The following is a 107,500-nucleotide window of genomic DNA, read 5'->3' as shown; positions in this document are numbered from 1 at the left end:
GTTTCAGCCGGAATACGAACCCGTCCTCTCGAATTATACATCGCATTTTGACGTCAAAATCAACAACGGTTATAATATGATGTGCTATGGTGTATTATTAAAAAAATATGTGAAATATAACATTTTAAATATTTTGAGTATCCCCTAGAATTTCATTTATAGAAAATCAAATTCTTCAGACCGTTTCAAAGAAAACGAATCATAGACATATTTTAAACCAACGATTTATAATCAAATAAAGTTATAACTTGAGAATATTATCTATTCAGGACAAAGGTTCACTTGGTAGTTTACAAGCTCATTATTACTGGAACCGTTATATGCTTTCAGACCATCGCTAATAACTAGATAACTATCCAGTTGGTATGAAAGGGAGGTTTGATATCTCGTTCTAATCACTTTACCCTAAGGACTGGGTCTTTCTATGCGTGGGTCACTCATTTAGATTAGGTTAGATGCAGGTGTTTTTGTACACCATATTCTATCCTTTGTGGTATTTTATCTGGAGTATAAGGCTGGATTGAACTTGTAAATCGGATTAAAGGAGAAAGGAGTTGATAGTGTTGGGAGTCTAGCCCTGGAAACACAAACCGAAATTGTCTCTATTTTCCGCTTGTTACAACTTGTAATAAAGTTGTTACATCTTGGCTTAACGTGTTTATGACGTATTAGAACGTTGTTACAACTTGCTATATTGGTTGTTATAACTGGTTAGGAGGTGTTAAAACTTGTTCGAACGTTGTACCAACGTCGTAGTTTCGGTGTGTGTTTGGCGGCTGTTTTTAATTAACTTTTTCTTCTCGATGAATTTACAGAAAACGGTAAAGTTAGGGGTTTAAAAATGCCGCGTGGGGGGAAAAAATATATAGCATTAGGATACTGTCTAGGAACGTTGCCTGTACATTGTTATTGTACTCTGAGAATAATATTAACTTTGTGTGATGGAGAGAATTTTAAAGGTAATTGAAATTAGTGGAAAGGATAGGGAAAGGGGAAGGAAAATGGGGAGGAAATGGAGTGGAGAAAAGAAGCGAATATAAGGTATTAAAAGTCAATAGAAGGATAGAGAGAAGCAGGAGGGACGGAAGGGGTAGGGGAGAGAGAGACTCCACCCGCTCCTCAGAGCGGCTCAAACTTGCGTCTTGGAGAGGTAACGAGGCAGAGGCAACTACTCGTTAGCGGCGTCTTCACAACTCCTTACGAAGAAAGTGCCGATAATAGAATAAATGAGGTAAATGATAGGCCATCGTTAACAGAGCCGGGATTAACGATACCGGCGGGTAGGAGGAAGCCCGGAGTCGCCCCCCGGGGGTAGAATCCCCCTGGTGGCAGCCCTGAGAGAAGCCCTCCCCCCAAGTGGCAGCCCTGAGAGTCGCCCCGGGTGGCAGCCCTGAGAGCCGCCCCCGGGTGGCAGGTCCCCCCTTACCACAGGGGGGAAGCAGCAACCACAATGGACCGAGTCTCCGTGGCTGAGATTTCACGCTACGCTGGTAATGATTAGATTCTCCTCTGAGGTTCATTTTCTGAATAATTGCCTGATTTTGTGTGGCCCGCGAGACGGCCGGGAGCCTCGTCTCGGAGAGCCGAGTCATTAGAGGAAACACCAGCGCCATCTATTGGGATAATTATGCGGGCATCACGTGCTCCTGTGGCGCCCGCCCTCGTCTGCCATGTGGGTGTCTGCGCCCGCCCTCGTCTGCCATGTGGGTGTCTGCGCCCGCCCTCGTCTGCCATGTGGGTGTCTGCGCCCGCCCTCGTCTGCCATAAAGCTATCCTCATCCAACTCATTCCTCTTCCCCCCTACTAAACCTTCCCCCCCCTCTCTCATCATAACACACTTCACACTCATCCAGAACTCGTTCACCCACTCCCGTTTATCCGGTCTCAACCCCCTACCATTTATTCGATCTCACCCTCCCATTTATCCGGTCTCACCCCCCCCCTACCGTTTATCTAGTCTCACTCCCTCCCGTTTATCCGGTCTCACGCCCTCCCGGTTATCCGGTCTCATCCACCTCCCGTTTATCCGGTCTCACGCCCTCCCGGTTATCCGGTCTCATCCCCTCCCGTTTATCCGGTCTCATCCCCTCCCGTTTATCCGGTCTCATCCCCTCCCGTTTATCCGGTCTCACGCCCTCCCGGTTATCCGGTCTCATCCCCTCCCGTTTATCCGGTCTCATCCCCTCCCGTTTATCCGGTCTCACGCCCTCCCGGTTATCCGGTCTCATCCCCTCCCGTTTATCCGGTCTCATCCCCTCCCGGTTATCCGGTCTCATCCACCTCCCGTTTATCTGGTCTCATCCCCTCCATTTTATCCGGTCTCAGCCCCTCCCGGTTATCCGGTCTCATCCCCTCCCGGTTATCCGGTCTCATCCCCTCCCGTTTATCCGGTCTCATCCCCTCCCGGTTATCCGGTCTCATCCCCTTCCGTTTATCCGGTCACCCCACTACCGGTTTATCCGGTCTCACCCTCCTACCGTTTATCCGGTCTCACCCCCTTCCGTTTATCCGGTCTCGCCCCCTCCATCATGCCCACAAATAATGCTGACATGCAAATGGCTGGACAGGGAGACCCTCATTAAAAAAAATATATTTACATTTGAATAAATACGCGACCGCCCTTGATTACGGGACCAGATCCAGTGTTTAGTCTCCAAATATTAAGAGAGCTTAGTGACGCGCGCGTCCCAGGCGCGCGTGCGCACAAACATCGCTTCACACTTTCATTCTATGTTTCCCTTATTGTTTTTTTTTTCACGAATTACCATGTAAATATACGTAGATGGTGTTTATATATATATATTTTCGAGTTGAAATCAACATCATGAGAATGTGGATATATGCGCGTGTATATATGTGAAAACGTACATGCGTATTTTCGCGGTTTCTGTTCGAGGCTCATATATATATATATATATATATATATATATATATATATATATATATATATATATATATATATATATATATATATATATATATATATATATATATATATATATATATATATATATATATATGTCGTACCTAGTAGCCAGAACGCACTTCTCAGCCTACTATTCAAGGCCCGATTTGGCTAATAAGCCAAGTTTTCATGAATTAATATATTTTCTCTATTTTATATCTTATGAAATGATAAAGCTACCCATTTCATTATGTATGAGGTCAATTTGTTTTTATTGGAGTTAAAATTAACGTAGATATATGACCGAACCTAACCAACCTTACCTAACCTAACCTAACCTATCTTTATAGGTTAGGTTAGGTTAGATAGCCGAAAACGTTAGGTTAGGTTAGGTTAGGTAGGTTAGGTAGTCAAAAAGCAATTAATTCATGAAAACTTGGCTTATTAGGCAAATCGGGCCTTGCATAGTAGGCTGAGAAGTGCGTTCTGGCTACTAGGTACGACATATATATATATATATATATATATATATATATATATATATATATATATATATATATATATATATATATATATATATATATATATATATATATATATATATATATCTCTGAGCGCTGTCGGATGTTGGGTAAATCATCTCACGACCTCCAACTTTTTTTTTTTTTTTTTTTTTTTTTAAGATATATACAAGAGTTGTTACATTCTTGTACAGCCACTAGTACGCGTAGCGTTTCGGGCAGGTCCCTGGAATACGATCCCCGCCGCGAAGAATCGTTGTTACAACCAAGTACACATTTTACTGTTGCGTTAAACAGAGGCTACAGTTAAGGAATTGCGCCCAGTAAATCCTCCCCGGCCAGGATACGAACCCATGACAGCGCTCGCGGAACGCCAGGCGAGTGTCTTACCACTACACCACGGAGACTGTTCGTAGTCAGTTTGAACTAGTGGCTAAGGTACCAGATACGCCAAGGTGCATATATAGTGCTCCTGGCTGTCTGGGTTCGAATCCTTCTGGGGGTGTGGAGTTTTCGGTTGCATATTGGCTTGGGGCCCATTGCCCAGGAGCGATAAAATGATTACATTGTGTTACTGTAAAACTAACAAGCGACTGTCAATACAGTCCCAAGTGTGCTGTATTGACACGCTGTACCGCCCCTTGGGAAGGGGTCGTTTCATAGAGCCTGCCCCATGTGCCGGTAGTTGGCGTGTGTGGTTTAAACGTAATTGATACATAGGTTATTTTGTATTTTTTTTTGCATGGGGGGGGGGGGGCGCTTTTGTCATAATCTAATAATACCTTTAGCGAGAAATTCGTATATTTTTAGGGTATGAGGGAGGGAGGGGGGGGTAGGGGGGGAGATATTGCGAAATATAACGAACGGTTAATTAGCTCAATCAGGTGATATTTTTTGGCGGGAAATTATCGCGCGTAAATTTTTGGGTCGCGATATGATCATCATTTTGGATAACTCGACCAAAATGATACTTTTGTCGAGGGGAAATTATAACTTTTATTCTCTTTGTACCGAATATAATTTCTCGTTTAACGGCTTCGATAAGCTGATTGCAGATTTTTATTTTCCGAGATTTACTGATATATTTTGGTCTCGCTGTTAGTACATAGGTCACTGGTGTTAGTACATAGGTCACTGGTGTTAGTACATAGGTCACTGGTGTTAGTACATAGGTCACTGGTGTTAGTACATAGGTCACTGGTGTTAGTACATAGGTCACTGGTGTTAGTACATAGGTCACTGGTGTTAGTACATAGGTCACTGGTGTTAGTACATAAACCACTGGTGTTAAAATATAGGCCACTGGTGTTAGTACATAGGCCATTGATTGCAAGTACATAGGCTACTGGTGGCGGATAATTATCACAGTATCCCCCAAGAAACAATTCTTATGATTCTGGCTGCAATACAATATTAACAGTAGGCCTATTGGATGCTGCTGGCAATTGCTTTGTCACCGTTATTTAGTGTGGGGATATAATTAATAGGCTTATAACAGTCTATCCTCCAAAAATGATGGTACTTATAGCAACTATTTGGTCAAACATGCAAAAATGATCTGCTGGAGTGAAAGAAGTTAGTTTTGTACTATTTGATTGCCCCAAATGTATGCTAAAACAAATTTAATAATATAAAAAAAACACTCTAACCTACCCAAGGCCTAAATAAGCAGTCCTAGGATTAATATATGCTATCTTGACCCTAATTTAGTAGATATGAATACTTTAATAGACCTCCAACACACAATAGGTTTACTTTTGGCTCTGTTCTCTACCCTCTACAAATTGATAGTACATAACGTTAATATTGTTGGCGGCAACATATCATTTTGGCGCGTCCGACCTAACAGTTAATACTTATAACCTCATTTTAGAAGGATGGGTTGTGGTATAAATATGGGAGCTGCCTCGTATTCCCTGTGGTGGTTCTTGTAGGGGAGGCAAAGAGCTTGTTAGGCAGCAACAGTACAGTATATTCAAGTATTACTAAGATGCAATGCTTGAGGAAATATACAACGAGGCGTACTTTGCTTCATGCGATTGATTGCAAGAATCAATCTCCCTGTGACCCAGTCTCTGACCAGGCGTCCTAGTTGGTGATCTGGCCAACCAGGCTGTTAGACGCCGCTGCTCCCAGTCCAACACATTAATTACAACTCAATTGATCAGGAATCCTTTGGTGGTGTTTCTTCTCAAGTTCCCTTTTGAACACATATTATATAAATAATGTAATATAAACGCTAGAACATAATCCGGTCTGGGATGTCGAGTTTTGTTTAGTAGTGTAAATACGGACATTCCCGGCAAAAACGTCCTCACTAGGTCTCCATTTTATCCCAATTTTGTATAATTGCAGAACCAGAACCTCGTGATCTCTCAACAGCCACACATCCTGGAACTTGTTGTCTGCCTTCATGTATTATGAACTCCGGGTTTGGTCTGGGAATGACAGAGTACAGATGTCCGAGTGTTCTCTTTTGTGGAGCCCGAGTTTTCCCCCTTTTGTGGAGCGACTCGTATTTACACAGGCGAAAGGGGTTATGTTTAGGCTATTATATATTTTGCTTAACTCTTTCAAAAAAATGCTTTTGGCCGAGTGATTTTGGAATTAAAAGATAAAAAAGTAACTTTGATATTATGTAAATGAAAAGTTTAGTATCACCTGAAATGACTTTAGTTATCATCTTAATCTGTGAATTTATGACTTAAAGTTTGAGTGATGCGCTCACGTTTATTCTTGAAATTGTGAAAATCCGGTGAAACGCAAGTGATTTCAAGAAATTTAATGTCATAGTTTTAATGGGTTTTCATTAAATTGGCTCCAAAAGCCCGTTTTCTCTATTTCCCACTGCGTACAAAAACTGCAACTTTTGCCTAACAACGAAGCAACCCGTTCTTGCACTTGCTTATAGTAAATATCTTGCTTATGAATAAGTGCATATGTGACATACTAATTTATTGTGAATATTTGAGTTTACCTTGAAAAGCTGAATAGAAAACCACAACCTAACCTTCTTAGTATGTTAAGATATTACAATTAGTACTGAACCTATACCTATATTGATATTACAGTTTTATAAAAATAATAAAACAAGACTAAAATATTAAAAAAAAATTGTAAAGTAACTCAGGATATTGTCAAATTTTGTATAAAATTTCTATCGATTAATAAAACTGAGAGGAAAAGTTAGTGCCTTGAAAACAATATGTCTTGGAATGTCACATATAAACTTATTTATAAGCGAATAGTGACTATAAGCAATAAGTCATATATGTGCTGTGTCGTACCTAGTAGCCAGAACGCACTTCTCAGCCTACTATGCAACGCCCGATTTGCATAATAAGCCAAGTTTTCATGAATTAATATATTTTCTCTAATTTTTTTCTTATGAAATGATAAAGCTAACCATTTCATTATGTATGAGGTCAATTTTTTTTTATTGGAGTTAACATTAATGTAGATATATGACCGAACCTAACCAACCCTACCTAACCTAACCTATCTTTATAGGTTAGGTTAGGTAGCCGAAAAAGTTAGGTTAGGTAGGTTAGGTAGTCGAAAAATAATTAATTCATGAAAACTTGGATTATTAGGCAAATCGGGTCTTGCATAGTAGGCAGATAAGTGCGTTCTGGCTACTAGGTACGACACTGTCTAGTGCGAAAGCAGGTTGCACGTTGGAGCCTAAGCATCCCGCCTAACCTATCGAGGCCGGTGCATGGGAAACGTAAGTATTACGGTGGAGTAATCTGTATACAATACGTCGCATTTTAAGCGAATTGGCCGCTTCTGGAAGAAAATGTGACGAAATAAGACGAGAAAAAAAATAAAAGAACTTAAGTCGCCAACAATTGTTTATTATCATTAAAATAAACCAAGTAAAAAAAAGAATAAAACGGAAATATAAAATTGGATAAATGTAGGAATGGAAAGCGCGCGTTGCTGTCAAATACTTCACAAATTAACATTCAAGCGTTGTAGCAGCATTATTGATCCCTCGCCATGTTGCCATATGCGTGTCAACTCTTTGTTGCTCAGATTTATAGCGGTGCAGTTGCCAGAGAGTAAATAACTTCTCCCAAAACTGAGCTGCCTAGTGGATAAATCGACCTTTTTTATACTTCATCTCTACCTTTTGTTTCAAAACTGCTTTTGTTTTCATTCCTCGGTGTTCTCTCTTTCGATGTGTGGTCCTCTTTCAGCGGGGGTCCAGTCTTGGTGTTCTATACAGTGTTCAACACCTTATGTTGCCTGAACACTCTCCAGCCTCTCCTACACACACACACACACACACACACACACACACACACACACACACACACACGCACGCTCCAGTCTCTCCAACACACACACGCTCCTGCCTCTCCTACACACACACACACACACAGTGTGTGGGCCTCGTAGCCTGGTGGATAGCGCGCAGGACTCGTAATTCTGTGGCGCGGGTTTGATTCCCGCACGAGGCAGAAACAAATGGGCAAAGTTTCTTTCACCCTAAGTGCCCCTGTTACCTAGCAGTAAATAGGTACCTGGGAGTTAGTCAGCTGTCACGGGCTGCTTCCTGGGGTGTGTGTGGGGTGTGGAAAAAAAAAAAAAAAAAAAAAAAAAGGTAGTTAAACAGTTGATTGACAGTTGAGAGGCGGGCCGAAAGAGCAAAGCTCAACCCCCGCAAAACACAACTAGTAAACACACACGCTCCAGTCTCTCCTACACACACACACACGCACGCTCCAGCCTCTCCTACACACACACACACGCACGCTCCAGTCTCTCCTACACACACACACACACGCACGCTCCAGCCTCTCCTACACACACACACGCTCCAGCCTCTCCTACACACACACACGCTCCAGCCTCTCCTACACACACACACGCTCCAGCCTCTCCTACACACACACACACGCACGCTCCAGCCTCTCCTACACACACACATGTTCCAGCCTCTCCTACACACACGCTCCAGTCTCTCCAACACACACACACACACACGCGCTCCAGTCTCTCCTACACACACACACACACGCTCCAGCCTCTCCTACACACACACGCGCTCCAGTCTCTCCAACACACACACACACGCGCTCCAGTCTCTCCAAAACACCATTTTGTTCCTCCAACCTCCTCATGTTTCCACATTTTTTGTTTATTAAACTTTCCTTCCATCATTCCCTCAATCATTTTCTTCTCAGTATCCTTTGCTGCTCTCTCCCTCCTTCCTTCCCTCCACAACAACAACACAACCCTGATAATTACTAAACCTGGAAGAGGAGAATCACCTCCACTTCTCCTGATGGTCTCTGCCTTCCTCCATCGGGACCCCCCCCCTATCCCCAGCTAAAGCAACCTCCGATTTAGGCCCTCGAGGGGGGGGGGGCGCAAACGTTTCCTTCAGACAAACGTTTATTTTATAAATACATTAGTTTTATTTAATAACAGCACTTACCTATACAAAAATATAAACGTTTAGTTTATATAAACGCATTTCAAACCTTTCTCAATACACCACATCAAGGGAGACTATGGTTTTTTATAACTAAAGTTTCCCAATAATAGTTCAACATAAAAATATAAGAATTAATAAAACTTATAGAAAGTCTATTGGCCCAGCGAGGCAGCTACAATTTATATGTTGACGGGTCGGAAGAGCAACGACTTTGCCGTTTGCAGGGCCAGAGTTCGATTCCCGATGGTCCCAAGTGATCTGGCATAGTTACTTCACTGTCCTCGTATCCCTTCCAAGTGCAATCTGGTCATAATGGCTTAAAGAAGTTATCTGAAGAAAGCACTCGATCATCCAAAATCATTATAAAACCCAGTAATTAGTCTACGTGCTAAACCTGGAAGACTTCAAAGAGCATTAAAGACTCCGATATCATTCTGGATGCCATAGTGAAAACCAGCAAGATTCAACACAGTGATGTCAAACCTATCTGATTCACCGACGAATTTAATAGACCCATGATTCAAAGAAATATTGTAACAATTTCCGAGCATTCAGGTTTTCAGATGAAATTAACGGTACTGCCCTTTACCGTTTTAACGGAATTATCGCACCGTTGCGAGAATGCAGTTTTAACAGCAAAATGCAGGTCTTTGTTCCATAAAGTGCGCATCACCACTGTGGCTGTCACAACCTAGCCAGAGATTGAAAATTAAACAAGTTTATCGATATAGATGACCGAGAATCTGGCAACTATTGTAGAGTTGCAGAGTGGAGGTCAGTAATTTGATCGTGGGGAAACCTTTATAGAAGTCTCAAATACACAATTATGTCGTCGGGGGACAGGCTGCCAGTGTTTATATACATGTTAGGCTTAAATCTAGGTCCCCCTCTCTCCCCAGGATGCAACACCACAATAAGGAGACTCGATCCTGTGTATCTGTTTACTACTAGATAAACATACCCATTAGGTGATCCCCCCCCCCCCCCAATCATTTCTGTCCCTGCCGGAATTCCCAATTGAGAGTCCAGAATGAACAAGGACTACTATATATACACAAAGGCTTCCTGGCCCCGACAAACTAATAAAAAAAAAGCTTCAACAGTCCAGGATCGGTCGGGGACCGAAACATTTCCTCCGGAAAGCTTATTGCACAAGACTAAAACCGCGTCCAGTAGCCTAGGATCCCCTCAACCCTCCCCACCTCTCCTGACAACCCATAAAAACCTCACTATCTTAACCCCACCCACGTCCCCATCATTACTCCAGCCCTATCTCTTACCCCAATCTCTGCCACACTCAACCACACGCCGTCGCCCCTTTCAGACCTTCCCTCACCACCTCGCCCCTCCAGCCCGCCTAAGTTGCAATTCCTCTCCGCCATCCGTCTCCCACCGTCCCAATTATACTATCGGCCCGCTATCCTGGTGTTATATACGGCCGGGTTAAGACCAGCGACCAGCATGCTAATGTCCCGGATATCCACGTCTGCTGAGCCCCTCATGAGGGGAGGAGATGGGGCAAGGAGAAGTGAACGTTTAGAAGTGCTGAAGGGAGAGGCAGGGACGGGAGGGTGTAGTTTAAGGGAAGAGTGTAGCTTCAGGGGAAGGTTGGGCGTTGGGAGATTGAGCAGCAAGTAACATCAGACAACCAGGATTCAGAAACCACACAGGGGGCTAGCTCTGAACCGATCATATAGCCAATTAAAAAGCAATGTAATTCTGCACATCACAACCACCACATTATGAATACTCTAGTAGTTATAAATTGTTAAAACACCATGCAACTGCTCAGATAAACTGGCCAACCTTTTTAAAGCTAGATTTCTGAAGATATTGGCGCAACCTCCCACGTTCCTTTTAATTAATACTTTAATTAAAGCTGGTAAAACCTTCTAGCTTACAAGAAGGCAAGGTCAGGGAGATACTAGCAGCAAGGTATTAGAAACCAGGGAACAGGAGAAGACAAACAATAGCAAGCAAGATTATCGCCATGCGCTGGGATGCCAATATGCTTATGGTAGCATTTTACCTATTCCTGCAAGGTTAGGACATAAAAGCCATTAACTATTAGGATGTCTGAAATTAACATTCTGTAACGACAGTGCTTACACTACTGTTTACAGTAGTGAATAGTAGAAAAAAGTTTTCGCATTGAAGAGTTAAATTTTCCAAATGCCTTTAGAATTAGATTCCTATCAGATTAGCTTAAAAACTTTTTGGTCTTCACGTTTTTATTATGAACCGGTTAACATTGTTAATATACATCGATAATTATAAATAACGGTAACAAACTTAAAATCTATAAAATGTCACATGAACAAGTTAAATACAATGCAATACTACTAACTGCCTTAACACTTAAAATATAAATAACTTAAAACTAGACACTAACTAGACTGCCTTTCAGTATTTATGTAGGTATAATAACGTTCTGCAAGATACACCAAGTACAAAGTTGTAAACATTGAAAATCTGTTGCCTCTAGCTATCCCGGGCGTTATTACGTATTTTCCTACTACGACATTCTCTCATACTAAAGCAGTCGTCTGCATACTACAGCCGACCATTAAATGTAATGGTAAGCAATGTTAACGAAACAATATAGGACAGTTGCGTATCCAAGCTAGGCTTGCCAGTAATGTGTCAATTTTTAGCCTAGCGAAGCCTCGGCAACTATATTTCCATATTTTGGATCGGGTCAATACTCTTTGCTCCTGAAGATCTCTTCTAGGATTGTAGCGGGTTCTTCCTCAGGTGCGTCTTCCAGGGCACATGTCTGGCCGGCCACGGATATCCTGTGGACCACTGTTCCGTTGTCGTAGGTCGACCACGCCTCCAGTGTAGTCTTCCAGGCTGCGTGTAGCGATCCCTCCTCCCAGAACCTGCAAGCATATTGCCGAGAAAGTTTACATCCGTATAGGCTTACTGGGAATTAATAACTAGGAAAATTAATGCCTGAAGATGGTGCAAAGGTGAATTTTAAATGTTAGGTTTGCCCTCTTTTCTCCCACCCCTCAATCCAAAAGTGTCAAAAATCTTACTTTAACCACCTATCTACACCCGGGGAAAACACGTTACCACCCTCCCCAGGCCCCACATTGTGGTTTTGGTCTACTACATTAAGCCGTCAAGATAACGCTTTGATTGTAAAGGCATCTCTTTTGCCTCTAGCAGCTTAACTAGAAAAATACCGAACTCTTATGCATTATTCCAAATTTGGTCGACTGGCACGAATTGCCAGCTTCTAGTTTGCTACCTAGAATGCAAAAGACATCAAAACAATTTACCTTCAGCCCCCTGGCCGTACCCCGCCCCTTCCCTGGTCAATGCTTACATGTGTATGCCCCTCTGGCTGAACCTCGTTACAAAGCCCTGCTGGTTGATGACGTAGAGGAGAAGCCGAGAGGGAATCGCCAAGAACCTGGCCTCCAGGGGCTGCACCACCGACAACACTTGCACTAAGTGGAAATTGGGCCGAGGTTGGTAATGATAGCGGTCACTGCTGCTGAAAAAGTGGTGTAGCACCGTGCCAGAGTGACCCAGAGCCGTCAACCCGTCCTCACTGAACCAATCCATCCTGTCAAAGATTCAAGATTAAACAACTAAAAAATTATGAAACTGATTACACCTTAAAACACTTATTAAATATTTTAAGTTAGATTAAGGGAGGTTACCTTGAAAATGTGTTTACTCCTACCTAGAAAAAACTATTCACGTCTATTTTAGGTAGCTTACACTAGGTCAATAATGAGCCACGGGATAATACAGACCTGTAGATGTTGACCGCGCCTTCCTGATCGCCTCTGAAGGTCTCCAAGACCACCGCCAAGAATAGGTCTGAGCGGTGGGAAGCAAACTCCACCCACACCGCACTGTGAAGGTCAAACTCCTGCAACGGTTCTCAAACTGTAGTGTTACACCAAAAATTTTAGAACTGCATCTACCTAAATAGCTTAATCAGCAAAATTAGCAAGTTTACAGCGAGTGAAAACATTACAAATTTACTGGAAAATTTTCACCGACTGGTAAGCGGTCAAAAAACAAACCAATTCATAGTTTGATTTTTAGCCCAAGGGCAACATATGGGAGCAATAATCCCCTTAATATAATACTTATCAAATGATAAACTTTCCTATCAGATAAAAAACTACATTCTACAAGTTTTGTAAGCTTTTCACATCATGTACTATGATTATATTTAGTAATAGGGTACACGGTACTAAAATTTAAGTTTTCTTTGAGCCACGTACCTCAGGCCCGACATGGTAGCCTCGCCAGCCTCTGCGACAACTGCACTATGTGCTTCAACTATATTCTCACCTGCAGAATACTGAAGGAGGAGTTATTGTGGTCGCTCCTCCAGATATAAGCAGCCCCTCTGTGGTCAGGGAAGGTCCCAGGGTCTGCTACCGTCAGGAAGGTCCAGGATCTGCCCAGGGGGTCTTCGTGCTCTGCCACAGACACCTGTATGTGCAAAGTAACATTTGCGATTTAAGAAGAGATACAAGATTAAGATGTTTAGTACTTTCATCATACTTTTGTGCCACAAACTTGCTTTAGTTGCAATGGTATTTAAATACGAAAATGGGAATAAGTTTTCAACAGGGCACATCTGCCAAAGTCTTAACCATTACATAGAGCAACTCCTCACTGGAAGATTAAAAAAAGGGATTTTGAAAGCCCGAGAAAAAAATTTCACCTTGCGGGGGTTGATGGAGTGAAGGCGCTGTCGTTCCCTGAAGTGTCCAGCAGTATACTCGCAGAGTATGACCGTGTCCGCGCCACGGGCTTCCACCACAACCAGGCACGGCACTCCTCCCCACCACAGTACCTGCCACGCATTACAAGAATTCAGTGAAATTAACACAAACTACGTATTAGTTTGGCCACGTGTTCCAGGGGGAAAAAAAAACACATTTTTACTAGGGGGAACACTTATAAAATGCAGCCTAGTTCTCACTTGGAGATCAGCAGCTCCTGGGGTAGGGATGAAGGAGACTAGGTAGGGTCGCTCAGTCACGCTCAGCCTGTACACCTTCACCCACTCGTCTCCGGCCATCTGCACCAAGAAACTTCATCTTAGCGTTATTAAATTTATCCGAATCTTTTTTTTACCCATCAACGCTACTTTACAATATTATATAGGCACACTAACTTTGCAATCTCCATTCACGTGTTTGATACCAATAATCCCTGCCATGCTACTTTGGCCTAGTCCCACTTTACCATTCATGTTATGATTTACTTTGCATGATACTAGTTTGAATCTAAACCATGTTAATCTATTCATCGCACCTTCACCTTTTCATGCACGAGGTGAGGTCCAAACTTAAGTTATACAGGCAGTGAAACTTTCAGACCTTTTTGCTTTACCGTCTAAGAGCTGCCGTATTGCACGACACAGCTTTTAAGCTAGTTTTGGTACATCCTAAGTACTAGGATGTATTTTTGTAGTGTTCAGAATACTAGGATGTATTTTTGTAGTGTTCAGAATACTAGGATGTATTTTTGTAGTGTTCAGAATACTAGGATGTATTTTTGTAGTGTTCAGAATACTAGGATGTATTTTTGTAGTGTTCAGAATACTAGGATGTATTTTTGTAGTGTTCAGAATACTAGGATGTATTTTTGTAGATACATCTGAGAAAAGGACAGCATAGTAATTTGCATGTTAATAGTTACCATGTTGCCACTAATATGATGGGATAACCGCTTTTGAAAGATCTTTAAAGGGCGACACGTGACATAAATCACTAAATAATGACAGCGTGGAATAAGGGGAGGGGGGGGGGGGGGAAGGTAATTTGGTCATTGGATGGTCTTTCAACGCAGTTTGCCTACATCTTGTGCTAGAAACTATTAGATACGACGTGTCCCAGTCCGGCATGAATTACATCTCTACAGATGGCTTTTTACCAAGCCATTATAGGGTACAATATTTTACTACCACGAGGCCCAAGAACAATTTATGAAGTTTTAGGCTTTTCATGAAGGTCTAAAACTAATCTATTACTAGTTGGGTTACAGACAAGTTAACTATTATTTTATAAACTTAAACTGGGACCGTGGTCTTTGCTATATTAAATATTTAGTTTCTCCCCCCCCCCTTTAAACAAATAGCAGTCTTTTTCTATAATTTAAGCAGGAGTTTTCACTTAAAACCTTGTCATTTTACCGTAAAAGATTCACGTATCGTACCAAAAACACAAGGGTTTATACTTTGAGGCGTCACCCGCTTTTCTATATAGTTCTGGACTATGCTCAGGGCTCTCAATTTCAGGTTGGTCAGCAAGCTTTTAAGGTGGCCTTAACCTACCATAGGATGACCGTCAATCTTAGTTGAAAGAAAGTTGCGCTGTAATTATGCTGCTACGCGTAGCACGGTCACAAAAAGGCCTATTCAAGTTCTATAATGCTGCATCTTGCCAAGTTCCTACGAAAAGACAATAGCGAGGCTACCTGATGGGAGGTGCTGGTGTTGGCATGACTGGCGTCTTCAAAGTTACAAGCATGACCCGTGACAACGAAGATGCTCGCATCTGGTCTTCTGTAGCCCACTACGCTTCTCGTACAGTTACCAGGGATCACATCTGGCCAAGAGTCACACCGTTAAGATACATCAAGAGTATTCTACAATTATAGTATTGTATAACTATCTTGGAATTTTAATTGCTAAAGTATAGTTATGCAATCTACTCTAGATTTAAATATTAGCCGATGCAATCATTTTACTTTAGCCTAAAATAGGAAAAATGTTTCGTGCAAGTTCCGTTGCAGAATAGGCTTTAGATACAGCTAAAGATTAGCTAAAGCCGCTTTTTTCGTCATCCTTTATAAGTAGTCACTATTAATTTTTAAACTACCAAATTTAAAAAATCTAATTCAAGACCAACAACATACCGAAGTCCAAGTACTGCTTGGAAGCGGTGTTGTACCCGAGGAGTCTGACGCCGCCGGACCTAGTTACGAGCGCCAGGTAGCCGGAAGCCAAGGCGCCAGCAGCCTTGCCCCAAACCAGTCTCAGGGGCACCAACCTCTGCGGCGCCGCCTCGAACTGTTGTACTAAACGCCAACCCCAGAATTCTCGTACACGGCCTGTTTAAACAGCATCGAGTCATTAAAAGTTACAATAACTCTAGTAAAGGCTCTGTGCCAGTGCGTACAACATTGGCATTTACCACAGATAGGCTTCAAACTTATCAGGTTCGCAAATTTTTGACTTTTCAGTATAAAAGTATTATTTACTTTATACAAATTCCATCCTAATCATCAAACTCTAGATTTCTTTAGCCATAAGCTGCTATTAAACTATAAAATGGCTAGTGAACTAGGCATTTACAAGCCTAATTTTCAAATCTAAACTTGCGTTTGGATTCGTTCCAGAAAAAACCACTTCAGTATAACTTTAGATACAGTTTAATATTTGTAGGACGTTGTTACCTTTGATTGCCCAACTGACTGCGTTGGAGAGCTCTTGCACGTGGAAGTTGCTCTGCTTGTACTCCATGTTGCTCAGGGCACCGTCAACAACATCGGCCAAGGCGATGGCTCCAGGCCCGTAGCTCACGTCCTGGAACACTACAGCAACATGGAACGTCACTGGCTGCCTTACCCTGTTGGCTCCATTTACCTGGAACTGGAAGTGAAAGAAGTGAAGTATCAAGAAGACAGACCACGAAACAATGGGTATAAATTTGAAAAGTTTAGATTTAGCAAAGACACTGATAAATACTGGTTCGGTAACAGCTTTGTTGATCTGTGGAACCAATTACCGTGTAGCGTGGTGGAGGTGGGGTCCCTTGATTGTTTCAAGCGTGGGATGGGCATGCATATGAGTGGGATTGGGTGGTTAAAGATAGGAGCCGCCTCATGGGCCAATAGGCCTTCTGCAGTTAACTTTGTTATGTTCTTAAGGAAGTTACCTTGTACGGGAGTGTGACTTTCAAGCCAAACAGAGCGATCTACAAGTTAAAAATTTGTATAGATTGAAATCATAAAGTTTAATGAGAATTAGACAATAGTTACCTAAACGATTGGATTAACTTACATCCGAAGAGATTTAATATTTGCTAGAAATTTGGTCTTTTAGACAATCTACAGGGATAAAATACGGGATCATGAACAATTCTATACAAGTGATTTAAATCCATTTCATTCAGAATTATGTCAAAATCCTAGATGGCATTTTCAAGTTTTATCCGGCAACCAGCCTTCGGCAGGAAGGTAGGTAGCCAGTCCTTTCCCTTCCTCCAAGTCTCCAGGGGCACCCCACTTAGGAAGTACCATAGCCTAACCACAAAGCCGCTTTCAAACCCTCCTGACCATCAAATCACCACTCCCCAGAAACCCCCCCTACTGCACACCTCCCTTCACTACTTACCGCTCGCTCCAACAACGCCGTCAGGTCGAGACCGTTGAACAAGCCGTCTGTAGCAGACAAGGAACTAGATAGGAAGATCATACCTGCCGAAGGAAGCCATTTTTTTTTTACTAACTATTCAATTAAAGTGTCATTTAAATATGGACAGTTTCTTGTCAACACTAGATCTTTACAGAGGACAGTTTTCTACCAAGACCGTACCTTCTTTAAGGAAGACTGACAGATTACCCGTCATGACTTGTGTGCCAGAGAGGGTCAGTAACTGAAGCAAGGAAACTTCGACACCATTCACTACACCATGTACCTTCACACTGGGGGAAAACAAATCAACGCTAATCTAACTTGCCGTCTGATTTAATATTTCCAAAAAGCCATTCCAAGAATTTGGCTAATTTTACATGTCTACTTTCACATCTTTGCTCAAAACTGTTGCAACGATTTTTCAGTTCTAAATTTTTTCATTAGCATGTATTTAGAAATTTTTTAGATCATTTTCTAAAAGTTTTAATATTGACTTACTCTCTGGAGGTGGCTGTGAGGGAGGCGGTGAAGGTAGTAAGGCCAGGAACGTGGCCACATGCATCTCTGTACACAACTGAACTGAAGGACTCAGAGACGTCCACTCCTTGCACTTTTCTGTACACAGAAAAGATATTAAAAACTCAAATGGCTATTTAGGCTTCAATTCGATAACAGGAAAAATTCAGTACCATCACTTGTGGTCTAAGTGGTATACAGACACTACTATTTACTACGAGTCTACAGACTACGAGTTAGTCAACATTAAGTGTTGATAATTCATCAAGTTCCACACTGCCAGCAAATACCTTCGAGGTACGACGTTGTGATTCCCCGCGACTACGAGGTCTCTAGTAAAGATCTTCCTGGCGAAGACAACACATGGCTTCCCCAGTTGACACAGCCGCCTCATGCTCAACCCATTCACCAGGCCAGAGGTCACCACGTTGCCTGTGGCACAGAAATTATCGTCAGTGTGGCACTTGCTGGACCGTCGGCACCACCTTAACCAGTGTCTCGCGCCACCAATAACCCTTTTTTTATTTCTAAAAGTTAAGAGGGAAATTAAAGTTTAATGAAGTTTGCCCAGTTTCCACCTTGATATATTTAAGACTAAACACTTGCAGGACACTAGCGGCCAAATCCGGCCAGGGCAAATTAGTTTCATTATGCCCCTCATTAAGTTAGTAGTCGTATTCCGTCCTATCTTCACACGGATCGTTTGTATGTAAGGGACCAGACTCCAAAGGCCATGTGGTTCACTATGGAAAGACCAGAGTAAGGCAACTATACTGTCTGGTCATTGGCTCCATTCCACAGGCATACAAGGTAGTATTCCCCCAAGAAGTAAAATTAACCTTATAGTAAGGACACGCAGCGTATCTCTGCCCTCACCTGCTATATGCACGCTCCTCAACTTCCAATAACCTGTGATGATCTGATCACCGGCAATAGTGAAGACTCCGAGCAAATCGCTCGCTGGCCTGCTATTTAGGGAGTGGGTCTGGAAATTGGTAATTTAGAATCACTTGCTATGATCCACTTACGAGAATGCAGAAGAAATCAAGACTTTCCTCTTAAGTATTTAAAAGAATCTGATAAAGTGGATTTTTAATATTCATTTGTATCAATGGTGTCTTAAGTACACTAACCAAGTCAGTTTTCAATTCCCTTTTAGGGAAGTCCCTTCCCATCTTTTCAGCCTTACCTTGATAGTGTCCACGAACAAAGAGTTTATGGTGAGATCGACAAGATTGAAGGCCCCAGACACGACCTGCGATCTGTTGCAGCTTCGACGCAGAACTCTACTGGCCAAATCCCCCAGGTCCATCCCATTTAACTGAGGAAGCCGTTTCAGGTAAAGTTCAAGCATGTTTATTGAGACAAGAAATACATCGTAAAGGGATAGAGTAGCTTAGGCCATTTCTACCCCCCCAAACAGTTCCCTCTTACCCCACACATTAAAGTCCAGCTCCGATACTTTAAAAATTAACCGAAGACAAATGTTTACAATATTTCATTCTACTTTTCCGCTGCTCACCGTGAGCCGGAGCTGGGTGGCTTTGTTACAGTTACTCACCGTGAGCAAATTTACGTTTCTAGCTTCCAGTACACGCACCAACAGGCCCACAGGTAGGCTAACATCCAGGTCCTTCATCCAGAAGTCGCCAACAGCCTCTCCTGAGATCATGTGCAGTCCCAGCTGTGCCAGGTCGGCACTTGCACTCTTGGCGAACCTCAATGTACCTGCAAGAGTACCATTTGGGTGAGAAGTACCTTTAGAGTTTGTTATTTTACCTGCAAAAAAACCACTGGGCGTCATTGGGTGCTCTGTAACTACATTTGGGGCACTGCCTTTTTCGCCCGAGTCAAACTAATCTGGCTTGTCATTTTAACCATCTAGTCAACTGAACTGGAATATTACCTTATGCTAACAAGGTAGAAATGCCCTTTCGTTCATTATCATGAAAACTAGCAGAGCAAGGCAGAAGTCTAATTTTAAATATAAATACGGGTTAGCCCCTTATGATTAATTACGTCAACCAAATTTTATACGTTTTACCATAAATATTCAAGTTATGTATGGTGAGGTGGCCACAGAGGGAGTCTAAATCGACACCGTTGATTCCCTTCAGCGCTACGAAGTTTCCGGTGATGTTGACGGGGCCTAGGAATGTCATCGAGGAGTTGAAGACAACGTTGGAAGTGGTGTAAAGGATGGAGTCTTGCGAGAGGTCCCAACCTTGTATACATCCAGAGAGACTCGTCCACAGCAGCGACCTCACCTCCCCTGCATAAAGGAAAATTGACAAGTTGTGAAGTTCAGACTTTCATTACATTAGTTAAGGCATAGGCTTTAAATATTACTATTTAAGAATATACCACAATTATTATGAACTTAGACTAGCAGGTCTTGGTAATTTATTTACATATTAATGTTCCTCACCAAAGGTGACAGGGACAGTCATAACTGTCGACTCTGTCACTAGTAGACAAGCAGTGTGGAGGCGCGAGACGTCCACTCCCTGGACCAAGACTCCTAGAGACGTTTCCACGATACCACAGGTCATGCTGTCCACCACCACCATCGCACCAGGTATCACCTGATCTGAAGACTTCAGCAACCAGTCTCCCGTATACCGCGCTGATGGCACAGTGTCGAAAGTGTCTGGGAAGTGGGGAAATTATGGAAATATTTCCATAAGAAAAGTACAGCAAATAAGGTAGGGAAGGGGAAGGAACAATATTGAAAGGGTAAACTTAGAAAAAGCAAACTTACCAAGGAAGACGAGGGTGGTGATCGACGTGGCGCCCTCTATAACTAGTCCACCGGTAATTGTAGTGGTCTGGTCCAGGTATACCACACGCCTCGGTAAACTGTAGGGTGGGCGGAGTCAGTACTACGACAACTTATGATCAATATGACCACCAAACTACACAGCAGAATATGAAACTATTACGTCCAGTCCGTCCTGGACCATCAAGTAGATTGTGATGGGCAATGGCATTAAGCGAGGCAAGGGGGAGAGGCGAGGAGGATGACATTCCTCGAGGTAGGCAAGAGCCAAGACAAAAGATAAAGATGGGATAGATGTAATAAAGGTGTAAAGGGAGGGAATAATGGATACAAGACTGGAAACTTAAAAAGAACGGGTAGACTTGTTAGGTCACGTTAGATAGAAATGTTAGAGCATTTATGTACAGTGAAATCGTAGAGTCGAAAGCAACAAAGTTCACACTGTCCAGGATAACCACCGAATTGGGTTTAACAAGAAGAGTTGTTAAGCTTTCGGGGAGGAAAGGGCAAGTGGGAAGCGACGAGGAAGGTGGCAATTCTTAGAAAAACTCTAGAACAATAGTTTAAGTAATAATTAACAACGAGTGTAGACTTTTTAAACCAAGTACTTCAAGTCAAATTTTGAATACTACTAGCGTTATATTTTGCCCTACGTTATACCCCCACGAAGGAGAGATTTCAGCGAGTACGCAAAAGATATTCGGAAATAAATCTATTTGAGTAGTGTATCATACAACTCTTCCACACTACCGCAATCTAACCATAGGAAATGGACCCCACCTTCTGTGGTTCCATTTCCACCATCAACTTCACTGCATTTCATAAGTCTAGCAATTTTCAATCACTCAACATTGCAGAGTCATCTCTGGCATGCAAGAGTTTCCATATAAACTAGAGAAAACTTATACTTTGACCGTGTCGTGCCTAGACATGTCGAAGATTTTGTTTGAAGAGGTGAAGCCTCTGGTGGCGAGTTCTCCGGGCACGAGCAGCGTCTTCAGCCGTACTGCACTTGTCATCACCTGCACACCACCTGATGAAACAAATCTGCTCAACACCTGCCTCTGATGAAGATTAAGCCACCCAAGAGGTGGCACGGGCATGAATAGCCCCTAAGACTTGCCTCTAACATTTTTTGTTTCATCTTTTTTTTTTAATTTATTCCATCTAGCCCGGTGCTCCTACCTGGGTTCCTCCTGAGGGAGGAGAGGAAGAGAGCGGTGACGTTGATTCTGTTGATAAAGTCCACCTGGAGACGTGCCATCTTCACTCCGCCCGCGACTACCACCTCCAGAAAGCTCTTTCTTCCTGAAGGTGATCGGAAAAGAAGTGCCAACAAGTTTCATACGTCTAGTAATTTTGTGGAGAGATCTTTTCATTGAAAACGTGGGGAGAGGGGGAACTGCACAAGTTTGAAATGCATTAGCAGCCTAAAATGCGAATCTTAAGTTCATTTAAACTCTTCAATTACCTACCAGAAATCATTGCAGTGTCGTTCAACAGGACCAGATCAGCAAGCCGAACACCTGTCAATATGCACTCCGAGCACTCTAGTCTGAGGGGAGAGAGCACACACAGTTTAGTGAATCACTACCCAACCTGACCTTGCCAGCGTTTACGTCACTAACCTGATGTACTAAGAATGCCCGAACCTAACCTAACCGTGGATCCACCGGTAGAAAACTAGAAATCTTCAATTTTGCTAGGCGTCATGATTAGTACATAAATTTCTCCCCGAATGGGGTTTACACTTCAAAAAAATGTGATTTAGTATTAACGAAAACGGGTCTGCCATCCTCGTTAATATCCCAAGACTTACCTGGAGGCGGCTACGTTGGTGAAAGTAATGGGGTTGAGGAACGTCTTGACAACGGAGGAGTTTGTAGTTAAAGCTACATTCCTGGCGAATGTTGTCAGGTCAATGTTGTTGACCATCGATTCTAGTCTCATCTTGCCATTGACCAACACGTCGCTCTGCGTGCGACGAAATTCATTGTTATACTAATTAGCACTAGTCTTTTAATGCTTAAAACTGAACAACACAAAAGCAATTTAAACCTTAGTGGGCAACATTTAATTGTGTTTAGATACATTACAATGACTTTAGGTAAACGAGCAACTTTAGGTAAATGTTTATGCAACAATTATTACGTTTATCCAAGTGATTCCAGCAGATGTTGCCCAATGACGGCATTCCTAGTAGGTACAATATACAAGATAAACGTAAATTCAGCGTCGAATCAACGTTACACTGATAGTGTGGCCACTAGATTCCCAGGAAGTTGGTCCCAAGTACGTCATTTGAACGTACCGTGAAGACGAGTGGCTGGGTGAAAACATGACGTCCTTTCAACGTCACGTAGTGCGAGGCTTCCACCTTGTTCAGCAAACCCGTCACCACAACCTCGCCAATCACCTGTAGACATTGTTTCCAACAATGAACAAATTAATCTTAATCCGCAGAATTACAACCCGTAGCCATTAATACAATGTTGGGCAAGTGAATGTTGGAACATGTGCAAATGCCTTCGGGCCAGCGTCATAACAGCATGGTTAAAAAAGCTCTAGAATTTGTCTCTTTCCTAATCTGGCTAGAATTTTACAGCCAACCTTCAGTCAACATTTAAAAAAAGTCTCATCAAAGTAATGCAAATAATATCAGTCTTTAGAGCCTTTCGGCAATCTCTGCCAATTCAGGCATTTCAGTAAAGCCTACCGACTCCCACAGCCTGGGCAAAGCCTGTTTTTTCCTTGTTCATTTCTAGTTTCTAAGTCTGGAATGATTTGCACGATTGGAGAATGTGACTCACGACCAATCTAGTACAGGAGTTCTGATCGTACATGTTACTCTGCCAAGCCACAGTTTTTGTTCCATTAAGATATAATGAGCATTAAGACATTCGCAGAGGAAACAGGAGGGGAATATGTCCAAGAGTGAAAAAAATTAGCAAAACTCACCGTTACAAGTTCCGAAAAGGTGATAGAAAAATCTATTGCATTTGCATCAAGCATCAAGCCGTGGCGAGCGACTCTGATCATGTCCACTTGGTTCACCAGAGCGACGTTTAGAGATTTCATGAGCAGTTTCCTCACCTTGTCCATGTGCGTAACTGAAGAACGAACATGGAGGTAGACAGAAGTAATAAAAATAGGGTGAAGGGGAAGGTTATGACAACGGGATGCACGAATGGAGGGGGCGAGGCACAAATCTTGATTGGATAGGGGAAAGGCAAATCAAAAACCTCTTTCAGATCACTAAAAGGCAGCTACACCACCCTTAAGAACCCAGCAACATTTGTTCTGAAGATTTCTTAAATAATTGAAGCTTCCTACGACACTAGAGACTTTGTTCATGCGAGTTAATTACCAAAAATAGTTTAACTGTATCAGAGCAAATCAAAATATTCCGAGAGGGGCGAGTGTGAGTTGGAGGCTTTGTAAAAGGAGAGACTAAAATAAACCAACTGTCAACAGACTCCGATCCTTCCAAGAGTAGGAACGGCCGTGGAAAAGTGGATAGTACTTTCCGGACATGGATAGGTTTTTCTATTAGTGGGGAGGGAGGGGGAAGAGGGGTTACGAGCCTACACAACATCTGTTAAATTTATTACCTAACCAATTACCTACAGGATTAGTCAGTGCTATATAGTCTTCCCGATTTCGTGCCCCTTTTACCATACAATTAACACTTTCAGAACCGTGCTACCTTGATGGAATCTCATTAAGAGTTCTAACATCACAGTTGTAGAGTGCGAGCAGATATTTGCTTCAATTTTGAGTGTAATATATGAACGTCTTTTAGATTTTAGTGTAAATAACTGCTCTCAAAAGTTTAAAACGTTGGAAATGCAAAAGGCAGTTTTACTCGCGATGGTTAGCGATAGTGATGCCGCTTGGCATCAAAAGGAATGTAATTAATAATTATCTACCCACTCACTATTATTGGTCTCTTGAGGATAATTACTCAATGGAAATGGTTAAAGGAGGGCAAGTGGTGTAGCTAGAGTAATGTTAGAAAACTTTACCTCTTAAGATACTGACGCAAATCTAAACAGTGTCATTAAAGAAATTTAAGGAACATTTCAGCACAAGAAATTGTCATTGTGGAAAGTATATACAACAAGATGCCACAAGTCTTTACACTACATCTTTCATTTCAAAGTTATGATACTCACCAATATACTGAACGGGATCGTCTGAGGCAAGGAAATGAGATGAAAAGTAACTAATTAGACGTCCTATGTCGTATCCTGCCACGCGTCCATTCACCCATGATCCCGGCGCTCCTGAAGGTGGTATGGTCAAAGTTACTCCCGTTGAGGGAGCACCTGTCGTCTGTGTGGACGAGGGCACCTCAGGGGTGCTTCTGTGGACGGAAATGGTGAGGAAGGACGGAGTAGTCGGCAATGTGGTGTAGCGACGAGCATCTACCGAAGATATGGGCGAACCGAGCGTCTCCCCGACGTGAGGGAAAGAATTCATGGCTCTCTGCATCAGTTCAAAACATGTCACAACCTGTGTCACCTTCACCGTCGAGGCGGGAAGGAGCGCCCTCAAAGATTCTAAATCATCCCGAGCTGCCAGCGACAACATCGGGCTGAACCTCTTAGCAAATTCCAGAAAGTGGTTGAAGAACATCGCCTGCTTAGACAAGCTGCCAGCGTCCAGAGACTCCACGGCCTGGATAGGATCGGTATTCAGCATTTTTACAGTATTATAAACTTGTCCCGTGTGACGTCTGAAGTAGGATTCGAACTCTCCTTCCTGGGAATTTGAAGAGATCTCTATATTCCAAGGCAGAGTGGCGCTTATGTTGTGAAGATACTGTAAAGCCGATTGTAGGATCACTATCGCTCCCTGAGCATAGGTGACGTTTTCGTAGTAGTGGCCAGGAATGTTGCTGCAGTTGTATTCGCTGGTTGTCCAGCTGTATTCTGCATGGGGGAAAGTAGAGGCATTTATCAAACCCAAAAGGTTTATTTAACTGGAAAATGACCTATAAAATAAGATTAAAGTTAATTTATACGTGTATGTGGCAACAATTTTAATTAATGTCGACTAATCGTAAAGTTAGGTTCGAAGGATCAGTTCGAACAGACGCTAGGTGAACAGAAACTTTCCAACCGTCTCCCCCACCCAGGATTCGAACGAAGGATTCCAGAGTGAACCCAACTGTACTAAAGAACCAACAGCACACTTCCTCCGCCCTTCTTAATTTTGTGAAGAAAATTTGTATTTGGATATGAATTACGATCTAAAGGAACCAGCCGTGAAGATAACTATGAAGCCTGTAGCACTACTGCCACATGTATCAAGCCCCTCATGCCCGTACTTGCCCCAATATACAGTAAACTTTTACAAGTATCGTACAAAAAAACTCTGCAAACTTTAAACAGCTGTAAACCCTATGCCAGGACTACATTTCCCCTAAAGTCTACCTTTATATCTGCCAAGCAAATAATTTTCAAAGGTTCAAGACCAGGAATGAAAATACAAGAGTATTTTTAATCCGTATTATTACAAGAGTTAAGAACTTAACTCTAATCTCGTCTTTAGAAATTAATCTGCGTACTCTTATTTGCGTTCAATTTTTAAGATTCGTGTACGGTTTCTTTCCCCCATCTGACAGCCTTAAATTGTTATATCAAGATGCCAGATACCGAGATTTCAGGACTAACTTGAAAAATTAATATACTGATTTTTAAGAGCTCGCCAATTTTAAGCCTTCAGTTATGATAACTATTTAACCAAAACAGTCTCAAGTCTTACCAAGGGTTGCTTTAGCGGATCTCTTCGTTCTTCTGGCAGTAGTCTTCTCAGCTTCCAGCAGTTCCCTCCTGTACGACGACAACATCTTCATTACAATTTCGTCGCCCTCACCAGTGACTGCTTGGGTCAGACACTCACCAGCCACTCTGAGGGCGTCACTAAGCTGCTGCTGTTCTCTGATCACCTGCAAGAGTACCCCGATCCCTTGTTCCTCTAAGGCCACCTGCAGCACCTCCCTCTGCTTCTCCGAGAGCTGGGTCAAGTTCCTCGCAATAGAGGCATACTCTCTCACTCTTCTCAGTACGTTTTTAATGTGCACAAATCCACGTAAACATTCATTATCCATGACAGTGGAGTTAGTCTTCATATCAGGACATACTTTGCATTCATGCTCTGTCTGACCGTCGTTCGAGCGCTCATTGCTAATGGCAAGAATTACCGATTCTAAAACTGGAAGATCATCTTCACCCTTTACGTACATCGCCATCCTTGCACTAACGAATATAACAAACACGTCATGCCACGTTAGTTCACGATTCGCAATGTCCTCGTCAAGATCCTTCTTGTATTTTTCAAGATTAACAACGAGACCCTTTATGGCATCATTAATTCTCAAATCCATCCGCTTCCCTTCGTTTTTCCAGTCCAAGTTACGCAAGTCAAACGTCAACACGCTTCCTTCCCCATCTACCTCTGAGAATGCACAACGGACGTCTTGCGAGAGTCTAGCATAGAAGGTTATGCCGTGATGAGGGAGAGAGATCCCGCCAGGGTGGTCTTCGTTCAAGTAGTGCAATAGGTCCTGGGCAGCGGCAACACGCCGAAGGGTACGCAGTAGTCCCTCCCGCCTAGCCTCGCCCTCCGAGAGGGTCTGGTCGTCCAGGGACACACAAGCCTCTCGGTCAGAGTCCAGCTCCCGGCGTCGACGTCTGCCGTAAGTGGACGAGCTCGGGTCGTTTTTAAGGTGCATGGAAACGAAGGTCTTCTGGGCCGTCACTGGCTGGCTCCCAGTCACTAGCATTACGTCCAAGTGGCCATTACTCGCCTGACAAGAGATTGGCAGGTCTAGAAGTTATATTATTCAACTACTTTTAAAAGCCTATTTCTAACCGGATTTTCTCATTAAAGATAATTCTGGTCACAAGAAATAAGGGTGTGGGAGAATGAATATTTACCAAGTCAGTGGTACGCAAGTCTAGAAACTTTAGCATTGAAATTAGTTGTCTGGACTAATATTATTCTATCAAACATTATTCTAGTTTGCTCCTGAAGTTTAACCAGCAAAATCTAGTTCTCTGGATGGTGGCGCAAAGCCATGGTGGCGCAAAGCCGCAGTGGCTTCGCGCGCGCCAGTACTGACCGTGATGGTGTGTAGAGCGGTGTTGATGGTGAGGGAGGCGGCGAGGAGGTGGGTGAAGGCTGCCGACGACACACTGTAGGAAAGGTGATAGTGTCTCTGGAAGACCTCACCTGGCACCCTCACACCGTTGACCCTCCCAGTCACCCTGGCTGACAGGCACCTCATGCCGCCCACACGGTGATCACCTGCAGTGTGGAGAAAGTTATTACACCCGACCACTATACGGCCATTACCCGACCATAACCTGCAGTGTGGATAAAGTTATTACACCCGACCACTATACGGCCATTACCCGACCATAACCTGCGGTGTGGATAAAGTTATTACACCCGACCACTATACGGCCATTACCCGACCATAACCTGCGGTGTGGATAAAGTTATTACACCCGACCACTATACGGGCATTACCCGACCATAACCTGCGGTGTGGATAAAGTTATTACACCCGACCACTATACTATATCAGCCACTCACCGACCCGCATTGTGGACATAACTAGAACGGCTACCGGAAGAACCTCTTACCCGATACAACTTGCGGTCGTGAGTCATCTGTTCTAAGTGGGTTGTAGAGGTCAACGTTTGTGACATTGACTTCTAAGTTGCCAGAATGGAGATCACCATTGACAACCAGCTGCCCTGTAATTAGAAATAAGACAGTTTTAAAAAGTACTAAAAAATCTGTTCTTTTCCCACTTAAACACTTTACATTTACGTGCGGCACTTTAATCTTAATTACTTACACAAGTGAAAGTTCAGTAAGTGCAGCAAGTACTACACAAGTGGTATAGTCCGTCAACCAGTACTCTTACAAATAGTCTTGCTAATTGGTAAGAGTACGGGTTGCTACTGGCTCCAAGTAGCCTAGTACTAAAAAATGCTCTCGTGGTAGTCTCCGAGGCGGTCTAAACGGCTTAAATTTAAGGTAATAATGGGCTTTATATAGTCAGACCTTAAACCATTAAACTACTTTAATCAGTTTGTACAAACCAAGACTGAAATCTTTCAGGGATTTGGCCTTTGAGAATATTTGTACTGCTTAAACAATGGATTTAGTGCCATTCTCTACCTTCATCTACAGTTTCTCACCAAGATTGCCAGTTACGATGCATCCCACTTATCACTGGACTTATTTCAGGAGTAACTGATCTAAGTTTAAGCCAACTAGTACCATCACGCAGATGGCTTTATCTGACAAGCCATACTGAACGAGAGCCCAGTAGCTACGCCTCTCCATCGGCAATATATCCTTTCCACCGTCAACTGTCCACGCAGAATCCCTCAGCAGCCCGCGTACACCACACACACAAAGCCGAGGCAATTTACCAGTGACGGCGGCGGCAGGAGCGTCGCGGGTCACCAGGCTCTGGAACAGCTGATTAATGTTGACATTGTTGATGGTGTTGACGTCCAGAGCCCCGACCTCCAAGTTCTCACAGCTGACCTTCCCTGTGGAGCCAAGGAGAGTCATTAGGGGGTACAGAAGGAGCCAAGGCGAGCCATTAGGGGTACAAGAGCAGCCAAGGCGACTAGCAGAGGGAGGAGAGAGATAGGAGGGCTGCAACAATATACAATTTGACAAATTTTTAATTTCCTGGAAGATTAAGAACCATCACGAGGAAGAAAATTTAAGATCCTTGCATAAATGGATCTAGTGTCAGGTCACTAGCACCTCTACCTACCAGCGTGGGACTGGGGGCCGGTAGTCAGAAGGAGGACATCATTGCTGACGGAGACGGCATCTACAGTCCCTCTCAAGGTCACCAGAGAGGCACTCACACCGCCCAGGAAGGTCACCTCACCACTGATAGTGTGTCCACCGCCAAGGGTCACATACTCCGCCATTGGGCGATTCAGCAGCTTCGTCACCACTGCTTTGCCCTACAAGTACACACTTTATGGGTGTGGTGGTTAAATGGGAACATTTAAATCAACTTTTGCTGAAGTGAACTACCGGTAGAATAATCAACGCGAGAGCAGCCTCAATATAGGACCTTAATGTGAACCCAACAACTAATTGGGCATTTGCAGAAATTTACAAGAATGGAGGACTTTTTGCGGAAAACGTACCATTGTGGACGATGACTGTGGGAATACATAGCCGTATAAAAGGCTGTAATAGCGATTAAAATTTAGTCATTGTCTACTTTGTGTAGTAAGCAAATTTGCTAACAAAATTTATGAAGCAATTAAATTCAGCTCTAATTTAAATAAACTTATAAAATGCTTAAATAAAATTACACAGGAATATCAATTTTATGTGCAAGTCTAACAAGATAAGGTCGAACTTTAAGCTCTTTAAAGCCAAGCCATTACGACTATATAGGAGTCTTGAGCAAGCGTTTCAAATCTTTAAAGCCTTGTAATGGCGAATGCAGAGAGTTCAGAAGATCGCTTTCAATGTTATTTATTGCCACGTGCAGGAATTCAACATAAGGCTCCCAGGATCTACACAAGGTGCTATTCTAGCAAGAATGCAGGTGGGGGAGAATACACAAGCCACAAACGAAGTAGTGTGCACATGAACAAAATAAGCTTCACATTTCAAATGCGAAGCCTTATACAAGCCTAGTACAATTCTCCCTCCCCCCTACTTTAATCCTTTCCCTTCCCCTCTGACAAAGACAACCGAGTACAGTTTAGAAGAGAAGTGTGTGTGTGTGTATATACGAAAAACGCCCGAACACCGTACCTGTATTGCCACATGGTGGAAGTGGATTTTCTGAAGTTGAAGCACAGTTGACCCAGAGATCTTCAGTAATTTACGTTTATTTACCATTACTTGGTTATTGACCTCTGTCACCAGAAGGTCAACGACGGAGGAAGTATTTGAGGTGCCTCTGGCGTCAAAGTTGGCAAGATGAAGGTTAGCTGGAAGATTTTAAATTTTGCCAAATTAGCATTAAGAAAAATTTAACAAAATTTCACAATACTACACACCTGGTCTTAAAGTTAAGTGCTACGTCAAATGAATCTAGTATGCAAGAAAATTACTAAATTTAACTTTTGGGTCGCACTGTAAATTAACGAGTACAATTAATTTATATTAATTTTATATGTTAAATTACTAAAATTATATTAATATATTAACCCAATACAACTGCAACAATCACTACCCCAGACGTCTCCTGGGAAGAGGCAATCAAAATTTTTATAATACAAGAGACATTTAACTTCGACTACTTCGCATCAAACAATTTAAGAAAGATTTTACACTAGAAATAAAGCATTTCTACAAAATTTATTCAACCCTTTAACACAAATCACAGGTGCGTACGGTAACATTCCAGTCTGTCGCAGAGTCTGCACGAAGTATGAACTAACCTGGCCAGGTGACAGGGCCTTGGAGGGGTATAGTGGCCTGGAGACGCAGTTTAGCCCGCTGGAGTTCCTGCTGAAGAAGTACTCGTCGGGGAACGAGTGCGTTCACCTGATCCGGAATCCAGGCGTCTTGTCCACGAACGTACACCTGCTCACGAACACGTTATTGTACTCTGTGCTACCAAGTGCATCAACGAACCGAAACCGATTCATCATTAATTACACTTACGACTGTACAGCCAATGTTACAACAAATTACAGCAAGTTTCACAAATAATGGCAACAATGGCAACATTGACAATAATGACAGTCAATGTTACACCAAGAGATTGGGGTTCAAACTTCTATCTACATCTGCGTCTAACCTGTATTCGCCTTGCCCTTAATTTTAAAGGCCTGCACACTGCAGCCCTTGCAACGTTTCGCAAAACAGCCAGGAAGCTGAAAGTGATATTCACATGTACTCTGGCAATCTTACACCTAATGTCTAAACTTTTAGGACTTTTCGTGCCTATTACATTTGTTGTAATAGAGCATCTATTTTCTTCCCCATTCCAAAGACCCGTTGAACTTCTATGTCCTCTGATAACTTGGTTATTGCCATAAACAATTATATAGACTTCTTGACGACGAACTGGACTGAGTATTTGCATAGAGAACTGGCTATCAATGCTTTTAGTTCAGTGGCGGCGGAAACTATTCATTAAAACATTGAAGGGATAACTACATTTCTAGTAGGCCGCTTAGATCGATGCAAGTAAAATGACTAACAGCTTGGATGCTCTAGGAGACTAGAGTAGAGAACCCGACTGCTACATGCACTGTCGACTCTTCATGGATCTTATACGAACCACAAGGCATTAAAATCCGAAGCAAAACTAAACTTTAATATTAAATTGTCTATTACCACCACCAGTTTTAAAAGTTGCTGTAACCCACCTGAGTGGCAGAACTCTTCAGTTTCACACTGAGGTTGCCGACGATAGTGACAGGCATGGTGAAGGTGAAGTTTTGACTGGTGACCTTCGGGGCGTCACGCAGCTGCTGGAGGAGCACCGCCAGGTCCTGACGTCTTAGCTGGTTGAGCCGCTCCTTACACCAAGCCTCGGATTCCTCGTGAAATTCCTAGAGTGATACATGGTAGTCTAGAGATTATAGATTCACTCTGTGGCAGTTTCTTTTTAATGCTCAAACTTCTTCCCATCGAAGACCGTCTTCACATGACTGCTAGCTATACCTACTAGCCACACTTAATGGCTAGCTGAGCTCAAGGGGAAGACCTTCAGTCAGTATAGCAGAAGGTGCACCATCTCTACTTTTAATATGCGTGAACAGTAATGAGACCAATACACAATTTGGCTAGTTTTCTTTTTCTCTGCAACTTCACCGGTTCTCTCGCCAGAGGCTTTTAGAGAGTTTAGGATGGTGATGTAGAGGTGACGGGAAGGCAGAGATGGGACACTGGGGCTGTCGTACACACGGGCCATGCCGGGTATTTTAATGGAAAATGAGAACTTTACGAGCCATTCCCTTTCAATTACATAAATTATTAGAGTTTGAGTAATGTTTCCAAGAGTTTTATTTATCCAAGACTGGCAAACAGCTGGGCGCAAGTGATACTGTGTAATTACTATTGTGGGATAATTTAATCCGCTTCCATTTATATACATCTTTAGAAGCACAAGTAAATTAACGGCTTTACTAGTTTATACTTTGACTACTTTCCGGTCAATTCCAGAGGCCTTTTAATTTAACTACCCCAATTGTTCTTGGCTCATTATTGAGTTACCCTTGGTTCACAAGTTGAGGACTATAGCTCAAGTTCAATGAAATCAATTTGCTTCGCAATTCATGTAGGAACGGTTTTTCTATTTTAGATAGATGGGGGAAATATTTAAAGGTTTTGTCTTTATCGAATCACGAGGGCTGTACAGTAACTTTACAGTTTTGTGGGTACAGGGCTAACACCACCACCGCCTAATCTTGCCAGAAACACAGGAAGCTTGAGGAAGGTTTGGAAGAGAGGGGGGGGGGGGGTGTTAAACCATTAGACGCCTACTCTTTCCCTGAAATTGCATACCACAATAACAGGTTGTGAAAGCAATGCAGAAAATTTAGTGATTACGTAGCTGCTGCAACATTAGGATCAGTGGGTTGATAAGAATGCAACCACCAACGATTCATTTTGAGGAAAGTGGTAAAACAAAATACTCTAGACTTGGATACCCCGTGTGAAATTGGCACAGATTCCAGAATGCCAAATATCAGCATTGTGGAGAAAATCCACGACAGCCCACTGGAACATTTCAGTCAAACTGTCCGATGAACTAAACACTATTTCAGAGACTGAAAAGTCTTCCTCTGCGCTCTAAAACCCATTAGACTCAATATTGCTGAAACCAAGTCATGTTATCTTCCACCGCCCAAGACAAACTAGTGACAACGGGCCACCCAGAGGCTTTGGGATTGCACAGGGCTATCCAGATATCCCTCCCCCTCCCCCCCCAGGCCTGTCACTAACCTGTAGGGAGGCGTCTCTGCTGAGAGTCAGGCTGTAGAGTGTAGAGACGAGCGGCGAGGAGTAATTGGAGTTTTGATTAGTCACGCCTGGAAAGTTAAATACGATTAGAAACTAGAAATTTTTATCAAGTGCTAAAACCACCCCTACAAAAAATTCAGCACTGATCTAATATAAATGTAATTTAAGTCTTCAAGACGGTTCTTTGAGAATAACTCTTGACAACTAGTTCAAGAGCTTCGAATCCTCTCATGACCTGAAGGTAAGAAAAACACTTTCTTTGGGGCTCTACTGTTATCAAACTTTTGCACGTTTGAGGAAAAATTCAGGTTTTAAAGAACACTCCTTTTTACCGAATCTTGCCCCCTGGAACACCGACGATAAGAAAGTGCCGTTATATGAAAGCTAGTCAACCCCACCCAAATATAAAAATCTAGAGCTTACCAAGTCCCCCTATCTGGTATAGTCCCCCTTCCACTGTACCCTAGGCTCCATTCCACACTTGATACACACCTATAACCACACTGCCGTTCCAGGAGCGGGCAGCCATGGCGGTAACACCAGCGCTGAACGGGCCAGAGTTGGGCTGGAAGGCGCTGGGCACGAACCTCCAGCCGTTATACTGGTAGAAGGTGACCCCCGTGAGCGTGTTCGCCACAGCCAGCACCACACCGTCCTCCACCTACCCCGGCCAGTGGAAACAAATTTAAAAACTATTTACCTACGTAGAAGTTACCAAAACAATTGCGTAATGCCCAAGATGTAATAAGATACTTTATACAACTACACTTTAAAAATTATATTACGAGTGTATGTGCAATATTTTACAAATTAGATTTGTATAACTTTCAGGAACTTCATTTTAAACTACACCGTCACGGACCTGAATGGCAAGCCACTGAACAGCGTATGCAGTTGGTATCTCCTGGAAGAGAACAAACTTCCCGAAGTGGAAGCGATAGATCTTAGAGTTTGTGTACGGATTACATCTGCCTGAAAATATAAATTCAAATTCTCGTTCACTTGCTGCAAAATTACACTTTCTCGTATTTTAATTTTCATTCTAATTTAGTCTAAAATGCCTTTCAGAATAGACCACGTTAAAGCTTTGAAAGCTAAATTTCATCTACATTTCCTTCAAAGGGCGACTCTAGTTACTTACCCATGCTGCTGTCCTCATAGTCCTCGCAGGAGTTCGCGACGGCGAGATGTATGTGGGGAAACGCTCCACTGCCCAGGGTAAAGGCCTCGAAGTGCCTGGCACCCTTGGTCAGCAGCTGCTGGAAGTGAACGTATCGCTGCAGGTTGAGCGAGTAGCGATAGATGTAGCTGTGGCAGTTGTGCTCGCCTGTGGGGAAGGGGTTAAATGACTTGAAAGACGGGAAGAATTTGCACCGTTTGTGTCACTACGGAGGATAATACCCGAGCAAATAATTAAAGTAAACTAAATGGCCAAGACTTTTCAAGCACGCATTCAATATATTTCACCCGTCAAGAACCTACAGAAATTTGTTGGTGTGCATTTGCAAGTCTCACGCTGACGTAGTCAGAAAATTTACCTAGAAAGATGTTTAAGTACAGTATACGATTTTGACAATTTATAAGTGCCGTCAAACGCTCGACAATTGGCAGTGCCATTTCCCTATTGTAATTTTTTCTAGAGAAAAACCCTTACAGGAAATGTATTAAAATTACGCTACCAAACTTTTGTAATTCATCAATTTGGCAAGTGTCATAAGAAAACCTTTTCTATTGTGACAATGAATCTGACGGCAGATTAGAGTCCAAGGTAGAGCCCAACCACTGCCCTCGTCTAGTCTTCAGCACCTATTGAAAATGTACAAGCGTGATCATGTACTCACTGCTGTTTGCCACCTGGTAGAAACTAGTGAACTGACGTTAAAAATGGCTATGTAATCGCGACACTTTATGCAGGTGAAAGCTGCAGTGCCAACTTACAATCTTTAAATTTTGCCATCTTGTACAATAGACGATTTTAGGCACTTAGAACTAGGAAAGCACGATAGGCTGTTTTACAAAATACCGAGATTAACAGGCTGCTCTGAGGTAAATTCGTGCGCGAGGGAATCATTACTTTTAGAGATAACTGGAAAAGATAAGCTTGAATGGCAAGTCGTTAATGGATAACCTAGAAAAATTTAGAGTTAAGGGTTGGAGAAGTGAGATTTCTAGTAGTGACTTGCTTGGTTTGGTCTACAAACCAAATTATGAAAACTTTCAAAGCTTTACCTTCAAAGCAGGCTCTTGTCTGCAGAAATAGAGTAGAGAATAACGCCTTGCCTATCTTTAAAAATATTAGGGTCCCATCTTTGATATTTAATACCTTTATTATTGATGAAGTTTGCCATGGCAATAAAGTTGTAAGTCTGAGCCCTGAAGTGGAGGACAGAAGTCGGGTGTGTGCCAGGAAGTTCGTGAACCAAGTCGAAGTACTGGCCGGTCCAGTGGTAGATGCTGGAGGTGGTGTGGTAGGTGGAGGGACCATCTGCCTCGGGCCCTTCATCGGCTGCTCTCTTTACCATGGCGTCAGCTACCATCAAGTACCATCGTTCCTCCTGGAGCCTGTGGGCGTGAACGCATGTCAGATCTAAAAATTCTCCGGGGAAGGGAAAGAATTATGGGAAAGCCTAGCCAAGATCTATTATAGTTTATAAAATCTGCATTTCAATATTAAGTAGAACTTAATATTTGTATAAATCAAATACTAAATGCAGTTTAATTTTTATGTTTAGCGACTTCCACAATTTTCAAAAACATTCTACAAAAATCAGACCAAGTTTGCTTGCCATATGTGCACGTCTGAGGGGCTGTGTGTGGGTATACTCTGCAGGATGCTGACTATGATGTTGGGGTTCCCCGGCGCCGCCTCCCTCAGTAGGAACACAGTAGCCTCGGCCGACCCCCGTGCCGGCCGAGGAATGAAGCTGCCGGCCTCGTAGGGCGAGTCCCGAGGAATACATATTAGCAGCAGACTTTCTAGCGAGACCCGAGCCATCCGACATTTGAAAAAACCGGGGCTTGTCCACACCACTGTCGCCTGACGGTGAAATATTACGCATTTCAGAATACCCGTTATGGCAAACTCTTAAATCTATTAGAAATCACAATAGCGTAGGCATCATATGATCAAATCTAAATACAAGATAAATCTTTCAAATCTGCAGAAATTTGTTAAAGTTACTAAATTAAACGCCTGCAGACTTCACTTTCTAGAGCAAAAATAATGTGGTACAGTCTGTACTATCAAGAACTTAAACATTGTGTCGAGGGTGGTGTTTATAATCTAAATCCATAAAAGGCATTAGAAAATGCTAATTTTTGGCAAATTTTTTGGCCTGTCAAAATATCAGTCGCCAGCATAGATTACAGAAAGCTATGGCTAAACTTTCCATAAAGCAAGTTTTTGCAACTGAAAAATATGCAAAAAAATCCGCTTCCACTAGGCATCATAACTGCCTTTGCAACCGCTATAATACAACGGGAGAAAAACTAGAGGGTATATCTAATGCTCCGATAGACTACCACAAATATTTGAACCATGGGACTGAAAAACCAAACTCCTACAATCTGGCATGACAAGTCCAATGTTCAAAACATTATGTTAATGTCTACTGTATTTTTTAATTTGAAGATGGGAACTTGCCAAAGGCTTCGTTGGCATAATGTGACGAAGTCAATCTCTAAATTTAATTTAAGAGAACCCGAGAAGAGCATTCATTAAACATCTATGTATGCTGTATCCGCTATGCATGTCAATTCTAGAGCTTTATATTTTATCTACAATACCTACAAGGTATTCTAGAATACACTATTACAGACTACCGATTTAGTCAAATTACCACGGTAATCTGAAGTAATGCAGTATATATATATATATATATATATATATATACAATCTACATGTTACTATGTAGATCTTACAAGTACTTTCTGAACAAGATAGGTAGTGATATTCCATTAGTCTCTTCACAAACCCCCCCCCCCCCCACACACACAATCATGACTAAAGGGGAGATGATGCCACCCTAGAGGTGGCACGGGCATGAATAGCCCGTAAGTGGTACAATTTTTTTGTTCAGTAAATCTTTTCAGTGTTCTGAGGTCGCATTTAACCGTCAAGCCGCTATCGCGGGGGAAGAATACTGCTTGAAAGGGTATGGGAGGGAATGTTTTCGGTCAACAACCATTGCCCTAGGGTGTAGTAACTTAATGTTTACCAGACTACACACTAGAAGGTGAAGGGACGACGACGTTTCGGTCCGTCCTGGACCATTCTCGAGTCGATATGTTCTAGTAACTATGTTCTATGATCAACACATCACCTTTAATGAGCGTTGGTCGAGGGAGTAGAGGGAGAGGTTGAGGTCAATGTCGATGATAGTTACAATGAGTCTTCCTCTCCACAGCGCCATGTCGATGTCCCGCGACCCGTCCACAGGCAGCCTGGTAGCGTCCCTCAGTCCCTCCACCACCAGCACGCCTGCACCAAGAACAGCGAGTTAACCCGTGCCTGGTTAAGTTGGTTAGTTATAAGCAAGGTTATAACCAAGTTTACAGTCTTTAGACTCGTCAGTGAGGGAACCGACTTACCGTCGTGGTCCTTGTACAACGGCAGGTCAATAGGGTGATTCCTCTTCGTCCTATGGCGTTGCTGGGTACCAATGCTATTAACACTGTCCACCAGGCGCTTCTCTAGAAGTAGATAATGTGCTGAAAATCTAAATCTCTTGCAAGTTGTGTAAAACTGTTACAACCGATTACAGAGCCTTAAATTAAAGAGTTTATGTACGTAATTTGTACTATTAAGTACTCATTGAAACTAGTTACTTTATAATAGGAATATCAAGTCATGACTTCCAGTTTGCTTACCTCGCTGAAGGACTTTGGTACCGCGGGTGCGCGCGTTGATCAAGTCTTCAGCCCTCGTCAGCAGCCGCTCCCTGAAGGCGACTAAACGATCCGCTGATAAAAAATGGATTAGGTCATTAGTGTCAGGGGCCAGATTCACGAAGCAGTTACGCAAGCACTTTCGACCCTGTACATTCTTAATCTTTGGCGACTTTATTTACAATTATTAAACAGTTAATGAGCTCCGAAGCACCAGGAGGCTGTTTATAACAGTCGATTGGCAAGTTTTCATGCTTTTAAACTGTTTAATAAATGTAAACAAAGCCGTTAGAGACTGAGGAAAGATGTACACGTTCGTAAGTGCTTGCGTAACAGGGTCATGAATGAAGCCCCTGGGTACCAGGAGCCGTGACCCGACCAACGCCACCATATAACCGACCACCACATCTAATACTTTAGCCGTGCTGGGGTTGCAGAACCTTGGGCCTTTTGTGTGTATTTTGAAATACCACCTATTGACTATTGCTCTTCCAACTACTTATAAGGGGCGGGGGGGGGGGGGGGGAGAAGAGGGGTCATGGTAAAAGGTTATATATAAATGAAGCCTCTACCTCCCTACCCACCCCAGCTACACCATCTTTCCCTTACTAGAAAGGAAAGTTAGGAAAGAAATTAAATTTAGTTACCGAAGAAGTATTTAGCAACTGAGAAGAATCAAGACTAGAATTCGGGAAATTCTAGGGGGTTAATTAGGGCATTTGGAATGTATGGTACAACATTTTTACAAGTAACCAGATCAGTTACTGCAATTAATAAATTTAATGTATTATGCAAAGAGAGGACCAACTTAAAGATTAAAGTATAGATATGGCAAAACTAGAAGCAGCTGGAACCCCTTTGGATTCAGCTACTCTGAACAGAAGTTCCTAGTAGCACGGGCTATGGCGAGCCCGTAGTGAACTTTGAACAGGAGCCCCTCTGGAACCTGTTAGGTAAAGAGGGTAGAGGTTTAACCAGAGCCAAAAAAAAAAAATCAACCCTAGTAAGCACAACTGGGCGGTTACTACTCACTGCGCTTTAGACCATCTTCCAGAAGGAAAGGTCGAACTTTCCGCCAGAGGGAGTCGAAGGCGCCAATTAAGGCTCCACCGCTGGCGTCTGCTGCATCGTCGCCACCAACCACCGAAGTGTTCCTCCACCCAGCGTTGACAGTACGGATGTTCCCGCCTCCAGATGGACTAGACCCATTGCGACTGAAAATTGTTTTCATTGCAATCATGAATCAAGACTACCTTTGTTAAATTATAGGTAATTGAGATTAACCTCTGTACATTTCAGGCGTTTCATACCTTTTCATTTTTTATATCTATAGTAAATGGACCCATGCATCTATGCATGGAAATTACTCATTTTTACCAAACTACATACATTAACAGGCCTAACTAGCAATATTTGTAACATTTAATTTTAAGAATTTATAGTGGCATACAATCCAAAGTTTCGTGCTAAAAATTAACAGCGTTAAATTCTTATTGTATAATTTTTTTACCATCTTCGCCTTGTGCTCTCACCTGAGAAGGGGCGCTGGAGGGAGGGAGGCAGGAGAGAGGGGGAGGAGTGAGAGGCACCAGGTGGCCAGGAGGCAGCGTACCAACCACCACAACCTCATGGTTCAAACGCGCCTCAACCTGCAGGTATTAAATAATCAAGTCAATTGCTCAGCGTGGACACGCTGTAGACGAGTCACAACGTGGCTGAAAAATGCTAACTAAACCACACACTAGAAATTGGAGACTGCGTTTCGGTTCGTCCTGGATCGAAACTTTAATTTGCTGCAATTACTTTCAGAATCTCTTCTGATTAAGAAATCCACAAGGGCCGTGACTAGGATTCGAACCTACGTCCGGGAGCATCCCAGACGCTGCCTTAATCGACCTTGCTATGACAGGGTAAAAAAAAATTGTTACTCCTCCGATACATCTTACGCAAGCACTTGCTTGCCAAGGATTTGTTATACCTAGAGCTTTGGCTTTCTGGAAATTTACTACGTTGCTTCAAGTAGCGTTACATTTATAGGTTAGCAACCATCTACTACAAGCCAGAACCATGACGCACTCGCGTCTGAACTTCTGTTCAGAAATCTAATTTAGTCATTAGCAATTTGGTTAATATTCTCAGCCTAATCGAGGTAACAATTGCACATGTTACCGTCTGCAAGAGATTTAACCAAATTACACATTCGCATTAAACAAAAACCAACTTTGCACGCAATCATGAAACACTTATGGCTTATTAGACATGTATTTAGTCACCACTAAGCAATGAATAACCATGAATAACAAGTTTTTATAGATGTTAAAAGTATAAGCAGCCAAATAACTTCCAAATTGGTAATTGACATCAGTTCCCAAAATAAACTAGCACAAAAGGGCACAGATTAGAGGAACATCATGAACCCTCGAGTTAAAATCTAACATATACGCTTCTAATAGCTCATTACATTTAGTCTAATATGGTCCACAATCTTTTAGCCAGTGCATGTGAGGATTCCCTCTCCCCCTTCCTTAAACTGGATTTCAAGGGTAGCCAGGCTTCACCTGGCTCCACTTTCAAGAGAAGCTGGCCAAATGGAGAAAGACTTGATCTCCAATACGGTAGCCTGTTCTCGCAAGCGTTCTTAATGTAAATAAAGAGTTTTTAGTGCCTTATCCTTACCAGAGAACCTAATTACAGAAAACTGGACTGGAAAAATTTCGCGAGCCGTTTCCATTTTGTACTAAACCTAGGGGCTAGATTCATGAAGTAGTTACGCAAACGCTTAGGAACCTGTCCCTCTTAATCTTTGGCGGCTTTGTTTACAATTATTAAACGGTCATCGAGCTCTGAAGCACCTGGAGGCTGTGACAATAACAGTCGATTGGCAAGTTTTCATGCTTGTAAACTGTCGAATAAATGTAACCAAAGCCGTTAAAGAGCCGAGGAAAGATGTACACGTTCGTAAGTACTTGCCTAACCGCTTTGTGAATCTGGCCGCAGGTTAGTGCCCTTTGTAAATTATAAGTCAAAATCCAGTGTGCTATTAAGGAGACTAGTTACGTATCCGAATTCAAACATTATCACTCCAGACGACCTTCTCAAGCGGCTCAATGACCGTTCTAGAAGATCAAACATCGTCACACAGTTCGCGGTGTCGCCAGACATTACACTGCCTCAGCTTTCATAAATTTCTAGTTACATAGTAACATTCAAAGTAGTTCTCTTATTAACTATACTGTTGTAGGAGTTGAATCAATATATCTAGCAACTATTTGTTGCCAGTTTAGAGTACTATATTGCTAGCGTTTTACAAGTTAGCTCAGTCGATTAAGGCAGTGTCTGGGATGCTCCCGGACACAGGTTCGAATCCTCGTCACGGCCCTTGTGGATTTGTTCAGTTACTAGACTAATTCCAGAGATTAAACCTTGCATACGATTTAGCGACTTAGTCTCCCGATTGTTGTCGAAAGCCGATCTAAGGTATATGGAAGAAAAAAAAAAAAAATTATGGAAATTTAGTCACGTGCTAAATTATCCTCCCTCTGACAATGAGACCGATGTCTCAAAAAATATCAAAATTATCACAAAACTAAAAATATTCCTTTAAAATCTCTACACATCAATGTGTAGCAGGTCTGGCGAATATATCATCCTATCTAGTCTGGCGAATACCCGCAGTGTGCTCTGAAGACTACACAAAATCCCACAGTTGTAGAAACCCGATTACAGTCTTTTGTAATCAGTCATACTCATTACACACTGCAAATGTCACCTTCTGTCACGAGGTCGAGAGGCAGACGAGAGTTGTCTACCCGCGGTTGGGAGCCAGAGACAACTACAGAAGGAAGGCAACCCGCGACTTAACAACGACATGGATTCGAACCCCAGGTCGAGACTTGTGAAGCATGACAACCTGGTAACAGCCCAGCCCGTCCTCCAAACAAAGATCCAAAAGTAATTCCATGCACCCGCCAAACCCCCTGTTTATGAATGAAAAGCGGTTTACACACGACTCACAACTGCTGACGTTCGAACATATCCGGAACAAGTGCTTCACTGACGAATTTTGTTCGAATCGCAACGCTATAAATGCTTCACCCACGTACTACAAATACAAATAATCGCCAACAGAACCTAAACACCTAACCTAACCTATATATGCATAATATGCTAATATATTATAATACAAATTTATATTTGAGAAAACTCCCGTTTTCAATGAACAGTATGTACAAATTTATGAATGCGTCTGTGGGGTCGACCACTGGATGGAATAGACTTGAGTCGAGGACGGGTTGCACCCTGATGCGCCTGTTCACCTAGCAGTAAAATAACTACATGGGAGTTAGCTGCTACGGGCTGCTTCCTGGGGAAATGTAACAAAAAGGAGGCCTGGTCGAGGACCGGGCCGTGGGGATGCTAAGCCCCGAAATCCTCTCAAGATAACGTCTAGATAGAGAACCGACTGTTAGAAAGGCGGGGTCCAAGAACTAACACCCCGATCCTGCAGGCACACATGGCAAATACACAAAATATCAAGAATACCTAACTATACAAGGTGTTTACATAACATATTTACAAGACATAGCGTAATACATAACATATTTACACACAATACATAACATATTTACAAGACAGCGTAATCACGGAGCATTTAAGTACTTAAACTCGTATTTCACTTCAAACTAACCAAATCAAATCAAAATACACAAACTGTGCTGAATGTTTGTTTGTACAATAAGAAAATAAACAATGCAAGGAGGATTGATGACGTTCCTATCGAGCTTCTGTTGTTTACATCCTGCCTGGTAAGTTCAACAGGTAAGGGCAATTCAACGCTATCCAGTGGTTGACCGCAGAATTAAAAACAGTTGCCAAGTGGCCATATACGCCCAAGAGCCGAAGATCTGAGCTTGGGTAGTGCAGTGTGGCGCCGCTAGTCACTCCAGACACAGCTCCGGGCTGGCACGCAGGACAGGGGACCACCTTCCAACTTGAGAAAGTTATTAAGAACGCGGGCATAAAAGGCAAGAAACCCCGACTGGTAAGATAACGGATTTCGTCTGCAAATTAGTTTTTAGGATCTTAAGAGCAGTAATTTTTCCATGAAAAGAAAGATCTAATCCGGAGATATTTGGAAGGGATGGATTTAATTGCTACGGGATGATGGAACTTTATATATTTTTTTCTAGTTTAGGAGCAATGCTGATCCCACCACCCCTACTTCTTAATAGTTTTCTCCTCTCACCACATTTGTTTCCTCTTTTCCTCTCGCCTACAAGCTGCCCCGTACTTAAATTATTACTATAAACACCTCCCAAATACAAGGAACCAAAACAGCCCATATAAACTAGTTCAAACCCTCCATAAACAGTGTTATAACCCCATGTTACCCAGGAGCTTCAGGTATGGCAGTCTGCTGACGGTGTTTACCTCGAGACCGCTGCTTGCCTTGTGTTAAAACACTGCGAAGATCACAAACTTTGTATACAATTGCAGAGAGGTTGGGAGCGTCGTAGCGACCTGACCCTGACGCCCACCGACGGGTGTAGTATACCTGACAATGTCGAGGTCATGTCCTCTACTGATAGTGAGTGCCTTGGTCCTGCTGCCTCTGACCACCTCCCTCGCTGCCATCCAATCCAGGCAAGTTGAATGGTCTATTTACAGTTGGTTTTAGATTTTTGCAATTGTGCATGACTGGTTAATATAAATAGTAAGGTTGACCAAACCACACATTAGAAGATAAAGACGACGACGTTTCGGTCCGTCCTGGACCATTCTCAATCGACTTGTTTCGGTCCGTTCTGGACCATTATATCATCTCGTGTGCATGCGATGAGTCACAATAACGTGGCTAAAGTATGTTGGTCCAGGATGGACCGAAACGTCGTCGTCCCTTCACCTTCTAGTGTGTGGTTTGGTCAACATTTCTTCAGCCACGTTATTGTGACTCATCTACATATCGAAGTAAGATTTACTATTAAATTACTCAGGAGAGCAACCTTTTGTTTTTCATGTGATCAGGAAAAGTCTGATCTTGGGACTTGGGTCCTAAGTTCTGATTAAAGATGACTAAGTCACCATAAGAGGTTGCACGGGCATGAGTAACCCGTTGGTCTTTGGAATGAATGTGATTTTTGGTCGTGTAACATCTTGAAGTGTCTGGGGCGCTTGTGCTAAACTCTCTAGGCCTACCCCGAGAGCCTCGTTAATAGTTCGGGTTAACAATGTAGATAGCATCCTCTCCTGGTAACAATTATTAACCTTAACATGTTCTGTCAATACCATCGCAAGTTAATGGACAATACAATAGACAATAAATTAAATGAGAATACAGTTTGAAACCAAGTTTTTGGAGTAATGCTATTTTTCTATTTGTTTAAATTTGTTTCTATTTAGGCCACTAGATATGGTACAGGTACATTCAGGTAAATTTTGGTAAATGTCAATTGCTATAATTGTGTGAATTTGTCAAATTATCTTATTTCGAAGGACCATAAAAAATCTGATTAAAACACAAGCAATTATATAGACTGATAGAGTAGGCCGCCTGCGTAGACAGCCCGTTTTCTTTGTACTGTAGTAAGGACTCTGTCCTATAAAAGCTGATCCAGGTTAGTCCTGCAGCATCGCCTATCTGTTGTCTGCATCAGCAACTTGTCTCACACGGGCTCGCCGTAGCCCGTGCTACTTAGAACTTTTTGTTCAAGGTAGCGAATCTTTTTAACAACTTGTTTCAACAATGATCCGAGTAATAATTTCTAGTAGTAACAGGTAACTGTGTGGGGGCACCTGTGGGCCACCTAGGGGTCGTCCCAGGTCAGGGGTCGTCCCAGGTCAGGGGTCGTCCCAGGTCCGGGGTCGTCCCAGGTCAGGGGTCGTCCCAGGTCAGGGGTCGTCCCAGGTCCGGGGTCGTCTCAGGGTTCAGGTCCACTGGTACTGGAATAGATCAAACGAGGAAGTAAATTTAATAGAAAACGTAGCATAAAAAATGCGCATCAAGCATTGCTGAAATTAACACAAAGGGAATCCAACCCATTCAAGTCCACTGGAAAGTGAAAGGGATAACTCTAGTAATTTTTCTCCCCTCGAGAAAGGTGCATCAGTTCTCGTCAGCCACTCTTGAAGAGTTCCAGTCTTGAGTGCTTCAGGCGTCACTCTCTAGGGGATCTCAGTAAGTCACAAATCTTAAATTGTCTTAATGGCAAATTCATGGATTTGCATATCTGTTCCTCCCGGAAGCTGGATTCCAGGTCTTTCCCCGCATGTGGAAGACTGACAAGGGAAGGTCGTAGCCTGAGGTTAGTGTGCTAGGCATCAACCCGTCCAACCCAAGGGAGCCGGTCCGCCGAGCGGACAGCACACTGGACTTGATCCTGTGATCCCGGGTTCGATCCCGGGCGCCGGCGAGAAACAATGGGCAGAGTTTCTTTCACCCAATGCCCCTGTTACCTAGCAGTAAAATAGATACCTGGGTGTTAGTCGGCTGTCACGGACTGCTTCCTGGGGGTGGAGGCCTGGTCGAGGACCGGGCCGCGGGGACACTAAAAGCCCCGAAATCATCTCAAGATATCCTCAAGATATCCTATCCTCAATGTTCATTCCATCCAGCGGTCGACCCCAAAGACGCATTCACAAATTTTAACAAGCTGTTTATTCAAAATAAAAATTTTCTCAAATGTAAATTAATATTATATATTAGTATTAAGTTCTGTTGGCGATTATTTGTAGCACGTGGGTGAAGCATTTACAGCGTTGTGGTTCGAACAAAAGTCGTCAGCGAAGCACTGCTCGAAGTGTTCGAACGTCATCAGTCGAGTCGTGTGTAAACCGTTTTTCATTCATAAACGGGGGGTTTGGCGGGTGCGTGGAATGGACTTCGGCCTTTGAGGATGTGCTTCGGGCATAGGGAGATGCCCCGGGGATGGGGATGATGGGAAGGGGGGGTTGCTCCCAGGGGGGTGTACAGACGCGGTTAAAAAAAAAACTATCCAATCTCCTAATCAGTATTTCTCTCATTCGCTCAACACAAACTGCTGTCTACTTCATGGATACAAAGTATCTTGTATATTTCGATCATGTCTTCCGTATTAAATTGAGGAGATTCACCTCCCTCGGTATGTCCATGTGGCTTAGTTCTGGGACTAGTAAAGTTGCTAATTAATCTTAGTTGGTTTTTAATTGCTTGTGCTTGAGACAGTGGCTTTGCTGGCGTTGCATACTCTATCACTAGTCAGACGTACGTGATATTTAGTGTTTCTGAACTATCCTTATCTATAAATGAAGAAGGCTACCCTGATAATCACTAACTGCCTTCGGTGGTGATTCAGGTAGCATGACTGAAATGTATAAATGAATAAAAGGGGTTATAACGGATATAAAAAAAACTTTAAACACACAAAATAGAACTGTAAACAAAGGATTCAAACAGGATGAGTATAGATTTAAGACCTGGGTTAATACAGGTTTGGAAACAGGATTGTTGATATTTGGAACAAATTACCGGATAACATAAGATGTGGAATCGCTGGATTCCATTCCATTTATCTGGGCTCTGGGAGACTCAAACCGTGTACTCCATGCTTGTGAGGCCGAAGCTCTAGCCACTGAGCCATGAGTAATCTTAAAAGAAATTATCCCCCTGGATTGTTTCAAGCGTAGGTTAGACATGTATGTTAATGAGTTTGCGTGGATACAAACAGGAGCTGCCAAGAGCAGTAGTTATTCTATCATGGTATCAAAGCCTATGTGGGAAGAAAGGAATTATCAGAAACGCAAAGCCATTACGACTATATAGCACTGGGAAGGGATCAGAATAATGAATTGGGATGGGACGGAGGGAAGGGAATGGTGCCCAACCACTTGGACGGTCGGGGATTGAACGCCGACCTGCATGAAGCTACTGTCGCTCTACCCTCCACCCCCAAGTGGTTGGGTTGCCTATGTGGGAATCTAAGTGTTATGGTTTTGTGAATCTTCCATTGCCGACTGAGGAGCCGGTCGGCCGAGCGGACAGCACGCTGGACTTGTGATCCTGTGGTCCTGGATTCGATCCCAGGCGCCGGCGAGAAACAATGGGCAGAGTTTTTCACCCTGATGCCCCTGTTACCTAGCAGATAAATAAGTACCTGGGTGTTAGTCAGCTGTCACGGGCTGCTTCCAGGGGGGTGGAGGCCTGGCCGAGGACCGGGCCGCGGGGACACTAAAAAAAACAGAAATCATCTCAAGATAACCTCAAAGATACTAGGTTTAAACTCTTAAGAGGACTTCCCATCGTATTTAATCCAGGATCCATTTTGTCTTTTTACTGTTATCTATCCGCCTTAATATCTGGTAATTGTCATTTCCCTCCTCGTGTGAATGCCCAACCACTTGGGCTGGACGGTAGAGCGACGGTCTCGCATCATGCAGGCCGGCGTTCAAATCTCCGACCGTCCACAAAGTGGTTGGGCACCATTCCTTCCCCCCGTCCCATCCCAAATCCTTATCCTGACCTGTGCTATTATAGTCGTAATGGCTTGGCGCTTTCTCCTGAAAATATCCTTCCTGGTGTGAATATTCTTGACTGTTAGCTGCTGAAGACATTTTTCTCGCTGCCAATCCAACTCTAATTGTGCTGTTATATTACTCCTTGTTCTTGTGTTTCTTACACTATTTTTCCTTCGTCCTGTGTTGAAGACGTCCGTCAGGGGGGCCGAGGCCTAGTAACACACTCGGCCCCTGTGTTTCAGGGGGCCGAGGCCTAGTAACACACTCGGTCCCCCCTGTGTTTCAGGGGGCCGAGGCAAAGTAACACACTCGGTCCCCCCTGTGTTTCAGGGGGGCCGAGGCCAAGTAACACACACGGCCCCTGTGTTTCAGGGGGGCCGAGGCCAAGTAACACACTCGTCCCCTGTGTTTCTGGGGGCCGAGGCCAAGTAACACACTCGGTCCCCCCTGTGTTTCAGGGGGCCGAGGCCTAGTAACACACTCGGTCCCCCCTGTGTTTCAGGGGGGCCGAGGCCAAGTAACACACACGGCCCCTGTGTTTCAGGGGGGCCGAGGCCAAGTAACACACTCGTCCCCTGTGTTTCTGGGGGCCGAGGCCAAGTAACACACACGGCCCCTGTGTTTCTGGGGGCCGAGGCCAAGTAACACACACGGCCCCTGTGTTTCTGGGGGCCGAGGCCAAGTAACACACACGGCCCCTGTGTTTCTGGGGGCCGAGGCCAAGTAACACACACGGCCCCTGTGTTTCTGGGGGCCGAGGCCTAGTAACACACACGGCCCCTGTGTTTCTGGGGGCCGAGGCCAAGTAACACACACGGCCCCTGTGTTTCTGGGGGCCGAGGCCTAGTAACACACACGGCCCCTGTGTTTCTGGGGGCCGAGGCCTAGTAACACACACGGCCCCTGTGTTTCTGGGGGCCGAGGCCAAGTAACACACACGGCCCCTGTGTTTCTGGGGGCCGAGGCCAAGTAACACACACGGCCCCTGTGTTTCTGGGGGCCGAGGCCAAGTAACACACACGGCCCCTGTGTTTCTGAGGGCCGAGGCCAAGTAACACACTAGGTCCCCCCTGTGTTTCAGGGGGCCGAGGCCAAGTAACACACTCGGTCCCCCCTGTGTTTCAGGGGGGCCGAGGCCAAGTAACACACTCGGCCCCTGTGTTTCAGGGGGCCGAGGCCAAGTAACACACACGGCCCCTGTGTTTCAGGGGGGCCGAGGCCAAGTAACACACTCGGCCCCTGTGTTTCAGGGGGGCCGAGGCCAAGTAACACTCGTCCCCTGTGTTTCTGGGGCCGAGGCAAAGTAACACACTCGGTCCCTGTGTTTCAGGGGGGCCGAGGCCAAGTAACACACACGGCCCCTGTGTTTCAGGGGGGCCGAGGCCAAGTAACACACACGGCCCCTGTGTTTCTGGGGGCCGAGGCAAAGTAACACACTCGGTCCCCCCTGTGTTTCAGGGGGCCGAGGCCAAGTAACACACTCGTCCCCTGTGTTTCAGGGGGGCCGAGGCCAAGTAACACACTCGGTCCCCCCTGTGTTTCAGGGGGGCCGAGGCCAAGTAACACACTCGGTCCCCCCTGTGTTTCAGGGGGCCGAGGCAAAGTAACACACTCGGTCCCCCCTGTGTTTCAGGGGGCCGAGGCCAAGTAACACACACGGCCCCTGTGTTTCAGGGGCCGAGTGTGTAAACACCCCGTGAAGAGGTCGTAATAAAAACAAAAAAGGCACCTCCCCTGAAGCGCTGATTTCCCTGGTGACGGAGACTGTGAGGTCCAGTTCCCTGAAGGGCAGTTGACGAGGGGGGGGGGAAAGGAAGGGGGCTTGTTCAGCCCCTTTTCTCGCGGAAATATAAGACACGGTTTATCTCTGGAGTGTCTTGGTTCTTCAGAGGCATTTGGGCTCGTTACTCTTAGACTAATGCTGTTTAGGAGTCAAACAGAGATCATGAACCCGAAGGCAAAAGGTTATAGTAGTATTGTATCTCCACTGTGGCTCTGGTATCCGTGTCAAGACCAGAAAAAATTATCTACCGACACGCCCTCGACGTACACCAAAGGTAGAGGGTGAGGATACGCCCTGCCGTGCCACGCCCTGCCGTGCTCGAGGGGAGGACAAGTGTCACCCCTCGCGTTATAAGGGTACTTACCAAGTTGTGCTTGCGGGGGTTGAGCTCTGGCTCCTTGGGCTCGCCTCTCGACTTACTGTGAGGGTAAAGTTCTCGTAGTACTCAAGTGAACTGCTCACCACTTGAGCGCTTCTGCTTAATGTTTTGTTTTATATAAACAATATCCTACGGTTCTCAGAGGTAAATTTTACTACGAAAGGTGGGAAAAAGCCAATTTAGTAGTTCAGTCATAACAATTGGACAAATATGATCGTAGAGACATAACGTGGGATTGTCATTATATTAATTAGTTCTGATTGTAAAAGGATGTGTATAGTGCTGGCTTTAGTCTGACTGAGTGCTTCAGAGAGCATCAAAATAGAGGGATTGATTGCTGGGTCGACCTGGTCTAACAGCCTCCCAGGGTGCCTGTAGACCAGGTCGACCAGCACTCGACCAGCACTAAGTGTTTTAACAACTCTGACACATTCACCTCTGTAGTAAATGTTTTTTCTACCCAGCAGAGACCAGCAGGCCCAGTTAGTTGGTTTTAATGACGATGGTGGCGCCAGAGATGACGCGAAGGCGGAGTTTAACGCTTCAGGAGCTGCTGACGGAGGCGGTGAGACCGACGGGGTCCTCCGGCGGGTGCTGGGGGCTCTCTGGAGGAAGGTCCATCCTTATGTTACAAGAGAAGACGCCTCTAGTCTACGTGAGTGTGTTGAGCGCCTCTACAAGCGTGCGTGCGTACGTGTGGAGGAGGGTAGGGCGTGGAGGGTAGGTGGATGGGTGCGTGGAGGGTAGGGCGTGGAGGGTGAGGTGGATGGGTGATATGAGGAAGGAGAGAGTTCTTGGAAATTATTTTAGAGTAAGTATTTGGTGTTTTTCTATTCTTATGAATGGCGGTTTAGGTATGTATGATATAAACGTTGATGACATCCACCTCCTCGGCCCACCCCCACCACCTCGGCCCAGCCCCTACCACCTCGGCCCAGCCCCTACCACCTCGGCCCATCCCCACCACCTCGGCCCATCCCCACCACCTCGGCCCACCCCCACCACCTCGGCCCACCTGTTTCCTAACGGGAAACGCTTGACGTAGAATTTGTTCATTTTATGCCTCTCAAAGAATACCTGCGGGGCTCCTGGCTTGATAAGAATATTCAGAACTTGACGTAAACATCTGTTAACGCATAATGATTAAAGTTAGAGACATAGGCTCCCTTTGCTGTAATCCAATATTTAATTATTTTCCAAAAGGCTTTCTAAAAAAAATTATTTTTAGCACAAATTGCAATAGGCAAACCGGTGTAATTTTGTCCTTTTTTACACACTTTCGTGATTTGCATACTAATCGCCCCCACAGTCCTCCAGCCGCTATTGTGCACTGTTCACACTTTTCCCATTTCTCCGCTGTTGATGTTTGTCGTGTTTGTGGGGGTTTGGGGCTGAGGTTCCACAGCACCTTAATGGACTATAAGGGCCAGATTCACGAAAGCACATACGCAAATACTTACGAACCTGTACATCTTTTCTCAATCTTTGGCGGCTTTGTTTCCAATTATTAATCGGGTAATGAGCTCCGAAGCACAAGGAGGCTGTTTATAACAATAACAGTTGAATGGGAAGTTTTCATCCTTGTAAACTGTTTAATAAATGTAACCAAAGCCGTCAAAGATTGAGGAAAGATGTACACGTTCGTAAGTGCTTTCGTGAATCTGGCCCTAAGAGTCTCGCAATTAAAGGCTTACAGCTGCATTAACCCAATGGGGCAGAATATCAGTGTAACTTTCTCACTTTGAGGTTACCTTGAGGTGGTTTCGGGGCTTAGCGTCCCCGCGGCCCGATTCTCGACTAGGCCTCCTGGTTGCTGGACTGGTCAGCCAGGCTGTTGGACGCGGCTGCTCGCAGCCTGACGTATGAATCACAGCCTGGTTGATAAAGTATCTTTTAGATGAAGCAATTGAACGCTGGTTCAATGTGGCATTAAAAACCGGTAAATCTGGTTCAATGTGGCATTAAAAACCGGCAAATCTGGTTTTATGACGTCATATATAACTTGAAAGCGAGATCGGTTAGCATGAACTTGAAATTCAATTCGTTCTAGAATTTTAGAGTAAAAAGCGTTTTACTAAAGCTCATTAACTCTTCACACACAGAGATCACACTAACGTGATACATCAAATGAACAAATCCACAAGGGCCGTGACGAGGATTCGAACCTGCGTCCGGGAGGCAGCTGATTAAGGCAGTGTCTGGGATACTCTCGGACGCAGGTTCGAATCCTCGTCACGGCCCTTGTGGATTTGCTCATTAACTCTTTGTAACCCACTTAGCGCAACGCCTGGACGCCTTCAAGAGACGACTCCTGACAAAGGCTGACGCACTGATTGACGCCTACACCCGCGCCGCCCACCGCAGGGGAGGTAAGCCTAAAGGAGTATTCTCGAACGCCACATTCTAAACGCCATGACATCATAACAGTGTATGTACTAACACGTTGTACTGAACGGGGTGAGAATAGCTTGGGCTACCTCATCCCTTTGTGTGTATTTTACCTCAATAAACTTATTTCAATTTCATAACAGTAAGAAAATTCAATTGACGTACAACGGGTGGAAATGTTTGTGTTTGCAGAATGGGAGCGCTTGATCCGGCGCGAGGCTGGAGCCGGATTGGTCAGATACAGGCGGCAAGGGGGCAGGATACAGCAGCCATTGTACCAGGACACTGACGGTGGGTGCTGTAATGGTCCACCTGCTGCTCCTATGGTTAGGTGGCTCCTCGCACAGGCTGGTGTAATTGTTGAGAAAATTAATACTTAATCCTTCCTTTGTGGTCTGAAATATATATATAGTCATGTATATATATATATATATATATATATATATATATATATATATATATATATATATATATATAATAATATGTATGTATTAACAAATCCACTAAGGTGCATCTGGGAACATCCAGTGCGTAGGGTTCGAACCCTCATCACGGCCCTTGTGGATTTGTTCATTTGATATATCATGCTATTGTGATTTTTGTGTGTAATATATTTATCATCCCGGCTTAAAATCTCTCTCAAACACACGGCTCATATTAATACGGCTTTTGTTTTCCATGTGAGTGTTTCATTATGTGGTTATAAACGTGTTATGTTGTGTGTACTCTTATGTGGTGCAACACAAGACAATACAATATATCAGGGGAAAGCGCCAAGCCATTACGACTATATAGCACTTGGAAGGGGTCAGGATAAGGATTCGCGATGGGACGGGGGGAAAGGAATGGTTCAGCTCCTTTTGCCCATGTCGTAGATCAGTCGATTAAGGCAGCGTCTGGGATGCTCTCGGACGCAGGTTCGAATCCTCGTCACGGCCCTTGTGGATTTGTTCAAAAGGAATGGTGCCCAACCACTTGAACGGTCGGGGGGATTGAACGCCGACCTGCATGAAGCGAGACCGTCGGTCTACCGTCCACCCCAAGTGGTTGGGAAGAGATTTGTCGATGTGTGATCATCTTTACCAAATAGACAGCTGCTTTGCCAAAACTGCTAATACCTTGCAACAACAGTTAAATGCACCAGAAACAAATTTATAAACTTTAGCTATGGTTAAACATTACATTTTCTAAGATATTTTTAACATTGTGTGATTAAAGATTAAAAGGATTAGTGGAATAAACATTTTTATTGTGACAGAGATAGTGACTATTTTTTATATCCCAGCAGCGATATAGTTTTTAAAGTAGAGTCCCTTGATTGACACTGGCTTCTGGCTTCGTCTGTGTGAATGTTCGTTTCATCATTGTGGCCGACGCATAGGAATTCCAAATAATACCAGCCGTGAGAGTCGTTATTCGACTTCGCAAATATTTCGGGATTTGCAGGTGGAAATTTGTGTTGCAAATTATGAATGTTTGCAATTTGATGGAGAACCTCATTTGATTTTCCTGTATTCCTAACTTGATCAGAGTTGAGGAGTATGCAGATAACGTGGCTTTGTGTGTGTTGTCAGGTGTCCCAGTGCTGGCGGCGGTAGAGGGCGCTGTGAGACTAGGAGCGCCAGGCGCTGGGGCCGTCCACATGACAGTATGGCGAGGTAAACTCATCGTCGCTATCATCGATAACGCCATGAACGTCTCCCTCTACACCGTAGACCAGCGCACTTGGCAGGTTAGTTGTGACCCTTACTTGTAAGCTTTAAGATACTCTCTCTCCCTCACCGCCATAACCCCTTGTATGTTTTAGTGCCCTTTGTATGGCGTTACACCGTGAGATGAAAGATTGAAAAATCAATGCTTTAAAGGGTGGTAATGTGGGCGCGTCCTTGATATACTCCGTAGGTGTCTATACACTGCCACAGGCTTATACAGGCATCACTAAACCCTTTGGGTTTGTGATGTGTGTCTTACGGGAGGTTGAGAGGCATCATTCGGCCTAACACTTGTGTACTTGAGAGCATTATACCCTGGAAACACAAACCGAAACTCTGTTCCGCTTGTTACAACTTGTAATAAAGTTGTTAGCTCTTGGCTTAACGTGTTTATGACGTATTAGAACGTTGTTACAACTTGCTATATTGGTTGTTATAACTGGTTAGGTGTTAAAACTTGTTCGAACGTTGTAGCAACGTCGTAGTTTTGATGTATTTGGCGGGTTGTATAGATACACGGTATGTTTATAAGGTATCAGTTAGGTTCATAAATTGGTTAAATGTGCTAACCTAAAAAATGGTAGTTTCTGAAGTAGTTTGTGTAATATTATAATACAGGTGAAGCACACGTCAGGGCCCCCAGGCAAGCATGCCTGTGACTTCGGCCACCTGCCCGGGGACGGTCTCCTGTTGGTCTGCATCTCTACCGGGCAGTCGGTCCAGTTCCAGGGCTTCTTCGGCAGTGAACATGTCACTGGAACTGACGTGGTGGTCTACCAGGTGACGGAAGAGGCTTCCGGCCGGGGGACGCTCCGTCTGCAGTTCATGCACACCATCCCGACGGAGAGTCCTCGCTACGTGCATGTGTGGTGAGTGACGGAGAGTCCTTGCTACGTGCATGTGTGGTGAGTGAGGGAGTGTCCTCGCTACGTGCATGTGTGGTGAGTGAGGGAGAGTCCTCGCTACGTGCATGTGTGGTGAGTGACGGAGAGTCCTCGCTACGTGCATGTGTGGTGAGTGACGGAGAGTCCTCGCTACGTGCATGTGTGGTGAGTGACGGAGAGTCCTCGCTACGTGCATGTGTGGTGAGTGACGGAGAGTCCTGGCTACGTGCATGTGTGGCGAGTGAAGGAGAGTCCTCGCTACGTGCATGTGTGGTGAGTGAAGGAGAGTCCTCGCTACGTGCATGTGTGGTGAGTGAGGGGTCCTTTTTGACTCAACCACACACTAGAAAGTGAAGGGACGACGACGTTTCGGTCCGTCCTGGACCATTAAGAAATCGATTGTCACAATCAACTTGAGAATGGTCCAGGACGGACCGAAACGTCGTCGTCCCTTCACTTTCTAGTGTGTGGTCTGGTCAACATTTCAGCCACGTTATTGTGACTCCTCGACTGCATGAGAGGTCCTTAAACACCCCAAGACAACGGGGGGGGGGGGGGGGGGGTGACATCTAAGCCACAGTTTGAGACTGCAATGATGAACATGTAATATTGTTTTAGATTTAGCTACTCAGAACGAAATGTCCATGTAGCACGGGCTATGGTGAGCCCGTAAGAACATGCAAGATAAACATTTCTTTAATGGCAAATTGGTCAGGTGAAATGGCTTAAATCTGACTCCAAATACTACTCGTCGTTGTTAAGTTACTGGATTAACTAATCTTTGGCAAGTGTGTTGTATTAATAAACCTTCACTATATTACTATGCAATTACACTTGACAAATATAGCGAATTAAAACAATCATTGATGTAAATCAACAATAATTTACAACAAATCATTGTTGTAAATTATTTACAACAATCATTTAGTAAATGATACGTTTACTCGTATCATTTACGTACAAGTACATTTTTCTCGGTAAACGTCTTAGGTCAACAAGCTATAAACAGGTCTGTTGTTCTCAGGACCCAGGAGAAGAGGAACATTTTCTTAATAGTGGCCAACTCCAAATACGTGGCCAGGACGAAGTCGTCGGAGGCCGTCACCTACCACACCACCTCGAGGATCTACCGCTGGACGGGCCTCTACTTCGATGTGGTGCAGGAGCTGCCCACCACAGACCCGAGGGCGGCCCATCACTTCACGATCCACAAGCATCACTTTCTCGCCATAGCTAACTTCAAGAACAATAAAGGTACCGGTGAAACATTGAGGTAGTAATGTCAGAACATTTTAAGGGGCTTAAAACGTTAAAAACATTGATTTTTTTCTTCGTTCAATCTTTCCTGTTTTCTCAGTAAGGTTTCATCCCCATTTCCTGATGGTCAGGTGATCTGTCTGTCTCTGGGGGCTGCCTAAAAGGGTTGATTACCATTCCTTCCCTCCTTATGGGTTATTCATGCCCGTGCCACCTCTTGGGTGACTTAATCTTTGTCAATCAATCAAATCAGCTTCCCTCCTCACTCTCCATCTTGCTCTGATAAAGGCGAATTTAGCCAAAAACGCGTTCAGCTTTCTCTAATATTTTATAAAATGTGAATTTTCCCAAATTGAATAAATGTATTTAATGTACAGACGAGGAGTCGCAATAACGTGGCTGAAAATGTTGACCAAACCACACACTAGAAAGTGAATCAATCGACTTGAGAATGGTCCAGGACGGACCGAAACGTCGTCGTCCCTTCACTTTCTAGTGTGTGGTTTGGTCAACATGTATTTACTGTCGGGAAAGGCTATGTAAAAGCGGCTTCTGTGCCTACAGGCGAGCACAACTGCCAGAGCATCATCTACAGCTACTCCGTCCACAAGGGTCGCTATGTACCGTTTCAGGAGCTCTCTACCCGGGGTGCCACCCACTTCCAAAGCTTCACTCTGGGGACCGGCCTCATCAGTGACACTTTCCTCGCTGTGGCTAACTTCTGCGAGAATGACGAATTAGGTGAGCAGCCCGTCCTCCTCAAGGATTTTCTAACGTCAAGAAATTGTCGTATTAAAGTGCCCTTATTCTAACCTACCAGAGGAGCCAAAAGAAAAAACAGGACTATGTCAGTTTTGCGTGCTGCTACCATTGGCTTGTACGATTTTTGGCCTTGGATAGTTATATACACGTCAAAATATGACGACGTATTGAGCGGGTTGAGATGAGATCTAGTAAACGAGGGGTGACTGCTTTAATCCAACCGCCAGGTATTGGCTAAATAACTCGACCCACAGACATGGAAAGAAGCATGTCATCATCTCTATCAATCTCAAGTGGCAACTGATGTCACTTATTATCTGCGGCAATTGTAATACAATATTATTCATGCGTTGTCGATTGTAATAGAACTTTGTAATTTGCTAATGGTTTGTGTATGACTGGTCCCTATCATGCTCTCCCTCACAGGGATGGTCAACCATCACACAGCTTCTAGTATTTACCGATTCCAGATGGGAAAGTTTGTCCTGTTCCAGGAAATTCCTACCACCCGCGCTGTACAATGGTTGGCTATTCAGGTCAGTCTCTTTAATTAGTGTCTAGACCAATTTGCTAGTTTGAATTCCTTGGTAAACTTTTGGTAGTGTGTGGAGCAGTTTACCATACTCTGGAGAGTTTACTTTACTATTAACTATTAGTATATTTACTATTATTTTTACTAATTAAATATTAACTTCATTGAGCATACATATGTATTGGACAACCTAGTTTATATATTAGTGCTTTACGAATTAATCCTAATTAAGCAGGCCGATTAGTCACAATAACGTGGCTGAAGTATGTTGACCAATCCACACACTAGAAAATGAAGGGACGTTTGACAATCGACTTGAGAATGGTCCAAGACGGACCGAAACGTCGTCGTCCCTTCATTTTCTAGTGTGTGGATTGGTCAACAAAAGTCCTAGTTAAAATTAGTTTAGCTTTACGAACAAGTTGAGCCATTTGATCTATGCCTCTTAACCCATCATGACCAGGTAGAGGACACGGCACTCCTTGCCCTTGCCAGCAGTGCCACGGGGGTCACCTTCTACCAGTACAACGGCTGGAGGTTCGAGCCCACCGCCGTCCAACACACTGACGGGCCCTTCGGTGCTGGGGTGACCAGCATGGCCTCGGTCACCTGGCAAGGCACAGTCTTCATAGGTGGGTATCTAGAGCCATTGTAACTAGATAACTGTATTAAGACGATGAGTCAGTAACGTGGCTGAAATATGTTGACCAGACCACACACTACAAAGTGAAGAGACGAAGTAGTTTCGGTCCGTCCTGGACCATTCTCAAGTCGATTGTGTCGATTAGATAACTGTATAATGAACTTGAAGCTAATTCTAGTCAACATTTCATAACTTATCGGCTATGTTTATGATAAATTGGTGCTGCTCTAGAGTTGTGAAGGTTATAATGAGTAGTATCTCTTATAGGCCAAAAAGGCTTTCTATAGATTCTTTCCGCATGTTTCTATATAACCATATAGGAAATTGTTACCCATTTGGCTTTGAGTGAAAACAGTCGGTTGTGAGTAGTGTTGAATGGTTGACTATGCCACCAGCATACACGTAGTCAACCATTCTACATAAACTGCAGCAGTTAGATTGATACAATATTGTACTAGACACACCATATTATCAAAGGATAACCATTTGTGATAGGATGATTTGCCTATATTTAGAGAAATAATGCTATGATCCATAATACTTTGCTTATATATTACGAGGCTTTGGCTCTATATTATGAGGCTTTGGCTCTATATTATGAGGCTTTGGCTCTATATTATGAGGCTTTGGCTCTATATTATGAGGCTTTGGCTCTATATTATGAGGCTTTGGCTCTATATTATGAGGCTTTGGCTCTATATTACGAGGCTTTGGCTCTATATTATGAGGCTTTGGCTCTATATTATGAGGCTTTGGCTCTATATTATGAGGCTTTGGCTCTATATTACGAGGCTTTGGCTCTATATTACGAGGCTTTGGCTCTATATTATGAGGCTTTGGCTCTATATTATGAGGCTTTGGCTCTATATTATGAGGCTTTGGCTCTATATTATGAGGCTTTGGCTCTATATTATGAGGCTTTGGCTCTATATTACGAGGCTTTGGCTCTATATTACGAGGCTTTGGCTCTATATTACGAGGCTTTGGCTCTATATTATGAGGCTTTGGCTCTATATTATGAGGCTTTGGCTCTATATTATGAGGCTTTGGCTCTATATTACGAGGCTTTGGCTCTATATTACGAGGCTTTGGCTCTATATTATGAGGCTTTGGCTCTATATTATGAGGCTTTGGCTCTATATTATGAGGCTTTGGCTCTATATTATGAGGCTTTGGCTCTATATTATGAGGCTTTGGCTCTATATTACGAGGCTTTGGCTCTATATTACGAGGCTTTGGCTCTATATTATGAGGCTTTGGCTCTATATTATGAGGCTTTGGCTCTATATTATGAGGCTTTGGCTCTATATTACGAGGCTTTGGCTCTATATTACGAGGCTTTGGCTCTATATTACGAGGCTTTGGCTCTATATTACGAGGCTTTGGCTCTATATTACGAGGCTTTGGCTCTATATTACGAGGCTTTGGCTCTATATTACGAGGCTTTGGCTCTATATTACGAGGCTTTGGCTCTATATTATGAGGCTTTGGCTCTATATTATGAGGCTTTGGCTCTATATTATGAGGCTTTGGCTCTATATTATGAGGCTTTGGCTCTATATTATGAGGCTTTGGCTCTATATTACGAGGCTTTGGCTCTATATTATGAGGCTTTGGCTCTATATTACGAGGCAAAACTGGTCAGAATTAATGTCTACATGTTTAACAATCCGGTGTTCATGCACTTAAGCCTGTTGTGTGGGAGCTCATTGATGCAAATTAATTTGTTACCCATATGATACTTTCTGTAGGTATATTTTAATTGTATACAAAAATCCTAGAAGTTGGATTTTAGACATACAGACTTGAGCTACCCTAGACATAGTACTGCTAGGACTCATTGGCGATCTTTAATTATAAAAAAATCCTTGGAGTACACCTAGGTGACTCTAGCCATAAGACAATAGTAACCCAGATCAAGACGAACAGGAAGTCGTAACGACCCCTCATTTAAGTTTAATATCTTGATCAAAAGATGTGCAGGAATTCCCTCGTGTCTCCAACTCGGGTTAAGCTGATGGAAAGGCAATACCGTGGATAAAGTGAAGGTATTTTCGGCCTTTGCTGGTGTCGTTTGCCTGGGACGAGGGCGGTAAGAGGGCGTTGTCAGCCGGGTGTTGGGTGTGGCGCGTCCGGTGTCATGGGGGGAGGGTGCTGTCCGGTGTCATGGGGGGAGGGTGCTTGTCTGGTGTCATGGGGGGAGGGTGCTGTCCGGTGTCATGGGGGAGGGGGGTGCTTGTCCGGTGTCATGGGGGAGGGTGCTGTCCGGTGTCATGGGGGGAGGGTGCTTGTCTGGTGTCATGGGGGAGGGTGCTTGTCCGGTGTCATGGGGGAGGGGGGTGCTTGTCCGGTGTCATGGGGAGGGTGCTGTCCGGTGTCATGGGGGAGGGGGGGTGCTTGTCCGGTGTCATGGGGGAGGGGGGGGGGGTGCTTGTCCGGTGTCATGGGGGAGGGGGGGTGCTTGTTCGGTGTCATGGGGGAGGGGGGGGGGTGCTTGTCCGGTGTCATGGGGGAGGGGGGGGTGCTTGGCCGGTGTCATGGGGGAGGGGGGGGTGCTTGGCCGGTGTCATGGGGGAGGGGGGGTGCTTAAATTTTAATTGTCCGGTGTCATGGGGGAGGGAGGGGGGGGGGGGTGATTGTCCGGTGTCATGGGGGAGGGAGGGGGGGGGGGTGCTTGTCCGGTGTCATGGGGGAGGGGGGGTGCTTGTCCGGTGTCATGGGGGAGGGGGGGGTGCTTGGCCGGTGTCATGGGGGAGGGGGGGGTGCTTGTCCGGTGTCATGGGGGGGGGTGCTTGTCCGGTGTCATGGGGGGGGGGTGCTTGTCCGGTGTCATGGGGGAGGGCGCTTGTCCGGTGTCATGGAGGGGGGGGTTGCTTGTCCGGTGTCATGGGGGGGTTGCTTGTCCGGTGTCATGGGGGAGGGCGCTTGTCCGGTGTCATGGGGGAGGGCGCTTGTCCGGTGTCATGGGGGAGGGCGCTTGTCCGGTGTCATGGGGGGGGGGTTGCTTGTCCGGTGTCATGGGGGAGGGGGTGCTTGTCCGGCGTCATGGGGGGGGGGGGTTGCTTGTCCGGTGTCATGGGGGAAGTGGGTGTCCATCTTGAAATACCATTAACAAGAACGACTTCTGCCACAGCTCTACGAACCCGTTCTCAGGATAGTGATTATAAAATCCTTGACCACGCACACTGACGCTCCATGTTTGTGTTGTGTTAAGCTGTCTCCACACTGCCCAAGTTTGTGTTTTTAAACCACGAGAACCTGATGCTAATCCACACAGTCGATTAAGCCGCTGTTGCAGTAAGACTTTTTAACTAACTCTCAATTATCAATAATTGTATTTACCACTAGAATTAAGCGAAGGTAAGCTTCATAAACAACTGGACAACATAAATGACGAAGCTAGAGTGTTAAGTGGGGGGGGGGGGCTCTACACACTGAAAGTGAATTGTTTAATACAATAGACTTCGTACAGGCAGTTTCTCGACCATATATATAATATAATTATATATATATAATATATATATATATATAATATATATATATATATGCAAACAAGCCTGAATGGTCCCCAGGACTATATACAACTGAAAACTCACACCCCAGAAGTGACTCGAACCCATACTCCCACAACTGGTATGTACAGGGACGCCTTAATCCGCTTGACCATCACGACCGGACATAAGGAAGTGATAGCCGAGGCTATATGAACCACTTCCCCGCCGGCACTCGGATGGTTATCTTGGGCATAGCATTTTATCAAATCACCTCATTCATTCGTCCCTGTACATACCAGTTGTGGGAGTATGGGTTCGAGTCACTTCTGGGGTGTGAGTTTTCAGTTGTATATAGTCCTGGGGACCATTCAGGCTTGTTTGCATTTGTGTTCCTCACGTGTGCCCCAAAGAATGAGGTGATTTGATAAAATGCTATGCCCAAGATAACCATCCGAGTGCCGGCGGGGAAGTGGTTCATATAGCCTCGGCTATCACTTCCTTATGTCCGGTCGTGATGGTCAAGCGGATTAAGGCGTCCCTGTACATACCAGTTGTGGGAGTATGGGTTCGAGTCACTTCTGGGGTGTGAGTTTTCAGTTGTATATAGTCCTGGGGACCATTCAGGCTTGTTTGCATTTGTGTTCCTCACGTGTGCCCCAAAGAATGAGGTGATTTGATAAAATGCTATGCCCAAGATAACCATCCGAGTGCCGGCGGGGAAGTGGTTCATATAGCCTCGGCTATCACTTCCTTATGTCCGGTCGTGATGGTCAAGCGGATTAAGGCGTCCCTGTACATACCAGTTGTGGGAGTATGGGTTCGAGTCACTTCTGGGGTGTGAGTTTTCAGTTATATATATATATATATACTTATACATGTGCATGCATATGTATGTGTTATATATAAATGACATTCTAAACGCGTATATTCTAATGATATCGAACGACGCTTGAATTGTGAGGATGTGATCTGTGTAACTGGAAAAGTATAGATTTGATAAATACTGGTTTAGAAATGTACTTGCGTGGGACAGGCTACCAGGTATAACATAAGGCTATGGGAACGATTGATTGTTTCAGGCGTAGGTTAGACGTACAAGTTGGAGATACAGCTACCATTTTTTAAGATACAAAAGATACAGCTTTCACCGTCTTGCATGGGCCAATAGCCTCTCTGCAGTTTCCGTAGTTCTTGTATTCTTACTGGGGGTTGTGTGTTCCAGGAGTGAGCAACACGGGCGAGGTGTCTGGGGACCCAACTCTATACACCGTCTCCTTCACTACTGACAAGTCTCTCCAAGTGAGTCGGCTCTAGAACATATATTTATGTATTCTGTATTTATATACACTGTGTATACTGTAACGTGTTGGTGTAAAATTTAATTTCTACGTATATTGTAAACTCGAGGACTTCCACGAGGCGACGCAGGCCCGGTGCCAGAGGATCAAGAGCCAGTTAGAGAGCAGAGACGTTGGCACTCTTCGTCAGCAGGTATCCGAGGCGCCGAAGGTGACCCAGCCCTACAGCTTCACCCAGCCAGTAGTCCACCAGGGCAACCTGGCGGTGCTGGCGACCGGGCTGGCAGCCCAGGTGTGTAAGAGTCCAGTCATTTCATTGCGGAGGGGCGTCTGGTTGGGTTCCTAAGATTATCTTGAGGTTATCTTGAGGTTATCTTGATGATTTCGAGGCTTTAGTGTCCCCGCGGCCCGGTCCTCGACCAGGCCTCCACCCCCAGGAAGCAGCCCGTGACAGCTGACTAACACCCAGGTACCTATTTACTGCTAGGTAACAGGGGCATTCAGGGTGAAAGAAACTTTGCCCATTTGTTTCTGCCTCGTTCGGGAATCGAACCCGCGCCACAGAATTACGGGTCCTGCGCGCTATCCACCAGGCTACGAGGCCCCACCAGGCTACGAGTATAAATGGATAGATTTCCCAATTTCTTGTGCTACATAGCCTCCTGGGCGTGGTGCCTTCTTTTGATAATTACTTGACAATTTCTTAATTTTCTGAAGACTTAACCGAGAAAGCAATTGTTCCTCAAATGTCTTAAAAGGGTCTCGGTACTTAAGGTTTTTAGAATCTGGTAAACTGTCTAAAAGTTTTGTTCACTTTATATTATAGGTCAATGACAGATTAGTGAATAGGATGGGAAGGATGGGGTGGGGAATTTTATAGCAAGTGGAATAGGGACATAGTAAATGACGCAAAGCTGATCAAGAGGAGAAACAAAACCAAAAAATTGGAAGGTGACTGAAACTGCTTGAAGATAACTAGTAGACCTACTAAATACCTTCAAATAACTATAGCCTTCCCGGTTTGGTGCCTTCTTTTGATAATTACCTTACCTTAAAATAATTGTGAATGCATGTGTAAATTGCCACGAAAGAAACTTCTTATTGAGACAAAATTCTCCTCGTTTCTTTGCCTCCTTCAGGTGTACATAGGGGCGAGGGAGGAGTGGTTACCGAGCAGCTGGAGCCGCCTGAAGGTGAAGAGGGAGGCGGTGGAGCAGCAGTTGTCCAGGGCGAGGACCAAGACCCTGGACACCCTCTCCCTCGCCGGCCCCGCCAGCTGGCCTGGTGAGGCAGAATCTTGTTTACATTTCTTGATACACAGGGTGAGGGGTGCATACGGCTCTGTGCTGTAGCTGCCCCTTACCCTCCAACAATAACAATAACCATACGAGTAACTATTGTAAGGTCATAGGTGTTTGTAAGCGGCCATATTACCTTTCAAGCTAAGGACACAAGTCAAGTGCTTTTTAATTAAAAAAAATAATTATCTACCGTAAACTTGTATTACTGAGCAGTAATTTATTGAAAAGTTGAATAAAATATTTAATTTGCAGCCAATTTGCACATCGCTCATCTGATCTTCCCGGGGATGGTTACCGGGTCATCGGTGGATGACCTGAGGCCGATTAGGGTCAACAGGGAAGGGGTCCCGAGTGGTGGTGACCTCGTGCGGGTGGCTGACCCCAGAGCTCTTCATATGACCCGCCTTCACTTGGGTCACGTTGACCTGCAGGTCAGACGCGACAAGTGACGCTGTTTGAGATACTATCATAAACTAGAATTTGTAAGATTCCTCCCCAGCTTGATCTATTTTTCTCGATGAAATACTCCAAACCCGTTGTAAAGGAACCCATAGTACAGGTGCCGATGATTTTAGAATAGTTTCATGATGCAAGTCTTCTCAATCCGTATAATGTATGTTATGATAAAATGAACAAATCCACAAGGGACGTGACGAGGATTCGAACCTGCGTCCGGGAGCATCCCAGACACTGCCTTATGACAATATATGTTATGATTCTTGTTCTTTCCTCTGGCACAGTCAGCGGCGAAGGTGGAGAGGCTTCAGGGCCAACTGGTGTCGGTTTTTGTCACCCTCTCGGGACGACATTTCATCTCTGGCCGGACGACCTTCCCGGGAGCGGTGAGGGCGGCCAGTGTGGAGAACCCGTCCGCTGTCGTAGACGGTGTCGTCGTCAACAAACTAACTCTCCTCCTCTCGACTGCCTCTCAGACCCACACAGGTATTTGTTCTCTGCAAACTTATATTTTTGTTGCTTTTTTAACCCCATTTTAGTTGTAATGGGGAAAACAAAATAGATTTAAAGTTTGGCAAAGAACCATGATTTATGAATACTGGAATAGAGTTCGAAATAGGTCACAATGTTCTTAAAAATTAGTTTTGTTCGAAATTTCTGTTCATTGATTATCCACCAGAAGAATATGTATTTTATATGGTTTTTTCCTTGGAGAACGTTTTGCCTGGTGATAGAACTTTGTGGAGCGTTTAACGTTGTAGATTTCGCCGGGTAGATTGATTTTTCGCCCTGGTAGACTGATTCTTGGCCCTGGTAGATTTTTCCTTCGCCTGGTACGTGCCCCCCCTTTTTCTTCCGGACGGAGCACTCGAGGAAGGAAGGAAGGAATGAGTTTCAAGACACCACGACACAAAGATCATGGTCGTCATAGTTGTGTCGTCATCCCCTAATGCTTCTGTACCCCCTAATGGCTCGCCTTGGCTCCTTCTGTACCCCCTAATGACTCTCCTTGGCTCCACAGGGAAGGTCAGCTGTGAGAACTTGGAGGTCGGGGCTCTGGACGTAAACACCATCAACAATGTCAACATTAATCAGCTGTTCCAAAGCCTGGTGACCCGCGACGCTCCTGCCGCCGCCGTCACTGGTGAGTGGATGTGTGTACACACACTCCTCCCTCCCCCTCGACCGAACAGCCTAAACCCCCGTCTCTCCCTCCACCGAACACAGCTCCAACCCCCGTCTCCCCTCGACCGAACACAGCCTAAACCCCCGTCTCCCCTCGACCGAACACAGCCTAAACTCCCGTCTCCCCTCGACCGAACACAGCCTAAACCCCCGTCTCACCTCGACCGAACACAGCCTAAACCCCCGTCTCCCCTCCCCCGAACACAGCCCCAATGTCCCTTCCTCTCCACCGAACACAGTTCCAAAGCCCGTCTCCCCCTCCACCGAACACAACCCAAACGGCTCCCTTCCCTCCAGCAGATGCCTATTCGTTAATTTGTTACATATGTTAAGTTTAAAGTAAACTGATTGCAGAGGATGATAGTAGTAGTGACCTGTGTGTGTGGAAGGTGGTTTTATCTTTTACTCTAGTTATGCTCTGGGCAATTCTAGATAATTGGCAAACTAATTAGAGAATCGGATGGTAGTAATCATTCCCGTTTTGTTTTTGTGTATAAACACAGGTGAGTTGAGGGTGGTGAGTGACCTTGTCGCCCCCGGCAACCTTGAAGCGAAGGTCATTGCTAATATGGACCTGACCAGCCCTTTGAAGACGGATGACCTTCAGTTACAAGTTGTTTCCGGTAAGACCTTCCCTTCCCAACCCCTCCTCCTTCCCTTCCCAACCCCTCCTCCTTCCCTTCCCAACCCCTCCTCCTTCCCTTCCCAACCCCTCCTCCTTCCCTTCCCAACCCCTCCTCCTTCCCTTCCCAACCCCTCCTCCTTCCCTTCCCAACCCCTCCTCCTTCCCTTCCCAACCACTCCTCCTTCCCTTCCCAACCCCTCCTCCTTCCCTTCCCAACCCCTCCTCCTTCCCTCCCTTGCAAGTTATTACCTGGAGAAAATATTAAGGTCATGTAACTGGATCGAACTCTCGCCTCTGGAGTCCACAGGCACTACCGACTGAACCATGATCTATCTTGAGGTAATCTTGAGAGGATTTCTGGGCTTAGCGTCCCCGCGGCCCGGTCCTCGACCGGGCCTCGTTTTTGTTACACTCACAGGAAGCAGCCCGTAGCAGCTGTCCAACTCCCTGGTACCTATTTACTGCTAGGTGAACAGAGGAATCAGGGTGAAAGAAACTGCCCATTTGTTTCCGCTTAAGCCGGGGATCTTGGGCCTACGAATCCCGAGCGCTGTCCGTCAAGCCCCCCGATGCGCTTATATCGAGGTTCAGTCGGTTGTTTCACAGAGGTCGATCCCATTACAGCTATTATTAATACCTGTAGTTGCTCAAGTTTAACATCGCCATTTTGCCTTGTTAATCTCTCCAATTAATAACCTGTGTACAATCTATCCACTCTGGTCTCCTGCTAATCGATTTTCTTCAGGTCCTGTATAAGGTTATTAATCCATCTTGCAAGACAGTGTTGAGACACTGGACAAAACAGTAGCAAGATTAGCAGTGATCCAGTGGCTTAATAAATAGTTAGCGTGTATGGCAAAGACCTCGACCAAGTGTCTAATGTACTTTTCTCACTAATTCTCTCCTTTTTACCATTTGAAATTCATTAATTAATCTTAAAATATTAACTTCTCATTATGCCATTGCTAGCCTGTTCTGATCTTGAAAAGAGAATTAATATTTTAAATGTGAATGTATGCACAGAACCAGCATTGTTGCCAAACTTTTTAATTAAATTGAGGTGCAATGTGACACCTCCACACGAATATTTGCAACTGTGAGCAATAACTCGTCACACCAACTTCAGTAATGTTGTATACAACTGGGACAAATCGGTGTATGTGCTCTCAGGGGTGATTTGTAAACAGTTTTGTAGGTCGTTGCAAAATTACTTGGACTCGTTGATCGGGCAGTTGTATTTGTACACAAGTATACTATTAAGTCCACAATGTCTGTCATGGTGTGGGCTGTTGGTCGGGTAATGCCCGTATAGTGGTCGGGTGTAATAACTTTATCCACACTGCAGGTTATGGTCGGGTAATGGCCGTATAGTGGTCGGGTGTAATAACCTTATCCACACTGCAGGTTATGGTCGGGTAATGGCCGTATAGTGGTCGGGTGTAATAACTTTCTCCACACTGCAGGTGATCACCGTGTGGGCGGCATGAGGTGCCTGTCAGCCAGGGTGACTGGGAGGGTCAACGGTGTGAGGGTGCCAGGTGAGGTCTTCCAGAGACACTCTCACCTTTCCTACAGTGTGTCGTCGGCAGCCTTCACCCACCTCCTCGCCGCCTCCCTCACCATCAACACCGCTCTACACACCATCACGGTCAGTACTGGCGTCCAGATGAATGCAGTGATAGGGGATGGGAGTTAGCATTCACCATTCTTTTAATATTACTAGATTTTATGAGTCGACTTTATATGTACAACACATTCTTATGATATCGGTAAGGAAACACACCCTTTCTCCTAAGATCTTTTCATTTTTTTAGCTAAAAAACAAAAGCTGTAAGACTCGTTGGATTTATTGCCGTTCTAATTATATTTGGTGTTCTTTCATAGCCGTGGTTAGAAAGATCAAGCAACAAATTAAGAGTATAAATTAGAAGGCGGCACTGAGCCGTCTGTAGGCTCGGTGTATTCTGGGAGTCTATGTAGCACCGTCAATGCCTATAAGAATTCGGGCATTGGTTAATATAAACACGTTGAAGATTTGCTACCGAATGGCTCGGTCAATACTCTTTAAACGCAATACATCATATCTGTTCATATTTTCTCTTAATCTGTAAAGGACAATAAGCAGTCGTATAGGTGTTTGTAATGGCGGCGTTTGGATTCTTGTTGTAGCTGGTAAAGTATTTTAATATTAAAGAATGTAAAGTTTCCAACTATAAAAATCTGCATATTTAAACAGGTGAGTGACATGATGCTGGATGTCTTGAGATTGATGGGGACGCAGGTAGTGACGGCCCGCAAGACTTTCTCCTCCATGCACCTGCTGCAGGAAGACCCTTCTGCAGGTCCCACCACCACTTCTGGTAGACGCAGGCGTCGAGAGACCCACTCCGGTGAGCTAGCATGCAGTCTGCTGGATGGCCACAGTCTGGAGGAGAACGAGGCTCGTCGGGAGGTACTGCTTGCAGCCCTCGGACATCTCACAGCAGCACAGGACTTGCTGACCACCTTGGCTGACGTCCATCCTGGTAGACTGACTCTCCCTCGACAAAGTGTATCCTTCTACGCCGCACTCGCCCAAGATGCTTCTTGTGCCTTCTCGCAGGCCGACGACGATAATGGTATTTTATTTTTTGACGCCAACCGTGGTGATGGCACAAACGAAGTTAAGGACTTTGATACGGAAAGTATTGCTCTTGTTGTTGAAAATGTTGAAAGATTCATAACCAACTTGACAGGACAGCTGCATAACCTTCAGCTGGGATGGCATGATGTCTTCATGATTTTTAGTGATGCGAAGAGAAATACGATTGCAACTGACGAAACCTTGCATATTTTGGAGCTTTTAAGACTTGCATTTGAAAAGAGCGATGCTCAGCCTGACGATATTAAAGACTGTGAGGTCCCTTGTCTTGGCATAAAGTACCCAGAAACATCAGACTTTGGAGAAAGAGGGAAAACCTGCAAACGTGTTGAATCTATCAACAGTGCCCTGAGGAGAGTTCACAGGTATCCCTCTATAATAGAGACAATGAGGCAGCTGTCAGCCAGCCAGACCCAGGTACTGCAGACAGCAGTCGTAGAACACGCCTTAGGAAGAATTGTGGATGTTATTAGAAGAGATGGGAAGCTGCGAGAGGCCCTGGATGTTGCTGCGAGCTGTGGAGTCCCTCTGGAGAGACGAGGAGACATGCAAGGGGTCCTGAGGATGCTGAAGGACTACGGCGAGATGCTGAAGAAGGCAGCCGCCATCTACTTCACTGTGGGGAACGACACTGCGCCGTCTGGTGAGTACGAGTTCTTGATACATTTTCTTAATTTGATATGGTAGAGCATTATATTTTTCTTGTACGTGGGATAATAGGACCACATGCAGCCTTCCCGTATTTTTAAGTTTTGTTAATTCGTTACTTAACTTAATGTTCTTTTCTGACTTTGAAGTGATAATTTCTGCGTGTTTTTATTGACTAACGAAGCCATAAACTCGATCGCTCGTATTATCAAGCAAACTTATGAATACAAAATATTGAATATAATAGTATCGGAATGCTTTAAATATATTGAAACTTTGTTTGAGATGCCCTAATATAACTAGGAGCAAAAACAAAAGTTGCACATACTTTAGAAATTGGTTAGAATGTATTTTCCTTTTAGGCTTAACGTTTAAGCTTACAAGACTTTTGAACACCTTGTATTTAGAGCTGTTTAAACTTGTAAAGAATTACATTTTCATATCAATCATAAATGTTAGTTAACAGGAACAAATTATTTAAATAAAGAAGGGCTAAACAAATGCTGAAAATCAAAACAATATTATTTTAAAGTGTTCTTTAAGGGACACTGACCCAGGATATATAGTTTCAGATTTTTCAAACGTGCTTGGTGATGTTTCTACAACCACTCTGGTGCTCCCTGCTGGCCACCTCTCTCGCCAAACTACCTACGATGTGGTGAACAGAACTGGTGAATTGGCCGAATCTTTCACCCTCGAATCTCCATTTACCTTGAGTGGTCTACCAAGCATAAACTCCGAAGAATATTTGAACAGTACAAATGTATATGATGACTTGAAACATGAAACCATAGCGTCTGAAAACTCGACAGTGGGGAAAATAGAGATAACCGATGTTCGGAAAAAACACTTACTTGAGAACCTCTTGAATTTATTGGAGATTTTGCAAAAGTATAAGACTAAAAACATTCCATCGCCACAAAGATCCGCTCGACAGACATCAGACTCACTAAAGCAAGTAGAATCTTTTGAACGTATATTGAAGGATTATATCAGGGATATCAGCAGTGGCAGTGATTTACGGGTCATCGTATCTAAATGGAATCTAAGTAGTCTTGTCTTGGAGTTTATTAAGATGGAAAATATGTTTTATGACAGTCCAGAGTTGATAACTTCTGATGTTGATAATAAAATTATTCATGTAAATCGACTGATAGATGAAATAAGTGAAATTATTATAGCGTATGAAGGATCTCGACAAGAGATGAAATCGAATTTAACGTCAAAAGTATCAACAGAGAATACATCAGTTCTGTCGACGAATGAGACCATTAACCAAGCATTGTCGACGAAGGGGCTCTCGTCACGAAGTTCGACAGAGGTGCCCCTGTTATCACCCAAACAGTCAACGGAGGTACCCCCATTGCCTGCCGAGTTCTCTGACCTGAAAGATACAGGCCTTAAGAATCTCATTACAAAGATTATTGGCATTTATAAGTCGCCTATCTCGACTACGTCAGTCAGTCTTGTTTCTCATTTGAAAACGGAAGAGTCCTTAATGCCGGAATCGTCCACGACCGAGCCTACAAGACTTCAATCCTCCGTGACGGCAAAGACTTCCACGCAGACACCGTCGACTTCGAGAGCATCATTGAATGATTCATTTACCTTCCTGGGACATGAAGACGACCGTTTTGGCGTGCATGATACCATTATCGGGGATTCTCTTACTTCAACCTTCACTAACATTTCTGTACCCGCTATGGCACCCACATTTGTGACTCGTGTTTCCGACCCGAGAATACAGAGAAACATGACCTTAACGACAAGCCCTCCAGACTGGAGAGCAAAAGACCCTTTTAGGACCATTACCCAGGAGTTTCATTATTCTACTGCTACCTACTTCATGCACATGACGACTTACATTAGCTGTACTGACTGCACATTTCTTGTTCCTTCATACCATTCTAATGGAATTTCGAAAACTGTGCTCATGCTGGCTACCTCGGCCACTGTACCTGGTGAGGAGGAATTTAACTTTCGAGTTTCGATGGCATCACTTACAGAAACAAGTTCTATTTCGCATATTTTTTCAAATTTATCTCATAGCTCCTCATTGCAAATAAATGTTACTAAAATTGCACACACTAGTCATCCGGTAAATACCTTGATTCAAGAGGCTATGACGGGGGAGGAATTTCCTTTAAAAACCGCTGTTGGTGAAACGTTTGGATTATCTTGGAGCGCTCAAGTGACAGATGTTGGGAATGGAACTTCAAAGTTTCATCAAAAGAGGTCCATCACTGACGTGCCTCTGAATTCAAGACTAGTTAACGAGAAAGATGAATATTCTGGGAAATCCACCAGAGATAAGAGCACTGAAAACGGGACCCCTGGTGTTCCTGTGTGTCATGATGTAAAGGGACCATCTCCCCAGCTCCCCTACTTAGCAGTGCCGTACCTAGGTCGAAATGCCACCCATACAATCAGCTCTGCAACATTCTTCGTCATAGATGCTTTTCAGACTGGAGAGAGATCCAGAGAATTTCCTTATATAATCATCCCAACGAGCAGACCTTCGGTTGATAAACAAATGCAGTATTATTCAACAGGCTGTTACACCTCCAATTTTGAGTTCCCGGGAACAAATAGGGAAATTTCGTCAAATCTTTCTCAGACACAAGAGTCCTCCCAACCTTCCACGTCTCGGTACATTTCCAGCTCACCAGACGGAGTCGCTGTGATAAACGTCGTCAAGGAATTCCATTATACCACAGCGACTACCCACTTGAAATACCTGACGACGCACATTGACTGCACAGGATGCATATTCATGTATCCTCCTTCCAGTGTAGGCACAGTATTTGAAACATCTGGGTCGAGCACCATGCATGTCACAACTCGAGCTCAGACGAGGCCAAATGAGGTTGCTGAAGTGGTAGACGCCACACCACCTTTAGCCAATATTCACATCACTATACAAACTAACATTTACCAGTGCACTGTCACCTCTACTCCGGGCGCGATTCTCCAACTCCCAAGTGACAGAGTTTGTTTTTATGTTGCCAGTATTAGTAGTGTCGAGTCTTCCTGTGTCGAAACAATTGCGCCCTCCTGTGCTACGTCCACAAGGGGCGTCGACGTAGAGTCCTCGGAAAACTTTATAATCTTGGACATCGAAGGTACCAGATCGGTGACGCCAACGACTACAGAATCAATTACGGCACGCGCTAAACCTACAGCCGAGCCTGAGCTCGCACCACCAGACACAGAATTTACACAAGTGAAGTCCCTTGTGCCAGATATAAAGGCTATGGAGCCCTCTCCCTCGCTCCCTTCTCCACGGACACAGGCCTCTGTTTCACCCCCGCCGACCCCTTCTCTCTCTCCTAGAACAGAGCCCTCTCCCTCGACCACTCCCTCTCCCTCGACCGAGCCCTCTCCGAGGACCACTCCGTCTCCCTCGACCGAGCCCTCTCCGAGGACCTCTCCCTCGACCGAGCCCTCTCCGAGGACCTCTCCCTCGACCGAGCCCTCTCCGAGGACCTCTCCCTCGACCGAGCCCTCTCCGAGGACCACTCCCTCGACCGAGCCCTCTCCGAGGACCTCTCCCTCGACAGAGCCCTCTCCAAGGACCACTCCCTCTCCCTCGACCGAGCCCTCTCCGAGGACCACTCCCTCGACAGAGCCCTCTCCGAGGACCACTCCCTCGACCGAGCCCCCTCCGAGGACCACTCCCTCGACCGAGCCCTCTCCGAGGACCACTCCCTCGACCGAGCCCTCTCCGAGGACCACTCCCTCGACCGAGCCCTCTCCGAGGACCACTCCCTCGACCGAGCCCTCTCCGAGGACCACTCCCTCGACCGAGCCCTCTCCGAGGACCACTCCCTCGACCGAGCCCTCTCCGAGGACCACTCCCTCGACCGAGCCCTCTCCGAGGACCACTCCCTCGACCGAGCCCTCTCCGAGGACCACTCCCTCGACCGAGCCCTCTCCGAGGACCACTCCCTCGACCGAGCCCTCTCCGAGGACCACTCCCTCGACCGAGCCCTCTCCGAGGACCACTCCCTCGACCGAGCCCTCTCCGAGGACCACTCCCTCGACCGAGCCCTCTCCGAGGACCACTCCCTCGACCGAGCCCTCTCCGAGGACCACTCCCTCGACCGAGCCCTCTCCGAGGACCACTCCCTCGACCGAGCCCTCTCCGAGGACCACTCCCTCGACCGAGCCCTCTCCGAGGACCACTCCCTCGACCGAGCCCTCTCCGAGGACCACTCCCTCGACCGAGCCCTCTCCGAGGACCACTCCCTCGACCGAGCCCTCTCCGAGGACCACTCCCTCGACCGAGCCCTCTCCGAGGACCACTCCCTCGACCGAGCCCTCTCCGAGGACCACTCCCTCGACCGAGCCCTCTCCGAGGACCACTCCCTCGACCGAGCCCTCTCCGAGGACCACTCCCTCGACCGAGCCCTCTCCGAGGACCACTCCCTCGACCGAGCCCTCTCCGAGGACCACTCCCTCGACCGAGCCCTCTCCGAGGACCACTCCCTCGACCGAGCCCTCTCCGAGGACCACTCCCTCGACCGAGCCCTCTCCGAGGACCACTCCCTCGACCGAGCCCTCTCCGAGGACCACTCCCTCGACCGAGCCCTCTCCGAGGACCCCTCCCTCGACCGAGCCCTCTCCGAGGACCCCTCCCTCGACCGAGCCCTCTCCGAGGACCCCTCCCTCGACCGAGCCCTCTCCGAGGACCCCTCCCTCGACCGAGCCCTCTCCGAGGACCCCTCCCTCGACCGAGCCCTCTCCGAGGACCCCTCCCTCGACCGAGCCCTCTCCGAGGACCCCTCCCTCGACCGAGCCCTCTCCGAGGACCCCTCCCTCGACCGAGCCCTCTCCGAGGACCCCTCCCTCGACCGAGCCCTCTCCGAGGACCCCTCCCTCGACCGAGCCCTCTCCGAGGACCCCTCCCTCGACCGAGCCCTCTCCGAGGACCCCTCCCTCGACCGAGCCCTCTCCGAGGACCCCTCCCTCGACCGAGCCCTCTCCGAGGACCCCTCCCTCGACCGAGCCCTCTCCGAGGACCCCTCCCTCGACCGAGCCCTCTCCGAGGACCCCTCCCTCGACCGAGCCCTCTCCGAGGACCCCTCCCTCGACCGAGCCCTCTCCGAGGACCCCTCCCTCGACCGAGCCCTCTCCGAGGACCCCTCCCTCGACCGAGCCCTCTCCGAGGACCCCTCCCTCGACCGAGCCCTCTCCGAGGACCCCTCCCTCGACCGAGCCCTCTCCGAGGACCCCTCCCTCGACCGAGCCCTCTCCGAGGACCCCTCCCTCGACCGAGCCCTCTCCGAGGACCCCTCCCTCGACCGAGCCCTCTCCGAGGACCCCTCCCTCGACCGAGCCCTCTCCGAGGACCCCTCCCTCGACCGAGCCCTCTCCGAGGACCCCTCCCTCGACCGAGCCCTCTCCGAGGACCCCTCCCTCGACCGAGCCCTCTCCGAGGACCCCTCCCTCGACCGAGCCCTCTCCGAGGACCCCTCCCTCGACCGAGCCCTCTCCGAGGACCCCTCCCTCGACCGAGCCCTCTCCGAGGACCCCTCCCTCGACCGAGCCCTCTCCGAGGACCCCTCCCTCGACCGAGCCCTCTCCGAGGACCCCTCCCTCGACCGAGCCCTCTCCGAGGACCCCTCCCTCGACCGAGCCCTCTCCGAGGACCCCTCCCTCGACCGAGCCCTCTCCGAGGACCCCTCCCTCGACCGAGCCCTCTCCGAGGACCCCTCCCTCGACCGAGCCCTCTCCGAGGACCCCTCCCTCGACCGAGCCCTCTCCGAGGACCCCTCCCTCGACCGAGCCCTCTCCGAGGACCCCTCCCTCGACCGAGCCCTCTCCGAGGACCCCTCCCTCGACCGAGCCCTCTCCGTGGACCCCTCCCTCGACCGAGCCCTCTCCGTGGACCCCTCCCTCGACCGAGCCCTCTCCGTGGACCCCTCCCTCGACCGAGCCCTCTCCGTGGACCCCTCCCTCGACCGAGCCCTCTCCGAGGACCCCTCCCTCGACCGAGCCCTCTCCGTGGACCCCTCCCTCGACCGAGCCCTCTCCGTGGACCCCTCCCTCGACCGAGCCCTCTCCGTGGACCCCTCCCTCGACCGAGCCCTCTCCGTGGACCCCTCCCTCGACCGAGCCCTCTCCGTGGACCCCTCCCTCGACCGAGCCCTCTCCGTGGACCCCTCCCTCGACCGAGCCCTCTCCGTGGACCCCTCCCTCGACCGAGCCCTCTCCGTGGACCCCTCCCTCGACCGAGCCCTCTCCGTGGACCCCTCCCTCGACCGAGCCCTCTCCGTGGACCTCTCCCTCTCCCTCGACCGAGCCCTCTCCGTGGACCTCTCCCTCGACCGAGCCCTCTCCGTGGACCTCTCCCTCGACCGAGCCCTCTCCCAGGACCTCTCCCTCGACCGAGCCCTCTCCCAGGACCTCTCCCTCTCCCACGACCGAGCCCTCTCCCAGGACCTCTCCCTCTCCCACGACCGAGCCCTCTCCCTGGACCCCTCCCTCTCCCACGACCGAGCCCTCTCCCTGGACCCCTCCCACTCCCACGACCGAGCCCTCTCCCTGGACCCCTCCCACGACCGAGCCCTCTCCCTGGACCCCTCCCACGACCGAGCCCTCTCCCTGGACCCCTCCCACGACCGAGCCCTCTCCCTGGACCCCTCCCACGACCGAGCCCTCTCCTAGCCCCGCTCACTCACCCGTTATATCTCCTAGGGTCGCGATATCTACTAGGACCGAGACTGCCTCCACGCCCTATGAGAGGTTCGAGCCCTGTCCTAGGACTGAGACCTCACCCAAGCCATGTCCCAAGACCGATCTTTGTCCTTCGACCGAGTCTTTCCCCGTTACATGTCCTTCGACCGAGCCCTCTCCCAGGACCCCACCCACGACCGAGCCTTCTCCCAGGACCGCTCCCTCGACCGAGCCCTCTCCCTGGACCCCTCCCTCTCCCTCGACCGAGCCCTCTCCCTCGACCGAGCCCTCTCCCTGGACCCCTCCCTCTCCCTCGACCGAGCCCTCTCCCTGGACCCCTCCCTCTCCCTCGACCGAGCCCTCTCCCTGGACCCCTCCCTCTCCCTCGACCGAGCCCTCTCCCTGGACCCCTCCCTCTCCCTCGACCGAGCCCTCTCCCTGGACCCCTCCCTCTCCCTCGACCGAGCCCTCTCCCTGGACCCCTCCCTCTCCCTCGACCGAGCCCTCTCCCTGGACCCCTCCCTCGACCGAGCCCTCTCCCTGGACCACTCCCTCTCCCTCGACCGAGCCCTCTCTCTGGACCACTCCCTCTCCCTCGACCGAGCCCTCTCCGAGGACCACTCCCTCTCCCTCGACCGAGCCCTCTCCGAGGACCACTCCCTCTCCGTCGACCGAGCCCTCTCCCTGGACCACTCCCTCTCCCTCGACCGAGCCCTCTCTCTGGACCACTCCCTCTCCCTCGACCGAGCCCTCTCCGAGGACCACTCCCTCTCCCTCGACCGAGCCCTCTCCGAGGACCACTCCCTCTCCCTCGACCGAGCCCTCTCCGAGGACCACTCCCTCTCCCTCGACCGAGCCCTCTCCGAGGACCACTCCCTCTCCCTCGACCGAGCCCTCTCCGAGGACCACTCCCTCGACCGAGCCCTCTCCATGGACCCCTCCCACTCCCTCGACCGAGCCCTCTCCCAGGACCCCGCTCTCGACCGAGCCCTCTCCATGGACCCCTCCCACTCCCTCGACCGAGCCCTCTCCCAGGACCCCGTCCACGACCGAGCCCTCTCCTAGCCCCGCTCACTCACCCGTTATATCTCCTAGGGTCGCGATATCTACTAGGACCGAGACTGCCTCCACGCCCTATGAGAGGTTCGAGCCCTGTCCTAGGACTGAGACCTCACCCGAGCCATGTCCTAAGACCGATCTTTGTCCTTCGACCGAGTCTTTCCCCGTTACATGTCCTTCGACCGAGCCCTCTCCCAGGACCCCGCCCACGACCGAGCCCTCTCCCTGGACCCCGCCCACGACCGAGCCTTCTCCCTGGACCCCGCCCACGACCGAGCCTTCTCCCTGGACCCCGCCCACGACCGAGCCTTCTCCCTGGACCCCGCCCACGACCGAGCCTTCTCCCTGGACCCCGCCCACGACCGAGCCTTCTCCCTGGACCCCGCCCACGACCGAGCCTTCTCCCTGGACCCCGCCCACGACCGAGCCTTCTCCCTGGACCCCGCCCACGACCGAGCCTTCTCCCTGGACCCCGCCCACGACCGAGCCTTCTCCCTGGACCCCGCCCACGACCGAGCCTTCTCCCAGGACCCCGCCCACGACCGAGCCTTCTCCCAGGACCCCGCCCACGACCGAGCCTTCTCCTAGTACCCCTCCCACGACCGAGCCTTCTCGAAGGACCCCGCCCACGACCGAGCCCTCTCCCAGGACCGAGCCCTCTCCCAGGACCCCGCCCACGACCGAGCCCTCTCCCTCGACCGAGCCCTCTCCCTGGACCTCTCCCTCGACCGAGCCCTCTCCCTGGACCTCTCCCTCGACCGAGCCCTCTCCCTGGACCTCTCCCTCGACCGAGCCCTCTCCCTGGATCCCTCCCTCGACCGAGCCCTCTCCCTGGACCCCTCCCTCCCCCTCGACCGAGCCCTCCCCCTGGACCCCTCCCTCTCCCTCGACCGAGCCTTCTCCCTGGACCCCTCCCTCTCCCTGGACCTCTCCCTCTCCCTCAACCGAGCCCTCTCCCTGGACCCCTCCCTCTCCCTCGACCGAGCCCTCTCCCTGGACCCCTCCCTCTCCCTCGACCGAGCCCTCTCCCCGGACCACTCCCTCTCCCTCGACTGAGTCTTCTCCCAGGACCCCACCCTCGACCGAGCCCTCTCCGTGGACCCCTCCCACTCCCTCGACCGAGCCCTCTCCCTGGACCCCTCCCTCTCTCTCGACCGAGCCCTCTCCCTGGACCCCTCCCTCGACCGAGCCCTCTCCATGGACCCCTCCCACTCCCTCGACCGAGCCCTCTCCCTGGATCCCTCCCTCTCCCACGACCGAGCCTTCTCCCTGGACCCCGTCCACGACCGAGCCCTCTCCCTGGACCCCTCCCACTCCCTCGACCGAGCCCTCTCCCAGGACCACTCCCTCTCCCTCGACCGAGCCCTCTCCGAGGACCACTCCCTCTCCCTCGACCGAGCCCTCTCCGAGGACCACTCCCTCTCCCTCGACCGAGCCCTCTCCTAGCCCCGCTCACTCACCTGTTATATCTCCTAGGGTCGCGATATCTACTAGGACCGAGACTGCCTCCACGCCCTATGAGAGGTTCGAGCCCTGTCCTAGGACTGAGACCTCACCCGAGCCATGTCCTAAGACCGATCTTTGTCCTTCGACCGAGTTTTTCCCCGTTACATGTCCTTCGACCGAGCCCTCTCCCAGGACCCCACCCACGACCGAGCCTTCTCCCTGGACCCCGCCCACGACCGAGCCTTCTCCCTCGACCGAGCCCTCTCTCAGGACCCCGCCCTCGACCGAGCTTTTTCCCTCGATCGAGCCCTCTCCGAGGACCCCTCCCTCTCCCTCGATCGAGCCCTCTCCCAGGACCCCACCCACGATCGAGCCCTCTCCCAGGACCCCACCCACGACCGAGCCCTCTCCCAGGACCCCACCCACGACTGAGCCCTCTCCCAGGACCGCTCCCTCGACCGAGACTTCTAGTACCCCTACCTCGACCGAGCCTTCCCCCAGGACCCTGCCCACGACCGAGCCTTCTCCCAGGACCCCGCCCACGACCGAGCCTTCTCCCAGGACCCCGCCCAGGCCCTCTCCCAGGCCCGAGCCCTCTCCCAGGCCCGAGCCCTCTCCCAGGCCCGAGCCCTCTCCCAGGCCCGAGCCCTCTCCCAGGCCCGAGCCCTCTCCCAGGACCGAGCCCGTCTCCACACCTTCGTCTAAGACGGTGTCCATTCCCACAGCTTCGCCCGAGCCCACGCCTAGCCTCGATCCCTTGACCGCGATATCGCCTAGGGTCGCGATGTCTCCTAGGACCGAGCCCTGTCCTAGAACTGATCCCTCCCCTGAGCCATGTCCTAGCGCCGATCCGTGTCCTTCGACCGAGCCCTCAGCAGCGTCATGTCCTAGCACCGAGCCCTCAACCACGCCGCCTGTGATCTTGCTGTCGACCGAGCCCTCGCTCCCCCCCTCACCTGCTCCACCGTCGTCTGGGACGACACTGAGACACGGTTCCTGCGACACCATCCCGCCTCGGTACTACGAGGACCCCAAGCGGCTGCTCATGGCGATCCGCAAGTTAAAGTTTTCTAAAAAGTACCTCCAGTCAATTCAGTCCACCTGGCCATGGCTGGTGTCAACTGGTCCAGTAGTGGAGGACACGGAGGTTGCAAGCAACCTCTTGCAGGTGAGTGCAAGTGTGCACAATACGGTGCAGGAGCTGGTTCGAAACCCTTTGGCAACCGTGGAAGGAATGGATGTCAAGGTGCTGGAGGTTGAGGTCCGTGATTTTGCTATTGGAATTGCCTTTGGTTCGGCGGCTGGATTCGTCTTCCCCGAAGAATTGATTAGAATCCTTAGCAAGCTGAAGCATCTCGTTCCTGTGGGGTTGAAGATGGTGGAAGTGTCCTTGGCGTGCCTTGAGGCGAAGTGGCAACAATTCTTATATTCCTATAGTTTAGACGGGACATTTTATGTTGGCACTAGTCCCTCGGCCTCGTCGAAGCCTCCGTATGGCACTGACACTCCCACCACGTCAACAGAACGACGGAGTTACATCCTTCCCAACATCACAAGGCCAGGACCTGCACATGTTCAAAACATCACTACATCAGCAGAACCTACGTACATCCCTGCTACATCACAGCAACCTGGACCGATCCTGGGCGACAATACCACAGCCACAGGAACCGGTTATGCCCTCACAGAAGGCACAGCCACGGAGCCTGACTCCACGGAGGTGTTAGTGGACACCCGCGACCTTTCCCCCAGCACGGTGGAGCCTCGCCTGAGGGGAAACGTGACCACAGGGTCCTGGGTGGAGGGGCGTGTCTGTGGTTACAACCTGGAAGATCTTCTTCAATCTTCATTTGTTATTGGATCATCCAGACGCCAGCTTCACTATATCGGTAAGTGTCAAGCTGGCAACCGTCAAGCTCAGTCTCGTCCTTATACGCGTCAAGTATCTAACAGTTGACACATTATTTTACTCCATCTTCCGCCTTGATATCGCTCAAGCCTTGAGCGAGCCTTGATCTTCTACTTATCTCTAGCCCTTGGCATAGGCTTCTTCCCTTCCCATGTCTTCTACTCCCTCCCCCTTCCTTTTCCTCTTACCCACATGGAAAGGTTGATCCAAATGTCTGTGACGTCTTAGTGCATGGCCACAGTGGGAATTTGCCAGGGGTCCCCACGATTCTAAGGGGCCCTATGCTGCTAAATTCTTGACGAGCCATCTCGTATCAGAGTGGATAATTACTCGACCTCGTGATGGAAAGGTCTGCAATTCGAATCCCTTTAAATATATTTATAATATAGTTTGTGTGTAACTATCTGAGAGTTCAGTCTGCACTTCAGTGTCAAGACGGCCTTTGACAAGTTTAGTATAGAACCAACATTGAAAATTTACTTACATTAGGCAGATTTAAATTTTGTCGATTATCCAATTGCCTAAAAAATAGGACACGAGAGAAATTTGTCTTTGATAGAGTAAACAATTTTTTTTTTATAGTTTTCAAACTATTTGTAAGCTCATGAGCAATTTCCTTTTTTACTTATTCTTGATTTTTGTTTTTCTTCAGTGACAAATATGGCCAATATTAGAAACATCATTTTCAAGTCTGTGGTGAGAGTTTGGGAGGTGCAGGGACTGTCTGTCTGGCGTGTGGAGAAGCAAGGGGTCGCCCTCAACGCCTCCATCGTCCCCTCGCTGACCTTCGCCCGCTCGGTCAAAGTCAGTTGGTTTTTCTGTTTAACCATTTGAGAAAATCTTGTGGCAATGGGTGCTGAGAGAACTTCCCCACTCTGTGGGCCATCAAAATCATTCCCATAATGTTATTTTATACGTAATTCTGTTTCATTGTGCATTGTATTTTGGACATTAAATTTGTCTTTAGACAAGTCAAAGTTACAAGTAAAGACCAGGTCATCTTCAATGGTCTTTACTTGTAATGTCTTTGACACGATTTATTTACAATTTTGCCAAATGTTTCTGACCGGCAAGGACACGAGACTAAGACTGGTTCAAGCAGGCAAGCCGATACTGAGGTGATCTAAATAATTTCAGGCTCTTCGAACTTGACTCGGTCTAATCGCTATCAATTCATTGCATAGAATGTACGCTCCCTTAGTCCACTAAAAAGATAAGACCACCAAGACTATTGAACACCACAACAGTTGATCACTATTACTTGATATCCCACAAGGTCCTGAGACCAAACACAAAACTTTCCTTCAAATTTGTTTAAAACGCATTGTTTATCATCCTGGTGGACTCTAAAGCTGTTTTAGTAGGAATTTTGACGTTTGACAAGTCAAACGTTTGAAAGTCAGAAATTTCTTCCCTAAATGTGCTGAATGTATTAACCCTATTTGGTCTAGTTTTCTGAATTGAGTGTAACCGTATTTTGTTTAATCAAAATTTGAATGTTTGAGGAGCTTTGTCTATGGAAAATACCCACAAAAAGACTTTTAAAAGTACATAAACATCTTAGCAGCATCGGTGGATAATTAACAACATTGTAAACCGTGGTAAGTTTCTTAAAGAAAGGTCGTGAACGCAAAAAACGCTTCCCCATACTTTGTCATATTATGAATTTCTCCCAAATAACGCGCTATATAATATGGGGGTATGTTAAATATATCGTGTAGATCATACAATATAATCAATGTCAGAGTTAAAACGTTACCACATACAGTGCCAAAGGTATTCAAATATGTTTCAAATATATTTCACATGACTAAATTAAGCTAGACCAGTCAAAGTATATTGCGTATGATAATTTGACCTAAACTCTGGCTGGTTAGGTACAAGAGCAACTTAATGGCTCTAAATTAGTACAAATGCATCATTGTGATGCCGCAACGCTGGAATTGTAAACAAAAATTACTTTAGAATTGCTAGAGATATGAAAATGTAATTGGAAATCGGCCATTTAATTGTATTCGATATTTTATTTAAGATATTAATAATTGTAAATTAATGTTAGTAATATATTGATCAACAGGTGAGTGGGGACGTGAAGGCTAAGGTCATCAATGGTGTTCCCAGCACCTCCTACCTCACTCTCCACGGCACTCATCGCCTCCCTCGCCCTCTGACCTTCACGGTGAGTGCTTTATCCTGACCTTCACAGTGAGTGCTTTAACCTGACCTTTGTGGTGTGAGTGCTTTAACCTGACCTTTGTGGTGTGAGTGCTTTAACCTGACCTTTGTGGTGTGAGTGCTTCCTCTTGACCTTCATGGTGAGTGCTTTAACCTGACCTTTGTGGTGTGAGTGCTTCCTCTTGACCTTCACAGTGAGTGCTGCTCGTGCCTCGTGCACGCACACACACACACACACACACTAAGGTCGCCTTCAAAATACGAAAAACGTACAACAAACTCGTACTAAAGTGATTATTTATCCCTCTTAGTAATACTAACATAACCCAATATACGTGGTGAGAATAGAGCATTCTGATACTGTAAATGACAATACCTCCACCGTATGCCAAGTGGTATCACCTCTAGCTGGAAAAGGGGACCCATAGCGTCTTGAGAAAAACTACAAAAGCATTAGAGGAATTTTTGTGTTGGTCCCCACTAACGAATTTTTGTGTTGGTCCCCACTAACGAATTTTTGTGTTGGTCCCCACTAACGAATTTTTGTGTTGGTCCCCACTAACGAATTTTTGTGTTGGTCCCCACTAACGAATTTTTGTGTTGGTCCCCACTAACGAATTTTTGTGTTGGTCCCCACTAACGAATTTTTGTGTTGGTCCCCATTAACGCAGTTTAAAGTTAAGATGTATTCGTGACGCTGCAATGGTAATGAACCGTTCTTTGGAGCCGAGAACGGGGGGGTATATAAGACTACTTTCCCTGTAGAGTGTGGCGGTGGTAGGGCGCGTGAGGGTGTTGGAGGAGGTGAATGACCTGGACCTGGTGGTTTGGAGCGGCAGTGTAGTGGTGACCACCTCGGCTGCGTCCCTACTGTGTGTGTCGGACGTCTCCTTCAGCCACGTGGTCGCCCTCAGGTTAGTCACTGGCTGCTGGTTTGATGCCCCTTCTCTCCTTAGTAATGCTCACCCCTTCTGAGCCAAAAGTAATCGGTTGAAGTTGGGAGCTGTGTGGGAGAGGCATGGGGGGGGGGGGGGGGGGGGGGGGGGAAGTTACAGAAAATGTCCTATACAAGCAAATTATGTTAAACCAACCTCGCCTACATTAACAGCTCGCCCTCGTGTATTCTGAGCGTATGGACTGTATTTTTCACCAATTTGGTTTACCAAAGCTACTCAAAACTGTGTGAATTGATAATTATCATGTTAATTATATTGTTAATACGCCGTGGATTTTTCAACTGTCGCTGTACCGTTGTTACAGTGTGGTGAGCGAGACGGTACGGGTGGCTGGGACGTCGCTACAGGACCTCGTACTTCTTAATGAAACTGCTGTAATTACAGGTGTGTGCTTGGGGTAACTGCAATGTTCTTGGTAAGGTATCCAGCTAGGGATAAAGGTTCCATACTGCGTGTGAAGTAGTTGTCTAGACGTGTGTTAGTTTATTTATATACCACCAATACGTATTGTGGGCGGTAGGTGGACGCCATACCCATCCTGTGAGTAAAAGTTTGCAGAGCTTCTTAATGGGCTTAGGAACTCAACCCAAAAATTTAGTTAAATAAGCAATTTAAGTTTAGTTTCATGGTTTAACACGGTCTTGGAGCGCATTCTAGGCTCTGACAATAGAACTCCGACGATAGTTGAGCAAAGTTGCAACCTTGTTGTTATTAATGACGTAAATTGTGCCATTTTACCTTGTCGTTTACAAGCGACATCCGCATGCTAATATTAGCCACTATTTTCCCTATTTATAAAAAGTAATACAACTTAAAATCCGGAGATGTGGATATTATGTTAATAATTAACCGTGGCTGAGACAGTGTCCATTTTATATTGAAGACAAATTAAGATTTTATTTTTAGGTAATTTGTATATAATTTTTTTGCGTGTACAGGGAAGAAGTGGTTCCTGGAAGAAGTGGTGGTGAGGGAGGGCGAGGTGAGGACAGGCGCCCTCACAGTACACAGAGTTAGCAACATCAGTCTCGCCACTCTCTTCCTCCACTCCCTCAGGAAGAACTCAGGTGAAAGGAAGTTTGTCTTCTGGTTCAGCAGTGTTTGTCTGAAGGGGCGGACGGCATGCGAGGTTCTTGTCATCTGTGGGGTGTGCATGGAGGGAGCAATGTCTGTGAGGGTGAAAATGGGGGAAAGGAAGTATCTCTGGGCGGTTTGGAGGTCATAGTTAATATCTACAATGCCTCCATTATTGAGATAAGAAGCACAGTTCGAGCAAGTGCTCAGAGTCGTGGCGGCCCCATGAGGCAGTAGTGTGGGATTTTGTTCCATCCGCTATGGCTGAACCTATTAATTTTGTGAACCATGAAGACTTATCCCCTCTGGTTTGACTTTTTAAAATAGTTTCCTAGAACAAATCCTAGTGTAGTGTAAAGTTTGCTAGCATATTTTAAATGACTTTGTAACTTGATGCGTTACTTGATTCTATATTAGCGAACCATTGTAAAGTCTTTTGCTCTCGTGTATTCATTCTCATTCCTTTATTTTGGCGGGACTGGTTTGTATCATACTTTATTTACGATATTTGTACAGTAACGGATATACTATCTTTAATCTAGCATTAATTTGACGTAGTTATTTATTAAAATCTCTTGTTTATACAAAGCATATTATCGCAATAAAACAAAACACAAGTATTCTTTTCATAAAAATTTTAATGTGATTCTTAGGCTGATAATGAAGTCTGTGAGCCAAGCCGACGTCGCAAATTGCTCCATGTCGTATCTTTAGGTATTCATAACCTTGAAGTTATTGGCGTGTATTTTCAACCTCAGGTGGTGTCCAGGTGGTGTCTGGGAGCCACGTGTTGGACCAGCTGGTGGTGAAGCATGACCTAGTTACACGGGGACTCTCCTCCCTCAGTGACAGAGGTCACCTGTCCTTCTTGAACTTAACCAAGTAAGCTGGCATATCCGTTCTCTTGCATCTTATGATTTGAGAGCTATACACTTTATCCTATTAAAATGTTACTCTAACTGGAGCACATTTCGGTTGTGCTAAAGTTGATTGACGGTTGAGAGGCGGGACCAAAGAGCCAAAGCTCAACCCCCGCAAGCACAACTACGTGAGTACAGTGTTACACCCCAACACTGAAAGTGTGGGGGTGGAGGCTGAAGTGTTTGTGTACGTTCTTCCTTCCAATCTGATTCAAACTTTCTTTAAACTGCTTATGCAATTTGTATCGAATTTGTATCACTTTAAAAAGACTAGTTTTCTTTAACTATCCAAAACATTGCGATGTAGTTTTAATAGTTTCTAGAAACTAAATTAAACTAGCCAAAAAATCATGAATTTGTTCACTAGGTTTCCAAGATTAAGCTATTAAGTTATCTCGCCAGTAGTTACGAGTAAACCTTCCTAAAGGTCGAGGAGGTAAACTGTATACTTAACAGGACGGCAGGACGCGTGGTACTCCTGGACCAGACTGCTACCATCACCGGAGGACTACTCCTGAGGGGCTCAGTCTCTCTCTCCTTCCTCACCTTCCTTGGTAAGTCCTTCCTTCCTTCCTTAGTGGGATAGTGTTGTCTTCCTTGTAAAGTCTTCCTTGTTGACGTTCTTAAGACCTTTGATAACTCCTTTTCGTTAATCATGTCAATCGACTTAATTGTTCATATTTCCGACTATGATATTCACTGTTTGGTTAGTGACCATGGGCCAGATTTACGAAGCAGTTACGTAAGTACTTACGGACGTGTACATCTTTCCTCAATCTTTGACGGCTTTGGTTACATTTATTAAACAGTTTACAAGCATGAAAACTTGCTAATCAACTGTTGTTATTGTTATAAACAGCCTCCTGGTGCTTCGGAGCTCATTAACTGTTTATTGTAAACAAAGCCGCCAAAGATTGAAAAAAGACGTACAGGTTCGTAAGTGCTGGTGTGACTGCTTCGTGAATCTGGCCCCAGAACTATTTTGATTAATTTCATGATTCCTGCTAGAATTTCCTTGGCCAAATTGCCTTCCTTGTTTAGTTCGTAATACCATAAACAGGAACATTTTTCTGACTTAAATATTATCCCAAATATGGAACCAAAAACCCATTCTCCTGAACTTGATTACCTCATTCCAAACTTGCCTTGTATTGAAGCCATCATTGCGAGTTCCACAGTACCAGCATTTTCTCTCCAACAGTGGTACCAGTGATATCGTACGACAGACAGGCTGAGGTACGGGAGAGGGAGGGAGGGAGGGAGGGAGGGGGTGGGGGGTGATATGCTACAAGATATCATGTGAGCCGTAGCGCAAAAAGGATTAAGAGAGCACGAAAGGCCCCGATCAGACCTCTGCGTTTTTTCCCCAATTTCACCTGAGGTCTGTGAAGATTTGATGAAATTTTGTATGTAAAAAAATACCCGCAGAGATCTGAGTAAGAATATATCGTCTTTTATCTAAAGTATCGGGAGTTATCGACTCCTGAAACAAGTCGGTGAGCGAGGGGCAGGGAAGACACAGGTGGTTAAGCTACGGAAAAAAGTATCTTTGTTTTTGGTCCTTTCATTTCTCCACTACAGATACTTTTGATAAGGTGCCGGCTGCTCGATATAGAGATGGGTGGCTACTGAAGTCTTCCAACCAGACCATATCAGGTCAGATGACTCTAGCCAGCATGACCTCGGGTCACGTTATGACCTCGGACGGAGTCGAGGTGCAAGGAGTCAACCTCGCTCACTTTAAGAATATTACTGCAATGGTTGATGTGTCGACGCTTCTCACATCTCCACTCACGTTCAGTAAGTTCTCAAGCGTATTCCTCTTTGTGCTTCGTTTGAGACGTTTACGAAAATTTTAAAGTGGAGCTTTTGTGAATTGAAACTACGTATATGCTTTCCAGTTTAAAGTTACATTATTTACTGTTTACATTATAGACGTATCGACAAAACTTGCTTGAATTGGTAAAGTTGAATTTACAAGATATGAATATATTTTTTTATCTTATATTAACACATGTATTTGTGTTTTTAAATTACATCTAAAGTAAATATGAATAGTTAAGTGGACGATCTGTCCACTTGCTGCACGATCTGTCCACTTGCTGCACTGTGGCGGTCCGACAATCAACTCTTGTATACTGATTCCTTCATTCTGTAAATTGCTCTTCGGTGAAGTAATAACTAGTAACTTTTGTCTTCCAGCTGAGTTGGTGTCAATGAGGTGGGTGAGTGTATCAGGGCGGGTTCAGGGCTGGGACTTGTCCGAAGAAACCATCGTCAGTGGGTCCTCAGTCAAGACCTTAGTCTCCTCCAAGAAGACCTTCCTCGCCTCCGTCACCGTCGCTGGCAGCTTCTGGGCAGTCAAGGGCATAAGTGGTGTTGACGTTCAAAGACTCTGCCAAGGAGAGGAATTTGAGTCTCTCGACATCATTGGTAAGCATTGCAGCCTCTTGCCTTCAGTATGCAGTTAAAATATTTCTTTTAGAGCACAAATTTGTGAATACAATTTTCCGAAGTATACCCAGAGTCAAAATTTAAATAATGAGTGGACAATAGTGCTACAATAGCAACAATTAGTGTTGATATTAGCTAACACATAAATAATTTGGTTTTAGTTTACCAGTTGGTTAATATTGCTTGCAGGTGAAGTGAGGTTGATGGGAGGTGTCAGTGCCGGTGAGGCGCACCTTGGCCACCACCTCATGACAGGTGAGGCGGAACAGACCTACTGGCTTAAGGACTCAAAGGTCGTCCTCAGACACTCCTCCACCTTCCTGAGGTTGCAGGTGCAACATGCCACAGTCAACACCTCGGTGAGATGCGACTATGATCATTACAACTTGCTTAACTGCTTCTTAATGTTTATAATATATAAATTTATCTCAATATTTGAACTTCTTGCCTACAGTTGACTAGACCACACACTAGAAGGTGAAGGGACGATGACGTTTCGGTCCGTCCTGGACCATTCTCAATCGACTTGAGGATGGTCCAGGACGGACCGAAACGTCGTCGTCCCTTCACCTTCTAGTGTGGGGTCTGGTCAACTTACTTTAGCCACGTTATTGTGACTCATCGCCTGCATTCTTGCCTACATTTTGCAAGCCGTTCTCGTACTTAGACAATATCTTGCTTATGAATAAGTACATATGTGACATACTAATTTATTGTGAATATTTGAGTTTACCTTGAAATGCTGAATAGAAAACCACAACCAAACCTAACCTTCTTAGTATGTTAAGATATTAAAATTAATACCGAAACTTCCTATATTGATATTAGTTTTATACAAATAACTAAAACATTTAAATTGTAAAGTAATTCAGGATATTGTCAAATTTTGTATAAAATCTGTTTAATAAAACTGAGAGGAAAAGTTAGTGTCTTAAAAAAAAAATATGGCTTGGAATATGTCGCGTATATATTTATTTATAAGCGAAATGGTTATTATAAGCAATGGGTCATATATGTGCAGTCTTGTGCGAGAGCGGGTTGCATTTTCTAAATGACGGAATATATAACGTATATTTTAATAGTTGGAGCTGCCAGACTCTCAATCGGCTTAACTCGTGTATAGGTTTCTAACCCCCCCCCTTCCCCCCCCCCCCCCAAAAAAAAAAACTCTTTAATCCCAGACGGATTGAAAACTCTGCTTTAATTTTTTCAGACGTGTGGGTCGGGTTTCTAATTTTCAGCCCCCGTTATTATGACTTACTGTCTGCCTGGTGTTGATTATAACGCGTTTTCTAAAGAGCTGCATTATATTTGAGGAGAAACTTGCGCATTTTGATATGGTTCCGTTTTCTTGTGTACGTAGCATCCCCTCAGGATTGATTTTTACCAACCTTAACAAACGCTGAACTTGGTAAATAGTGTCGATTATTTAGCAGTTTCAGATGATCTTAGACATATTGAAATAATGGTTTCAATTTGAATTAATGAAATGTTTGTTAGAACTGTAATGAAGGTATTCAGTGCACGAATTGTGTACAGTAAGATCACTAATATTAAGAGATGGTCTATTAACTACGGTTTCTTCGAATTTCAGAAAAATATATATATAAATGAGAAATTATTTGAAATTTATACAAAATGGTAAACTTGAATTATATTCATGAGGTCATTAGATGCAAACAATTTTCCCAGTTTTTGCATGTCTGCGTTCAATCCCCCAATGATCCAAGTAGTTGGATACATTATTCGTTTCTCCTCTCCCAGCTCTTCCACCTTATCCTGACATCCCTGTAAGGTGTTATATATAGTCACTGTGGCCTAGCGCTTTCTTCTGATAATTACTTCGACTTCGTCAGGTGAATAGAGTTGACCTCGGGAAGCTGAGTGCATTTGTGTTAAGGAAGACTTGCCGTGGGTGGCAGGCACTCAGCCAGGGTGCCACCCTGAGGGCACTCACCTCACACACACTCGTCGTCTCCAGAGTTAAGGTGATAGTCTAGAGTGTGTGTACTTTTTGTAATTAACATTGCGACTGTGTTATATGTTAAAGATTCGCTACCTGGAACAAAATTCCAAGTAGCACGGGCTATGGTGAGCCCGTAGTTAGTTTTTTTTATCTAATTTAGTTCACCTTGACTGCGAACCACTTATTCTCATGGAAATGTGGATGGAAATTTATAATTTAATTTAGTTTTTTTTATAATTAGTGATACAAAAATATAGGAGTAAATTTGTTAATTAGGGTAATAAATTTTAGGTAAATTTATTACAAGTTTAGTACCGAAATATTAAGCAAACCAAGACCGAATTATCTGCAATAATTGTAAATTAAAAGAGTACTGATAATTATATCGTGCTTTAAATTACGTACAATAATAATTTGGAATAATTTTTGGGATAATTAATAAAATAAGTTTTAGAATAATTAACATACCTTTATGAAAAAGACAAGTTCCAGAAAAAAATAATTGTAAATTTTCTATTCCTTAGACGAAGATTGTAAATGAGCAGCCAGCAGACGTCTTGAGGGGCATCCTTACCCTGCGTGGCGGTCAGGTCATCTCTGGTCACTTCAGCCTTGGCAGTGTTCATGTCATGGGTGAGTGACATGAACTATTTGCATGTCACCAATGAGCTTTTTTACTAAATTATTTTAACGTAAATAAAAATTTTTTTTTGGAGATTGGAAGATGGCTAGATTTTCGTAACTGTTTAAAAATAAGAAAATATAATAGTTCCATCTTTAAAGTTTTTATTTATATTTTGTTTGGGTTTAGAAAACTGAATCGTGCAAAAACATTATCATTGATGGTGAATGAAATGTTGCAAATCGTTCCCTTAACCTGGGGCCAGATTCACGAAAGTACTTAGGCAAGTACTTACGAACGTGTACATCTTTCCTTAATCTTTGACGGCTTTGGTTACATTTATTAAACAGTTTACAAGCATGAAAACTTGCCAATCACCTGTTGTTATTGTTATAAACAGCCTCCTGGTGCTTCGGAGCTCATTAACTGTTTAATAATTGTAAACAAAGCCGCCAAAGATTGAGAAAAGATGTACAGGTTCGTAAGTGCTTGCGTAAGTACTTTCGTGAATCTGGCCCCTAGGCTGTAGGTGTTTCGAAACATGGACTCCATGTGTGAGAGGCCGAAGCTCCATTGACTGGGCTGTGACTAGTCATAATAAGGAAATAATTATTTAGTTGCAATTTGTATTTCCGACACTGGCCGGTGCTTGCGACTGGGCAAGTGCTTCCATAAATCTCTCAAAGAATTTATGGAATCTGGTTACACGGGATTGTGGTCTAGGATTTTTCTTGGCAAAATCACCAAGAAACATTTGCATTTTTTTCTTGTTTGTATATTGGTCTGTCAATCATGCAAACTCGGAGTCCCCATTGAGCTAAATTTATGTAAACTGATTATATTGACATTATTGTAAAGATTTGGTTTTGAGTGTGGAGTTTAAGGATTCATTTTGTCGGGGGACAGGCAGCCTGGGTGTATGTACAAGTTAGGCTAATATCAGTCTCCCCTCCGAGCTAGAAGGATGCAACCCCCACAAGAAGCTCGCTCGCTCCCGGGTACCTATTTACTGCCAGATAAACAGAGGCTTTAAGTGATACGACACGTGCCCAACCATTTCCGCCCCGACCGGCGGGATACGAACCCGGAATTACCTAAACTGTGAATGTCTGCGGTTTGTTTTAGTCTCTATACGATGCAATAAAGTCAATGATAGGAATCATTTTAGGCTTCAAAGTACCTCCCTCCCCCTCTCTAGGGCAACTACTGACCTCCAGGATGCACCACAACTGGTGTAAAGAATCCAAGATACCAATTTACTACCTGGTGAACAGCGACATCAGGTGAAAGGAAAGATTGATCAGACGCGTAGGTCCTGCCGCGGGAATTGTACCCCGGACCTCTCGCCAGCGACCCGACAAATCGAGCACCTTTATTGATTTGCATTTCAGCCAGATCCTGTTGCGATGTACTTCTTCATGGTGGCGTTTCAGACCAATTTCTTTGTTTACATTTTCGTTTATGGCCCACAACAGGAAATGTAGCGACTTCAGGACTGGTGAACCGGTTGTACATGGCCCAGTTCTGCCAAGTGAGAAGACCATGCATGGTCCGTGCTTCAAAGACCTTCAGTCAGGACCTCACCATCAGTGGTAACCTGATTGTCTCTGCTGGCAAGTACGTCAGAGATGATGCCATTATCTATCTCTACCCCTTATATCTATCTCTACCCCTCTATATCTATCTCTACCTCTCTATATCTATCTCTACCTCTCTATATCTATCTCTACCTCTCTCTATCTCTACCTCTCTCTATCTCTACTTCTCTATCTTGATCTCTAACCGGATTGTGACCTACATGGTTAATGTTATAAAATGTTATTAAATTATAAAGGTTGCTTAAAGTTTTTTAATTTTATTAAATATACTGTAAAATATTGACGTATTACATTGATGGTATAAACCGTCATAAATTTAATGTTAAAATATTAGTTGTAAATAAGATTGTTACGATAAATCCTTCTATAGTATTATGATAGTGCTGCAACTAACTGATGATATTGTTAAGTACTAGTACTTGTATTGCTGCTAGTTCTACGTCATCGACTAATTCAACGTGTACTATAACTTTTATATACTTAGTGTGACTCTTAAATGCTTTTATTATACCAATTAGTGTTACCAATAATGATACTTTTGAATCTACGGCTATTTCTATCACTACTAATTCTGTTATTACTAAATTTGCTTTTATTCTTAATACTATTAATATTATCGGTTGTGCTCAACCTTCCCTGCTGCCGCTTCAGCGTCTGTTTTTTCAGCTATACAGATATATATTATTTTGATGTTACCGATATAAATATTGCTAGCTTACTACGTTATTCTATTTATATATTTTTATACTACTAATTAAGATTTAATTACAATAGTACATCCAGTTAAACCTGATAATTTTTCTCTAATACTTCTGTTAATAATCCTAATTTTCATCTTGATGATCGTTTAGTTTTATTTTTAACTTTATATCAAAGTAAATGAGTTGAGAATTTCTCTCAAATGTGTAATTTAGGGCTCGTTTTCTGTAAGGTTTTGGAAGCACAGACATTTCTATTACTGTTGAAGATACGTGTGTTATTGGTTATCGACAGGACGGTGCAGGGCGTAGACCTGTCAGAGGAGCTGAAGGCGGTGCTGAAGAAGGGAACTTGTGGCCACGTCCCAGGCCTTACCACCTTTACCGGGGGTCTAGCTATTGCAGGTCTTGCTAGGTAAGTCTAGACATGATTGTGTACAGGTTAGTTTCTTAGTGTTGTTGTTGTTATAGATTCAGCTTCTCAGAACCAGTTCAAAGTAGCCTGGGCTTATGTTGACCAGACCACACACTAGAAGGTGAAGGGACGACGAAGTTTAGGTCCGTCCTGGACCATTCTCAAGTCGATTGTGACTTGAGAATGGTCCAGGACGGACCGAAACGTCGTCGTCCCTTCACCTTCTAGTGTGTGGTCTGGTCAAGATACTTTAGCCCCGTTATTGTGACTCATCACCTGCACGGGCTTGTGGTGAGCCCGTAGTGGACTTACCTGGCACAGGAGCGGTGCCTTGTTCTTCGGGTTAAGCGTCTGTCATACTGTAGTGAGATGCAACATTAGGTGTACCTAATCTTTAGTAGGATTTAGACTTCTTGCTAAGTTATCGGTCTTATTGGTGTCGCCTCTAATGACCTTGTTACCGTTAAAGGGGGCTGTTCGCTTCCTGCCCAGTTAATCGGAAACTTGCCACTTCAGTTTCTACCTTGTCGTTCATTAACGCAATCCACAGCCGTTCCCGGTAGTTACTAACGACACAATTAACTGTTGGCCAATGATGAATCAGAGTTAAGAACATAAGAACAAAGGCAACTGCAGAAGGCCTGTTGGCCCATACGAGGCAGCTCCTATTTATAACCACCCAATCCCACTCATATACTTGTCCAACCCGCGCTTGAAACAATCGAGGGACCCCACCTCCACAATGTTACGTGGCAATTGGTTCCACAAATCAACAACCTGTTACTGAACCAGTATTTACCCAAGTCTTTCCTAAATCTAAACTTATCCAACCTACACCCATCGTTTCGTGTTCCGTCTTGTGTTGATACTTCCAACACCCCATCAACATCCCCTTTGCTATGTCCATCCACCCACCTGCAAACCTCTATCATGTCACCCCCTAACTCTTCGCCTTTCCAGTGAATGCAAAGGCGGCTAAAAATATTTATATTCGATGGCTGGGTTGATTCCCCTTTTTTACTTTTAATTGTCGATACATTTCATTATCAGGAGACTGTTTACATAAAAGTATACTTATAAAGTTTGAGAGTTTCATTAGGTGTAAGATTTCTAAAGGCATTTAATTTACAGAAGCGATTTTTTTAATCGTAATTAGAGGCAGAGGTTTTTTTCAATTTTGATTTTTTTTAATAAAGGGTACATGGACTAGTAGATGATGTGAAGATGACCCTGAAGCACCTGGTGACCCGGAGTGACCCTCAGACTATGACTGGCCAGTTTATAATACACGCTCAAGGTAAGCTGTTGTATCTGAAAATTGACTTCAAGAAATCCTGGCGTTCAATGTACTGTTATTTTAATTCTATTGCTTGAGAAAGCTAAATTTGACAAATTTCAGGGATAGCTGTTATAGCTGGGAGCATAGACGCTTCAGATGGGCTGTTCAACAAGATGAACTTGACACTCCTGTGGACCAACGCGGTAAGTAAACGTCTAAAGAAGGGTTTGATTAGTGTTACACAGCATACAGAATTGAACCAACACACACACACACACACACACACACACACACACACACACACACACACACACACACACACACACACACACACACACACACACACACACACACACACACACAGCAAAACAGAACTAGGTTTCACGCAAATTAAGGAAAGTTTCTCCTGTTTCTAAAATGTTTTCTAGTTGATGTACTGTGTGTGTGCTCTCTCCTAGTTGTGCTTGCGGGGGTTTAGCTCTGGCTCTTTGGTCCCGCCTCTTAACTGTCAATCAACTAGTGATTGTGTGTTTATATTTACTATTTGTGCCTGCAGGATCGAACTATTAGCTCCTGGACTCAGCCTATCTAAACAATTTATTTTTCCTGTATCTACTACACATATATTCATCTCTACCAGTGTGTGTGAGAGAGAGATTTCCGAACAGACGGGCTGTTGAAATACACAAAATTTTGTGTAACAGGAAAATTGTATTATCCACCAATATAATCCGACTATAGACAGACTTTTAAGTATTTTCATGGAATTGATGAATGTGAAATGAACGCATCTTTCCCTTTCTCTTATTAAAGTTTCGTGAGGGGCTCGTGACTGTAGTGAAGTCACCGGTGACGTTCCTTAGCGCTGTGGTGATGTTGAACGCTTCCTACGGCACAGGTCACCAGTCTCTGAACACGTCCCTTCTCACCAGCCATGATTGGAGTAGAATTCACCAAGACTTCACCTCTCTTTATCACCTCAGCGTTGCCAGTCAGTGCACAATCAACAGTAAGGCCTGTGCAATTTTTACTTTCGACAACTGGTACATAGCCTTCCCAGTTTGGTGCCTTTTTGATAATTACTTCCGACAACTGGGAGAGTTACATAGAAATGTAACTGGATTGGATGGGATTGAACTTAAAACCGATTCATCAATTGACTTTAGATGCCATCTAAAAATTACTAGATTATATTAGGAATTAGATTCCATCTAATAACCTGATTCTATCAGTTGTACGTTAACCATTTTGTGAATATTGCCTAGAAGGAAGGTAATTATCAGGGGAAAAGCGCCAAGTCATTACGACTACATAGCACTTGGAACGGGGTCAGGATAAGGATTTGGGATGGGACGGGAGGGAAGAGAATGGTACCACTTGTGGACGGTCTGGGATTGAACGCCGACCTGCATGAAGCGAGACCGTCCCTCCACCGTCTATCCCAAATGGAACGATTACAGGATTAGAAATCTAGTTAAGTAAAGCCATACGATACTGTACCAGATTGGGGCCCCTACGATAGTGTACCAGATTGGGGGCCCTACGATAGTGTACCAGATTGGGGGCCCTACGATAGTGTACCAGATTGGGGGCCCTACGATAGTGTACCAGATTGGGGGCCCTACGATAGTGTACCAGATTGGGGCCCTACGATAGTGTACCAGATTGGGGGCCCTACGATAGTGTACCAGATTGGGGGCCCTACGATAGTGTACCAGATTGGGGGCCCTACGATAGTGTACCAGATTGGGGGCCCTACGATAGTGTACCAGATTGGGGCCCTACGATAGTGTACCAGATTGGGGGCCCTACGATAGTGTACCAGATTGGGGGCCCTACGATAGTGTACCAGATTGGGGGCCCTACGATACTGTACCAGATTGGGGGCCCTAAGATACTGTACCAGATTGGGGGCCCTACGATACTGTACCAGATTGGGGGCCCTACGATACTGTACCAGATTGGGGGCCCTACGATAGTGTACCAGATTGGGGCCCTACGATAGTGTACCAGATTGGGGGCCCTACGATAGTGTACCAGATTGGGGGCCCTACGATAGTGTACCAGATTGGGGGCCCTACGATACTGTACCAGATTGGGGGCCCTAAGATACTGTACCAGATTGGGGGCCCTACGATACTCTACCAGATTGGGGTAGTAGTATCATGGTGCAAACGACTAGTCACAACGTGAAGATGATGTGTGGTTTGGTAGTCACATCAGAAAAGGACGAAACGACGAAGTTTCAGTCCATCCCAGACCATAATTAAGTCGTGTAATAGACTTGATAATGGTTCGGGAGAATGACCGAAACATCGGAGTTTCTTCATTTTCTGACGTGTGATTTGGTCATCAGTCTCGTGGTATTGGAGGGAATGTCTTAGATAGAGACATTATTATATAACAGTAAATAGTATTAGGATAAATATGTTGGTGAATAACTGTTTGAGGTGGATTGTCTTAGAGGGTCTTGGGAACGCTGGCTATTTACAGCATCTGTTAATGACTCGTACATAACATGAACAAAATTGCTTGATGACACTAGTTTAAAATGAACAAAAAAAGGACGAGGACAAACTAGCAAGATGATGGGACTTAAACGAAAGATTTGCAACTGCAATTTAATGCTGACAAGTGTAGGATTGTCTCATTCGAGTGGTGCAATCAGTGTTCGTCCTATCCCCTTTCAAAGCCATATTTATAGCCAACACCTTGACTCCTGTGCACTGAAATGCAGTTTATGATTGTGCTTCACATCAGCACAGAATCAAAACCACATTTCTTATGAGCTCGTAGATAATCTACGGGCTCACCATAGCCCGTGTTACTTGGAACTTTTTGTTCCAGGTAGCGAATCTTTAACAACAACAACATTATTATGAGCTCATAACAAGTTTGTTGTTTATTTGCAGACACAGTTCACGAGTTGTGGGGCTGGAGAAGTGTGCAGAGATTTGCTGGAACGACAAAACGTATCGTCCCTTTGAGGCTGGACTGGGAGAAGGGTATGGCCTCGTGCCCCCGGTACCTGGTCGTCATACCCAGATCAGGTGACGCCAGGATTCTGACGTATAGTCCCGCCGACGACCACTACCACGACAGAGGTGCGACGTTGAACTTCATTTGGGGAGGAAGTCTTGGTGGATAACTTTGTATTGTTTATACTGTTGGTAGTTATCTTGAACCATTCTCAAGTCAAGTCCAGGACGGACCAAAACGTCGTCGTCCCTTCAACTTCTAGTGTGTGGTCTGGTCAACATACTTCAGCCACGTTATTGTGACTCATCGCCTGCATTTGGTAGTTATCTTATTCTGTAGCTTGGGGGTGATCTGAGGCCCGTTAATCACAAACTGGGTTATCACCCGTATGCAGACGATGAGTCCCAGTAACGTGGCTAATGTTGACCAGACCACACACTAGCAGGTGAAGGGACGACGACGTTTCGGTCCGTCCTGGACCATTCTCAAGTCGATTGTGGGTTATCACCCCTTCCGTCCCACGCTACCAGCTTCCAGTTCACTTTCTCCGGTCATATTCAAGTTTACATTTGTTATATTTAGTAATTAAAGTATAATTTGAACTTGTTCAGTATATAGGCTTAAAATCACAATGAAATATCCAAGTTTTGGGAGTCCGGAGATGAATCTACCATTCCCATAATATTTTCTCAGAAACCTGTATTTTTATTGAACAACACATTGAACATTATGAACTGCGTAACTTCTGGCAGTAGAGTGAATGATTTTGTATGGCAGACACTGTGGATAGTCACGGTAATGATTTTTAAAATGACGGTATTGGCGATAGCCGGGGTGGATAGTAGCTATGGTGGATGGTAGCTGTGGATAGGCTGAAGATCTAGCCTTGACCCTCTTCCTCCCTCAGGTATAGTGCTGGCCGGAGTGTGCTTCAGGAAAGTGGTGGGGTACAGTGCCCGAGGGCAGGACTATGTTGTCTCCGCCCACGCTTGCTACCACCACGACGCCCACACCAACCACGACGCCGCCCACGACCCCGCCCACGGCAACCAGTCCACATCTTACATGCCTCAGGTGAAGAATCTCGTCATTGAATCGAACATTTACCGAGGAATGTCATTGTGAAAGTTTATTTGTTATAATTTTGTGTAGTGATAAGACCCGGGTCTTCGTAGGTGTCGGAGAGGAGCCAGTGGGTGACGGTGTGGAGGCTGGGTCCCAGGGGCGCTCGTCTGCTTCATCAAATCCCTTCTCCTGGAGCTGTTGATATACAGGTGAGACGTGACCGCTGCATCGTTGATTGTTGCTGCCGGAGGCGACTATAGTTTATTGTGCTCGTTAGGTTCATCCTGTGAGCGGTAGCGCAAAAAGGATAAGGCGAGCAAAAAAAAGTTTTAATCAAACTTTTTTAACCTCTGTAATCCTTTTTTCATTCTTTAAAAGCTGCGGATATTTTTTTTACATCTAAAATTTCACATGAAAAAATAACGTATAGTAACGAGTACTGCAACACGTTGTCAAGTTTCCTGAACTTGTTCCTTCAAATACTTGTATCGTCGTTGATTGACCGTTTGTTAGTAAACCTTAAAGTTTGTTTATGTAAGCTCTTAAGAGTATAGAATTGGTGTCAATGTTGCAGACAATTGCTATAGTTTTTAATTAGGGGAACTACATAGTTGCATAGTTAGGGATGCAAGTCTTCAGACACTGCACGGGTATGCGAGACAATCTCGAGTTTCTTAAGTTATCAAATATCTCTTTTCCTTGGCGCTTCTCAAAGTGGTGTTACATTGTTACTATTAAGTTTTTATAAATTTAAATTTGTTGTCTTGTACAAATTAAAGAGGCTATTGTTAATAGTCGCAGAAGGAAAATCAAAATCTTAATGTTAATTGATGTAAATGTTAAGTTTCCTTTATCAACTGTTCTTCCCATGGTAGATTTAGCGATGGTAGATTTAATCTACCATCACTGTTGGGTGATGGTAGATTGACACTAATACACATGTTTAAGTCATCAACACCTGTAGGAGACAAGTGTGGTGGATGTGAATTAGCAAATAAATACTTGTCAATTAACTATTTTTTAGCTATTAAATCGGTCGACCCCATGTCCGCAAGGACTCCTAATATTGGCATTCGTGGTAGATAATCTACCAGTGTCTACTAAATACCGATAGATAGAATATCTTGCACTGTACCTTACCCGCGATAATGTGTTATCTGGGCGCATTCTGGGGTGTTATCCTTCACCAGGTGGTTTAATTGTCCCTCGATAGAATTCTTGGCGAATCGGACACTTTTGATATCATTTGCCTTACGCGTTTCTGTTATCATATTGGCAATGGTGGTGATATTTAGCGCCCTTTGGTTATCCCGCACATTTGATGGCGCTACATAGCCTTCCCGGCTTGGTGCCTTCTTTTGATGATTACTTACTCCGTCAGGTGGTTCGTCTACGGAACGAGATCTGCCTGGTGGTGGTTGAGGCCAAGGGTGTGGACACTGTAGTGGTGTGTGAACACCGCCCTAACTCCTTCCACCTACTCCAGCGCCTGCCCTCGGCTGACCCACAGAAGGTAAAGTCTTAGAACCTGCAGGCGGCGATACTGTGTGTGTGTGTGTGTGTGTGTGTGTGTGTGTGTGTGTGTGTGTGAAACAATGGGTATAAATTGGATAAGTTTAGATTTAGGAAAGACTTGGGTAAATACTGGTTCGGTTAATAGGGTTGTTGATTTGTAGAACCAATTACCATGTAACATGATAGAAGTAGGATCCCTTGATTGTTTCAAGCGTAGGTTAGACGTCTATATGAATGAGATTGGGTGGATATAAATGGGAGCTTATATGGGTGAATATAAATAGCTTACTTGGAGAGATATAAATAGTATATTTGGATGTATATAAATAAGAGCCTATGGGCCAATAGGCCTTCTGCAGTTACCGTCATTCCTGTATTTCTATTCAACCATTTCCTTCTCAATTTTGGATATAAAAATATTTTGGATATATTTTGGGGGATATAAATAGCTTAGATATAAATAATATATAATTATAATAAATAATATATAATTAATATATAATAAGATATAATTAGATATAATAGGATATAAATAGGCCTTCTGCAGCTACCTTCATCCTTAAGTTCATTTATCAATACTGGACGTTGTGCCTTCTGCAGGTATCAGTGGTGCAGCAGTACGACCCCAGTGGGAGACGCGGGACCTTCCTGGTGGTGGCTGCCAGAGGAATCTCTCCTCAACACACAAGTTCCTTCTTCGTCTGGCGTTACGACGCCGAGGAAGCCGCCTTCTCTCTCCTACAGGTAAAGGTTATGTGCAGACGAGGAGTCACAATAACGTGGCTGAAGTATGATGACCAGACCACACACTAGAAAGTGAAGGGACGACGACGTTTCGGTCCGTCTTGGACCATTCTCAAGTTACAATCGACTTGAGAATGGTCCAAGACGGACCGAAACGTCGTAGTCTCTTCACTTTCTAGTGTGTGATTTGGTCGACAAAGGTTATATTCTCAGACTTAATTAGGAGCCTATGGGCCAGTAATTAAGCTGACCCTTCTGAATATGTATTGTTAGATACGAAAGTACTTAAGGAAATTCTTGTTTAAATTCTTCTTTCGTGGTCTGACACCGTCACATTTTTCATCACGTTAATTTTCGTGATTTACACATATTGACCTAATTATATATTAGGTACGTTCATGACGTGATAAGGACATAAGAACAAAGGTAACTGCAGAAGGCCTATTGGCCCATACGAGGCAGCTCCTATCTATAAGCACCCAATCCCACTCATATACATGTCCAACCAACGCTTGAAACACTAAAGAACTAAAGTAACTTCCTCCATACCATCTCATAATTTTAATCTTCGAAGCAGAGCGCCCAATGTTTGCTGACATGATTTTTTTTCAGATTTCTAATTCATATTAAATTTAGTTCTTGCATTTTTTCTTAAGCGATGTAGCCATTTTTTTTTTTACATAACTTTTTGTTTGTTTTAAAGACAACCTGACATTGGAAAGGCTTAACCCGCCAAACACACACCGAAACTACGACGTTGGTACAACGTTCGAACAAGTTTTAACAACACCCTAACCAGTTATAACAACCAATATAGCAAGTTGTAACAACGTTCTAATACGTCATAAACACGTTAAGCCAAGATGTAACAACTTTATTACTAGTTATAACAAGCGGAAAATAGACAGTTTCTGTTTGTGTTTCCAGGGAAGTGTCAGTTTTGACTTTGATATAATTATTAGTTGTGTGAGGAATTCAATTTACAATGTTGCTTCTTTAGAGGGTGTCCTTCGACAACGTGGAGTGGGTAGACTTAACTACCCACGAAGGCGATCTCTATTTGGCGGTGGTGTCAAAGGGCTTCAGGGGTGAGAAATACGGAGAAGTGGATATCTACAGGTGAGTCTTGGCTGCGTCAGGCTCAGCGTCTAGACGCAAATTGCCAAATTGTGTAATAATTCCCATTTCACTTGATGGAAGTAGTATGCAAAATTGTCTATTAGAAGACTGGTGGGGATATTATTATTGTGCAATGGTAGTTAACTATGGCTAGACAAAGTGTGCAAATACTAGATTGCATTTAAAATTGTTGGCACTGGAAAGATCTGTTGGCAAGTAACTTTACCTTTTCATTAACCGTCTGTAGGATGGATTGGCACAGTGAAGATGGTGCCAGGTCCCAGAGCCATCATGGCGCCACCTCTGACAAGATGGAAGCTAACGCAGGCGACTCCAGCTTCCTCCTGCAGCAACGGTTTGTGGTGAAGGGGCCTCTCGAGGCTCACTTCGTCAGTATTCCTGCAGGCAACCTGTACCTGCACGTCATCAGTCGGGATGGACGAGTCTCCCGGTTCATCAAGAAAGGCATACACAGGCGAGTGTTTGTTACCGCAGATGTACGGCAGCAGGTTAAAATGTATAGATAACTCTTCATATGTTGTTAAATATGACCGAAAAAGTAAGATTAATAATTCTAACACGAATTTTCTCTTATTTCTTTTTACTGTTGATGGTAATTGAAAAATCAGTTCTCCAAAGTTCATTTTTATTTCTAGTCTGACGCGACGCTTGAACACATTTCGTAATAACGTATTACATTTTCAAAGACTTTAGTTTGAAAAGTTTGTTCATATTTAACAACATATGTTTACAAGACTGCTACTAAAATATACTAATAACTATTCATGTATAGATATATATAGTTATGTAGATAACTCAGGCCTGGCCTCGGGCTGGGCTTGGAGAGTAGAGCTCCCAGAACCCCATCAAGCAGGTAACTATTTGTGTAAATTCTTAATTTTAATCCGAAAAGTCAGTATGTTTGACCTTCACTTTAAGACAGATTTGCCTGGTTGTCTTTGATAAGATGGACTTGCGGGGAATTTTCCTGCATGTAAAGTGCTGACACATGCAATGCTTGTTCAGTTTCCCAAAAGTTATCAAAGATATTCATGCCAGAATCATTGTCCAGAATAGATAAAAATTTGAGTATTTTCGTATTACTCTTGAGTTTATTTTAAGACTCGCTTCCCCCTTCCCCCCCCCCCAGTTCCTGTTCCCACTTACATAGATAACATTCACAGTTCCTTTACGAGTTTCTGAAGCTTTTTTTTGTCTCGTCCTTATTCTAAAAGTTCCTCTTCCTGAAGTTTGTGTTAAAGAAGTAAGATGTTCTTTCCAGTATAAAGTCCAACCACGTGTGACTGGACGGTAGAGCGACGGTCTCGCTTCATGCAGGTCGACGTTCAATCCCCGACCGTCAAAGTGGTTGGCCCACCATTCCTTCCCTCCCCTGTCCCATTCCCAAATCCTTATTCTGATCCCTTCCCAGTGCTATATAGTCATAATGGCTTGGGGCTTTACTCCCCTGATAGTTCCCTTCCAGTTTATAAAGTACCTTGGTTTCCACCCTTGCTTTTACGGGCTTTTCATGCCCGTGCCACCTCTTGGGTGGCTTAATCTTCATCAATCACCCTTGCTTATTGTAGGGAGACATCTCCCGTCACGCAGGGTGCAGTCGCACCTCCACAGATCTCCGGTATCATCTATTGATACTGGTAATGGCTGAAAAGGGCCACCACTTACGGGCTATTCATGCCCGTGCCACCTTTTGGGTGGCTTAATCTTCGTCAATCAATTGCTTATTGTGGCCTTAGTTACCGTTGACCAATAAATAATAACGCTCACCCTAGTAACCCTCCCGAGGCTGATGGTCCTTAACACCACCCCACATCCCATCCCCTAACATGCCAAACCCATCAGTACACCTGTAGTAACCGTGGGGTTGACTCCCTGCTGCAGATTCCAGATGGAAGGGGAGTTACACTTCCCTGGGAAGCAGACTATGGAGGCGTGGGTGTGTGGAGCCCGCGGGAGGTTCACCTACAGGATCTCCCTCGCTGGGAACCTGTGTAGTGAACAGGACGAGACCAACGAGGAACATGCAGAGGTCCTCGAAGTGAACTTCAGACCGTGATTCTCGACTGGATGTTCTGAAGGCCGTGTTTGGTAGGCAACTCTTCAAGCCAGACCTTCATAGCTCATTGAAAATTTAGAGAAGTTGACAATTAGCGCCTCTGAGAGAGATTTTGATAAATTGGATATATTTAAAGTCTTGAATATTGTAAAATAATTGAACAGTAGTTGTTTTACAGACAAAATGAAGAGAATGATGTTAGTATTTTGCAAATACAGCGTTTTTGACGTGTTGGCTGCCATCCAGTATAAATAGGCGCCGTGTTCCACTGGCTGCTTTCACCAGTGTTTAACACGTGTTAATAAGTACACCATTGGTGTTATTGTAAGTCGTGTATTGTACTGTTGCCAATCGTGATAATTCTTCTATAGCATTGATCGACCATTTTATTACTAAATTATATTTACTCCTATATAATGATTTACACGAGATTAATATATTTATATAAGCATTTATATGATTTTTATTAAATCCTGTAATGGTTTTGATTCATATAGGTTAAGCAGATGTTCTAGAGTTAAACAAAATTGGTTTAAAACTTTTAAAAATGACTTGTTTACCCATCTAGACTTTAAGAAATCTATTCCTTCCCCCAGGAGATAAAAAAAAAAGTATAATAAATTCCCATCTAGACTATTTCAGACTTTAATCCAAAACATGTGTAAATGGGAACTGCTTATACTTTCTCTCTCGGGGGTGGAATATATATATATATATATTTTTCACAGCAATTACTGCAAAGAATTTTCTTAATATTTACCTGTGCTTTATTATGAATAGGTATATAAAGATTCCATGTTTCAGGCAGAAAAAAATATTTACAGCATCGGTGTGGGTCATTCCCTTCAAAGCGGCCTAGATCAGCGAGTTTGGGTAAGGGGGGGGGGGGGAAGGGGGGGTGATTGGCACTGTCTCCCACAACAGAAGGCACTGAGGCTGTTAGCGTGTACTGTCGCTAGTGCCAGACTAGAGCACCAAATATCATTATTTTAGGGATAATTCCTCCGGCTTTTCCAAGAAATCATTCGGCCGTAATAAAGTGATCAGAGAAGACCATCTGGACAGTTGTCTCAGTATGTAGTAAAGTCATGGTCCCCCCAATCAAGGTCTTCAGCCTGTGTGTGTACTCACCTAATTGTGCTTGCGGGGGTTGAGCTTTGGCTCTTTGGCCCGCCTCTCAACCGTCAATCAACAGGTGTACAGATTCCTGAGCCTATTGGGCTCTATCATATCTACACTTGAAACTGTGTATGGAGTCAGCCTCCACCACATCACTTCCTAATGCATTACACTAAAAAAGTTCTTTCTAATATCTCTGTGGCTCATTTGGGCACTCAGTTTCCACCTGTGTCCCCTTGTGCGTGTTCCCCTTGTGTTAAATAGACTGTCTTTATCTACCCTATCAATTCCCTTCATAATCTTGAATGTGGTGATCATGTCCCCCCTAACTCGTCTGTCTTCCAGCGAAGTGAGGTTTAATTCCCGTAGTCTCTTCTCGTAGCTCATACCTCTCAGCTCGGGTACTAGTCTGGTGGCAAACCTTTGAACCTTTTCCAGTTTAGTCTTATCCTTGACTAGATATGGACTCCATACTGGGGCTGCATACTCCAGGATTGGCGTGACATATGAGGTATACAAAGTCCTGAATGATTCTTTACACAAGTTTCTGAATGCCGTTCGTATGTTGGCCAGCCTGGCATATGCCGCTGATGTTATCCGCTTGATATGTGCTGCAGGAGACAGGTCTGGCGTGATATCAACCCCCAAGTCTTTTTCCTTCTCTGACTCCTGAAGCATTTCCTCTCCCAGATGATACCTTGTATCTGGCCTCCTGCTCCCTACACCTATCTTCATTACATTACATTTGGTTGGGTTAAACTCTAACAACCATTTGTTCGACCATTCCTTCAGCTTGTCTAGGTCTTCTTGAAGCCTCAAACAGTCCTCTTCTGTTTTAATCCTTCTCATAATTTTAGCATCGTCCGCAAACATTGAGAGAAGTGTGTGTGTGTGTGTGTGTGTGTGTGTGTGTGTGTGTGTGTGTACACACCAGAAAACCATCCACCGCCAGTAGAACATCAACATCCTCCATAAAAGGTGTATTAAAACATGTATAATACCCAGCCTACATAAATGTACCCGGTATTAATATTTTGCTGGCACATGAAATTCATTGAAAATTGCTTAATAAGTCATAAATATATACTGTTCATACAGGCGACACTTAATAGCTAATTGACAAATAAATGGGGATAACATTATTGGGTCTTGACTGATTTGGTCAGTTCCATTCCTGGGCAAGGAGAAGCTTTGGCCAAGCTAACTTAAACCTTGCAAATAAAGGGATATATATCCTGAAGTTTAGTTAACTGTTGTGGGTCGCATTCTAGATGGAGCTCGATCAGCTAAACTAGCTTTCGGTCCCTGACAGGGGAATCAAAGCCCACTCTACATGTGGGTCAAGGAGCAGCTCGACGAGCCAGTGCATTTAAGATGGAGCAGACATTGCATCCAGATTAACATTGACCTCACTGGTAACAAGAAACATGTCTGTTCCTGTTCTCAACACACTGATTGGAAGTTCCTGCAGCATATCACTATATTTAATGTGTTATATAAGAGTTTAAAAGGTTCCAAATTGTATCTTAAGGTTCTCCTCTCAAGATCAAGTAATTATCAAAGGAACAGACATGACTGTAGCAGTCTCTTGGAAGATGTTCAACAGGCGATATCACTCAAGATGTCAATACTAGAGAACAGGACCCAAGGCGAAGGATATCAAAAGTATCCGATTCACTGAGATTTCTAACGAGACAAATGAACCCTCGCG

The 107,500-nt window shown here is 45.2% G+C and overlaps 3 protein-coding genes across 3 annotated transcripts; 2 read left to right on the top strand and 1 right to left on the bottom strand.

The window, feature by feature from the left end:
* Positions 1–11,085: 11,085 nt before the first annotated feature.
* On the bottom strand, positions 11,086–42,284 carry LOC123750007 (uncharacterized). Its single transcript, XM_045732137.2, has 46 exons — positions 42,215–42,284; positions 39,978–40,094; positions 39,478–39,659; positions 38,428–38,520; positions 38,149–38,250; positions 37,881–38,038; positions 36,345–36,595; positions 35,882–36,120; positions 34,700–34,885; positions 34,421–34,530; positions 34,051–34,219; positions 33,541–33,626; positions 31,959–32,144; positions 31,023–31,167; positions 30,391–30,569; positions 29,381–29,579; positions 29,025–29,147; positions 28,224–28,337; positions 27,698–27,882; positions 26,338–27,382; positions 24,744–25,502; positions 23,527–23,678; positions 22,880–22,984; positions 22,388–22,542; positions 22,044–22,123; positions 21,754–21,876; positions 21,493–21,601; positions 20,551–20,648; positions 20,218–20,439; positions 19,834–20,061; positions 19,351–19,517; positions 18,979–19,110; positions 18,666–18,774; positions 18,080–18,221; positions 17,772–17,888; positions 17,454–17,563; positions 17,253–17,335; positions 16,313–16,508; positions 15,773–15,967; positions 15,332–15,462; positions 13,833–13,931; positions 13,572–13,703; positions 13,193–13,336; positions 12,643–12,761; positions 12,207–12,449; positions 11,086–11,754 (listed from the first exon to the last, which is right to left on the bottom strand). Exons 2-46 carry the CDS (start codon positions 40,073–40,075, stop codon positions 11,571–11,573), a joined length of 8,184 nt encoding a protein of 2,727 aa, XP_045588093.2. The 5' UTR covers positions 40,076–40,094; positions 42,215–42,284; the 3' UTR covers positions 11,086–11,570.
* A 1,044-nt stretch (positions 42,285–43,328) lies between these two features.
* Positions 43,329–76,591, top strand: LOC138371442 (streptococcal hemagglutinin-like). Its single transcript, XM_069336301.1, has 23 exons — positions 43,329–43,486; positions 43,942–44,088; positions 50,564–50,751; positions 52,376–52,465; positions 52,677–52,775; positions 54,059–54,216; positions 54,815–55,065; positions 56,105–56,334; positions 56,902–57,078; positions 57,526–57,635; positions 58,095–58,263; positions 62,991–63,067; positions 63,176–63,358; positions 64,206–64,350; positions 64,620–64,798; positions 65,108–65,309; positions 65,845–65,967; positions 66,512–66,631; positions 68,097–68,281; positions 68,870–69,917; positions 70,489–73,639; positions 73,671–73,699; positions 73,731–76,591. The coding sequence occupies exons 2-23, from the start codon at positions 44,006–44,008 to the stop codon at positions 76,589–76,591; spliced, it is 9,858 nt and encodes a 3,285-aa protein (XP_069192402.1). The 5' UTR covers positions 43,329–43,486; positions 43,942–44,005.
* A 2,427-nt stretch (positions 76,592–79,018) lies between these two features.
* Positions 79,019–105,123, top strand: LOC123750017 (uncharacterized). The gene is made up of 27 exons (XM_069334075.1): positions 79,019–79,726; positions 79,781–80,994; positions 81,667–81,818; positions 83,092–83,193; positions 83,955–84,103; positions 84,450–84,529; positions 85,084–85,212; positions 85,978–86,101; positions 86,596–86,693; positions 87,721–87,939; positions 88,342–88,572; positions 88,783–88,952; positions 90,450–90,581; positions 91,084–91,192; positions 92,657–92,798; positions 93,773–93,892; positions 95,089–95,189; positions 95,292–95,374; positions 95,985–96,180; positions 98,084–98,275; positions 99,058–99,224; positions 99,326–99,424; positions 100,597–100,728; positions 101,331–101,474; positions 102,475–102,593; positions 102,841–103,068; positions 104,496–105,123. The coding sequence occupies exons 2-27, from the start codon at positions 79,890–79,892 to the stop codon at positions 104,668–104,670; spliced, it is 4,698 nt and encodes a 1,565-aa protein (XP_069190176.1). The 5' UTR covers positions 79,019–79,726; positions 79,781–79,889; the 3' UTR covers positions 104,671–105,123.
* The last annotated feature ends 2,377 nt before the right edge of the window (positions 105,124–107,500 follow it).

This window comes from Procambarus clarkii, chromosome 4, assembly GCF_040958095.1.
Source record: "Procambarus clarkii isolate CNS0578487 chromosome 4, FALCON_Pclarkii_2.0, whole genome shotgun sequence".
Classification (NCBI taxonomy): domain Eukaryota; kingdom Metazoa; phylum Arthropoda; class Malacostraca; order Decapoda; family Cambaridae; genus Procambarus; species Procambarus clarkii.
This window is presented reverse-complemented; position numbering and strand designations above follow the sequence as displayed.

Coding starts and splice junctions, on each gene's coding strand:
- LOC123750017 (XM_069334075.1), top strand. CDS start 79,890: ATGTCTCCTAGGACCGAGCCCTGTCCTAGAACTGATCCCTCCCCTGAG. Junction 85,213..85,977: donor CTCCCTCAGGAAGAACTCAG/GTGAAAGGAAGT, acceptor TTTCAACCTCAG/GTGGTGTCCAGGTGGTGTCT. Junction 99,425..100,596: donor CTGGAGCTGTTGATATACAG/GTGAGACGTGAC, acceptor TTACTCCGTCAG/GTGGTTCGTCTACGGAACGA.
- LOC123750007 (XM_045732137.2), bottom strand. CDS start 40,075: ATGAGGTTGTGGTGGTTGGTACGCTGCCTCCTGGCCACCTGGTGCCTC. Junction 38,251..38,427: donor TACCAAAGTCCTTCAGCGAG/GTAAGCAAACTG, acceptor ATCTACTTCTAG/AGAAGCGCCTGGTGGACAGT. Junction 36,121..36,344: donor CCCTCAGACGTGCACATATG/GCAAGCAAACTT, acceptor TCACGCCCACAG/GCTCCAGGAGGAACGATGGT.
- LOC138371442 (XM_069336301.1), top strand. CDS start 44,006: ATGTCGAGGTCATGTCCTCTACTGATAGTGAGTGCCTTGGTCCTGCTG. Junction 56,335..56,901: donor TAACTTCAAGAACAATAAAG/GTACCGGTGAAA, acceptor CTGTGCCTACAG/GCGAGCACAACTGCCAGAGC. Junction 63,068..63,175: donor CTACTGACAAGTCTCTCCAA/GTGAGTCGGCTC, acceptor TGTAAACTCGAG/GACTTCCACGAGGCGACGCA.